At 37.8% G+C, this 105,838-nt stretch overlaps 6 protein-coding genes across 10 annotated transcripts; 3 read left to right on the plus strand and 3 right to left on the minus strand.

Moving 5' to 3' along the window:
- Positions 1 to 203: 203 nt before the first annotated feature.
- Positions 204 to 41,733, minus strand: LOC128011786 (laminin subunit beta-1-like). The gene is made up of 35 exons (XM_052594504.1): positions 41,376 to 41,733; positions 34,031 to 34,106; positions 24,546 to 24,715; positions 22,046 to 22,181; positions 19,665 to 19,738; positions 19,361 to 19,549; positions 19,168 to 19,231; positions 18,152 to 18,354; positions 17,932 to 18,052; positions 17,666 to 17,854; positions 17,397 to 17,576; positions 17,121 to 17,233; positions 16,940 to 17,019; positions 16,307 to 16,463; positions 15,002 to 15,142; positions 14,763 to 14,924; positions 13,986 to 14,107; positions 12,408 to 12,528; positions 11,530 to 11,722; positions 11,217 to 11,360; positions 10,820 to 11,051; positions 7,089 to 7,252; positions 6,792 to 7,016; positions 6,472 to 6,686; positions 5,225 to 5,321; positions 4,772 to 5,144; positions 4,334 to 4,518; positions 3,611 to 3,858; positions 3,300 to 3,515; positions 3,076 to 3,220; positions 2,558 to 2,765; positions 2,324 to 2,465; positions 2,015 to 2,191; positions 1,752 to 1,911; positions 204 to 1,572 (listed from the first exon to the last, which is right to left on the minus strand). Exons 2-35 carry the CDS (start codon positions 34,065 to 34,067, stop codon positions 1,436 to 1,438), a joined length of 5,520 nt encoding a protein of 1,839 aa, XP_052450464.1. The 5' UTR covers positions 34,068 to 34,106; positions 41,376 to 41,733; the 3' UTR covers positions 204 to 1,435.
- Positions 41,734 to 52,712: 10,979 nt separating this feature from the next.
- LOC128012022 (uncharacterized) lies at positions 52,713 to 54,237 on the minus strand. Of its 5 annotated transcripts, none has more exons than XR_008182688.1 (3): positions 53,950 to 54,237; positions 53,821 to 53,881; positions 52,713 to 53,530 (listed from the first exon to the last, which is right to left on the minus strand). XR_008182688.1 is itself a non-coding variant. In XM_052594935.1 (3 exons), exons 1-3 carry the CDS (start codon positions 54,160 to 54,162, stop codon positions 53,102 to 53,104), a joined length of 507 nt encoding a protein of 168 aa, XP_052450895.1. In that variant the 5' UTR covers positions 54,163 to 54,237; the 3' UTR covers positions 52,713 to 53,101. The 5 variants fall into 5 exon arrangements, 4 of the variants coding, with proteins under 4 accessions (XP_052450895.1, XP_052450894.1, XP_052450893.1 ...); XM_052594935.1 differs by having other exon boundaries at positions 52,713 to 53,319; positions 53,821 to 53,896; XM_052594934.1 differs by having other exon boundaries at positions 52,713 to 53,328; positions 53,821 to 53,896.
- A 7,195-nt stretch (positions 54,238 to 61,432) lies between these two features.
- On the plus strand, positions 61,433 to 78,536 carry tnnc2.1 (troponin C2, fast skeletal type, tandem duplicate 1). The gene is made up of 6 exons (XM_052593195.1): positions 61,433 to 61,569; positions 64,919 to 64,973; positions 65,149 to 65,292; positions 73,741 to 73,855; positions 76,407 to 76,543; positions 78,010 to 78,536. The coding sequence occupies exons 1-6, from the start codon at positions 61,567 to 61,569 to the stop codon at positions 78,039 to 78,041; spliced, it is 486 nt and encodes a 161-aa protein (XP_052449155.1). The 5' UTR covers positions 61,433 to 61,566; the 3' UTR covers positions 78,042 to 78,536.
- Positions 78,537 to 79,957: 1,421 nt separating this feature from the next.
- Positions 79,958 to 82,867, plus strand: tnnc2.2 (troponin C2, fast skeletal type, tandem duplicate 2). Its single transcript, XM_052594976.1, has 6 exons — positions 79,958 to 80,090; positions 81,146 to 81,197; positions 81,277 to 81,420; positions 81,993 to 82,107; positions 82,189 to 82,325; positions 82,421 to 82,867. Exons 1-6 carry the CDS (start codon positions 80,088 to 80,090, stop codon positions 82,450 to 82,452), a joined length of 483 nt encoding a protein of 160 aa, XP_052450936.1. The 5' UTR covers positions 79,958 to 80,087; the 3' UTR covers positions 82,453 to 82,867.
- Positions 82,868 to 83,692: 825 nt separating this feature from the next.
- Positions 83,693 to 84,517, minus strand: LOC128012058 (transcription initiation factor TFIID subunit 13). Its single transcript, XM_052594977.1, has 2 exons — positions 84,378 to 84,517; positions 83,693 to 84,269 (listed from the first exon to the last, which is right to left on the minus strand). Exon 2 carries the CDS (start codon positions 84,266 to 84,268, stop codon positions 83,894 to 83,896), a length of 375 nt encoding a protein of 124 aa, XP_052450937.1. The 5' UTR covers position 84,269; positions 84,378 to 84,517; the 3' UTR covers positions 83,693 to 83,893.
- A 7,003-nt stretch (positions 84,518 to 91,520) lies between these two features.
- LOC128011668 (solute carrier family 35 member C2-like) lies at positions 91,521 to 101,297 on the plus strand. The gene is made up of 10 exons (XM_052594344.1): positions 91,521 to 91,624; positions 91,989 to 92,139; positions 92,225 to 92,375; positions 92,693 to 92,756; positions 95,686 to 95,758; positions 97,961 to 98,129; positions 98,217 to 98,300; positions 99,257 to 99,432; positions 99,645 to 99,774; positions 100,547 to 101,297. The coding sequence occupies exons 2-10, from the start codon at positions 92,029 to 92,031 to the stop codon at positions 100,672 to 100,674; spliced, it is 1,086 nt and encodes a 361-aa protein (XP_052450304.1). The 5' UTR covers positions 91,521 to 91,624; positions 91,989 to 92,028; the 3' UTR covers positions 100,675 to 101,297.
- Positions 101,298 to 105,838: the final 4,541 nt, after the last annotated feature.

Here is a 105,838-nt window from a genome sequence, read left to right on the forward strand (position 1 = left end):
TTGTAGTCATAACAGTATATATGTACATTATAGTACAGAACTATTGGGAGAAGACAGTCAAACATATGATGTGAAACAAATATGTGATTCAGTGGTATGATATGAATCAAGGCTCAGGGTCAGCTAAAGCCACTGATCCAAACACAGACAGGATTACTCCACAGAAATGAACAGACACAGGAAGGATGATGCAGAGACAGAAAAGCCAATATGCACAACTTTAAAGGTGCAATATATAATGTTAAAACAAACATGAAATTCAGAAGTATGCATTAGAACCATAAACATGAAGACTGATATTATGTTTCACTGTAATATGTCCCACTGTTGCACTTTTTCTATATTCTCTATCGCCCCCTCCTGTACTACAAATGTAATACATAAAATAACCGAGGCTGTTTCTGCATATACAGACAGTAAATAAAACAAAACAGTAACGGTGGAATTTCATATCAAAGGTTTAATGTGTTCATATATGTCTTTTACACAATATAAAAAATATGATGTTAGGCACTACAGTGTTTAAATGTAACTACAGTTGAAAAGTTTGGGGTCGGTAAGATTTTTCTATTGTCTTTGAAGTCTGCACAGATCTATAAATCAGTAATATTGTGAAATAATATTAAAATTTTAAACAACTATTTTCTATTTTAATATTAAATGAACATTAAGTGTAAATTAAGTGAATTTTCAGCAGCCCTTCAGGATTCTTTGATGAAATATAATATAAATATAATATAAATCTTTTATGACATCCTAAATGTCTTTACTGTCACTTTCGTCAATTTAAAGCATCCTTGCTGAATTAAAGTGTTAATTTATTTTCCAGAAATCTTCCCACCCCAAACTTTTGAACAGTAGAACATGATTTTGGCCACTAGTCTACACAACAGTTGGTCTGCAGTTCATTTAGTACAGTGGTCAAATTGTGGTCCATTTTGATGACTGGCTTATTTTTTGTAAAAAAAAAAATAAAATAAAAAGGGCCTAACTAATATATAACAGAGAGCACCAACACTGAGTTAAGTAAAATTAATCAAATTAATAACTGACGGTTCAGTCATTGGATGTAAGCATTTTTTTCCATTTCTTAGCTAGCAAACAGTCAACAAACTGGTTGCTAGTTTCAATAAAATATGAACAAAGCAGCAGTTTTAAAAAAATGATGGGGAAAAAATTTAGTGGGGAAAAAGACGACTCAAGTCAGGAACAGTGAAAAGGACATCAAATTAGACTTAAGGTATCAGATGGTCCATATTTCAGCCTCCGACACCTGAAAAGTTTTGACAACCACTGATTTAGCAGGACGACAATAAGACCTACAGTAGCACTTTACTCTGAAGTTGGGTTGTAATGGAACTATATATGAATCACACAGGGGGTGATTGAGAAGATTGAAGTCTGATTTCAGGCTTTCGTCCGTTATTAACAGTTCCTACTGACAGTTGTTATAGCTCATGACTTTCATTCGGATATACTCTTTGACTTCTGTAACTTTTTTCTCCAGATCCGCCAGTTCATCCTGCTGCTGCTGCATTTTCTGCTCGTTCTTGTTGAATTTTCTCTCCAGTCCTTCAAAAAAGGGGGCACACAGAAAAACAAGAAGATGAGAAAAGATCTCATCTCAAAATATTCCCATTTGTTACAGTGTTTAATAACAAAAAGACAGTATAAAAAGAACATCAAATAACATTTTGCATAAAATGTCAGTGCTTTGCTTTAGTAAATGTTCAGTGCATTTAGAGACATACTTTTGAGGCTGTCTATGCCCGTAGTGGCTTTCTTCAGCAGTTCCTCTGCTTCTTTCTTCATCTCTCTGGCTCTCTGGCTAATGTTACCTTCTCCTGTCCCTCCCACAGAGTCCACCTTCTCTTTCAGCTCCTTATACCGATTCTCAGCATTTACCAATTCCTTTTAAACCCAAACATGCACAAAATAATATAATCAATAAATGTTAATGGAAGAAGCTCTAAAATATAGCTAGACACACACACACACACACACACACACACACCTCTTGAAGTCCAGTAGCCTCTTGAGTTGCATTGTCGGACAGGGCTTTGGCATCTTTTGCCATCTCCCTGTTCAGCTCCGTTTTATTCTTCAATAAATCCACTTCATGTGATAAATTGGCCAGTCGCATCATCACACTCATGAGGTTGCTGCCTAAATTTAAGAGTTTGTTGTCAAGCTGTTCAGGAAAAGAGACAGAAGCGGATCCATTCAAATCTTAAACTATGATTCAATATCATTTCAATAATGCTGCACACAATCATGAGAAAAATACAGTTTCCACAAAAGAATTGTAAGCAGCCAACTTTACCGTAGTAGTGATGTTCTGGGCATTCTTGAGGTTTTCCAAGGCTGTGGTCATTTCCTTCTCAGCTTTTTTAATGGCACTCTGAGAGGTTTCAAGTGCTTCTTTAGTTTTATTGATATTACCGCCCACCACTTCAGCTTGTGCCCTACGCAAACACAAAATCACACACACATCCAAAGTCATTTAATAAATGTGGGTTTCTGTGTAAAATAAGGAGCAATGTTTTCCCTCGCTTACTTTGCATCGTGAGCTCTCTTAAGCAGCTCCTTGACTTTGGCCAGCTGCTCTGAGGTGTGATTAAAGACCCCCTCCACGTCGGTGAGGTTGGCGATGTTAGCTTTGATCTGCTCGATGAGGTTGAGTATTACGGTCCTGTTGACTGGCAAGGAGATCGCCAAAACCTGCTGGGCCACTTTTTCAATGCTTTCTGGATCTGCTCCCTCCTCTGAATATATCAGTTGTAGTATTAAGAAAAAGGCTTTTTATTGTTTTCTTTTTTAAATGACAATTTATGATAATCATATATGATAAACATGTTAAAATGACAGTTCATGCACAAATAAAAATGTATAATTTACTCACCCTTGTATTAATATAACAATACTTAGGATCTCCTTTTTTTAAACTTTTGTTCCTCAGGCAAAGTAACAGCATTGGTCAATACATTTTCATTTTTGGCTGAACTATCCCCTAGACGCCTCTGCATTTCACACATCCCAAAAACAAAACCGAAAACGCAAATCACAACCACTTACCATTCAAAAAATCTTTAATCTTCTGAATGAAGTCTTTTAGCATCTTGTTGGAGTTCTCAAAGAGTTCTTTCTTGCCCTGGGCTTTATCAAGAGTGTCCTTCGCTTGAGTCTTCACAGTCTGGGTGAGTGTAGCAATGTCTCGGAGCTGAGAGTTAAGCAGAGACTGTTCAGGCTCTTACAAAAGCACACATGCACTGCACATGCTCAAACAGACACCCGTTTACCTTTCTAGCAATGGTTTGTAGCTCCTCGCTGGTCGTGGTCAGGTTCTTATGAACATCTTTAGCATTGTCCAGGGCCTTCAATGAGGCACCAACAGTTCCTTTACATTCTTTCCCTCCACACTTCAGCAGACCATCGCTATCACGGCACCCAGCTCCTCCACAGGGGCTATCTGGACAGCTACTATCAGCACTAGCATTGCCATGGCCCCCACATACCTTAAAAACATAAGAAAATCAAGAATGCGTCACTGATATAGATTCATGATGCTCCCTTCCAGGTCTCAAGCCAAAGATTTGACCAAAGTCTCTACCTTGTTGTTGAGGCGCTCGAGTTTTCGGTCGAGCTCATGAGTTTTTTCCTCCAGTTCAGACAAAGATTTCTTATTGGCGGTGACTGTGCGCATGAAGCTGTCCTTTCTTTCTTTCAGCAGAGCTTCGGTACGGTTACGTGTGTCTTCAGACTGTTCCACAGGACTCTGGGGTCCATATACGGAGGCATTACAGCGCTTCTCTGAATTCAATGACATCTGGTAGTACATGCGAACTTTTTCAAACTGCTCTGTAAAACAAAAACGACAAAAGACATGAACAGCTTAAATGTTTTTCACAAAAATGAATGGGTGAATGAAAAGGAGGTTTTCCTGATAATTTAAAGGATTGGGTTTAAAAACGTTAAAAGTGTCATTTGCAATCCATTGCACTTTTAGAATGTAACATATGTATGTGACATAGGAAAACAGGACAAACAACAAAAATACTTTTATTTATTGATTGGATGGTGAAAAGTAGATTTTACATATGAAAATGCAATGCATTAGTTTGTTTGCTAAATAATATTTAAATAGTTATTTGGCTAATAGTTCATATTTTATATTCCAAATACCTTTTAGAAAAGTTGTTATTTTTTTTATATATTTTGATTAAAAGATCACAAACTAATCAAGTAATAGAGCATTATTTTTATTGGGTTAATTGTGGATGTTGAATTCAATAAATGTCATATGTCTATATTTTTTAACTAAATACTACTTTACCTTTCAATCCAGCATCGTGGTATGTCTCCAGCTCTCTGCGCAGTCGGTGAAGTGTATTGTTCAAGTCCTTCAGTTCTTTCTCCATTGCAGTTAGGTTTCGTTTCAGAGCATTGTCAAGGTCTGCCGTCGCATTCAGCTCCCGACTCACACCCATGAGACGCCCATCAGTCAAAGCTATCTCCGCTCTGAAAATATGTCCATTTATATGGAAAATGTTTTTCTGTGAAAGTCCAGAATTATACTAGCAAAGTGCCAACGCAACTAACAATTTATGTTTGGTGCATAATAAAATAGTTTGCAAAATAATGCATAGTTTAAATTTAACTACAAGATTGATAATATAATGTAGCCTTTGTTAATATAGGTGACACAAATGATTTTTAGGCCCTGTCTGCCGGCTTTACTAAAGTAATAATACATTTCCACTGCAAACATTACCTCAAGTCATCAATGGCTTGGCTTATTAGGTTATAGATTCCCTCTCTGTCTCCATCTCGAATCAGGTCTTGAATCTGTGCGAGCTTCTTCTCTAGTTCACGTATACGGCTATCGTTGACTCCGGGAACCACACCCTCTTCCAGGAACATGGCAATGACATCCTTAATGTGGGTCAGATCTCTGCTGATCTGGCACACAGCATCATCCCATAGCTGGAAGCAGGGATGACAGGGAACACACTTGGGGAAGTTTCCGGTAAAGCCACGGGAGCACTCTTCACAGCGACGTCCTGAAGCTTCCTTCTTACACAGACACGCTCCTGTTACACGGTCACACTGAGCCATCTCGGACCCCAGAGGGTTGCAGTCACACTCTGATCAGAGGGAGATGAAGGAATAATGATATGACACAGAGAAGAAACAGGAGGAAGTGTACTGTATGTGCTCTACTCACCTTCACAATGCACTCTGGGATCACCCCAGTGAAACGCCTCACATTCACTGCACTGTCGCCCTCCAAACCCTGGCTGACAATGACACTGGCCACTGAACTACAAGTATAGAGGCAGAAGAAGAAAATTAATATGCCATAAAACCATTCAAATCCAGTCCCTGTTCAGAAAACAAAAAATGAGACTAATTAATTTTTTTTTTTTAAATGTATCTGAAGCATCTTTGATCGTAATATACTGTAAGTCTAAAATGTCTGATACATCTGTTTGAGGTAATACATTTTTAGGTTACTATTCTAATTTGTCTTTTTAATTTTAGATTTAAAAATGTAAATGTTTTTACTTATGCAAGAAACACTATCATTCAAAAGTTTGGTCTATCTTATGCTCATCAATGATACGTTTATTTGATTGAAAACAGCAAAAATAATAATATTATTAAATATTATTACAATAAAAAAAAATCTAGTTAAAAAGTAATTTATTCCTGTGATGTCAAAGCTGAATTTTCTGCATCCATTATTACTAAAAAAAAAATGTTTCATTGTGATAGGAAATAATTCTAATATGCTGATTTGGTGCTCAATAAACTTTTTCTATTATTATCTATAATAGGCTGCTTAATATTCCTGTGGAAACTGTGACCAGATTTTTTGATTTTCAAGAATATCTGAAGAACAGAAAGTTAAAAAGAGCAGCATTTATTTGAAATAGAAATATTTAATAACACATCCTTGCTAAATAATTTTTTAAATATATTTAAAAATCTGTTGTAGCATGTATATTGGCAATTAAAATTTTTTTTATTCCAAAGTACATAATACATTTATCATTTTTTATTTTTGTTATGTCCCCTTGTTTTGTACTTTATTGCATATTTTTTATTGTCTTGTACTATTATCGTATTGTATATTCTTTATATTTATTGTCTCTGTTATTTATTGTCTGTTCCTCTTCTACCCTGTCATTCTCGTGAGGAGATAACAAATATAATTTCAATCTTAGTTGCATTTAATGTTTTTGCATGTTTATGCATAACAATAAACAGTTGCCACGTACATTTCATCACATTTGGGGGTTTGTCTACCACTTTTGTAATGTATAGTCATGTCTGCTCGTGCCATTTTACCTCAACCTATGTGTTTATTATTATATATTGTTTTATGTTGATGTTTCAGTCTTGAGAGCCTAACCCTGATAACATACAAATGTAATGATGAAGAAAGATACTGCATGCCACAGGACATACCATGTTGCAGTGGGTACCAAGGGAATTTGGTTGGGCACATTCGCAGGGTTCACATCCAAAGTCTGAGCCAAAGTTCCAGTGGTTGGGGGCGCAATTGTCACAGTTATGGCCAATGACGTTTGGCTTGCAGGGGCATTGGCCAGTCCGTTTATCACAGTGACACACTTCATCAGTACAGTAACCATCTACAGTGCCTGCAGTTACACAAGTACAGCCTGCAGGATGAGACAGAGTGCAGAATTACACATAAATGCATTAATTGTCTTCCAATTAATTGTAAATGCAATTACATTTTGAAGAATTAGAGTCACTTTACTTACGCCTACAGTCCTGAGTGAGTGCATTTCCATAATAACCTGGTTTACACTCGGAACATGAGTGGCCGTCTGTGTTATACAGGCACCTGAGGCATTGGCCGGTTCGTGGGTCACATGACTCTGGGTCCTGGGGGTCAATGTTCCTGTTGCACTGACACGGCTGGCACGTCCCTCCAGGCTGCTCAGGAACCCCATAGTACCCAGGGGCACAGCGATCACAGCGAGGACCTGAGAGAGAACACTGTCAGTAAACCTAGTTAATGAGAATTATAAACTATTGATTTTGAGACACTATTTTACCTGCATATCCTTCACCACACTGGCAGAGGATCTGGTTGGAGGCATATTCCATGTGACAGGAAGCTCCATTGGAGTGTCCGCTGTCAGGGTGTCCCGGACATGGACAGGGGCGACAGTGCTCGCCTGAACCCAATATTGGGTTACCATAAAAACCGTTTACACACCTAAAGTAAGAAAGGATAGAATAATAGATACATGTCTTTAGAGAATAATATCTTATTCATTTTATTTCTAATTAATTACTTTAATTAATACCACATATGAATTATTATTTATTTATTATTATTTTGTTAAAAGGGTCATATAATGCGATATAAATTTTTTCCTTTCTCTTTGGAGTGTTACAAGCTCTTGGTCCATAAAGAAGATCTGTAAAGTTGCAGAGACTAAAGTCTCAAATCCAAAGAGATATTATTTATAAAAGTTAAAAGTGGCAATGTGGCAATGTTCATGTAAAGAAAGAAGGCTTAATTTTTATTCTCTCTGTTGCTGCCGGAGCCATGTCGTGGAGTCGCAGTTCACAGATGGGATCACAGTTTGGTGAGTAGGGATGGGTATCGTTAAGGTTTTAACGGTATTACTACTCTTACCGATACTGCTTAACGGTCCGGTACTTTAACGGTATTCTTATCGGTACTTTGTGTTGTGTGTGTGTGTTTTTTTTAAGAACAAGTTGAGAACAGAATTAACATTTCTTTATTTGTTTTATGTAAAATTAATAATGGGCTTGTCTTGGACCAGAGGTGTTAGGAGGAGTTGGTTGGTTCATAGTAGCTGCAGCTTAAATATATATATATATATATATATAATAAAAAGGTTGCAAAATGTGGCAATTGGCTATTTTGTAAACTAACTTGAGGTGCTGTGCATTTAAGTTAGCCAAATAAATGTTTACATATACATACCGATTTTACCTATTTGTAATTTTAAAAACAAGTAGAAAATATGTTGATTTCATTCTCATTTTTTCCAAAAGAAATCAACAGAATTTCTACGTAAGGTTAGCAAACCACTGAGATTTTACATTTATTTTAAATGACGTGAACAACGTGATTCAAAATGATTTTAGCATACATACCTGACGTAGATGGGGCAACAACCAGAGACGAGCTAGCTAGGCAGTCGATACACATAATGCACTTTTGAAAGATGCTTTGACAGATTGCTTGTGTTTCCGCCCTTAGATGCAAATATTGTTTTGCACTTATGACAACGAGGGTTGTCAGCATTAACTGTAGTGAAGTATAACTACAGTTTGGAAAGTTTTGCTCTCTCCGCCATCGTCACTCTTTGTATTAAGTGGAAGTTTTCGTACTGTTATGCTCGTTCTTGTTGCGTGTGTGTGTGACTGACAGCCTCTGCGGCGCGCATGCGAGTTCTTGCAGATCTCACAGACAAACGTCTTTATACGATCGCACATTAGAAATGTTTAGTAAGATAAAATGTGCACGATAACATTAAGCAAATCTCTTCGCCATCGTCACTCTTTATTATTAAGCAGGAGTTTACGTACAGTTAATGCATGTGCTTGCGCTCGTTGTGGTGTGTGTGTGTGTGTGTGTGTATGTGTGACTGACAGCCAGCCTCCGCGGCGCGCATGAGAGTTCACGCAGATCTCACAGACAAGTGTCTTAATACGAATCGCACATTAGAAATGTTTGCCGAGATTAAATGTGCACGACAACATTATTAAGCAAAAATACATAGTACATTATTTTTTTCTTCCAGTACCGAAAGCAGAACCGGTACCGTCAGATCTTACTGATACTACGGTCTTTCATAATTTAGCCCCGGGGGCCAGTTTAATACCGGGTTTCGGTACCCATCCCTATTGGTGAGGGGCGTAACATTTTCATCAAACACTTGAGGTATTCAACCAATCACAACGCACTGGATAGCTGGCTAATCAGAGCATACCTCGCTTTTTAAAAAAGATGAGCTTTGTAAAAATGGCTGGGTTTCATAAAGCGGGGCATAAGAGGCATAAGAGGAGAAACAATACAATGTACAGTATGTTTTTTTAACCTTAAACCCCTTAAACACATTTCATTACACCAAATGCTATTACACCAACCAAGTTTCAACTAAATTATTCAAATATTTTGGCTTTTAATTTTTTGTCTTTAAAGGGGGGGTGAAATGCTATTTCATGCATACTGAGTTTTTTACACTGTTAAAGAGTTGGATTCCCATGCTAAACATGGACAAAGTTTCAAAAATTAAGTTGTACGTTTGAAGGAGTATTTCTGTTCCAAAAATACTCCTTCCGGTTTGTCACAAGTTTCGGAAAGTTTTTTTCGAGTATGGCTCTGCGTGACGTTAGATGGAGCGGAATTTCCTTATATGGGTCCTAGGGCACTTCTCCCGGAAGAGCGCGCGCTCCCGTATAGCACACCACTGAGACCACAACAGACTTCACTGATCAGAGTGAGAGCGTCGCGAAATGTCACAAAAGGAGTGTGTTTTTGGTTGAAGAAAACCCTGCACAGATTACCTAAAGAGAAACAGCATTAAGGGACCAGTGGATGGAATTTATTTTTACAGAGCATCAACGGAGTTGTGTAAGTGTTTGTGTTTGTTCCCCTGCATTTCGAAGATGCTTGTTTTACAAACAATGCCCAGTTTGACGACGGATTTGCACATCGTTTATTTCTTAAGGATAATGCAGTCCCAACGAAAAAGGGTCACGATTGTGTGTTGGAACCACATGAGGTGAGTAAAACTGCTTCAAATATCTCTGTGTTGTTAACTTAGCTGTCGGCGTGTAAGCACGTCAAGTAAACAACATGCGATGTTGCCATCAAACTGCACTTCCCACATGTACAGCTTAAAAAAAAAAAAAAAAAAAAAGACGACAAAGTGGAACTTAGTCATTTTCCAAAACCGCTAAGAAAATATATACAGTTTCAGTACATACCACATAGAGACGCTGTTGTTGCTGCTGCTCTTGTTAAATTTCAGCCTCTGGATCTGATTCTGGATCATAAATATACGCTGAATCTGACTGCTAGCCATGGTTTGTTTTGGTTGATTTTGTCCTCACCTAATGTCACAGCTTCCAAACGCTATCAAAGCAAAAGCCTACTGGCGCTCGTGATTCTTTAGCTCCGCCCACACGTCATGCCTACAGACGCTCGTGTTTTTCCGGGAAAAATCGGTACAGACTATCTTTCTCTTATGAATATAATAAAACTAAAGACTTTTTGGAGTTATGAAGGATGCAGTACTACTCTATAGGTACTCAAGATTAACAGGATATTGAGTGAAAACGAGCATTTCACCCCCCCTTTAAAAGATTCAGAAATCTTTTTCAGTTTTAGAAAGTCTCTTACAGTACATATGCTCACCAAGGCTGCAATTATTTAATAAGAAAAATACAGTAAAACAGTAATATTATGAAATGTTGTGATTTTAATATTAAAATAACTATTATCTATATGAATATGTTTATTATGTGTATTAAAATAATTTATTTCTGTGGCAAAGCTGAATTTTCTACATTGGACCATTATTCCAGTCTTCAGTGTCACATGACCCTTTCAGAAAGCATTCTAATATGCTGATTTGCTGCTCAATAAAATTGCTTTAATAATTTGTCATATTTGATATAAAGATTGTGACAGCTTTACCCTCCTTTGCATGGCATGCATCACTTTTAAAATCAGTGACTCAAATGTAATTAGTTAACACTGATTTAGTCAGTGTATTGTCCTCATTATACAGTCTCTCACCTCTCACACAACTGTCCAGCTGTGTAGTCTGTGCACTCATAACAGGCACCCGTTTCAGGGTCACAGCTCTCCGCATGGCCGTTACACTGGCACTGTCTACAGTTTGGAAATCCCCACTGACCCGGCTGGCATTCAGAGCACTGGCGGCCAGTCGCCCCATGCTGACACGGACACTGGCCCGTCACAGGGTCACACTGATGCCCTACAGAGCCCTGAGAGTGGCAGTCACATACTGATGCGGGCAGAGAAAAGGGAGTTAGGACCAATGAGAAATATGTCAAATTTATTTAAAATCTAAACGACATTTGTGAAAAAATAGACAGTTACCATATTAAAAAAACAAATATGGCATTATTAATTTAAATATCAGTTAAAATATTTCTCCTCGGACTCTTACCAGAGCAGCCATTTGACCCAAATCCGTATGTCCCCGGCGCACACTGATCACATTTACGGCCAATAACATTGGGTTTACAGTGACACTGACCTCCGACTTTATCACACTCGGCACTCAGTGAACCCTGAGGGTTACACTGACATGCTGCAGAAATAAAAGGTTCATACTGTTATCAAGCCATTCACAGGAATCTAAACAACAGCATGAGATTGATCTGAATAAAAAATAAAATGATGTGCTGTGATGTGACTGTTGTTCTGACAGGACGTCGTGGAGGGATCTCCAGCTTTGACCTCATCACTGTGTGACTCACCCAGGGCACCGTTATGCATGATTGCAGAGATGCTGCAGATGAGAGTAGTGCACAGCTCGGCCAGCGCAGGCATCGGCAAGGTCATGAAGGAATCCAAACACATGTACAACTCCATCTCCTGACGTCGACGCTCATCTGCGGTGTCGTCACCCTTGAAGCCTGGGAGTTCATCATACCTGGGTATTAGTACAAGCTGTGGGGAGAGAGAGAGAGAGAGAGAGAGAGAGAGAGAGAGAGAAAGAGTAAGCATTTGTCATTATTAGATGTACAGAAGTCTCAACTATTATGTCAATGCACCAGCAGGGGGCAGTGATTGTTTTAACTGTGGTTAGGGAATTGCAACACATGCTTTCCTTGCATTAAAAAGGTATAGTTCACCCAAAAATGTAAATTCTGTCAATAATTACTCATTATTTAGTTATGGGCATCATTAAAATATTACAATTGAACCACTGATGTCACATGGACTGTTTTGAACCTAGGAGAATACTTTTTGTGACAAAAAAAAGCAAAAAAACAAAAAAAGAAATAGCAACATTTAATACATTTTTGAATGAAGAATTGTTTTCTTTCCACACAAAAAGGAATCCCATAGCTCAATAACATTAGAATTGAACCACTGATGTCACATGGACTATTTTAACGATGTCCTTACTACCTTTCTAGGCCTCGAACATGGTAGGACCCTTGCTGTCTAGTATGCAGAGTCAGAAAGCTCTCGGATTTCATCAAAAATATCTTTATTAATGAATGAAGGGCTTGGAACAACATGAGAGTGTGTAATTAATGACAATTTTCTTTGTTGGGTGAACTATGCCTTTAAGCTCTTAATAATATGTAAAAATGATTGATGATGGTAAATGAGAGAGGATCCTTACTGAGTCTATCAGGGTGAAGGCGGTGAGATGTCGGTGAGACACGGCATGACGCTGGAAACGGATGGACACCACATACTGGTTGTTTGGCTCAAAGCAAAAGGGCCTTGGCATTTCAACAAACCTGTCAAGTGTTACAAACCATTATAACAATATTCATTAACAGTCTAATCATGCATTTTCTTATTTTCTTTTACTCAACATATCAATTAAAAATGTCTAAACATATACAATGAGGTCCAAAAGTCTGATGAGATCCAATGAAAATCTTAAATGTAATGTCTAATTAACGTACTAAATGACATTTTAGGACTTAAAAAAATATAATACAAAGAAATGTTAAGGCATGACAAAACACTGTGACCGATTTCAGGAGATCATAATCATATACGACTTTTCCAATTAAAAATAAAAACACATTTTGAAGATGGACACACTTCCATTCAAAAGTTTTTATGCTAATCTAAGACTGCTTTTACTTGATCAAAAAAAAAAAAAAAAAAGGAAGGAAAATAAAGTCTCTTACATATGCTCATCAAGGCTGCAATTATTTAATAAGAAAAAAATACAGCAAAAACAGTAATATTGTGAAATATTATTGTGATTTAAAATAACTATTATCTATTTGAATATTTTTTTTAAATGTAATTTATTCCTGTGATGGCAAAGCTGAATTTTCAGCATCATTACTTCAGTCTTCAGTGTCACATGATCCTCCAGAAATTATTCAAATTATTATCATTCTAATAAAAAGCTTAATATTTTTTGGGGAAATAAAAAATAATAATAAAATAAATGAATAACTGACCCCAAACTTTTAAATGGTGTATATCACAGAAATATGAAAGTACCATGTGAGATATTAGTATATTTATTCAGAAACAACCAGTATATTTTACCAGCTTTAATTGGGTGGAGCACATCCAGCTGCTTCCCTTCTTTATGTTAACCACATTCATTGACTCAAATCCCATTCCAGCAGCAGACAGCCACCCTTATTTAGTTTCCCTGAGTTAGACAGCAGCTCCACCAGCCTGACAATGTCTGTGAAGTCTTATCTCCTGCCTGGGTTTTATTTTTCCATCGAAAGACTTAGACCGGTAATATATCCATACTGAACTTCCTGAACTCACATGGCTCCCTCCCTCCTTTCATTTTATCTAATTTCTCCCACTTTCTCACTCTGCCAGTATCTTAGTTTTTAATTCTCTCAGTGTTTGCTCAAAAGGTTATGCAGCTCTTGACAGAGTCTAACTGGCTCCTGCATTCCCTGAGCCCTGGGACAAGGCCAGAAATCAGATTAGAGTCAGATTGCAATGGCACCCAAAACTCACCTGTTGCAGGTAAATGATCAAAACAACTGATGAGGAACTCTGCTTCCCATGAAGTGAAGGTGGCTTAAACAAACTTTAACAAAAGTATTTTGTACATAATATGCAATAATACATAAGTCTACACTACACTAACTATGAATGGAGTGCTTACAAAGAAATATCAGTAAGTAATTGCATCCAAAAACGAAGCATTCCTGATATGTCAGGTAAACACGGACACACACAGACATAAACACAATGGTATTACCTCCTGTGGTGGGACATTGTGACTGTGTACATCTGCTCTGTGGGCAGCATGTTTCCACAGCGAAGACTTGTGGGTAAATCCACAGATGTGATGCTCACTAGAGCCTCCCAGTCCTCTGTGGACTGCATGCAAACAAAAAATAACAGACAACATGATTAACAATACAGAATCATTAACTTTAAATCAAAGATGAGATTTTGAGATATTTTATTAAGTATATATGCAACTTTTTTTTCTCTCTTTTTTTTAAGGGGGAATTTGGGAGGGGTGGGGGGCATTGTATGATTGTCCTGTACAAATGTTTCTTTAATCAAAATAAATTTACCTGAAAAAAAAAACAACAACAAAAAATAATATAAAGTAGGTTTATGCTTATAACCAGAAGAAGAAAAAATCTGTCAATGAGGTAAGAAAAAAACAGTTTAATATTTGAATTATTTTATGTCAGATATGTTTTTCTTGTTTTAAGCTTAAACTCACTTAATTTTGATTCATTTTTCAGAAATACAAAACTTTAAACAATGTAATTTTCCTTCTTTATTGTCTTTACTGTACTGATTTAAGAATGTTTATATTGGAAAATAAGACAGAAATACTAAGTAAATACTAAAATACTAAGTAAAAAATACTAAGGAAGAAAAAAAAATTCGCAGTGTTTAAACCAGTTTTCACTTATTTGTGTTTTGAAACGTAGTAGCTGTTATCTAAGATTATCTACCAGCTAGCAATCCGCTATCATGTTTTGAAACAATCTCTCAAGTGTTTCAGACCACACACCTCTGGCTCGTATCTGATCATAATGTCATATTCCATAGCGTAAGGGATGTTGCTGATGGTGAACTCGAGGCCAGCGCCGTCTTTAACCCGAGCGAAGCCCGGCCCGGTCCATGTGACCATCTGACCTGGTTGTCTCTCTCTATGCATGGTGCTTACACTGGGCTGAAAACAGATTCACAGATTAATATTAAACTAGATACAGCTGTGTGAAGGCGGATGTGGAGTTATCTGCTACTTACAGTTTGCTGCAACTGTCGGATGCGTCTCAGTGCTGCCCTCTGCTGTTGGGCGATGTGCCGGCGATGATGACGCCGGTTTCTTCTCAGCTGATTGTTGAGATGCTGCACACAGTCAGTCTCAGCCTGAGGCCTTAGGTTGCCCTAAAAACAAACACACAAACTATAGAATGTTCATATATATATATTGTATAGCATAAATTGTATGGAGTATGGCTATGTCCAGAATCTCCATGCTCTCATATTAATCTTCTAGTATGCAGTGTGTATACTGTATATAAAACTGCTCCATTATGAATTATATATATACTCTGCACACAGTAAGAACATTTTCAATGTAATGCAGTCTTGGTGAGGATAAGAGTCTTTTTTTAACACCATTAAAAACCTTCTTACCTACGCCAAACATTTGAACACAACATGACACCCATTCTGAAAAAAAGTTGTGTGAGGTGACAGGCTGAGAAAGTGTGAACTGGAATGATGATGGGGAGGAGTGTGAGAGACTGTGTGAACCAGACAGTGCTGGTGTGTGTTTATATGTGTGGTGGGCATTAATAACTCTCCCTGACAGGCTGGCATCTCTTCTGCTCTCTGATCTTATTCTGGGTCACTTCAGCTGTGGAGCATTCTGCAGTCTCTGTGTTTGTTTGTGTAAGCCACAGAGTTCCTGAGGGGGGTACAGCGAACTATCCTGGAAAAACCTCATTAGATTATAATGAAAAAAAAAAAGACAAACTGCCATTGTGGAAAGAAAAATTAATTGAAAATATGAATATATTTTTGAAAAAATTAAAAAAAGGAAAAGCTGAATCTTTAACCACTGAATAACTAAAGTTGAAGCTACTACCAAACCTGAGTGTGTGACTCAGAGGATCTGATGGTATCAGATAGCCATTCCGCTCTGATTGTTTTGAGCAGTGCTTGTGAAGTTACCCGAGGGTTCATCTCACATGAATGTAAACCCACAAAGTAGACATTTTTACATTTTACACATTACATCAACGTTTATAGACTGAAAGATCCAGCTGAACCCAAAAATTGGGGAATTCTTTCACAGGCATGCACATATTAATCTCTCAGTTCATGTGCCTGATCCTGTTTCTGTGACCCATGAGACCAGCATCACCCCCAAGAGCAGAACAGACACCTATTCATAACAACAGGAAGATTTATAGCAATACCCTGATAATATGACATGAACTCTGCATAGTTATGGCTGCCAAAAGGAAAAATAATACATAGTTAAAATGCCAGTATTAGGTGGATTTTAGAAATGTGATCTCCGTGCAATTGCGCATTACTCACTGGAAGAGTAGGATCATCAGGGGAGCGACCTATAGCTTCCTCTGCTTCATACTTGTTATAATCTAGAGAAGCACAGAAAAACGCAGGCTCCACTTCAGAACACTGCCGACCAATCAGATGAGGCCGACAGTCACACTGACCGTTGTCCATTCTGCATCTGAAGGTGAAAGAGAACAGAGTATAGAGAATACTGTCATAGATATCTTCTAAATGCTTCAAATCAAGAGTTTAATGATTTGTTTTCATAATGAAATCAGTGCACATTCTGTAGAAGCCCTAAACCTTATATATATATACCTTATATATATATAGTTATAATTTTTAATTATTATACATAATTTAAAATGGGAAAAATATTTATAGGGAAGAAATACATAAAAAAAAAAACATCTGGAAAATAGATTCAAAATGTTCATTATTTTCACCTTGCAGTTGGGCACTTCCTTTCAGTTCAATTCTCTGATTAAATAGTTAAATAGTTCCTTACTTCAGTACCCATCCCAGTGAAATCCCAAAAGAATGCAGGACTTTAATCTTGGCGAATCAAAACTACACCCAGATACCAGACACTTCCGTACTGCTAATCAAGGGTAAATACACATTTCAGTGCAATAACTAACATCAGTAACTCACCTGTTATTGGTTGCTCCACCAAAGTCACAATCGCAGGGTCTGCAACCAGCCAGATCATTACTGAGTCCCCAGTGTTCAGGCTGTACACAAACAAATTCATACAGGCATTTTCTGCATTTTTAATCTTAAAACTGCTAATATTTTTGTGCTGTTATTGCTTAAGGAGAGAGTGAAGTTGTACCAGGCACTGATTGCAATAGCGGCCGGTTACGTATCTCTTACAGGAGCAGTCACCACTGATCTGATCACACGGAGCCCCAATCATAGTGATGCCACGGGGGTCACAGTTACATGCTGCCAATGATGTACACATAAGCAAAATAAAAATACAATTTTAGAGAGCCCAAAATGTTTTAACTGTTTAAAATCTGGACAGTTTCAAATGTAAGTAAAACATGTTCATGAGGAACTTGAGAAGAACTGACTTTACATCCACTAAACACACACAATCACTTACGCTGGCATCCTAATGGGTTGTCAAGACTGAGTCCATAGTGTCCCTCTTTGCAGTAGTCGCAGCGCTGACCCTTGACGTTCTGCTTACAGCGACACTGACCTCCAATCATACCCAGATCCAGATCAGTATGACTGTCACAAACTCCTCCCTCCACAGATCCCACCGGGTCACAGTCACAGGCTGCACACACACACAAAGAAAACGACATGGACAACAGACAGGAGAAAACCACGCACAAAAAGAGAATCCAATGGAAATGAACAACTTACGGATACATGCTGCCGGGTCTCTAATGTCTTTAGTTGGATCCTGATAATAAAAATGTTTACAGGTTTCACAGTTGCGGCCCATGGTGTTGTGGAGACAGTTGTCACACACACCTCCACTGACGTTTCCCGTAGCCAGGTACACCGCCATGTCAAAATGACACTGGTTGGAGTGACCGTTACAGTTGCATTCTGGGAAAAATCAGAAGTGAAGTCTTATTTGCCATTTGTATTTGTATTGAACTTCATGTGTATCTACAGTGTCTTACCCCTGCATGTATGTGCGTTATCAGTCTCAGCGGGCCTCCAGGGTGCATCATGGTAGAAATCTCTACAGTGCTCACAGTTTAATCCCACAGTGTTGTGCTTACACACGCAACGTCCATGAATCTGTCCAATCAAAAAGATGGGATGTGTTAAATAGTGTGCTCCATTCACAATCTAACAATAATCAAGCTGGTATTTGAAATCAGTTTGACCAATACCCACCATGCCTGGATACCTGAAGGTCACTCCGGGTACTGGTGCGCACTCTGACGCGTGACCGTAGCAGAAGCAGCTGCCGCGCACAACCAGCTCATACAGCGCATAGTAATATTTCTGCAGAACTTCCGGACGCCGATCAAGCAGGTTATCACCCAGAGTGTGCAGTTTAGTGAAGTTTATCCGGAGATTAGTGATCCGTAACAAATCTGCGGGAAGATTGTTAACAAGCTGTGATTGGCTGTAGTGCTGTATACACAAAATGAACACTCACTACAGTAAATGAGAGAAAAATTGGCTTAAGTAAAATTTCAGTGAAGAAATGTAAACAAAATGTTTTCTAAAACTTTACTTACCTTACCCTCTGGCTATCCAAGATGTAGATGAGTTTGTTTCTTTATTGGAAAAGATATCGAGAAACTTACCCACCAACGGATCCTCTGCAGTGAATGGGTGCAGTCAGAATGAAAGTCCAAACGGCTAATAAAAACATCACAATAATCCACAAGTAATCCACATGACTCCATTCCATCAATTAATGTCTTGTGAAGCGAAAAGTTGTTTGTTTGTAAGAAACAAATCCATCATTTAGATGAAACTTCAAACAAGTCTTCTATCTGTAATATTGTTTTCTTCCGTAAAAAAATTTCAGGAGAGAAATATGGACAGATCAAGCACTGTTTACACCATAACGATGCATTTATCTTACAAGCACACAGCTTTTTACCTCACAAGACATTAATTGACAGAATGGATTCTTGTTGATTATTGTGATGTTATTCAGTTATTTTTTATCAGTGGTTTGGACTCCCATTCTGATGGATCACTGTATTCACTCCATTGGTGAGCAAGTGATGTAATGCTAATTTGCTCCAAATAGGTTCTGATGAAGAAATAAACTCCTCAACATCTGGGATGGCCAGAGGGTGAGTAATAATCCCATTTAGAATAGGAGAAATATATTTTTATAAAAAATATTACACAACAGTTACATGGAAAAAGATTGGTTATATTTCACTAACCCTGAATGTCAAGACTGTATGGGTCTTTGACATGGATCGCAGGATCAAGCACTTTGTAGATGACCTAAAAAAGAATATTAATACAGTCATATACTGTAGTGGGACTGTGGGTGAATGCTACACTCAAGAGTAACATAAAAAAAAACCCTGATTACAACATATCCTTATTAAAATAGCCTCAGCACACACACACCTCTCCTTTAGTGGACGGCTCAATGTCAGAGTAGCGCTCCTCACAGATGACCTCATCAATAAACCGCAGCAAGTGGGCAGGAATCCGGGGAAAAGTCTTGGTGCAGTTGTACGCAAAGTAGCGATATGGCTTCCATGTATGGCCGAAATCAGAAGAACGCTCAATTATCATAGCAGCAGGCCGAAATGTCTGAATGCAAACAGAAGGAGTAAGGAAGTTGGTTCACTTTTACTGACATATATATTTCTCTATTACTGAAATATATTGTTGTGCTTTTGTACTTCCATTTATATTGTATACATACTTTAAACTTCATGATGAGATGAGTAAAATGGAACTCAGCCTCAAGATTCAGTCTAATACTGACATTCTCCTCTCCTGCACACAATAAGACAAAAGAAAACAATAGGTTACTTTCGTAACCCCGGATCTCTGATAGCATTAAGTGAGGTGTCTCACTATGGGATACGCCCCTTCTGTGTTTTCTTCAGAAGCACAATATCATTACGCTAGCACCAGTTGGGAGAATAATTATTAATAATAATTAGGAGAAAGTGGACGTATGCATTGTGATACTCTCTAAAATGGCGGAAGATTGTAATTCCAAGGAAAATAATTGTTGAATAGTCTTTTTTTTTTTTTTTTGCACAAAAAGTATTCTTGGTAGCTTCGCAAAATTAAACTTCAGCCACTGATGTCACATGGACTTATTTACCGATGTCCTTACTAGGTTTCTGGAGCCATGAATATTACAGTAGCATTGCAGACTATGGAGGGTCAGAGAGCTCTCCGATTTTATCAAAAATATCTTCATTTCTGTTGAACGAGGGTCTTATGGATTTGGAACGACATGAGGGTGAGTAATTAATAACATACTTTTCATTTTGGGGTGAACTAACTCTTTAAGACTCAAGATTCAACACTCAATCCAGCATGTGCAAATGTTTGAGCTGTAACATCCAGTTATAGAACCTTGCAAATGTATGCGGTGAGGACCATCTTGCCACTTCACAGATATCTTGTAATGTGACCCCTTTAAAGAGAGCCCATGATGTCAGCATTCTTCTCGTTGAGTGAGCATGTAAACCAGACAGAGGTTTAAGACCCTTACTAGAATCTGCAAGAGAAATTGCCTCCACTATCCAGTGGTATAAACATTGTTAAGTAATCAACTTCCCCGTACGCGGCTTCACCTAAGACACAAACAGCTGATCACTCTCTCTGAACCTTTGTTCTCTCCATGTAAATATGTAAAGCACACACCAGATATAACGTATTCAGCCTTTGCTGTTCTGCTGAAGCAAAAGGCTGTGGGTTAAACTCGAGAGGAATAATATAATTGACCACCTTGGGCATAAAAGCAAGGTCAGGTTTCAAAAGCACCACTGCGTGCCCTGGCATAAATTGAATACACACTGAATGTACAGGTTTGTTTCAAACTGCGTTTCTGGGACAGCCTTTGGGAAAGTACAGTTTTAAGGAAAAATACTCAGCAATGGGGTTTATTAATGGATTGGCACATGGTTTGTCTAAAAGCATATTAAAAACACCACACAGACAAATAAACAACATAAAATCCGGATTTTCACTACAGGGGGACTTTAAGTACAGTACAATACAGTGTAGTTTTTATTTAACTTTTAGGTACAGTATATTTTAATTTAATCATTTAAGTTTTTTATTTACCTTTATGTAGGCACAGTGCAGTGTTAATTTTCAAACTGTATTTACAATGTTCGTATTTACAAAGTGGCTGACAATAATAAATATTATTATTAAGAATAAAATTGCCTGCTTTGTTAACTGAGCATAGCTGTAGCTGAATAATTAGGCCTACTATGCCACTGTATTTTAATGTTGGTTATTATGGTGGTACTTGGAGCCAAATATTTTTGGTGGTACTTGGTGTAAAAAGTTTGAGAACAACTGATCTACAATATTTAAAAAAAAATGATATTTTGATGGATTTCATAAATTTTAGGTAGACTAATTATTTCCTACTGTGTGTCATACATTTTCTTTGTTATAATTTGGTGTGGGCCACAAACCTAAGACCAGTGAAAATGTTTTCATTCTTTGTTAAAATTTCTGTTTTATCAAATATTAATATACATTAATTAACAGTAGTATATACCAATTAACATCATACAAATACTAATAAAAATTATTTGAAAAATTATTTTTAAAACACTTGTCATTACACTTATTATCTTTATGACACTTGTCATCACCATGTATTGAATTAGAAAAAAAAAACTGACTAAATAAATAAATATACAAATTATTAATCACAAATGATAAAACATGATCTTTTAGGTAGTAGAATTACTTATCTTATACATTTTCTTTGTTTTAATTTGGTGTTTTTAATTTAGTTTAAAACATTTCTTGATTCTATGCTTTATATTTTTTCAATTTGAATATGCAGTAGTACTAATTACCATTAGTGTGTAGTAATAATAATTAATTTGAAGAATCATTCATTTTAACGTTACTTATTATGCATTAAATTTAAAAAAATAAATAATAATAAATAAAATGTTACACTTTTTCATCACAAAGTTTACAAAATCCTAAAACCAAAGTTCAAAATAAATGTAAATGTAAAGTATAAAAAATGTTAACATAAAAAATAAAATAAAAATGTGACTTTTAATGCAATCTCAAAACACAACCCTCACGTACCATTTACAGATTGCCACCAGGTGAGTCCTCCTCTGCCGTCTGTTTGGTAGATGACATTCTCTACCCTGTGGCTGATGTCATGATGATAGGCATTATATGGCTTTTGAGAGTCACACTTAAAGCACTTATTTGAATCCTGCACAAAGACAAAAAAGAAACAGTGAAAAAAGAGCTCATTTTGCAAAAGCACTCAGAAACCAGTGTTCAGGCTGACAGGAGCTTCTCCAAATCTTTTTACAGGTACATTTTCATTTGTAACGACTTAAACCAGCATGGCTTGCAGCTCAGGTAAGCTGCCAATACATACAAAAAAAATAAAAAAATCTGGGTCATAGCTTAAGCAAAATATTCCCTCAGAATGTGAGGCATGTTCCATGCCAGCCTGGAAGCAGAAGAGGAGAAGGGAAAGGGCCTTCTGGATTCAGGTCAGAACATGAGCGTTAGCATGGACGAATGCCAGAGCACTTTGTCAAAGCCGAGTTGTTGTCATGAGCAACAAAGTCTCCAGCAGTGGCCTGGCTAAACTGAATGAGACACGTGCATTTCTTCAGCTCCCTTGAAAAGGTCATAGCTACGACCAGGGGAAGCTCAGTATCTATTTCAGATCTTCACAAGCTCTGCATGACAATGATATCAGCACTTCTACAATATTGTGCTTAGCACACACTAGACACATGCTTACTGGGGTAGTTTTGAGTGTGAGCTGCCGACAATAGGATTAGCAGTGATCAACTGGATTATCAACTACAGGAATGCTGTGCTGGGGCCCTGCAAAAAACACATTTCTAATTCCTCTAGCGGGACTTAACATCTCTGTGGATTCACACAGTTTAAGTGCATGGAGTCAAATAAGGGATAATAGATAAAGAAAGGCACTTTCTAATATTTCTGGTGTACCAGTCTAGTTTAGGAAAAGTTTAATTTATTTGTCTATTAGATGCAAGATTAAATTAAAGCATTAATTCATCAATCCATCCATCCTCATTAGTTCATTAATCCATTCATCCATCCATATTCTTTCATCCTCCATCATTCATTCAATAATCTACCCATCCTTTTCTATCCTCAGTCATTCATTCATTTATTAATTCCATCCATTCATTCATTCATTCTTCATCCATTCATTCACTGTTATTTATTCGTCCTCATTTATTGATTAAATCCATCCTCATTCGATCATTCATCCTTATTTATTCATTTATTCAAATTAATTCATCTATCCATCCCAATTCATTTATAGTCATTCATCCATCCATATTCATTAATATACATATAATGCAGGTCTTTGGCATCAAGAAGTTCAAAAAACCCTGGTCTATAGGATGTTTAGATGATAGAAAAGGTATGAATCCTGTGATGTAAAAAAGACCAGAGTAAAAATTATGGATTAAGTATGACAATTACTACTGTGCTTTTTTGATAATAATAAATAGCGACGCAGTCAGTTAAAAACTAGAATTTAAATTTGACACTCTTGACGGATATATTGCATTACAAACGGAAATATGGAGAACTCTGCAGACACTATACTGACAAACAAATTGTCAGACCGCTGACAGATAACACCTGCACTGACAACAAAATGAGCATAACTCTCTCGGTCCAGGATGTATAGTGCCTCCAGGCAGTTGAAGAGTTTGTTAACTTTATGCACCCAAAATGCTTTAACGAGAGGAACATACTTAGAACCTAAAAGAACACCAGACATTTTAAACAGACATTCATAAAATATTAAACAGTCAATGAAAATACATTTTATGAGGGCAGAAAAGAGTGCTTTACAGACACCCGGAGGAAAAGGGAGGAGTAGTGATTTAGGATAAAAGAGGAAAAGCAAACAGAAGTAGATGAATACAAGATCTTTTAAATCACACATGCATTAAACAGAAAAGCCTTAGGCTGCAGATTTTACTTCAGTGAAAGAGGTGTGCCATACTGAGCAACACATGTGCAAGACAGATACAGTACGTGTACAGTATCACGTAATATATCAAGTGTGCAGGTGTACATTTGTGTGTGTGTGTGTGGATAAAGGGGATCAAATCCATACAAGGATAGTAAAAAAAAACAAAAAAAAAAAAACAAACATTGTGGTGCTTGAACAAACGGTTTTAATTAAGTTGTGAAGGAACAGGTAATGTACTGTAGATGATAGATTTTTGGGTGAACTATAATTTTTATGAAAATCCATAATTGGCAACAACAGAAGTCAACGGAAAATCCCTGGCATGACGTTTAACTGTGTTGAAATGCAGTGATATTTTAATGAATGGTAAGTTTTCAATTACACAAATTTATATTACATAAAAAAATAAATAAATAAAAACTTCTAAAGGGGCGGTGTGCACAACCAAATCCATCATCATATGACAATAATTTCCGTGAGCACAGGGCAAGGCCGTACATGCAGGGGTAGAGAGCATGGTTTACACAGCATGAGATCATGTTTCTGTGTCTATATGAAAGAGAAAGAACAGTTCAGGAATAACGTTGGCTGTACCTGCAAATGACTGACAATGCAGTATGGCTCAGGCCCATCAAGGCCACAGGTAGAGGTGGCGGTCAGGTTAATAGCTCGGCCAATCAGAAGGTTTCCCGTCGCCGGATAACAGCTGCCGTCCATGCAGCCGTGTGGGGCAGAGGGCAGCTCCTGAGCCACAACTGGAAGAACTTTAGAAAAAAAACAGAGAGGACGTGTCTGTCATTAGCTGTGTATTTTGAGTCCCCAAGCAGAGTTTACTTTTCCTACAGACTTTATTGTTGCGCTTGACACAGGTACTGTATGTAAACTTTTGCAGGTGGTACATAATGACTTGTAGGTGAATTTCCTTTTCCACTTGCGGTGAAGTGACATCTTATACATATACTCCTTATCTGCCTTGTGGACATATTAACAAATACATTATTCACTACAAAAATTCACTTAAGATGACCAAATCTCCCACAGTTTTGTGACTAGAATGCAGCTTTTAAGGAAGTGGTGAATGCAACTGATCCACATTAAGATAATGTAAAAAAACTCATTTATCAGTTTTTCCTGACCCATGCTAGTTTTCTTTCCCCATGACAGGCAATGATTGGATGGCACGGCATACAAGCAACGCGGCTTCTGTTTGATGACCTCATGGGGCTCATGGTCCCACCCAGGCGGCAGAATCAAAGACTGTGGGTTTAGTTTCTCATTGAGTCAGGAAAATGACTGGCTTTATTCCACATGGTTACCTCTGCAAAGGGACATCTCCAAATGCACTGTGTTTGCCTTTTTAAAATCCAGAGTTTATCATAGGGTTATCAGACATTGTCAAATCCAGATGTGTGGGAGGTCTTACATGGATTTCGAACATTCATCTCTAACTTTGTGGAACTATCATTACAGAGGACTAGCATGTAACCGCACCCTCAAAATATACCAGCTCATAATGGGTTAGGATGTGGCAGGAAGAGAATGGCAATAATCATGTGACCGTACATCTCAATGTGTTTGACCCTCTTAACATTGCTTTATAATTACAACAGACAGGTCTCGACAGTCAGGGGCTAGAAGCATTTTGGAAAACCAATGTCCTGGTCAATCTTTGGGCCCCTCAGTGCAAATTTTTGAACACACTGCTGACTCAAAACAATTTTTTCATATCAAACATTTATCAGTTCTCAGCCATAACACAAATGTGATCCTCATTATAGTCACATTTAGCAGTTTAGAGCTGGACAGTAATATTTATTTATTTATTTTTTACTTTTTGACAAAACAAGCTGAATATAATATAGTTTAGATTTTGCAATTAAATAAATAACCATGCAACTGAGACTGGGTGCACTGCTCTATGTGTACTGTAGGTAAAGTTATATTTAGCTGTTTAATATATTGCTGGGCGATACTTGAATATATCACTAGGAATATAATCAGTAAATCATTCAATTACCCAACATTGTTTTTTGCACAAGAGTGCAGATAAGCCTACAAAGTTCATAACAGTATCAAAACCTGGCCCCTTCTCAGTTTAAAAAAAAACGCAAACAAGCACCATAAATTCCATTTGATTGCGTCAATGTGCTTAACAGTGTGTGAGAGCATTGAAAGGCTTTATGGTTAACTCACGTACTGTAAAATTCCACATGAAGGAATAAAGGTACTGATCTTTGGAATGTGTGTCCTTACACATCAGACTCTCCCTGGGTAAACAATTGTGCTATATGTATGCAGCTAAACATCTGAAAACCACTAGGACTCAATAAAATATTAATATATATATATATGTTCCGCAAATACCTTTTGTTCACAATCTCGCTAGTTTTCTTAGTAGATGGGGATATTTCAAAGAGGTTCAGGTTGCTAATTACAGGACAGGTGTCTGAGGAACTTTCATAAGCACAGAGTGTGCTTCTGTCTTTACAGGTCAAACACACCAGAAAATACCATTTCTCTACAAAGAGTTTTCTGGCTTATAAGAACTGACGCTCCTGCATCCCTCATAACAGCTAGATTCTCTGAGGTAAAGGATGCATTTAACACATTTTCTTCATGACTTTTCATGTTCTGACTAGCAAGGGCAAAACGTGACTTTATGAGTGTGTGTTTGTGGATTTGAGTGGTAGGCAAGAATAGGTTTTGGCTGTTTTGCCATAGTCTGTCATTGAGTCTCTACACATTCTTTTTCTCCTTTAAAGTGTCAGCACAAATGTGGAAAAGACTGATAGAGGGAAAGATAGATACATAGGCATCACATATAGAAAAATGGATGATATGTATATGCAGTGGATTACTCCCTCTAAAATCTTTCAGCAGACCAATTGACTACAATTAAAGACATAAAAAACAAGCACTGCAATCTAATAGTTTAAGGCCATATTTGAGATTAAAAAAAAAATGAAAACAGTACAATTTGTAACCACAAAGTAATTTCAAGCTCCATGATTTTCTTGCAATTTAATACAGTAAACAGATTCATATTATTTATATATATTTATATAAGTTATTTATGGTTCATGAATCTGATTGGCTGAGAGTCTTTTCCAGCAGTGTTACATTAGAGTAATAACAGAACTGTTTGTATCACTCTGCTTGCAGTATTTCTCACAGCAAGTGTCACGGTGGATGCCTAAATACACTATAATTTTATATAATAAGGGGTCATATGATACGATTTACATTTTTTCATTTCTCTTTTTGGAGTAAAGAAGATATGTAAAGTTGCAAAGACTAAAGTCTCAAATCCAAAGAGATATTCTTTATCAAATGAAAGACTCTGACATGCTATACACTCTAAAAAATGCTGGGTTAAATATAACCCAGCACTGGGTTAAAAAGGGACAAACCCAGTGGTTGGGTTATTTTGACCCAGCAGTTTGGCAGAAGTGTAAAGTCCAGGGGTCAGAAAGTAAAAGTCCTGCCATATCTTTATTCCACCCATGAACTCAGACAGCTGATTTCACCGGAGGAGGAACCAAGTCATTCCTTTCAAGTCACAAGCAAGTCTCAAGTCAAATCCTAAGTCCTCAAATAGTTAAAGTTAATGAGATAATTAAGTGACTAATTAAATGATTGCGCATTAGTGATGAACACCTGCTGTTGCTGAGAACTACAGAGGATGAGATGTTGATGTTTTTTTTGTTAAAATGGGTGCCACCATCATGGAGATCAGTGTTTGCTCTTGACCCTTGACTTGCTGCGTTGCTGTTTATATGTGGTTGCTGCAACCCCTGGCTGCTCCTTCATCGAATCCCCCAGCCTTACTCAAGCCACTGGCCATTCTTCACTCTTTGCCAAGACAGTCTGCCACTTCTTACTCAGTTTGTAATGTGTTTTATTGTTTTTGTCCTGTCATGCCAGTGTTCTGACACATATTAACAGTATATGCTGAGGGGCATAACATTTCTGTCAGACACTTGAAACATTTAGATTTTAAAAGATCGGTATTGGTGATAGGGGTGGGAATCTCTATGCACCTCGTGATTTGATTCGATTCAGAGGGCTGCAATGTGATGTTAAAGCGATTATCAATGCATCTTATGTTTGAATACAGATTAATTTTTTTCTTACTGTCTGACTATTAAAGCAGAGTATCTGGAATGACCCATAATGAATTTACTTCCAATATTTTATTAATGAAACAAATGGAAGTGATTTGGCAAGTCAACAACAATGTTACAAAGAGCCAATGAAAAATGAAACACGTTTACTTGTAGTAAATTAATACATATTTAACCATATTCTGTAATATGGTTTCTCATAATTGTTGTGTTTCCACAATATTTTAGTTTGGCTTGACACAACTTGCATATAGTGTGGCTCTTTTCCAGAGTCTTTCCCCCACCAGCCAGAAGCCAAAGTGCTTCCATACGCTAGCTGGTAATGCAGACGGTGCTTCTTTCACATGCACTATCATGCATTTGTTATACCTTAACTGCACACGTCAGTGGAGCATTACGGCTCCAACGCTACCATCAGAGCTAGGCAATGCTTGTGTTTATCCACGCTGCAGCACGGTTTCACCTCTTGCTGCGTCCCGTGTGAAAGGGACTAAACACTGTGAGTCAGCAACGGAGTGAGTTGGCAACATAGAGAATTGAACAAAACCTTGATGGAGCCATAACGCTGTTAAAGGCTGTCACAGTATGTGAGTAGTAAGCTAAGTTCTCATTCACACACAAGTTTACATTAAAAACACAAAAGTTACACAAACAGCTGGGAAATAAATTGCATGTTTATTTTAGACCTGTGTGGCAGCAGCTATACAGTAACTAAATCGAAAATTCCACAGCTCTCTTGTCTGCTATGAGGCTGGGACTCTAAATAGCGTTCTGTGCTCGTCTGTGCGGCAAATGACAGAACAATTAGCATGTTTTGCTTAAACTTTCGCCATAGCATTGGAACCGGTACACCGGTGTCAAAATCAGCAAAATCAGTTTTTTTTTTTCAGATACTTGCCGTTATTAACTGTTACTGGGTTAATCTTTTTCATGTTTCCTTAGTTGGTAGGTGGACCTGGGACCTGACTATAGCACTTAAAACCTGGCAAAGTCAGATTTTCATGATATGTCACCTTTAACATTCAGAAATAGAAAATCGATTTTTGACATTTGTAAATCGATACAGAATCATCCATGGAATGATTATTTAATATTTATGAAATTCATGAAATATTAATATTTAGTCATTTATCAGATGCTTTTAGCCAAAGCGACTTACAAATGAGGACAACAGAAGCTATCAATTGTAGTATTAAAACAACTAAAAACAGATCTAAAACTAAAAGCTAATATTGTATAAATACTAGCTATACACATTTTAAAATTAAAGGAAATAAAAATGACAAATGCATACAACAAAATTCCAAAAAGTAACATTTAAATGAAAAATGAAAAATAAAGCTAAAAACTATTACAAATATGAAAGAATCATTGAATAAATGTTTTTTCCCACCCCTAATTGGTGATCGTATTGGCAGATACTGCTTTCGCTGATCAGTAATCGGTGATCAGCTTCAAAAATCCTGATTGGAGCACCCCTAATATGCAGTCATGTGCTGTATATAATGGAATAATGTAACTAATCATCACGAGTACACACCGTTTATCAATATGGCTGTAAACAGGATAACAAACAATCATCTTTTAAGTTAATCACCCACAAACTACATTAGCTACCGCACACCTTTTTACCTACATGCCACATGTACAAAACACACAGATACAAGCTAAACATCTGGCTGAAGACACAAAAACGGTTCCAGAAGCAGATGAGCATCTGCAAAGTGACGACAGTACAGGAATGCCAAGCCAGGAAAATATCATTCATTAAGAGAAAAATTCCAGGTGTAAAAGTATCTCACACTGGTCTTACAAAATGCCCATCTGTAGCTAAGGAATGGCATTCTACAAACATTCGTCAACAAGCCACCGCATGTGCTGAACTGCTTGTCATGAGGAGGCTGAGACCACCACAAAAGAGACTAATGTGTCTCCAAACAATCTGACTATGCTTATGACTTCTATAAGCTCTAAGACTAGGGATACATGATATACTAGTGCTATATCAGTTTTCTGACCATATTAGAGATTTTTTTTAACTTTTTAAAAATTATTGGTCAGTATTAGATATGTATTTGTGCTCAATATGAATATGTATTTCCTATTCATTATATTATAATGCTATGATTCCTAAATTAATAGGTGGACTTATGGATTGTGATTCAGGAATAATAGGTGGTCTAGCAAAGGCAAACCCTGAAATGGAATGTGAAAAAAAATCTGATAGTGAACCTACAGGTACAGACAAAACAAGGCAGCTATTGTTGTTTAAATCAAACAATCACAACTGAAAACTTGACAGATCATAATTAGATTATCCCCCCATATCCAGATCGAACTGATTTAAAGCAGGATTAAGCAATGCACCCTAAACCTGGCAGACCTATAGATTAAGTCTATATGCAGTTTATTCCAAAATAGGCCAGAGTTCACAAAGTACACATGCTGTAAGACAGACATTCCATTACAATGGCACACGGTCACACACCTTGATCATATTCCTTGTACAATCATTAACACAAAGTCTCACTGACCTACATCAAGTACAGAGAGTCAAGTCGGCACAGAGCCCAATATTTGATTATGTGCCAGAAGAAAATACTGTAAAACACAAGTTCATGTAATCTGTGATGATTGGCATTTGAATTCTTGGGAAGCAGTGGATAAATTTGTTCAGGTGTTCATCGTCCGTTATAAATTTATAGCCTACCTTTGCCCTTTATGGAATGAAGGAAGCAAGCGAATAAACAAACTCCCTCTCATTCAGCTTTTTACACTGGCCTGCGACATGCCATTCACATTACAAATAAAATGTGATTCTTAAAAAAAAAAAAAATAATTGTGATTGGTTGTTACACCATACCTGTCAACACTCCCATTTTTTCAGGAAGTCTCCGATATTTCACACCCATCTACCGCTCCCTCCCATTTTGTTATTTCTCCTGGAAAACTCCTGTAAATTGTATGGCCCAAACCCCAAGGTTGTCGGATCTTTTATGAAATTCATCCTACTCAAATTACAAACCATTTGTGGCCACAACCAAGCAAACAACTCACCTGAGCTGTTGAGATCTGCGCATGTAGTAGCGTAAAACTATTTTAATGATGTCCTTACTACCTTTCAGGGTCTTGAATGTGGTAATTATACTGCTGTCTATGGAGGGTCAGAAAGCTCTCGGATTTCATCAATAATATCTTAATTTGCGTTCCAAAAATGAACAAAGGTTTTATGGGTTAGGAATTACATGAAAGTCAGTAATTAATGACAGAATTTTCATTTTTGGGTGAACTATTCATTTAAAAAGGTTCTACTGGTAAACCATAAGAATCTACTGGATGTTTTTAACACTCCTTCATTGATCCCAAATTCCCAGCCACTACTTAAAATGTCTTTTAAAGAGCCATGTATGGAAATCACACACCTGTGACTGTTATCGTTTCACACTACATAAAATACCTTTTTTTAAAAGCTGAAAAGTTTGTGCACCTTCTCATATGGATTCAATTTTGGGTGCAGCTCAAAACTACGAGCTATGGCTCCAACTAAAGCAGCATCATTTTACTGTTCAGAACAGCCTCACATTGGGAGCGGACCTACAGTATGATGTCTAAACATGCCATCTGGATAGGCAGCTCACTAGGGTTTGGAACAGTGCCAATATTACAGTGTTTTTCCATTTTCCATCCATTTAAATCATTTAAGTCATTTAATATTTTAAGTGAAGTACTTTCAACAGGGAATATATATTTAGTCATCTAGCTAAATAACTAAAGGTTGAGCATATAAGGATCCTGATAAAGCAATAAATGAACTGATAATTGTGCTGTGCTACAATGAGAATAATGGGCCAAATTGAGCGTGTTGATCCCCCTCTCCCTCACATGTCAAAACTAATGGCCATCCTCAGCACTGCTCTCATTCCATTCCCAGTCAAGCACCCTTGATAATGAAATTCTGCTCTCCACTCTTATTCTCTACTTCTCTAAGTCTTGTTCAGTTTTCATTCTCTCTTTTGATTCAGTGCATATACTAGAAGAGAGTCAAAGAGACTGGATTTAAATTTGCATCCTCTGCATGAACACCAGGTCTACCTGTCAGAAGTACTGTATGTGTTAAAACTGTTAGCCCATCAAATTAGAGCTAAAAAGCACTTAAACGCCTCACTTAACTATTAAAACATTCATCACCTGGTTCCCAGGGGTGCAATGTGCAGCAGACAAACAGCACTGAAATTATAATCAGTCTAATTATTTATGAGTCTAATTAACCCAAAAGAAAGCATGTTTGCACTAAATGAATGCCAAAACTATAGGCCTATAGATGCATTTAAAAGCCAAACTACACTGAACAAAAATTATAAATGTAACACTTTAGTTTTTGCCCCCATTTTTCATAAGCTGAACTCTAAGATCTAAGACTTTTTCTATGTACACAAAAAGCCTATTTCTCTTAAATACTTTTCACAAATCTGTCTAAATCTGTAAGACCACCATTTGCCTCAGGCAGTGCAAAACCTCTCCTCCGCATAGAGATGATCAGGTTGTTGATTGTGGCCTGTAGAATGTTGGTCCACTTCTCTTCAATGGCTCTGTGAAGTTACTGGATATTGGCAGGAACTGGAACATGCTGTCGTATACGCCGATCCAGAGCATCTCAAACATGCTCAATGGGTGACAAGTCCGGTGAGTATGCTGGCCATGCAAGAACTGGGATGTTTTCAGCTTCCAGGAATTGTGTACAGATTCTTGCAACATGGGGCCATGCATTATCATGCTGCAACATGAGGTAATGGTCATGGATGAATGGCACAACAATGGGCCTCAGGATTTCGTCACGTTATCTAAATAGGGCTGTCACGATAACAAATTTTGCTGGACGATAAATTGTCCCGGAAATTATCATGATAAACGATAATATTGTCATCGTAAGACCAGTTTTAACTAATATAATGATAATGGCATTATAACGTAGGTACACCTTTTCAAAGATCTTTAAACTTTAATTTATTTTATGGCAGATTCAGAGCAAGAAATATCAACATGTTGACTTTGTGTGGCTTAAAATTAATTAATTTTGTATGTTATATTATGTTTATATGACAGTTAGGGATGCTCATATTTACGTAACTACGTTATTAACATTATCTCTTCATTACCGGGACACCTGTGCCACAACACTGATATACCCGTATATACGGAGGAGTGGCTTGGCATGCAAATTCCACTCACCAATTCTCATTGGTCTTTTCTTCTAAAGCTCAGAGGCAATTGGGGCTCCCAAGTGAGACCCCTAACATCAGTCGACATGACGTCTCCATTACCTCCTTCAGGGAACGAGTGTGTGAATTAGTGTGAATGGCACCTAATGCTAAACTCTAAAGCATCACAACTAATTAAAAATTCACTCTTATGTGCATGTTTATGGTGGTTGTTACAGAAATTTGTGATCTCTCAGTGCAGTGCAAACATCGACAGAACTTTTCCTTTTCTTGCTTAGCAGAGTTCGCTGCAGGTGTATGGTTTCCTCTCCATAATGCATATACCTTTCATTATGAAACACAAAGGACACAAGGACAAGCATACACAATGCCTCTGATTACTTCTCTTCAGAGAGAGAAAGGCAAGGCACTGATGCTAAAGGAGAGGGGTAAAAGGTTGGTTATGTTTTTGTTTGCCTAAGTCTAGATTGTTTTGTGTTGAAAAGGGCTCTTGTGGGAGCTACTGTGAATGACCACCTGGGTGGGGTGCTGTGCGATTGAACTTTGTTTAAGAAGTTTATCCCTGCTCACCTCACTGGAGAGTCAGATTTTGATAATCACATGGGATTGTCTGTGTTGTCATCAGTCACTTTATGATCCCACCTTAAGCTTTTTATCTGACTTCTGGAAGGTAAAGATATGGCCACCAAAAACTAGTATATGCAGAAATCTCTGTTCAATTTAACATGTGACTCACCCATAAGTAGAACACTGAAATATCTGGCCATAATCATGGGCAATCAAACAATCATGGGCAGCTGATTTCCAGGAGCCTGAAATGTAAAGAAAAATAAGAAAAAGTAAAAATATTAAAGTGGTTCAACTTACAACCAAAATGTACCACTAGGTGCTAAAGTTATTCATACAGTTATTTACAACAAGGTATTTTATATGATTCGTAATTCTTTACATTTAATTTTGCATGATCTGAACTTAAAACAACAGCATGTGACTGTGAAAAATGTTTTCTTAGTATTCAAATATAGCAATATAATGTATTTATTATAGCTTTGAATATCAAAGGTTCTAATTTTCACAAAATGTAATTATTCACTGGACACAAACAATTGCAAATATGATTTAAAAGGCACTTTAAAGTTTTCATATTGTGTAGGAAATTTAACTTTGTGTTTACATTAACTATACAATCAATAAAAAAACAGATCTTAAAAACAGAATTTAAGGTCAGTGCACCAATTTAAATTAATTATTAACATTAATAATAAATATTAAAAGTATTAATATATTAAAGCAATCTAAGTTATAAAATCATACACTCAAAATGTAATGGTCACTTGTGATGCTGTACTAAAGCACACACCTGTCAAATATAGTAAAATAATCTACATGGAAATAAATAAACATTGAATAATAAAAATAATTAAATTATTCCTTTACTTTCACGCATTACTTATACATTGCTTTAAAATATATATTTTAAAGCACTATAGTATATAACACGCAGTGCAATTTAACTAGACATTTCACCAAATTAAAACTGAACACTTAAGGTGAGAGTGGAGCCAGCTTTTGTCTGGCGGGAGCATGAGTGTGATCTGAAGCGAGGAGCGCCGGGCCCCTGGCCCCTGGCTGCAGGCTCTTCAGTGTGCGGGTGAGAGGAGTGACAGGTCAGCTTCACCACACAATACAACAGCCTCTGTTTCCCACACAGCTTCCACTCCATATTTCACTGCCTCAAAACCCTGTCACACTCACTCAACTACTATAGTGATAGAAATTGTTTTCACTGACATCAGCAAATACATCCAAAGCACAGAGCCACAAAAGCACAAGACATTTATAAACTATTTTACTTAGTAAATTAAAAATTACATAATTGTGATTATGAAACAATGTGAAAACATTTAAACTCATTACTTATTCAGAAATAAAAGAATTTACTGTCATATGAGACATTAAATGAGTCCTTAAAATCAAATCTAGACCATCATAGCATACTAAGAAATTATGCCTCCCAGATAAAGAGCACAACAAGACGAGAGAGAAAGGGAATAATAGGATGAAGACTGGATTTACAGACCCAAAACTGTCTGGCAATGCAACAGATAATACCAGCATTACCTGTACATCACCTTCATCCATACATACCAACCAAAACACAGCAGAGTCTCTGATTCTTTATCTAAATCCTTATATGTAAAATACAAGAAACATATAGTACTCACGCAAGCTCATAAGCTCATAAAGATCCTCTGGACAGGGATTTCTCAGGAAAGATCCCTTGGAGGGACAAAAAAGGCTGAGGCTGGCTGTGTGTGATATTCTGGTGTGTGTGTGTAAAAAGTGTGTAAAGTTGAGCACAAAAAAAAAAGTACAGACACAACTGGCCTTTCCGGACAAAAACAGAAGGACCTGCTTAAGCCAATCAGTGGATGGAAAACGGTTCCCCCACCTTAAGCGCAGCAATGGGGTGAATGGAGAGCGATTCTTATTCAAATGCAGCTGTCACTCTGAAAGCCACTGTGTGAAAGGGGGAGCCGGTCTCCAGGCTGACGGAATGCACTGAACCATTCTTTAGGGGGGCGTTGAGCTGGTTAAGGGGTACAGAGGGGAGGGCAGTGATGCTTTGGCTTTCTCTGACCACACACACCTTCTCCCCTTCCAATACAACTCTGAATAGAAGAAAGAAACTGAACTGAACTGAAGATATTGGTGCACGGAAACATAAAAACACTTTATTTCCCTAGAGGAGTTATTTTTTTCTTAAAATGTAGGTTATATTTTGATGCAGTCATTACCAATGAAGAACATTCCTGAACTATCAGCATTTTATTTTTATGTTATCACCAATAGCATTAGTTATTTACTGAACATACCTAAGCCTGAAGTGCACATTCGGGACTCAACAAAAAAGATTTGTTCTGTTGGCCATTTTGGACCAAAAAATATAATAAAGTAAACAGCATAAAAAAAATGCAATCAACCAATCAATAAACTTTTATTTATTTAATATAATATTTGCTGGCCCATTTGAACAGCTAGTATTTTTCTTTTCACTGTTGGTTAAATAAATAAACAAACAATTATATATTATCACTTTTTCTTCTTGTGCCTGAGCATAAAATAATAATAATAATAAAAAATTCTGTAACACTTTTGTTATAAAGCAATGGCTGCCTTGCAAAATGATTAGTTTGATGCTTCCAAGACAATCAATTTTGTCAAAACTTCACCTGTCGTCAGCTAGAGAGCGTTATCTTGATAACATATTTCAATCAGTTTAAACAGAGATCAACATGTTTACATTAACACTTAAAACAGATTAAATATTACAGAGATGAATATTAATGTATAACATATTAAAACACTCCTTACATATTAAATAAAGAGACTAAACTGACGTTGGTCTTCAGTGTTCAATAGACTGCCAGTATATCTGAGACAGAAACTTTCTCATGTACAGCACACACAGCTTTATCTGCAAACATCAACCATTGCAAAGGTCAACCTGACCAAGAGAAAGACTACTAATTTATATTTATGCTCCGCGTGTGTGTTCACGGTGTGTGTGTGCTCACTGCTGAGTGTGTGCCCTTTGGATGGATTAAATGCAGAGCATTAATTCTGAGTATGGGTCACCATACTTGGCTGTATGTCACGTCACATCATTAAGGATGAGTGACTCATGATGAGCAGGCGCACATGGGTGTGAAATGTGGTAAACCATCTATTTCCTAAGATAGTTGCTTGGTAATGATGGTTATCACTGGTAACTTATTGATTGAAAAATCTGTTCATTCATTTACTCACTCACTCACTCACTCACTCACTTTGTAGTGAAGTAAATGTTTCAAAGCCAGCATTAACTGAATGAACGGAGGTATTTGACTCTTAAGTCCTTGACTAATCGGAAAATGACGTGTATAGATATATGTTGCTGAGGGGTCTCCTGTCAGATAAAAACCCTTGAAAACCCTCAGCAAATGTGAGAGACATCAGCTCTGAACAAGGCAGGTACAACAAACTACTGACATCTCAGTCTACGGGTTACAGGTAGGTTTCAGAGAGAGATAAATTTTGGAAATAGAGACGTCATATAAGCCAAAAACACAAAACGAGTGACAACAGAACATAATCAATTATTGAGAAAGAGCTGAAACTAAGTGTTTGGCTAATTTGACAGAGCTGATTATTGGGCTGGGCAATATATCGAGTTTGTACAATATATAGATTTCTTTTTTTTCTTTTTTTATAAGTGACACGGTATGAGGTTATACCGCCCATTTCAGCGGACTATAACTGTCATATGTAGAATTTTTAACACTGCATAAGTCTATTTTATGATATCAAATAGCAGTAACTGGTTAATCAAAACATTTAATGCAATCAATCTGTGCTCTTGTGTTTATTTACTTTCAGTTTTAGTTTAGTGAATTGAACTTCGAAAAGCAGTATTGTTTTTCTGTTTTTTTTTTAAGATTGTAGCCTTATGTTACATTGCTAGATTATGTGATAATCCATCTATCAAAACTTTTTGCATATAATGGATAGATAGCATAACCTGCTTGCACTATATACCAAGATAGGCCTGGCTACTCTATATCGCATTTCGACCCAAAAATACCAAGATATGATTTTTTATATCTCCCAGCCCTAGTTCACAATGTAAACATCTAAACCTCATGAGATCCAGCTCACAACAGCCAACAAGAACATACTGTTCACATGACTAAAAAGAGTCTGCAAGAGACTTTAGAATCAGCCTTATTCAAAATATTAGCAGATAAAGGTACTGTATGCTATCATTCACACACAAAGACTTATCATTGTTGGGTGTAGGCGACAAGAAAACATAGATCTATCTGATTTGACTGCTTTTTTTCATTTCGTTTTGCTTGCCTAGTCTAACTGTGGTAAAATATACCAGCATCTAATACATATATAAGCACTTGGTGTAAGAAGGATATTGAATATTTATTCAGGACAGGCTCTGTCTTCTGTACTTGGTTTAAATACCATCTATCATCTAGGTTAATCTCTAACCAACCTGAGGGCGCTCACGTGAGCTCCATTCCTACGGCTTTTCCGGAGTAAGACCAAACAGTAGCCAAGAGTAAACTAAAAACCTGTGCTTGCTTTCAGATTCAGTCACACAGCTATAGCACTTCCTAACACTTCCCTTTTCCATGAAACACAAACAAAAACACATTTACGGTAATAAAGAGTCAATCAACTAACTTGTTAATTATTTGGTTGGTCATGCCCTAATGTCATTGAATGTTATTATGCTAATAAATTGAATGATCACCAAATGTAATATTTTAATTCCTAAAATGAGTCATTTCATGAGTCATTTCGAATCAGGAAAACTGGGTTATTTTTGCTTGAAACTCATGACATTTTTTCACATAAACGCAATACAAAAGCTGCTCTTTCAGTTATAATGCAAAAAGCATGCTGATCTTTGATAGGTTCGTTACAACTTTGCCTGGTGTATGACCTGAAAGGTCGCAGATACCTGATTTACGAAGAATCACCAATCAGTCTGACAGTGTTTGATGTTTGATATTATCGCAACATTGACGTCAGTGTTGGCTGAGTGTAAGAGGGAATCACTGGACAACTGTGCAAAATATCTAAGATGTGCCAAAGAAGATGCAGCTTTTCGTGTCTTTTTCCATTTTTGGGTCAACTATTCCTTTAAGTACAGTTTGTATGCGTTTTTTATGTTCATGCTAACAGTTAATACATAATTATAGATTATTGATAGATCATAAAATGACAATGGACTACGGAAAGTGCAGAAAACTAATATCCCTAATGTATACAAAGCTCTGCCTTCATGTAACAGTATAGCAGTATGTTCCTTTTATTTGGTGTGTGCAGGATGAGGAGAATCCTGTGGCCTCAGGGTCCTGAGGAGACACAGTATGTGCATGATCACAGAACCAATTACATGTTAAAGAGTTCCTCATGTTGCACTGGATGATCACCTTTGAACTTCCACAGAATGAAAGATTGAGAAGAAGACCAGGTCTTCCTGAGAGGGTCATTCAAGAATGTTCGGTAAAGTGACGAGTGATGTTCCGGAACTGTACAACTCCCTGTATTCCTCTCAGAATGCTGGAGAGAGCTACATTACTCTCCAGTGTCCACACTGATTTAAACTAAGGTGGGTGATACTAATAGAAGTTAGTATTTTCAATATTAAAATGTATATAATTGTTCAATTAAGTAAATATTTAAACAAAGAAATTGTAATTTATTAATATTTAATTATTTTTAATTGCAGTTAACCCTATAGAGCCTACTTTATCCTACTGAATATGCTAATGTATTTTGGATTCTCAATTATTAACATGATCAGAACTTTGCTCTACACAATCTTCTACATGCTTTCTGTCAACTGACTGGTTTTTAGGCTTTCTAGCATAATTCTAAAAATGTCTTTCTGCTGCTAAATGTTTTATGACTTTAAATATAGATGTAAGAAAAACGTTTACATCATAAGTGATATTTCAAGGTGAATTATACTGGACTGTTAGCTGGACTCTTGAATTTTTTTTTTAGAAAAATCATGAATGCGAGTATCAAATATAATACATAATCAGGACTTTAAGAATCTCTCAATCATCACTGTATAGCATTAAACTATATTTTTGACCCCAAACTATTTAAAAGCATTTCTAATAATAATTTCACTAATGCATATTATTGTGAGATATAGAGTGATAAGTGATATTTATATTCATTTTATGGAACTAGACTGCTGTTATAAAGATCTCGTTGATTCACAAGCAATCAGAAATTATAGAAATTAAAAGGCTAGTCAGAAAATATTATATTTTTTAGGTTCTGTGTATAGCTTATGTTCTGTTTGCAAGCAGAACTTCATTCCATCATCATTTAATCATGTCTGACAGTGAAGAATACATCATCTGACTGATGAGACTGCTCATGTGCTGCTTCAAAAACCAGAAAATCCCAACAATCACAGGACTGACATTTTAAATAAGGCTCCAGAGAGAATGAATGGCCAGCGCAGCTATCATGAGACACAAATACGTAGAATATGTTTTGACAGCTTTTCCTACAGCTGTGAGAAATTATTGCAGAGGCTTCAGAGTTCAGACGTAATCTAGCATTTCCAAAACATGGGGTTTAAACAAATTTTAAGATTATCTGTGTTTGGGAGGGAAGATTTGGGTGGTATTGCTATCCATTAAGTCAACTAGGTCTATAAAACCTGGAGAAAGCTAACCATTAACGTTCATCTCAGTGGTGGTTACTGAACTACTCAATTCATTTCTCGAAAACACCTTCTTTTATGTCCCACAGAAGACACAAGGTTTGGAAATGACATGAGGATGAGTAAATGACAGCTATCTCATCTCCATTGAGCTGTTCTTACATTCAGAATAAAGTATGGAGGAAATGTTTGGGAACATGGAAAGTTAACCCTAACCCTAACTAGCCTATCCTGTATGCATACCCCAGATATACATGATTAATTTTTTTTATAGCTAGTATATTGTAATTTATACATGTAGCTTAACACACTGTACTTGATGTTCATATAGTAGCTCAATTCTGTCGATTTAAAAAGAGAACATGAAGGTCTCATCAACTCCGATGACAGATCTCCATCCCCAGATGACAGATGATTTCCCACTCTTTAACTACTGTATCTGAGCTTGCTTTTTTCAATCCAATAGAAAGCGTTTTCATAACAAGTTTTTTTGTACTTTTGTTTAGACATAGAAAGATGAAAAATGCCACGAACCTCAGTGTGTTTCATAAATCAGTCGGTAGCCCAAGGCAAACACTTAAACCCTACATAAAAAAGGTTCCACCTCCCACACGACATGAATGTAATGGTAAAACCAAAGGAACAGAAAATGTGCAGCATTACACTTAAAATAAGAAGTTCATGTAGGCTAATGTAAGGGCTGTCCAGTTCCCGAAACTGCTCCTTACTAAAATATTATAACCGTTAATCTTTTAAAATAAGCTCACAACCGGTAAAAGTGCATGTAAATGAATCAAATTACAAAGTTAGACAGCCGAGGATAAACTCTTACCTGTGAGCGGACTCTCATACGCAGTGGCAGCAGCGCTCCTCTCGCGAGCTGCGCGTTCACCTGTTCACATGCACAGTTCACTTGAGAAGGAGGAGTCCACGCGGCTTCTCCTCGCACTGTATTTTAACCTCTTGAGACCCTGTGGCCTCATATGAGGACATTATATTTTTGTGAATTTCTCTGAGTCTGTTCATGCCACAGTTTTAGATCTGGATGTCCTGTACAGAGCACATTCAGGGCTTTTCAGAGATACCAAATGATTGGATGTTTCACATGACCACTCCCTCTCCTTGGTCATCAAAATGTCTGAAATTAATTTAGTGACACTCTTATAGAAATATGATAATATTTCTATAATATATCGTAGTTATCATTTAAATCTGTCTAATTTTTAAATTCTGTGTCATAAATCAACATCTCAGAAATATGTTATGGGGTTTCAAATCAAAATATGACTTTCTGTTACTAAACAGGACATTGATTTCATACATGTCCTCAGATGAGGACACCGGGACTAAACGCATGCTTATGACGCATTTTTGGAGACATAACAAATGAATAGAGAAAGAAATTATATTTCAATATTCTATGAAATATTATATATTATTATGAAAATCTTGACAATTATTACTCACATTATTACACTTCTTTTTTCATTACATGTTGCCCCAAAAACACATTTATATGCAAATTAGATTTAGTTTATAGATACATTGTATATAATTAGAAAACCCATTAATGGTAATTTTACACACATTTTGCAGAAAGAAAAATGTTATACTGAATTATTCTGTTATACCATAGTTGAGAATCATCTTTATACAAAGTTTGGTAAAAAAAAAAAAAAAATCTTGAACATTAAAAATTTATTGGTGATTTAAAAAAATCTATTGTTTTTGCCTATGCATTTTCATTCATGTCTTTTCATTTTTTTTTTAGAAATTGAGTCCCGATGTCCTCTGCCGAGGACATAACATAACTTTATAAATGAAATGCATGAATGCAGAGCACAAGGCTGCACTGGGAAATCCTGTGTGCGATGCATGACATGCAATGTGCATCTGTGCTTGCAAAGTGAATGAAACTGCTTTGCAGCATTTCACATCATGATAGACCCACTGTCCTCACATGAGGACATCTTTTTTCTGGGAAAACTACTTCCTGTACAAAAACAAATTTTAGGTATTATACTTATTAGGTCCTACATATCCCAAATAGCAAGAAAAAATATAAAATGCACAACAAGCAATCTCTCGGGTTTCAGGAGGATAAACAGGTAAGTGTGTTTGTATGGCGACGTCATGGCTTGTCTTTTAAATAGACAAGATTTGAGAGCGTATACACCCGTTTGTAAATTAGAGTGGCGTGTCAGTTTTGAAATAAGCAGGCAAAGTATTGTTTTGCAGTCATTGCTTAGTTCCGTTTCATTTTGCTACCTCCCATTAAAATAGATGGTAACATAATTCGACGGATTTTGCTTCCAGCATGGTATTAATAAGGTATGAGGCTTATTAACATGTACACCTATCCCAAACCTAAACCTCCTTACAGTAAATACCGTGTTGATAGAATAATCTGATATGTTGTATTATTTGTCAGAACACAGGTGTTCTGGCCAATTTGCTCCTCCAGGCAAGATTTTACCTGGTGCCCCTTGCCTCAGTCATTTCACCAATAATCACTGTGTTCAGGATTTAAACACTTCAAATTTAGGGCTTTTTCACATAGGCTGAACACCTGAAGATATACTAGAATTACTATATAAATGAGTGAAACAGCATAGATAATTGCATGCACAAAAAAAAAAAAAAAAAAAGTTAAAATGGTGTATTCAGCCCTTATTATTATTATAATAATTTACTGGTGGGTTGTGTGATTGACAAGGAAAAAATATTGCTGAATACACAAAAGAAAATATGACAAAGATAACAAGTTATGCAGTTTCTAATATTGTTTTTATATTGTGTTTGGGTAAGTACAATCTGGATCACTGACATGAGGGAAAAAAAGAAGAAAAAAAACCTACTGGGCTAGTGATAAAGAATTATTTCTGTCGTGAGACTAAAGACCAAAATTACAATCTGCTGCCCCCCGATGGTAGTGACCGTCAAGTACAAAATGTATCACAGTGCACCAGTTTAACTGACTAATTTCTCAAGCCTGAACAAGTCTTAAATGAGGCAACAGCACAACAAAAGTGCTGGAAAAAAAGTTGTAATTTAGTTACAGTTTGTCTATGTCTTAAATGTCTGGCTGATCTGAGACACATCCCTGATTTCCACAGTCCCCTTCTGTTGCTGTTTCACCTCACCATGTGCTTATTTTGGTTGATTCTGCCATGTGGACAAGATCAGTTCAGTCCTTTATTCATCCTTTAGTCAAAAAGAGGGTTATGTTTTAGAAAGAGGGCAGAGATGGCCTGGTTACGCTGAGCAGAGTGGGACGTGTATTTCACTCCTGATAGATGCATCACATGATCCTGTTTCTTGAGTGTCTTCCAGTCTGTCAAACTTCTCACAATCTGTTGAAGAAGAGCAAAGTGTAACATTGCATATGTTGGACAACAGATGAAAAGGAGATGGATATGGGAGCATTATTTGCCCTTCATTTGAATCATCTGTGTAATTGATTGAAAGTCTCTTTTCTGCCCTCAGACCCGGTTCATTTCTGACCCTGCTTGAGTGGTTAAAACTTTTAACTTCACCCCAACCATTTCCTGTCTTTTCATCATCTACAAAGTGGTCCACATTCTGCTCGTATGAAGGGGATGCCATACCTTTCAGCACGACCGATTTCAAATGGTGCTAGAAAACCCCAGTCCACTCTGAACACCAGAGGAAATCAGTCACGCTACACAAGGTAGAAGCATAGCGGAAGACTGATTTTGGGTGACATCATTAAATAAGATTTTTTATAAATAACATGAATGCATTTAAAAGATAAAGCTAATTGAATGCCAATGTCATCCACAAACACATGTCTGCTAATAAGCATAAGAACCTTCTTCTAGTCTCATTTACTCATACTGATTAATAGACTGCTTCCTGAAGACCTTTCAATACATAGCATACACATTGTTTTTGTTGGTTGCTGTGACTCTGTGGTAATTGGAGGGCCCCTCTGGAGGACGCTGCAGTGTGTCATAGTAACTTAGCCATGGACCATCAGTGCTGAAAAGAGGGGACATCCCAGAATCAGCATGACAGCGGATCTGAGATGTGGGATATAACAGCACAAACACACACGTATTTTCGAAACATGCTTTAATTGCTTGTAAAATCATAAATTTGATTTATTTCACATCATTTTTATACATAAACTCGAAATAACATCCTTCAGTCATTCAAGTTTAAATGAATAGATAAGACACTTAAAAGGGACAAATAACCAGAAATTAAAAATTCCATTATCATTTACTCACCCTCATGTTGTTCCAAACTCGTATGCTATTTTTTTTTTAAGTAGAACACAATACAAAGTGTTTTTGAATTATTTTGCAATAAATTGCATTTTCTAATGTCTGTGACTGTCAAAATAAAACTAGAAATGAACCTTGAAATGAGTCCACATATTTAAATATAAAGGTTAAAAAAGTGCCATAGTACACAGTAAAGCATAAAAAGAGCTATTCAGTAAGCAGTTCTTAAAATAAACATTTTTCTTAGGGAAAGATACTTTTTTCACTATAATTTTTTTTTTTTTTTTTTGTGGATTTGAAAGGTTCTTCATGAAACCGTTGATGTCGATAAATAACCTTTATCTTTAAGAGTGCATACAACATGCACACTATGTAGAGTATAAAAGTTAAAACAGCTTTGAGAAGACGATCTAAATTTAAGTCACTATTCACTGTGATCTGTTCCAGTTTAAGGGCAGATCTCAAATCAAATGTGATGCTTGTTTCAATGGTGATGTTTGAAGTCATTAATGAACATAGTCTGTAATATAGCTTCAACTATTTACTTGAAAGTCTTTGCCCTTAATATTTCAAATTTGTTTTTGATTTCAGTGGGGGTTTTTTTTATAATATTTTGAGAATATGCAATGTGTGCATGTCTTTTAACAAAAAGAATGTCTTAGGGTTTCGTGAAGATTAGCCCTTGAGGCCAATAAGTTGTGTTTCTGTCAGTTTTAGTTAAATGTAATTAGCCACACCTGTCCACACCTGTACTTAACCTGAAAGACAGATTTGGTTAAAGACACACCTGTGGCATGTACACAAAAAAGTTAGGAGTCATTAAAAACACAAAATGGAATGGAATTTGAATCCAGTCTTTAACATTTGTCCCAGGAATCTGCTGATTCTGTCTTTTAATGACCTAAATTAACCTTTGAGAAATACATTTCCAAAGGTTCAGTGCTATTATGAGCAGAGATTTATCATTAAGCAGACACTTTTATCCAAAGAAACTTACAATTGAGGAAAACAAACGGATGTGATCATAAGTGACAGCACAAGGATGTGTGGAGGCACAAGTACAGTATGATGTTATAAGTTAAGTCTACTTAAATCTACTACCTTATAGTTGAGTCTAGATGTTGCAGCATTTTATTATTATTATTTGAATGCTAATACTATGCTCCAGATAACCATATGTGCATAGTCAGTAGGGTTGTTTTAGTATATAGGGCACCCATAAAATCAAACAACATATACTGTCATTTCTGCATGTCCCTTTTAAAGTCATTTTTTGAAGTCTGCATTTAAAGTCACCTTGATGATTAGCAATTTTCTTTGGGCAGAATCGTTCAGTAGTGATACAGAACACACTAATGCAACTATATACACATATTACCTGACAATGCATTACAAATTGTATTTATTTATTTTTTACAGTAATGTGTTATTGACTTCTGCATTGATTTTACAGTAATCAGAAAAATCCTCATTCTCGCTTATTTTAAATAATGTGGGGAGATTGGGGGCTTGTCTGGCGGGAACTAGGTCAGTGCTCTCTTCTGCAGTGGAAACCATTGCTGCTTGACTCTGTCCTCCACATGCACTCAGTAACTTGGACTCATGCAGATATGAGCAGACTTGCCCACTGACACACCCTTATAAGTAATTACTGGAGCTTCTCAATTATGAAAAACAGGTTGAATCAGATGTGGCTTTTTATTTTTTGAGGGTGTGACCTCAAGGAGAGCACATGGCGATGGGATATGACCACAAATCCATGTGGGTTTAAAAGCAGGGAGTCATGCAGATGGTTTCATGTAAAGCAATGCTATAGTTCTAAACATGGTTCAGTGTAACTGAACCAAAATACCTATAGGGTATCAGGTATAAAGCACAAATATTTGTGTTACAATATTTATAGCATATTACCTATAAATATTAGCCTCAGTTCACGAGAAGCATATTTTCTGTAACATTTATATTCTAATATTATTTTAATATTATTATTTTAATTACATATGATAAATAAACATAGTAAAAAATAGTTTCTTATAACATGATAGAATAAATACCTTTTTGTCTGTTAGACTCCTGTGTCTGAAGACGTTGAATCAGCAGCTGAAAGTCAATGTATTTGAAGACCAACTATGAAAAAATGTATAAATGATAACAATGTTCAGTCTATTCTAAAAAAAAAAACCTAATCTTACCTTTAGATAAAGTGCTATGAGAGTTTGTAGAGCTCTTATAGTGAAGAACGGACAGTCCCAAAAAAGACACTCACCCAGTGTGTGGGACGACCATGTGCTCATCCTTGTCAGAAACACAGTGATGCCGTCTTTGCAAAAACGTGTGTGTGTGTTTTTTTTTTTGTGTGTGTGGAAGGAATTGAGGAAGAATGAAATAAATGAATGCTGAGCTGTTTTAAAGACAAAACTTGATTAAATTAGAAATTTAAAAATACCAGAAAATAACTCGAAAAAGGAAAAGAGTGAATGAAGAACAGCATGATGTGAGAATGCAATGGATGAGAGACGAGAAGCTAAGAGAAGCATGGAGGCTTGTCTGTCTGGAAACAGTCTCTCAGACAGACTTGACAGCCCCCCGCCCATACCCCCCAAACTGCTGGCTTTGGAAACACCCCTACACCCACAAAACACCCCTCCTTTCTCTCACCAACAACCAGAACGACTCTACAACACGGCCTTTGTGCAGGGAATGTCACGTTTTATGTCCTATTTTTAGTACTGTTAACCAAAACTACTGTTTTATCTCAGAGTCTTTTGTTTACAAGCAACGTGTTTTTAGGTCTGTTGTCTCATGACCCAGTGCATGTGAGGTGAATATGGGCCAGGGTGCCCTCTAAAGGCAACCACTGTAAATAGCAGGATGGTACTCGCATGAGAACATGATACAAGATCTAATTTCCTGGTGTGTCATACTTATTACTTACAGTACCTTCTGTGGTACATTTACGGTGCTTTTACGGTGCTTTTTGTCCTTTTAGGAATTTGTCAGCTCCTTCACACTTTCATGGCATATAGCAGCATAACAAATCCTGACAAACATCTCCTTTTGTATCCAGCTTAGCAAAAGAAATCAGAAAATGTAGTTTGGAATGATATTAGTGTGAGTACAGGTGTATCTCAATAAATTATAATGTCAGAGAAAAGTTCATTTATTTCAGTAATTCAACTGAAAATATGAAACTCGTGTATTAAATAAATTCAATGTACACAGACTGAAGTAGTTTAAGTCTTTAGTTCTTTAAGTGAAGTGACATTCAGCCAAGAATGGTGACCCATACTCAGAATTTGTGCTCTGCATCCGAAATGCACACACACAGAGCAGTGAACACACACACACACTGTGAGCAGCCATTTATGCTGCAGCGCCCGGGGAGCAGTTGGGGGTTCAATGCCTTGCTCAAGGGCACCTAAGTCGTGGTATTGAAGGTGGAGAGAGTACTGTACATGCATTCCCCCCACCCACAATTCCGTCCGGCCCGAGACTAGAACCCACAACCCTTCGATTGGGAGTCCAACCCTCTAACCATTAGACCATCTAACCATTTTAATTGTGATGATTTTGGCTCACATTTAACAAAAACCCACCAATTTACCATCTCAACAAATTAGAATATGGTGACATGCCAGTCAACCCAAACACCTGCAAAGGGTTCCTGAACCTTCCAAATGGTCTCTCATTTTGGTTCACTAGGCTACACAATCATGGGGAAGACTGCTGAACTGACAGCTGTCCAGAAGACACCCTTCACAAGGAAAGTAAGCCACAAACATTCATTGCCAGAGAAGCTGGCTGTTCAGAGAGTGCTGTATCCAAGCATATTAACAGAAAGTTGAGTGCATGCTTGGAAAGGAAAAAGTGTAAAAGAAAAAGATGCACAACCAACCGAGAGAACTGCAGCCTTAAGAGGATTGTCAAGCAAAATTGATTCAAGAGTTTGAGTGAACTTCACAAGGAATGGACTGAGGCGTCTTACCTGAGCTAAGGAGAAGAAAAACTGGATTGTGGTCCAAAGTCCTCTTTTTTAGATAAAAGCAAGTTTTGTATTTCATTTGGAAACCAAGGTCCTAGAATCTGGAGGAAGGGTGAAGAAGCTCATAGCCCAAATTGCTGTAGCCAGTGTTAAGCCCAAGTGTTGAGTTTCCACAGTCTGTGATTATTTGGGGTGCAATGTTATATGCTGGTGTTGGTCCATTGTGTTTTGTGTCACTGCAACCATTTACCAAGAAATTTTGAACAGTTTCACAGGTGTGTGCTTTTATGTGGTGGTGAACTGATGAGGGAATGGTGTACAGGTGCCGGTGACCGCCATACGCTGGTGAAAAGATTGACACCCTGCCACCTCACTCTGCAAATAACAGAAAAAAATGTGTCCAATCTGTTTGCTCCAGAGAGGTCCAGTGTTGAAGAGTCAGAAACAGGAGATGTACCTCTACCAGAAGAGCTCTTGCCATGTGACAGGACATTGGGAAAGCTGTAGCGATCCAACATACAGGATCTGTGGTCAATAACCTCTTTTGAAGTTGAAAAAATTTATGACACAGCCTTTCTGCCATCTATTATGGTGGCTTCCAGTGGCCAGTACTCTTTACTTACTGTGTTTTCTGTAAGGGATGAGATGGCTCCCACTGAGAGATGAAGCTCCAGCATGTTTTCAAGGCAGTGCTTGACCCACAGGTGGTCAGAGAGCTGGAAGTCTCCAGTCCTGCCACACACATGGAGCGTATAATCAATTGACCATCCTTCGAATGACCAATCCTCCTTTGGCAAGATTCCCAGAAGATCTTGAGGAGGTCACGGTGAAAAGCTTGAACTATTATAATAAGAGTCCCTGAGAGTTTCTGTTGAAGTTAACCTTGCTGGTCGTTGATCTGAAAGGGCTCCTGGACCTGAAAACCTTCCCTGACTGGCAATTTGCAAATGAATACAAGGCTGTTATCTGAGCAAGGTTCCTGTTGTTGATGTGCATCCCATTTGTTCTCCATGGATGCTGGAATGGAAGTTAACATGAGCACATTCAACTGTAACTAATTTTATTTTTTCGTGCAGTGCATAGCGTGTTGCTATGCAGTTGTTTGGATATTAAGCAAAGTAAAAGTGGCCAAAATGTATGGAATTCAAAGAAAGAAACGAATGTAATATGCACTATTTCTACACATTTTCACACGAGAAATAAAGAAATAAAACCAATGTACAGTTAGTCTTAATGAGACTATTTTACTTTCCAGCCATGTTAATGTTGCTTCCTCATCTTTCCCCATCTTTGTGAGATTAAATATTTTCTTTAGTGTATTAAAAAAAAAATCATAGTGCTAGTGTTTTTTATTTGGTGGTAAACTGCCAATGTATATGAAATTTATATTTATTTTTTTTATGTGTGCATGTCCTTGTGTGTGTTTTTATGTGGCCACATTTTATGTAGATGACTAACATTACATTGTATTTTTTTAAATGTTGATTTTGTGTTTCTCTGACTTACAGACTAGGTGCAGCTAAATACAGTATGATAATGACTTACTAAATAATATCACAAAAAAAATTGTTTACACAGTTTAGAAGGTACACAGGGCAGCTCAACTTAACACTGCTATATCTTACTCCCACTCTCTCTTACTGCTATTTAATCAGTAAGCTATTATTTAAATAATTAAATGTGAACCTTAGTGTAAGTGTAAATTGAAATTTGGCGATGCCCGTTTTTTGTGGTAGCAAGTTGTATCATTCTTGTCTAATTTAAACCAAAAATCTTATATATACATACTGAACATGTTATATATATATATATATATGAAGAGTTCAGATGCAAAAGCCTCTAAATGCCATCTGAAATTTTCATCTAAAATTAGGATTTTTATTAAGCTCCATATGCTTAGGGTGAGTCATTTTACTTTAATGGCAATGTGCAGGTCCTTTTCCAGGCTATTAAAGTGAAAATACTGATCATAAACATAGGGGCCTGATAAAAATCCTAATTTTAGATGAAAATTTCAAATGGCATCTGAACTCTTCATACATATATATATTTTTACAGTTTTAGTTTGAGGTACAGGAGATGACTATAAAGGTTTTGCAACACACAAACTGGATCTGCCAATGTATCATTTTTGAGCCTTGCTCTTATTCTTCTGCTAAAGCCAAGAGAATCTACAGACTAAGTGCTATAATCCTCACAAAATGTTGTTTTACAACATGTTTACAATTCCAGCTGAATGACAACTTGTGTTGTATGATTATAATGGTTTAGAAAATTGCACTCATACATGTCTTTGGTTTTAGATCAGTTTCTGTGGCTTGTGTGTGAGCTACAGTTCACTTTCCCTATAATACATCAATGTGCAGTGACTGATTGCACAACAACTAATCATTTCCTCATTCTTTTGTCTTTCTGCACCTGAGAGGAAGAACTTTGGATCACTACAAGCTTATTTTCTCTTGTTGGTTTCATTTAATTCAGAATGAGTTTTCCATGGACAATTATTTTTATTTATGAATAGATTTTTAGCGTATATTACCGTTTCTCTGTATATAAACCCAAAATGTACTATTATTGTAAGTGTTCATCTTATAATTAAAAGGCCCTAAACAACTGGCCTTTAAATAACCTGAACAGTGACTAAAATGCAAAAGAAAAAGGTCACTCTGTTTAATCACTAGAGGGAGCTCACCAATAATTATTTACAGCGTTTAAGCAAGACTGGTCGGATTAGAGAGTACTGTACCTCCATACAAAAATGAAAAGGGTTAAGGCTAGATGGTGTACAGATGTGGCTTCTGGGCAAGTGCACATCAATATATCATATTTTTTGTCACACTGTACAACAATTACTGTTTTTGCATTTTTATAAGAGTAAGTTATGGTTGGGGTATTTTGGAAGCATGTAGGAGAAAAAAAAAAAAAGTGGTTTTGCCACTAGTTTTTACACATGATAATGAACTTTCAGTTTATATAAACATTTCACCCTCATTTGAATTTTTTGACATTTTCTCACACTTATTTAGCCATTTAAAATATTCTTTTATTTAAATCAACTTTGAATTCTATTAATTGGTAAAAGCACTTTTCCAAGACCAAAATGTGAGTTGCATGATTGATAACAATATTAGGACAGACTGATCACATTTTGAGATTGCAGGTTTTAAAAAGTGTCAAGTATTGCATTAATGCTCCATGTTCCATTAGGTTAAATTAAAAACAGATTTTCTGAAGAAAATGTGAGTGGTGCTTAAAATGCAAAGTTGTGGTATTTTTAAGGTGATCTGAGTGTTTGATCTGAGGATTTGATACCATTTCCAAAAAGTGCAGGTATCAGACATTTCTATGGAGACACCATGAAGTATAATCAATTATTTTTATTATTTTGGACCAAATAATTATGTCATGATATCTCACAGATACATTAATTTTGCACATTAAGTTTAAATTCTCAAATTACAACAAAACCAATGAGAGTGTAAACAATCAAGTGTCTTTATAATGCATAATTGAGCATCAACAAAATAAATGAAAGTTACATTTTGGTCACAATAAATAATCAAACAAATATGAATTAATCAAATGTAGCTATTAAAACACAATCCCCTTTTTTTGTCTTTTCTACATATATGTTATTTTCCATTGTAAGTATTAAGCTACAGTATTAGTCTGCAATTAAATGCTGATATATGTTATACTGACACACAGTTGTTTCACATTTACTCATTTCTGCTATGCCTCTTTACAGTGCATCTGCATTATTTGCAAGTATCATTAAGAATGTTAACATAATTATATTTCACAGCTTTAGGGATATGTGCATAAGGTTACAAGGTTATATATAAACTAAGTAAAAAGTTTTTATGCATCAGTTTAATAATTTCAGTTTTTATGGATGAACAATATATTTATAAATTAACACATACCTACATAAATAAATGCGGTTAGTTCATAATGCACTAAACAATTTGAACCTATATGTAAGGTGTTACTGAATTATATTAATATAGAAACAACATTGTATAGAAACACAGGTAAAGGCATGTTTTATGAACAAAAGGCACATTACATTTGAGTCAAGATTTACTGTTTTACATTCAAAATATCTTGCATTAAAGTTTTATATTGTGCATTATTATAATCCCACAATAAACCATGAAAACCACACTCTTCTATTCTTTTGTCCTCTGTTTCTTCAAAATGTTGCCAGGTAACTGAAAATTCATCTTGAATATCGGTCTGATCTAGCGGTTGTCCCTCCTCCACCACAGCAGCCTGGGCAGAGTTTCCCTCACTTCTCTGTTGCGCAGACCGTAGATGAGTGGATTAATGCAAGGAGGCACCTGAAGCATCACCAGCAGCATGATGTGTAGAGCCCCTGCTGACATCCAGTCTCCAGGGTAATCCTGCGAACGGACCATTGCCATGTTGCCCTCGAATTCCCACAGGGCATCTGAGACTATCTTCAGAAAGATGGGGAGCAGCTGAAGCAGCAGCATGGAGCAGTAGAACATCACTGTTTTGTGTGCCCTCTGATTGACCTGCTGGAATGGCTGAACAGCGTTACGCGCCTCCTGATACATGCGCAGGTACGAGAATGAGTAGGAACAGATGCAAAGCAGTGTCACCACAAGCCCAGACACTTTTCGAAACACAGCAGAGCCCCGTGGAAAGCCAAGGTGGGCCTCCAAGGTGTCCGGCTCACAAAGGAGTCCCGTTATGGGTTTCCCCAACAATGAGCTCTCGTGCCCTAAACTGAGCAAAAGAGTGATCACCGACGATAAGGATAGTGAAATAAGCCACGTGAGCCCGACTATTAAGTGAAGACGCTTGGTGGTTAGTACAACAAGGTAGTAGATGGCCTTGCAAACATACAGGTAACGCTCCAAAGCCATGCAGGTGATGGTAAACAGAGTGCAGAAAACACAAACAGTGTTAATAAAGAACTGAGTGATGCACCAAGCACCATACAGAAGAGTGGTCTTTTGTAGCAGACAGTATGCCACCGTTGGACCTTGGGTTACAATGAGTAGGACATCACTTACTATGAGGTTCTTCAGCAGAGCAAAGCGTGGCTCCCAGGATAAGTCTTCTGAACTGCCAAGACTGAACAGAGTGTAGCTGTTGATGAGAAGTGAGATGATGGTCATCAGCACAAAGACACACACCAGTACCTGCACAGCTGTATCTGACGGCAGGATGGATCTGAAGAGGCAGCGTCCCTGGTCCAGCAGCTGGAGGGCGTCTGAAGTGATGTTGGCGTCCTGGCTGGGAGTCGGACACGCGTTGACTGCACTCCACAGCATGAAACATGATAAAGCACGTGGGAAACGCATTTGGGCGACGACGAGCGCTTTTATGACAACTTCGGGAGTTTGACGACGCATGTGGATGATGTTTGCATTTGTTTCGCCTGCACGCGATGTGTCTCCAGAAAAGATGCAGACAGGTGAGTGACTTGAATGAAGGTGGAGCTTAAAGTCATTCAAAGAAGCATATCCGCGTAAAAATAACCAGCTGAAAGAGTTCGAGTCGATTGTTCATTAAGACTGTTTAACTGTTAAAACCGCCGATGAGTATTGGTTTGGTTTAATCAAGGATTGTTGCTTTCCCAATTTAAAATAAAGTAAAATGAAAAAAAATAAATAAAAAATGTTTCTTAATGGTAGGCTATTCATTGTAATGGACAATATGCGTTTGTATAAAACTGAAGACATTTTTTTAAAAGTAATTTCCTTCTAAATTCATTTAAAATGTTTAATATTAAATCAACATATAAGCGATTAGAATAATCAATGATTTCATTTGTTTATCAAATAATCATGTAGGCTAATCAAATAATCATTTGATTAAAATAGATAGCTTACATTCTCTTGAATACCCTACATAATGAAAACTAAATGACCTGAAAGGGTGATTAGTGCAATTAAAGTAGCTATATATAGCATGTTTTTCCCAAAATTCAGGTTTACAATAAATACAAAGTAAGTGAAGTAGGCTACACTCATTACATTCTCCAGTTCAATTTCACTCCAATCACAACAAAAGTGTAGCCTAAATTAAAAGCAACTGTTTTTGATGATTTTCGTATCATGGCGTTTCAGTCAGAATTGCCATAAAATGAGATTCGCAACGGTTTTGTAATATATTTATGTGCAAGTTAACAACTTTATAAAGTCATATCAATTCAGATATCCCGCAAATGTAATAAAATGTATATCTGTTATTCGATTTCATTTGCATGACGTTTGAGGTGAACTAGGCTATAAAAAAAATTATAATTAACAACTTCTGTGAGTAACCATTTCATGTTGTCTTTGTTTCGTTCTTGCGACTAACAGAAGCACATTAATGAAGGAAGAAAAAATGCTAATGAATGTGATTAAAAATAGAGTGAATTTATGGCGGTGAAAGGATGCAGGGAGAGTTGATGTAAGCGATTGTTTTATATCCTTGGGTTGTGATTGACAGCACACGCTACTCACTAAGCTGATTGGATTTTTTTTCTGCATGTACAGAAAACTATGGAAAAAGCATAAAAGCAACACTGATTTATCACATCTTGTGTAGACAATTGATAAACCAAATCATGTGGTTCAAAGTATAGGCTATTGATACATAATTAGGCCTATCGACTATTGAAACATATCGACTGGCTCATTTTTCACTCATGATTGAAGGGCAGGACAAGAGCAGGGCGTTCACTGCTTTCTCCTTATTTAGCTTGCTACACATCTAGTTGTTCTCCCGAGATTCAGCTGCTGTGCTTAAGAATGTCCAAGAATAGAGTGAAGAAAAAAGGAGGAGTGCTGGGCAGAGCGGCTGGAACGAGAGGTTGACAGTTGCTGCTGTCACTTACCTCTGCTTAAGCGTCTTGGAGAGCTTGGGGTGACATAAGGCACTCATGAAGAATAAATGCTTGTTAACTGAGCCTATGTGCAGCAGCCCCACCAGTTCACGCTCATGTGTGGTACTGGATGGGGGCTGGATTAGAAACTGTGATGACAGGACACTCACTCTGCCCTGAGTGATTTGTTCATTTATGTAAAGCTATACATAATGAGTAAGCAGCCATTCTGATGCTTTAAGTCATCCTCATACGTTTTTGGAAATTTTTAATTAATATAATTTTTTTTTTTTTTTTTTTTTTTTTTTTTTTGGTGAAATGTAGGACTATATATGAACTGATGATTATTGGAAGCATACTTGTTTGTTCTGTTAGATCCTGTCAAAAAATACCAGATTTGTCTGGTAACTGATATAATAGATATAAACAGATATAAATATAATATAATATAAATAGTGAATCAACGTATGAATCAATTAAATTGGAATATAAATGGCTTAGATTTTATTGTAAATAATCATATGAATAAAGGGAATAACACAATTAAATTATTATACTGAATGTATTTTTTGTTGTTGTTTAATTTTGATTATTAGAAGATTACAGCTAATGAAGGTAAAAAATCCAGTATTTCAATATTTTCATTTGAGTTTCATTAAATGACCATCCCTACAGTATAAATTCCAGGTATCTCTTGTTCTTTGAAACTACAATAATGGGGAAGACTGCTGACTCCACAAAGAGGCTTAGTCACTGAAGGTCATTAATGAAAGGACTGGCTGTTCACAGAGTGCTGTATCAAAGCATATTAAAAGAAAGAATTTACTGAAAGGATGAAATTGTTTAGGAAAAGGGGCACAAGCAACAGGGATGAACACAAGTTTGAGAATAATGTCAAGCAAAGCCAGTTCAAATACTTGTGAGAGCTTAACAAGCAGTGGACTGAAGCTGGAGTCAGTGCATCGAGAGTCACCTCACTCAGACGTCTTCAGGAAAAGGGCTACCAAGCCACTTCTGAAACAGAAACAGAGGCATCTTACCTTGGCTATGGAGAAAAAGAACTGGACTGTTGCTCAGTGGTCCAAAGTCCTCTTTTCAGATAAAAGTAAATTTTACCGAAAGGTCACTTTAGCGTCACTTTAGCACTTTTAAATGGAACCACCTGTGCAAGCCACTGTTCATAAGCTATATGGATAATAATAATAATATTTTAGTTCCGGCCTTGATCAAGATAAAAAAAAAAAATTATAAAACGTAAAAAAAAATTGTTTTACTTTACATTAATTAATCTATAATATATAAAAGGTTCACTTTTTGAAATAAGGTTAAAAAATATTCACAATATTCTACTTTATTTAGATGCACCTATATATATATGTTTTTACAGTTCAGAAATGTAAGTGAGGATTGCTAACTAAAGTGTATTGTAACATATACCCCAGAATTTCTTCATACAGTAGACTATCAGTTAAATTTGAGATCAAAAATGTATTAGACACTTTGATATGACCATGTTTTGAATAAGGGGTTTATTTTATTTATTTTTTATTGCTAGGGGCCTTTTTATACCTTAGGCTGAACAAAATTAAGCAAGGCTTTATAATTGGTTGACCTAAATTGGTATTATCTAATTAAGTACTTACATTTAACATCAGAATAATTTTGATTGTAATCCATTACATATCTTTCTACATATTACATATCTATATCTTTCTTGAACTCTGAGTTCTTGTCATATTTTACTACCATTTTCTGAATTATATTGAAAATACTGTGAAATAATGTGAGAAATAGTGAATATATATATATATATATATATATATATATATATATATATATATATATATATATATATATATATAGTGAAAAAACTATTTATTCTTATAATTTTCAATCTGAAATTTCTAGTCTAAGTACTGCATTGAATTAAATGTGAAATTTGAAAGTATGAAGACTAAGATTGTATTTTCTGGTAAAATCTACTCCAATAATGTCTTTTTTATTTCTAACTTTGAATTTTTGTTTTATATAGTGAACATTGACTGCTTTGACCCCATCTGGCTCTACGTTTTTTGTCTTTCAAATTTCACAGAAAAACGTTTTTCTGATGCCTGGCCTTCAGTTAGTCAAATTGAGTTAATAATATATAAATAATAAAAAGATAACTGCATGATGATAACATAATGTACGGCCTTCCTTATGAACCAGGCAACTGCAATGAGGATAAGTGGGCTTTCACTGGAAAGAAATGTGGCTTTCATTTATTTCTTGCCAAAGGCATCGCTCCTGAATTAGCTCAATGATACTTACCTTTATTCAGATAATTAATGTCATTCTGAAGAATCGGGGATTAGAAAAAATGTAGGCCTATTTGTGAACATATGAATATGGGAATCATATTTCAGTTGTTATTTTTTCCCCATAATGACTTTGCCAACTACGCTGACTACTTCATTGGCCACATCTGACTCTAAATCACTTCATTCTTTCTGATTTCATATAGAAAAACGTGTGTCTGATACCTTCAGACAGGTTTTTGGCTTTAACTGTGACCATGACATAAGTCTACATTTGGCTATTACATCTTTACACATCATGACTTTAATTTTACTGTATTGCAAGTTTAGTTACATCTTAGTGTTTATAAGTGCTGGGTGTGTTAAGCATGTGGATCAAGACTATCTGCTAAGACTTGTCCATGGAGTAGATATTTTTGTAAAGCCTACGAAACTCTAGCAGTCAGAGGATTATTAGGAGAAACCGGATAAGGCTTGGAAGGGTAATGACAACGAGCCTTAAGAGTCTGACAAGGTCACTCCTTCTGCTGTCATATCGAAGAAAATATAAACACATGTAGGAAGGAAAAAAGCAGCAGACTTCCATTCATATGGACTGACTATAAAGCTTCAATAGTATTTAATGAAGCTGTTTTTAGAAGCTTTGAAGGCCTAGTCCATGCAAAATTGCAATGATTTGTTTAACGGTTGTCCAACGCTGACAGCAGTTCAGTGACATCGTGTGATTAGTTTTCAAGACACATGATAGTGGTTTGCAGTTATTCCATAGAAGAATCATAGTGTCCAGTTCTTAAAGAAACGTATTTTTATTAGTGTGAAGAACTTTGTAATATAAATAACTTTTTGTGTAATGGAAAGGTTCCATGGATGTTATAGTTTCTTCATGGAACCATGGATTCCAAAAAAGAATTTTTACATTTAAGAATGAGGTTAGCAATTAAAGGGTTAGTTCGTCAAAAAATCATAATTATGTTATTAATAACTCACCCTCATGTCTTTCCAAACCCGTAAGACCTCCGTTTATCTTTGGAACACAGTTTAAGATATTTTAGATTTAGTCCGAGAGCTATACTATTGTCCAGAAAGGTAAGAAAAACATCATCAAAGTAGTCCATGTGACATCAGAGGGTCAGTTAGAATTTTTTGAAGCATTGAAAATACATTTTGGTCCAAAAAAACAAAAACTATGACTTTATTCAGCATTGTCTTCTCTTCCGTGTCTGTGTGAGAGAGTTTAAAACAAAGCAGTTTGTGAAATCCGGTTCGCGAACGAATCATTTGATGTAACCGGATCTTTTTGAACCAGTTCACCAAATCAAACTGAATCATTTGAATCTGGTCGGTGTCTCCAATACGCATTAATCCACAAATGACTTAAGCTGTTAACTTTTTTAATGTGGCTGAGACTCCCTCTGAGTTAAAACAAACCAATATCCCGGAGTAATTCATTTACTCAAACAGTACACTGACTGAACTGCTGTGAAGAGAGAACTGAAGATGAACACCGAGCCGAGCCAGCTTTCATGGTAGAGCCACAGTGGGTGATATCTTTCCATTTTAAAGAATCTGAAATTGTATACTGTCTGAGAATGAAGGACTACTACATTCATGAGGAACAAACTTTATGACCCTTGTATTCTACATAGTATGAATGTGTCATATGAATGAAATCCAGTAAAGTAGGTCATCCAGGGACTTTTCACCTTCTATTTTATAAATAATATGTTGTTTTTCACCACCTTCTATATAGTAGGGAAATAGGCATACTCAGATACAGTGATTCATACTTCACAGAACATATTTTCTTTTACAGACACAATGTTCGTTGCTCTTCAAATATGCTCTTGTTTCATACAAACACAACTTGCACCATCTTGTGTCTGTTATCGTTTGTAGTGGAAATTAGCTCAAAGGATTAATTTTAAAGGACTTTAAGCTTTAAGTTAATGTAGTTATGGGCAGTGTTTCTATATATAATATAGAAAGTTAATATTTTACAAATGTAAAAGCCCTTTCACAAATTCTTCAATACCATGACTTAGGTGCCCTTGAGCAAGGCATCGAACCCCCAACTGCTCCCCGGGCGCCGCAGCATAAATGGCTGCCCACTGCTCCGGGTGTGTGCTCACAGTCTGTGTGTGTGTGTGTGTGTGTGTGTGTGTTCACTGCTCTGTGTGTGTGCATTTCGGATGGGTTAAATGCAGAGCACAAATTCTGAGTATGGGTCACCATACTTGGCTGAATGTAACTTCACTTTCACTAAAAAAGGTGTAATGAATATGCCTCAGGCTGAAGGAAAATTAAATTCATCTCTGTACAGCAGAAGGCACATCTCAAACAAACTGCATGAAGAATATGACACAGGAGGTGAAAGTTCAACACTATTTAGCAATAAACAAAAATGAAATGTGGATCATTGAAGGTCAGTAGCAAAGACATTGGTTAATAAAATGAGATTACATACATAAATTGTATTTGTCTTATTTAACATATTTAATTATTGCAGGTTTGTATAATATTCTGAGTTTGCATTTGAATGTTTCTATTCATTTCGAGGAATACTGAATCTGTTTTTGTGCAGGTGACATGAGTAAATACAAGTTCATATTTAGTCACAGCATGCAAAATACAGCATGCACAAAGCCTCTGCACTTGCTTTTCTACTAACATGGCAACACGAGAGCTGTCGGTCAAGACATGGGAACAAAGTAACTGGCATTGCTTATTTGGAAAAAGTAACTCAGACATTCAGACATTATTTAAAAAAATAATGCATTATTTTACTGGTTACTTAAAAAGTAATCTGACTCCATAACTTGTGTTACTTGTAATGGCTATGGGTAACATTTATGAACATTATGAATCTCAACATTTCATGTCCACATATTTGTATATTTTGAGAATACACACTCAGAAAAATGGTACAAAAGATGTCACCTGGCCAATACCTTTTCAAAAAGGTCAAATTGTTATATTATAGTACTAAACTGTACATATTGCTGCCTAAGAGTACCCTATCCATCTTTTTTGAGAGTGTGGCTGCACTCCTTCAGGGTGATACAATGACCAGCTGACTGTGAAGCCTTACATGAATCTCGTTGTCTTGTTGTGACTCACTGTTTCCTAATATGCATCAATCTGAAGCAGATCCAAGTGAGACGGTCAGTATAGACGGGGATAATCATCCAAACTTACTGTTAGATGACAGATAACATGAAGATACAGTCATGTGGGTGAGGGAACTTGTCCCACCTTGTAGCCTACATCTGTCTCTGGAATCTGTTTATCCACTGCATAAATAACCTTGTGTTGCTTTTTTAAATTATTATTATATTTTTTCCTTGGCAGGGAAATGCCATTGAGACCACTTGTCCATCCTTCAGCTAAATATGGGGCAATGAAGGACACATAGAGGTGGCAGTGGATTAGAAAGGGATGAAGAAGTAGGGTGGGACTTTTTTTTAAGTCTGAACAGACATTGGTTGACAAGTTCAGTCTGTAGAGTTTCTTGTCCAATCCTGGCCATTTTCTGGAAGAGTGAGAGTCTTATTAGAGAGTCTGGAGACGTACGTTTGGGAGGAAGGCTGCTGGACAGAAGACTGTTATTGTTTTCATATACGCTTTGATCTCAATAACAAGCTGTCAATATGGTAAGATTTCTGGAAATTATTAGATATGATTCATACTTATGACTGGACAGTTTTCTTGGAGATCTAGAAGAGAATGAAAAAGTGGATATGTGTAGGTTTAACATGGCCATTTTAATTAAATGACATCAAGCTGATTCGGTCACATGAAATTATATTTTCCTTGAATAAAACCAGTTTGCATAGATGCTACACATAAAGCACATTTTAAATGTAGAACTTTATGTGTCAACACTGAGCCTGTTCAAATATAAGGCTTACATTTCATGAGTCTTTTTGGCTTGCAGTGTTTCGCAAATATATTTACAGTACAATTAATATTCGAACCATCACTACTGTTAAGTATTTTCTAGTGATTGACAAGTGACTTCTCTTCTTTGCCTTTGCTAGTGTTGGTTTATTGTGGTTTCTGGATACCTGTGGTAATCCACATCATCAGAGAGGGAACTAACAGGGTTTTATTACAGTGCTAAGACTATGGTCCTTTGACATTTGCAGTGTCATTCTGTGATTCCTCCTGAGAATGTGAATGTGAACAACGTGATTCTGGCTCTATGAGAGGAATGTATTTTCATGTTGGTTCTAAATAGCCTTTTTAAACAAAACCACGGCAAGAACAGGCAAAAGGGTCACTGGGTCCTTTTTGTGCCCTTCCCTATCAAATTGTAGTGAATCGTATGGAGATGGAGAATATTTGTGGTTTAGTACAGTAGGAGCTGCAGCTATATTTAAACACTGTGTTCAGTTCTGGACTATGCGAGAACATATTGTTTGACAGATCTCTTGTACTTGTACATTTATCTTACATGTTCCAGAATACATTTCATGGAGAAACTCATTAATGCAATGTACAGTATAGAGACTGTACGCTTCTCCCATCTCATGCCTTCTTTAGGGAACATATTCAATTCAATTTCATGAAAAGTTTATGCATTCAATATTATGATTTTGTAATTCAATTTAAGGACTTGTTCTGACTTATTTCCTTTTACTCTTTTATAATATTATTATATCACCTTTTTTACTGAAGTGGGATATGAGAGATCTTTTCATCATTAGGTAAATAAATCAGTTTCCTTTTTCTGTCGCATTGTCTTTTTTATGGCTGTAGAATTAAGCTATTCAAATAATAGTCTGTTCTTTCCTTTTAACTCTTCAATAATAGCTTTAGTAGAAACCCATTAAATCTGCTTCACTTGAGGACATATGGAAGTGGAGTAAATTCTGCATGTTCTCTAGAGTGATTTGTGATGTGGAGCTGGTCATGACATTACTCCTTCAGTTCTAAATAGATGTTACTTAATTTATTTTAATAATTTAATTATTAAACCCTTCTGCTCTCCTCATTTAGTAGTCACACTCATGGTCTTTGCGGTCAAAAGTGACCAGACAGCTGAAATTTATGCAATAAGTATTATACATTTTTAAAATCTTTTCTTTACGATTATTTTTCTATCAATGCCGTATGGGAGACTAGGCCTTTAAAACACTTTTTTTAAAAGCAGATTAGCACCTCCTGGTGAGATCAGGGAAAGAAAAACATGCAATTTCATGGTGTAACCACTAGATGACTGTATAGGAATCAATAGAGAGGCTTTTGAATTCCATAGTTGTTTTTATACATAACTGTTTGCTTTTATTGGGTTGTGGATTTAAATGCATATTAAGGCATTCTCAAAGACTACTATCTGACAAGGTTTATATATATATATATATATATATATATATATATATATATATATATATATATATATATATATATATATATATATATATATATATATATATATATATATATAAGGGCTGCATGCTGCATGCTGACAAGCTACGCAATATCGCATTCATAACCAAATATAATACAGCGATCACAGAACCAGCTTTACTAAAGAGACACGCATAACAATAGCAAGCGATAATTCGTCCAGCCCATATATATATATATATATATATATATATATATATATATATATATATATATATATATATATATATATATATATATATATATATATATAGTTTTAAATGTTGATTTGAAGCGTCAGTTTTTCAATTATTATTACTGTAGTCAAACCTGAATAAAAAAATTATTTTGTTATACGAAACATTAACACTCTATAAAATGTAACAGGAATAATCAGGAACGCTTTATCGGAGCTTAATCCTTCTGGGCCTGATCTCATTTTAACCAGTTTTCTGACTCATTTTGGCTATATGGTTATGGCCATACCAATTCATTTGAGTGTGTACAGTATATTTGTGTGTTGTGAGTGGATGTGGCTGTTTTGGACTCCTGATGTTTTAGAGTGCAACCCCTTCCTTGCTGTCCACTTTTTTTTACTAAATTGTTGTTGAATTATTTATTTTATTTTACATAGTTGCTGTGTTACAGGCACACCAGTTTATGGGGTATGTGTATACAAGTGTGTGTGTGTGTGTGTGTCAGCGCGAATGTAAGTGGGTGTGCTGATTTTACACTCTAGATGTTTTAGAGTTTCACCCCTTCATTGCTGTGCAATTTGTTTTTGCATCATGGGGATTTGTAGATACTACACACACAAATTGTCTGTATTTTCATTTATTTTTTCCCATTTCCCATTAATTTCCTATAGTCAGTCATATTTAACCAAAGAACATGAGTGTGACCATTTTTTTCTACGAGCACTTAGCTTTTTGAATCATGCCCTCATTTTTTGTGTGTGGTCACACACCAAGTGCCATAAAAGTCAACAGTTTCTCTCCATTCCAATGAAGCTTCAATTTTTTAATATTCAAAATGTAAAATTCTTGTGTGTAAAAGACCACACAAGTGTTAAGTGTCTAAAGTGTCCACCTTTAGTTTACCTGTAAAGTATTATTTGAGATTCAGTCTATAAATAAAATACGAATTTCATTGCATTAAATAAAATAGAAAGCTAATTACTTACTGTAATTTTGTTATGTATGATAAAGGCTATTGCATAATTTGTTTGCAAATTTCTCATTTGATGTTTGTTTATTTAATGCAGTGATAATATTTCACTTTTACAGTAATTCTGTTTGATAATTAATATTTATTCTAACTCTTTTTTTTATTGAAAAGCATTTAAAGGCCACTTGAGTTTCTACATATTTTTACTTTATAAAGTTGAACTCAGACAGAACTGTTTAAAAGGAAATGCTTTTCAGAAAGTTGTCCTTGTCTGCTCTTTATTTGCCATGAATATACGTGGAAATATATTTTCCTTAATCCAATACTAGGAGCCACATGTGAAGGTTGTCCAGTTCCAAATAATGCGCAAAGTCATTTTAAATTTTCAGTCTGATTTGTGCACCATGCGGATCTTAGTATATCGCATTCTTTTTTTTTCATTAGCCCACTGATGCCCAGAATGATGCCCGCTCTTTCCTGAGTGAGGAAATGATTGCTGGTGAGTGTGTGAACTTTGACAAACTCTACGTGATTTTGCTCATTCAGAAAATTTTATTCATTCTTCTTGCCTTTAAGTGGTGAATATTCAGTTTATAAAAATCTTATTATGCAGCTTTTCACATCTTGTTTTCAATTATTATTTTTTTTTCCTTTCTTTCCATCTCAAATCAAAGAGTTCAAGGCTGCCTTCGACATGTTTGACACCGACGGTGGCGGTGATATCAGCACCAAGGAGCTGGGTACCGTCATGAGGATGCTGGGTCAGAATCCATCCAGAGAGGAACTGGATGCCATCATTGAAGAAGTAGATGAAGATGGTAAGTTGGGTCGTCTCCCAAAAATGGACTACATTGAATAAGAGTTTACATGCAAAAATGTGAATTCTGTCATTATTTACTCACTATCATGTAATTTCAAACCTGTATGAATTTTTTATTTTATTTTAGTGAATATAATAGATATGTTGAAGAATGTGGGTACCCAGCCGTTGACAATAGCCATTGAGGTTGTTTTTCAATACTATGAAAGACAATGGCTACCGACAACTGTTTGGTTTGGACAACATTCTTTTTATTCTATTTATTTATTGATTGATTCCTTATTTATGACACATTTTAGGTTTGTAACTATTAACAGCAGAGCCTGAAATTTTGCCATATACATAAAAAAACATGGGGGGGGGGGGGCTTACAATATAATATTAAAAAACAATATTAGCAGGATTACAAGTAAATTAATAAAGTGTCAATAAGGTCCAACCAAAATTGTGTTGTCTTTCTGGTGACACCATGTAGTTTGTCTGTGTTACACTCCAAAAGGACAATGTCAAGCAAATACATATGACATCCAAGTAAACCTAACTGGGGTGAATGGATCAAACCACAATTTCAGAATAACCTTTTTGGCAGCAGTAAGAGCAGCAGATAGAATCCCTTTTTTGATTTACAGACAATGACAGCAATGAATCATCCAGCAAAAGACAAAGCAGTGAGTCCTTATGGATTTGAGTCTTTAGAAGATCCAACAACAAGTCCTGTATGAAGGACCAGAGCAACACAACTTGGGAACAATCCAAGAACATATTCATACATGTACCTTGACTTGAGCTGCTAGTGAAAGAAGGGAGTATTAAATACAGTTATTTTATAGTAAACTTAAAAATAAAATACTATTATTATTATTTTAATTTGAACATTAATTATGAATTTTAATTTGATTTTATTTATTTTTTTAATTTGCAAACTTAAAATCTGCAAGCTTTTATTTTGGTGGGTTGCCAGCAAGTAAGTCTATGCACTTCCGGGTTTAACACTGCCGATTGTAGAGTATCAGTGAATGAAATGTCACCGTTTTGCATTGTGCTTTAAAAATGTTAGCTGGTAGCCTAGATTTTATGTTTTCATTTTGAATAGAAATCTTATAAAGTACAGTTTGTCAATCTAAAATGGTAATTGTGCATTAAAAGCAGTCAACCATGTCGGTACTCAAATGTGCACTCTGAACTAATTGTTGTGCTTGCGGACCTGTGGACCCCTTGCAGTATATGTACCCCTGATTATACTCACAAAACCTCTGGAAGCCATATAAGAATCCATCCAGTTTATCATAGGATGAGGTGATATTTTAACCAACCAGGGTATCCATAGGCTTTCACTACAGATCTTAATCTTAAAGGGGTGGTTGACTGTTTTTTCTAGGTTTGATTTATTGTTTATGAACAATAAAAAAACACTTATTATTTTTTCAAATAATTGATCTTTATTTTTCACCGCTCTGTTCCTTCTCTGAGAAATGCACTGATCATTTCCTGTTTTTATGAAGCCACTCCCTCAGACATACACGATAGACTGGTTAGCTAGTCCAGTGTGTTTTGTGATTGGCTAAACCGCGCCTAGTTCAAGTCTAAATGTCCCGCCCCTCTCCTCAGTGGCATGTGCTTCGGTTGTCTATATTGCAACCACCCTTTTAAGTACAAGTAAAAGGAGAATCCTGGGAAAAAGAATTCATTCTTTAGAATCTGATAGGACTTGAGCCCATAATCATTGTACAGGTCTTTTAAAGCGTAAATACCACATTCAACCCAGCATTTGGAAATTAATGATTTTCTACCAGTACAAATATTATTATTATTATGCCAAATTAGTTGCTAAATCGGCTATGGAACAGGGGTGTCATCTGGAATGCTAAATAATAGGGTAGGGTTAAGCCACCATGAGGTTTTAGCTGGTGCATATTTTTAGGACAAATTCTAGGCCTCTTATTATTCCACAATAATTTTGATACTGCAGTATTGATCTCTTTAAAATAACCAGCAGGTGGTGTCAGAGATAACAAAGAGAATAAAAAACTTAGCCTCTGAAGTATATTTATCTTAATAGTAACTAATAATAATAACTATTTTAAAGCTACATCCGGAGAAGTGCCAGCTGATGCTGAAAGCAGTAACCTTTCTGGGCTACTACGTGAGTGCGGCAGGAGTGGCCACTGATGATCAGAAAACTGCAGCTGTCTGCAATTGGCCAGTCCCATGCAGCCTTAGGCAGTTGAGGGCTTTCCTGGTGTCATAATATCGGAAGTTTTTCCAGGGTTTGCCACTGTTGCCACCCCTCTCCATCAGCTAACAAAGAAAACGCAGCGGTTTCAGTGGGGACAAGAACAGCAGTAGGCTTTGTGTCATGCCCTAGTCTTAGTTGCACCAGACCCTAGATTACTGTTCATCCTGGACACGGATGCAAGTAATGTAGGCCTAGGCGCCATTCTCTCCCAGGATGTTATAAAAGGGGAGAGAGTCATAGCCTATTACAGTCTGGCCTTCAGCAGAGTAGGGCATAATTGCTATGTAACCCAATGAGAACTTTAAGCTGTGGTAGAGGCAGTTCAGCCATTTCAGGCATCACCTCTGTGTGGTCTCCCTTTTGTAATCTGAACAGATCACGCATCACTGCGCTAGGCTGTTGTCTTTCTGGGAGCCATAGAAACAGGTGGCTCAGTGGATAGAACTCCTAAAGGAGTTTCAATTGACCAACCAATATCGGAAGGGAAAAGTCATCAGAATGAGCGGTTAGCTGGATATATGCGGCAGAATAATGTCTGACAAGACCCCAGAAATGCAGATGGAGGGTTTTTGTTTTTCTTTGCCTGATTAAAATGTAGCATGGGCCATTGAATAGCATAAGGACCCAAACTCCAGGTACTAATTAACTCGGTGAAAACAAGGCAAAGGCTAGTTTGGGAAGAGGTTGCGGCTTTTGAACCAGTGATGAGGGGGCTGTGGTCCATGCAAGATGGCCTGACTTTGAATATGAGTGTTGCTGAGGGGATTCATGGAACCTGCAACTGTCATAACCAAGTGGCACACAGTAGTGCTGTCACCACTTGATTTTGGAGGCAATGGATGGACAGCTGAAAGTAGGAAATTTTTTGGGTGAACAAAACATTAAAGTACTACTGGAACACTTGTCTTAGGGATGTAGAGTCCTACTGTCATCTATGTGAAGCCTGCACTGCCAAAAAGGGGCAAACGGGGCAGTCACATGACCCACTGCAACAACGTCTGGTCGGTTGTCCCATGGATCATGTGGCTGTGGATGTGTTTGGACCATTTCCCCAGAGCCCTAGAGGAAATCGGTTTGTGGTGGTCACCATGGACTATTTTACAAAATGGCCGGAGGCCAATGCTGTGGTTTTGCACAGAGAAGCACTTAGAGGACAAAAGTGCTTTATGGATTTCACTCTTCCCCGGGGACAAGGAAACCTGAGGGGGGCAGTGTGGCATTGAGGCAGTGTGCTCCATGTTATAAATATGTTCAATATTATTACCTGCTATGAGGGAAGCATCTAGGGAGGGGGAGGGGTGAGGTGCCGGCGGTAGAGGAGAGCTCATGGTTCAGTTCAGACAGGGAGAAAAAGAAAAAGGAGTTGAAAAAGTTGTGAGTGAATAAAGCTGTGTTCGTCTGTCCTCACTTTTTGAGATTAAAACGTCTCTTTATTTATGGATGCTTCTTTGTGATCATTCAACACGACACCACATATTTTTAGTGACGAGGATCAATGGATATTTTTGAATGGACAGTTATAGATGACAGAAGATGAATTTCAAGTGGAAATGGATGTACGTGTCAAAACTAGAGGTGAATAAAGCAGGGCTGGTGGCAACCATAGGAACTTTGTCTGCTCGGATTAACCCATGTATCTGTCTATCTTGATGATCCTGATCACTGGGGTGATGGATGAAGAGCACTTGCAAACCCTGGATGTTGTGATTACTCAGCTACAAGATACTGATCTGTGCCTAAAAAGGAGCAAATGTGAATTCCTTTAAAAAGAAAGTGTGTTACTTGAGTCATCTGGTTGATGCCCAGGGTTTACAAGCATTTGCAAGCATTGACAAAGGCTCTGTGTCCAAAGTCCTTTCAGGCAAGTCGTGCCAGTCAGCCACCATCTTGGCAACGCCTCCAAGCAGCTATTTCAGAATAACAAGACCAGCTCCTATCTAAATGAATGGGCAGAGAGTCAGAACTGCACTTTCACTGGTCACTGGGACATAAAAACAGCATGTATAGAAACAGCAGTAAAATATTATAAATATCGCTGAAAATTTTTGATGACTTTGCCCCAAAATAAGGTTTAAAACGCCTTTTCCCCCACAGGTTATACCTTTACTACGCATGTGCAAGGGTTCCTCAACTGTGCGCATACGTCAGTGGAACCAGAACCAGTAGGCTTAAATGTTTCCAAGCTTGACTGTTAAAAGCAGATGATTGGCTTTCCAGCGGGAGGGACGGGACATGTGCACACAAACGACATCTTTGCCGTTACAGGTTTTCCTTATGTAGTTGTATTGAGGATTGAGGAAGTGGCATGTCTCTTATAAACTGTCTCTGTGTGTCCCACTAATGTCACTTAATTAAAAGCTTACTTGGGGGTGCTGAACTGCTATAACAAGCTTCTACCTAATTTGTCCAGTGTCCTAGCTCCCCTCCACTGACTGTTTAGAAAGGGCACACAATGGTGCTGAGGCGATTCCCAAACTAAGACTTTCCAGAAATCAAAGGAACTCCTACAGTCGGCAGATGTGTTAGTACACTATTCTTCTGAGAAAGAGTTGATCCTCTCATGTGATGCCTCTTTATACGGCCTGGCAGCTTTCACATCGAATGGAAGATAACACTAAGAAACCTCTAGGTTTACATCCTGTACACTGATACCAGCAGAATAATAATATTCCCAATTGGGAATACAGTTTGGAAGTGGAACAAGTTCAAGGTAATCCAGATAAAGTTTTAATACTGGACATGCTGGAATTCAAACCAGTAAGATTATGTGGCCCCTTTCTTGGGAAAGATTTTTTTGGTCATTATAGATGCACTGTCTAAATGGATAGACATTTACCCCATGACCTCAACATCACAAGCTACCATTGAGAAACTTACCTCAGATCTTATTTTCTGGAAATGGCTTTTTCTTCATACCTTGGAAACCAGGTTATCAAAATTCTTGTTCAACTATCGGATCACCCCACATTTGACTATAGGGGTGTCACCTGCCAAGGTGCTCATGGCAAGGAAGCTGAGATCTACATTCAATCTCCTCTTACCAGACCTTAAAGCCAAAGTGTTGCAAAAACAACAACAAAGGAGTCATGACAAAAGTGCCAAATTGAGAGTGTTCACAGCTGGAGACGACGTATTAGTGCCTGAAATTCCCTGTTCTATTGAAATGGAGACTGCACCCGAAGTTGTTTAAAGCCCAAGCTCAAAAGAAAAGGAGGTTGTGAAGATCTTCATTTGCCTGGCAAACTGGATACACCAGCTGCTCTGCAGTTGCCATGAACCTCAGAGGAGAGACGTTCCCCCATTCAACTCCAGGACTATGTTAGATAGCTGAAACATAGCTACAACCAAGTTATCAGAATAATTCTGAAAAAATGAAAGGCGATATAAGAACCAGTGATTACTCTGGTTGAGCATTCAGAATAAATAGTTTTGACTGCTTGTAGAAATAAACAGCCAAACCACAAAAAACTCCACTCAATTCTGTCGAATGCTTTCTCTGAGTCTGCTTGTTGAATAAAATGAAGAAGCCTATGTACATTGACTGCTGCAAATCTCCCCCATAAAACCTGATAAGTCTTAGTTAATTAAGTCTCCTGTAGATTGATCTAATCTTAAAGCCAGGGCTTTTGTCATTAGCTTTGAATCTGTGGATATAATTTTTAAAAAAGTTACACATAAGTTTCAGGACCATATCACATTATCTCCTATCACATTATCATCTCCTCTCTTTACTCTGGAACATTTCCCTCAGCATTTAAGCAGGCACAGGTAAGCCCACTGCTGAAGAAACCATCTCTAAATCCAGCACATCTAGAAAACTACAGATCCCTTCTTTCATTCATTGCCAAGACACTTGAGCGAGCTGTGCTCAACTAGTTCCCTATGTTCCTTGTACAGAACAACCTCCTGAACAGCAAACACTTTGGCTTCAAAAGCGGCCATTCAACTGAGACGGCCCTGTTCTCGGTCACTGAAGCCCTGCGACTGGCAAGAGCAGCTTCAAAATCCTCAGTACTCATCTTGCTGGACCTGTCTGCTGCTTTTGACACGGTTAATCACCATATTCTCCTGTCTACCCTCAGAAAGATGGGCATCTCTGGAACTGCACTCCTGTGGTTTAAGTCCTACCTTTCTGATAGATCCTTCAGGGTGTCTTGGAGGGGTGAAGTTTCTAAGTCACAACAACTTGCTACTGGGGATCCTCAAGGCTTAGTACTAGATCATCAGTTAAGCTTCACAGACCATATTGCTACAACGACCTGGTCCTGCAGATTTGCCTTATACAACATTAGGAAGATTAGACCCTTCCTCTCAGAGCAAGCCACCCAACTTCTTGTCCAAGCTCTTGTTCTCTCCAGACTGGACTATTGTAATGCTCTCCTGGCAGGTCTTCCTGCATGTACAGTACTATCAAGCCTCTGCAACTGATCCAGAATGTAGCAGCAAGGGTTGTCTTCAATGAGCCAAAAACAGCTAAATTTAATCCTCTCTTTATCAGGTTACACTGGCTACCAGTAGCCGCTCACATCATATTCAAGGTACTGATGCTTGCCTACAAGACGACCACTGGCACGGCACCAACATACCTAAGCTAACTAGTTCAATCTTATGTGCCCTCCAGAAGTTTGCACTCTGCAAATGTACGACGCCTTGTGGTGCCATCCCAAAAAGGTTCAAATTCACTTTCAAGGACCTTTTCCTGGACTGTGCCCAGCTGGTGGAATGACCTCCCGATCTCGGGTCTTTACTCATTTTCAAAAAACATCTAAAGACTCATCTTTTTCGCCAGCACTTAACCAACTAATACTAGCACTTACCTTTTCTTTTCTTGTCTATCATATTCTAAAAAAAAAAACCTGGCTATGTGTTCTGTACTAGACTTGTCATGGCATTTGTATAGTGTTGTTTTTCTCTTGTTGGTCTGATTGCTTCTATTGTTCTCATTTGTAAGTTGCTTTGGATAAAGGCGTCTGCTAAATGATTAAATGTAAATGTAAATGTAGAGCAGCAGGTTAATTGGCCGTAACTAGAGCATTTGAGTGGATCCTTCCCTTTCTTCAGCAGCAAAGTTTGGTTGGTCCCTGGGTAAAGCAAAATTAAGAGAATTAAGAATCAAGGGGGCTATAATGTCCCATAGTGTCTTCAGTAACTCTTGGGGAATTCCATCTAGCCCAGGGGCTTTATTTCTGCTCATGGAATGCAGGGTGGATTTTAATTCCTTGATCGTCAAAGGGCTATCCAATATATTGTGCTGAGAGTAATTTCATTTGGGAATATTTTAATGTTAAAGGGATAAACCAATATTTGTTGGGTCAGAGTTGGAAGTATACAAATGTTGGTAGTAGTTTTCAAATACTTTGTTTATATCCTTAGGTTGAGTATATAATGAGCCCTCATGTCTAATTGCCGATATACTGGCCTTAGACTCACCATCGTTCAACCTCAAAGCCAACAGCTTGGAATAGCATTCTCGATAGAAATAATATGATTGTCTAGTACAATGTATGATGAATTCAGCTCTATTTAAACATATAGATTTCAATTCTGATTCAAGAACAATTACTGTTTTGGCTTTGGTCACACAAAATGTAGATCAATTTGATTTTCTAATTCAAATGTATGGCTCTCCCTACAATTTTTATTAAAGAATGAAAAGCTAATACATTTACCCATAATTAAGCATTGTGGGTAAATGTAGGGTACAGGGAACACAGGTACAGGAAAAAGTATATAGCCTGAATGCAATATAAGTCACTTTGGATAAAAGTATCTGCTAAATTCATAAATATAAATTAAGTGGTTTCCCATAATACTTGGGGCTCAGAGGCTGAATCTCTGTTAATCGGGTAAAAACCAAAGAGCTGTATAAATCAGCCACAGATATAAAGTCCTGTAACAAGGAGGTATTAGATCTCCATCGGTTTTGTCTGGCACCCATCGGTGCAGGGTTAAAGATGTAATTATTGAAGAATGATCATATAAAAGAAGTGGTTACCAACATTCTTCATAATACCTCTAGCAGAATCATACAGGTTTGAAACAACATGAGGGGTGAGTTAATGATGACAGAATTTGTATTTTTTGGTGAATAATCCCTTTAAACTTGGTTTGTTCCTGCCACATTTTAGAAACCAAATACACAAACTATTTTCTGTTCATTCCTGTCTACATTTCGGTCTGTCCCATCACATCTCAGTTTTGCATTCTTAGGCAGTGGCACTATTGACTTTGAGGAGTTCTTGGTCATGATGGTGCAGCAGCTAAAAGAAGATCAAGCTGGCAAGTCTGAGGAGGAACTATCTGAATGCTTCCGTGTCTTTGACAAGTATGTAATGTTACCATCGAAACAGTGTGAGGAAAGGATATTAGGGCCCAAGAAAAAAAACTTACACTATGGTTTCCATGCTCATTGTATCACAGACACAAATATTTGTTGCCCTTTCTACGTAAAAATCAGTAAAATCATGTAACATGAATGTTGTACAGTCTTGCTCCAGACAATGATTTGAAAAAATTATTTGAAAGAATACCGAGCCACAAAATGTTTCTCAAGTGCGTTCTGTGAGCATGATTTGAGGCTGAGTGAAACATGGACAAATGTGTTTCATTCATTCGTTCATAATCACTTACGTCCCTCGTCCCCGGCCAACACACTTTTGCGTATCGCCTCCAAAAGTCTAGGATCAGCACTGGTTGCAGTAGAGTCATTCAGATTACTGGGCACCATCATCTCTCAGGATTTGAAGTGGGACAATCGCATTGACGCTATTGTGAAAAAGGCCCAGCAGAGGATGTACTTCCTTTGCCAACTGAAGAGCTGCTCACACAGTTTTACTTGGCTGTCATTGAGTCTGTCCTGCGTTCATCTATAACTGTTTGGTTTGGCTCAGCTTCCAAATCAGACATCAGGAATCTAAAACGGACAGTCAGGATGGCTTAGAAGATTACTGGTGTCCCCCTGCCTAACCTCCAAGACATTTACACCTCCAGAATGAGGAAAAGGGCTGGTCAAATCACTCTGGACCCCTCACACCCATTACACTTCCTCTTTGGACTGTTGTGCTACAGAACTCTGAACACAGAACACAGAACTTTTGAGGACCAAAACAGCCAGACACAAGAATAACTTTTCCCCCAGGCCATATCCCACATGAACAACACATCTCAGGACAGTACATCTAAAAATAACTTACATTTTTCAAATGTAAATAGCACATATGCACAATCACAATTATGTCTAATGACAGATGAAGGTTGTGATACGAAAGTAAGAAAACTGTCAGTTTGATTGACAAATAAAAGCAGTCAATCATTTCTATGCATTGGCAATATAGTTTTACGTAAATATTTTACAAATACTTATAGGTAATTAAAATAATTAAAAACATGCTTATTAGACCCTGTTTACAAGTTTATGTGTGTGTGTGTGTGTGTCTGTTTCACATTCTTGATGTGATTGTTTCATTGCTGTAAACCTAACAACCAGACTGCCAGAGGGATAAATGCATGTGCATGGTGTGCACTTAAGGTCCATTTTACACTTTTAAGGGAAAAAAATCAAACTTTGAAGTGAAAACTCTACATCCAAATCATTGCTGGCTTTAACCTCGCTCTACTCAATAATTATAGCAAATTGCAGCCAAAATTCAAGACCACCTGTGTGACATGAAAGACAGAAAAATTTTTTGCTTTTTGTTTCTGTTCGTTTTAAACTCCTTTATTTTATTACTTTTTATATCAACTTGTAACCGTAATTAATAATTACTAAATTAGATTAAGCTATATTTTGCTATTTTTCTTTAATTGTCATATTCAAATGGTTTTAAAATGTTCAGTAATTTCCGCTTCCAGCGTGACTTTAACACTTATTAATGGGGTCATGAACATTATGAGGTCCCCTTATAATGTGGACAAGATTATTACTTCAAAAACATAATTGATAAGTAATAGGCTATTTTCTGTCCTGTTTTAACCCCCCTCTTCAGCTCTGTTTGGATAGAAGTTGGGAATTGTAGACTTGGAAGTAAACGCCCTCTGCTATGATTGGTAAACAGTTGTGTATATGTTTGACAGCCACAATCAAAACAGTTACTCACACTTGTCTGTTGCCACATTACTGTCGGATCCAATATATACCTAAGCACTTTAAAAATAGAATATTACATTTTCTGTAAAGCTGCTTTGCAATGAAATAAACTTCCATTGAATTTAACTGAATATAGTTAACACTACATTTTATACTTTTAGTTCCAATCTTTGTGCCTTGTTTGTGAACAAATCCGCTGTAAAATGAAGTGAACAGAGGACCAAGCTCTTACTGACGCAGTCTGGATCTTCATTAAAAATTAAGTTCTCCCACTCTTTCCTAATATTGGGATCAGAAGGAAGGTGATGCAAAGACTGTGTTCTTCCACAACTTGGCACTGTTCAGCATCATGTTGTATTCGGAGCATCTTTATCTTTTATTTTCTGCATAGAGCTGTGTTCACCTCTCTTGTTATTTACACTATGTACATGAATTGGTGGGCGGGGCTGAACAGGGAGTGATGTAGAAGCTGGCATTGATCTTCTTCCGTGGAGGCGGTGTTTAGCCACACTATTACATCATAAAGTGGTACGTTCTAAACCCTGTCGTTTCGGCAGATTTGATTCAATATAAGTGTATTTTACACTAACAAGAAAGTTCTTAAAAACTTGCAGGATGTTTTTATAGTACAGTGACATCTTATATGTCAAAAGATCAAGGGAATTATGGTTTCTCAGTTCATTACACTCATGTAATCATCCTGACATCACAAAACAATAAGTCACTTAGCTTGACAACAAAATCAAGAAAGATTTTGTAATTAAAACAGTATTATATATTTTCCCAACAGGAACCAAGATGGTTTCATCGATCGTGACGAGTTTGGTGATATTTTGCATGCAACTGGCGAGCCGGTGACAGAAGAAGACATAAATGAACTCATGGCAGATGCAGATACAAACAAAGATGGGAAGCTTGATTTTGATGGTAAAGCAATTTTATTGTTTCTATTTTCTGTCCTGCCTTCATGTGGAACAGGAACGTTCCAAAGTTTTTTGTTGTTGTTTTATAGATTTTCTGTTACTACATAATGGAAGAATAATTTTGGTTTCCCAAAGAACCTTTCAGTGAATATTTGTTAAAATTAATATTTTTTTATTAGTCTGAAGAACATTTAAATAACCTAAAAAAACCTTACTTTACTATAAAGAACATTTTATGGAATGGAAAGGTTGCGTAAATGTTAAAATTTCTTTATGGAAAAATCAATGCCAATAAAGAAATTTTGCTTTTTAGAGCGTAATAAGGCATATATAGATATGAATACACATATGCTTATCGATACAATATACTCTTATGCCTTCTTTAGGCATAGTAAAAAAAATATAACACTAGCATATTAAATATAATTTCATGAAATATTTGTATATTCAGATTCAATGGAATGCAATATGAGGACTTGACTTAACTCTTATTATCAATTAAAAACATCTGTATTACTGAAGTGTAATATGAGAGATCTTGACATAATTAGGTAAATTAAAGGTGCAATGTTTAGATAATGTTATTGTCTAAACAAGTATTATAATTCCTTTTAACTCTTCAATAACAATAAAAACTCATTAAATTTCCCCAATCTGAAAACACATGGATGGTAAAAATAAGTTGATCTGATTGTTCTCCACAGTGCTTTGTGATATAGAGTCATTTTTTTTCTTCTTCATGGAATTCTTTATTTTATTTTAATTTATTTTAATTTATTTAATTGCCTATCCATGGCCATGTTTTTTTTTTTTTTATTGTGTTACTTTTTCAAATGGTACAAAAATCATAAGAAGGTTATTAATAAAGGAAATCAACAGATGGTTGACAGGTGGTAAACAGATCTTTACCACCATCCGTTCATTAGAATTTATGTTCAGACTATGACTAACAGTCTAATAATGTATTATTGCACTGAATGTCATTGCATTAAATAACAAAATATCAAACCAATAGCTTAATTTTGTTAAGGATGAAAAAAGCACTAGCATAATCTGTCTGCAAATTCAGTCTGATTTGGTATTTTTTTTATTTAATGAAGTGATAATTGTGTGTGTGTGTGTGTGTGTGTGTGTGTGTGTGTCTACAACATAAAAGATTGTTCATGAAACCCTCTTTTAATTAAGAACTTTTATTTTTAAGAGTTTATGACAGCAGATTTAATTACACAAAGATATAAATAGATGTAATTACACTCGTACTGGGGATTCTTCTTCCTGATCTCCAGTTGTTAGTGGGTTCTTCTGAATCCCACGATGTGAGAGAAGACAAGCATTTTCTTTTAGAAATATAATCGCCATCATATAATCACAGCATTTGAATACAAAGTATCAGAGTATAGAGAGTATTAACAATGCCAGGAAAGTGGCTTTTATGTTAATTCATATTAATTATTTTTATTTTCATTCCAGAGTTTCTTAAAATGATGGAGAATGTCCAGTAAGAAAAAAAATACATCCCGTCTCCTCCAACCCCTAATGACAGCAGTCAGGATTCCCAAGAACAACCCCCTGAGATGTTTAAAGGAAAAGAGGACGGAGGAAACACAACATCACCCGGCTTCAAATAACACACTAACAATAAAGATGGGCTGGAATTTGCTTTGAGGGACAGAGAATATTATAGATCAGTGCCGTCTTGTTGGAAGTGTTTCTTGTGGGACCGCACTGTAATGGTATCTATAAATAACCCTTCAGAGGAAACCACTTACGCCTCTCCCCTCAGCTGTCTCCTACTACACCTGTTTATTCCCAAGACGTTCAGAAACCTTCCTTCAACCCCCTTCCCTTCTCCCTCACCCTCTATGGTGATTCAGAATAACCCTGCTACAGCATTCGCCTCGGAAAAAGACTTAATGTTGTTATGGAAATAAGGAATCTCTTAGCTCACATTTTAGCAGTGTCTGCAAAAATCTATTAAAAATACACATCTTGGCCAATCTGCTTGTTTGTTTGGTGATTTTTTTCACTGTGATTGTATCTAAAATTATACAGACTCTCTGTGTATGTAAAAACGTACAGCTCTAATCTTTTTTAAAAGCTAAATCCATTAAAAGGTTGTTATGAGGCCAAATCACATTTCCAGAAGCTGCAACTCATGACGCTCATGTGATCTTCTCACCCACCTTGCCCATAATTTCACTACAACCAATCCGCAAAACAAGATCATCCCACCATGTTGGTTTCCAGAACCCCAAGTCCATAACACTCTGGCCGTCCAGTAGATCCATAGTGTTGCAGATTGTATTTATCTTTTCATATGTTGGTCTCTTCTGATATTTTTCATACTTAACCTGCCCACAGGGCAGAGTTTTCACAGGGCCAAAAAAGGTCATGAAAAAGATCCATTTCGAATCCTAATGTCAACGTTTTGTGCCAGGAACATGCAAGTTATACATATATGAGTTCTGAAAGATGTAAAAGGTCAGAATTCCATGTTTTCTTCTCATGGCAGAAAGCCATGTGATCCTTCTGACACCTCGTTATCTTCAGGTCATATTGTTGGAGATCATCTCATGCCAGTGCCTTAATGCAATTCTCCAGAGCTGCAATGATATGCAAACTGCAATACCGGACCTTTCTGCTCTCCTAAAAATCTCCTTTTAAATCTCTCCATTTCTGCCTGGAAGTATATAGTCCACGACCCCCTCCTCCAAGTTCCCCCACATGCTTCTCCAATCCACGTCTGTACAATTACTCACCCAGGAATCACATGCCAAACATGGAAACTCCAGTTTAGGCTCTTCGGGGTTTGGGGTACCTGTGTTGCCATTTGTGTTGTTGGGTTTCAGTTGGGGTGGAGTAGAGATCTAAACCGTTTGCTATTCAGGGCACGCTGAAGATTTGCAACACAGCACCTTCTCAAGAGGTTTAGGGTTTCTCTTCTTGACTAAAGGGGTGTGGGGTGGGGGGGGGGGCAGAACATTATCGTCTCTCTCCATTTTAAAAATGAATTTCCATCTGTATGCTACTTATTTTAAGCTATTATAAGCCATTTTAGTCCATCATTATGTTTCTTCTCAAATTAAGTAGAATTTTTTAAGGGGAATTAGTGAAAAGCAAAGTCTCCGGGTGAAAGTCTGCCAGGATTTCATGCCTAAAAATTACTGTGGTCAACATTAACATGCAATTGCCACAATTAAGTGGAATTAATAATTAATAATCATTTTACTGTGTCTTTGATTTGATCAGATCTTCCAATAAATGCAGGCTTTTTGACAATAAACACACCGAAATAAGGCAGTTACCATTTTCCTGTATTCTGGCAGACTGTTCTTAAAGTGTATTCATTTCACATTTCTATTGGCTTATGGGAGCCATCGAACCCTAAAAGTTCAGGATTCTAAATCTGGAGGCCTGGGGGCGGGTCTTGGGTGGCCTGTTTAAAGTGTGTCAGAACTGTCACTTGATGTCTAGTCTTTCTGTTGGGGTGCGAGTGCACTGACCACTGCTTGTCCCTTGGATATAAGTGAGGAGGCTAATCCACAATCATGGTAAGAGTTTAATTTAAGCAGTCAGTTTTGCTAATGAACGCATGAAAACATAAAACAAAACCTAGTCAAAAAGTCAGAATTACATTTCTTTCATTATTAATAATGGATTACATAAGGTTAAAATATTGTTAATAGTTCCCTTGCAGTTTTGCATGCATTTAATAAAGCTTTAAATAAAATGTATAAATATAAATTTACTTTAGAATGACTGTAAAAAAAATCCTTTTAGTTTTAAAAAATAGATTAAAATATATTTAAATTTGTTTATTAGGACTTCTTAATTTTTCTTTTTTATCAGACAATTTATCTATTTTGGACTTATTTTTGCCTGGGCAAGTATATATGAGTATAATCTGAGTAACTTTATTAGGTGTTATTTTTAGATGACTTTATTATAGATTCAAAGTTAACTGACTGCTAATTAATCTGTTACAAAGCCAAGATTTCTCTCTGACAAAAAAAAAATACTATTACACTTAATATGATAAATGAATCCAATTGCAGCAAAATCCACTGTAAAATTGATATCTGATTTATTTCTGATATCATGTTTTAACATGGATAAAAAATAGCTTGAAGGAGTTTAATTATTCCAAGATCAAATAGTCAAAGATCACCAAGAAATATGATCCATATAGGCCTATCTGTTAAAGTATAATGGTACGAATGGTTGTTTAATAGAAGGGGTGGTCAGAAATCAGTAAGATGGACATCCTGCTATTTGATATGAATCTAGTCAGCAGGTTAGGTTAAGTAGGTTAACTAAAAGCTGAGGCGACACATTTCAAGGATCCTATTTCGGAATTACCATGTACAGTCACTGACTGTGAGGATAACGTGTTGAGCCCTAAAATAGTCGCAAATGGTCTTGGAGGAGTGCTCTGAGTACCATCTGTTGTTTGCAAAGCCTACAATCCCATTTTAATGGAAACAGATTATTAGGAAAACAAAAAACAAATGACTTGCCAGAAGAACCAGGGTTTCTCATTTATCAGATTACTGCATTGTATAATTTATATCTGAGATTAACCATTCATAATGCAACTGTTTCACAGACTGACGCGCAACAGGAGGCCCGCTCATACCTGAGCGAGGAGATGCTTGCCGGTGAGTGTAAACAGATATAGGCCTATCGCCAGTATCCACGTAGTCCTGTTCCATTAAACTTTATGTGTCTATTTCAAAGAGTTCAAGGCTGCCTTCGACATGTTCGACACTGATGGTGGCGGTGATATCAGCACCAAGGAGTTGGGTACCGTCATGAGGATGCTGGGTCAGAATCCAACCAGAGAGGAGTTGGAAGAAATCATCGAGGAGGTAGATGAAGACGGTAAGCAAAATGCTAGAGCTGTGGGGGGAGGGGATACATAGAACTATACACTAGTCAACAAAACCTGTCCTAAAACCAAAATTCATTCTTGTCTTAGGACAACTTTGATTAACTTTTTTGTTCCACTTCAAATGTTGACTTCTATAAAATGCTGTAGACCAAAAAATCTTCCACATTCTTGTGCTGCCGCTAGGGGCGCTACAGGGGAAAATCCTTTGTTTCCTTTGGGACACATACTGCCATTGCGGAGCAAGAGTTTAAAAAGTATCTTGCTAAGACAAAAAATTTAAGAGAAACTTACCTGAATATTACAGCACCCCATTTTAAAGTCAAAAGCATATGAATGAACAACTGTATCGCCCCTTCAGGCCTATGGAAGAGAGCACATGTCAAATATGTATGTCTGTGTTTTCACACTTGCATTGAAGTATGTTTCTAGCCTACATGATGATGTCCGTATATTTTTATTATTCATATAAATTATAATATCTGTTCAACTTAACTGCAACTTTAAGCGTAAAATACAGAAAAAAATGTAGATTGTAATAGCTACTTCATACTGGAAACTGTAGGCAGCGGATCCATCGACTTTGAGGAGTTCTTGGTCATGATGGTGAGACTCCTAAAGGAGGACCAGGCTGGCAAGAGCGAGGAAGAGTTGGCCGAATGCTTCCGCGTGCTGGACAAGTATGTCATCTGATATCTTCTTGTGTGCACCTGTTTTTGAATGTGGCCCAGGCTCACTTTAGCAACACTATGAATCTGCAGGAACGGTGATGGCTACATCGACAGAGATGAGTTTGCTGAGATCATCCGCAGCACTGGCGAATCCATCTCAGAGGAAGAGATTGATGAGCTGCTTAAAGATGGAGACAAAAACAACGATGGCATGCTGGACTTTGATGGTATGATGGTTTATAGATTACATATCCTTTGATGTATGAGCGTGCATGAATTCAGTCCAGGTATTAAAACAACACCCATGTCCATTTTCCCCCAGAATTCCTCAAGATGATGGAGAATGTGCAGTAAAACAGAGACTCAAGGACATTCCTCTCCCCTCTCACCCCTGCAAACAGGAACCTTTACCTCTCAGTGCCACTCAAATTAACTTCCCCCTTTTGTCCTCTTTCTGCCTCCATTTCACCTCTTCAACAGACAGACAGATAAACACCTCTGTGGGGTTTGCCAAGGTTGGGCTCCCACTGAACCCTCATGCAAGACCCAATCAGCCAAGCTGTGGTTTGGTTCACAGGCTCATCATGTTACGATGGCGCTCAAGTTCACTAGAAGCACATGCCATGGTAGATCCCACATTTGTGGGTGTTTAGTCTAGATTTAGTCTAGATCAGCAGCTTGTTACCGCTGCATAGACCAATGCCAAAGCCAAACCACTTCACTGTACTTAAGAACGAACGCTTGAAAACAGAATAAAAAATAAAACACACGTTGTTTAGTTGGTCGGACATTTTGATTTTTATGGTTTTGTTTTGAGGAGTTTATCAATTAAACATTGCTTCTTCTTTTTTTTCTCTTACCCCAATTAGTTAACAATTTCTGTATATACTAAAGACTATAGTTAGTACTGTTTATGTAACAACAAAACCCAAGTCACAATGCCAACACAGCATTCAGTTTTATTAGACATGCTGTAGGAATAGCTCTATTGCACATTTAGATTTTTAACATGATATTCTTTGTGTGCTGCAAGTGTGTAAATCAGTAAATTGTGTCTTGTTTATCTGGTCAATGGCTGATGAGTATTATTTGCAAATTAAGGGGATGCAGACTTATAATACAAATGTAACTGATGACAAAGTAAGTACATTACATATTCCTCTTTTTCGTGAGAATGACATACACTGGGGGCGAAATCACCATATGTTAAAAAGAATACTGAATGAGTATTATAATAATAATCTGGCTTATTAACATGTCTTAATGTGACTTGCATGTCTAAGATATAAACAGAATGCCTAATGTCACAAAAGATTAAATAGTTTAAACACATACATAAATTAGAAATAAAAAAACAAGATTTCCCCAAATTCCATGCATTAGTTATATTTACATTGGCCAGATATAAATGTCAACTATTTTAAATGATTTCCCCTTCTCAGCTTTATCAGGCACAATTTAGCAAAGCAATTAATTTTATACTTGCATTAACCCTTCAACTTGCGACAAAACATTTCCTCATAATATAACAATATTAATAAAAAACTGAAAAAAGATAAGGTGCACATAAATGCTTTTCAAAATAAAACTTGCATTGAACGTTTAACAAATGTATTTTTATTGTACATCTTAAACACAAACACAATGAAAACTCATGAAGTATAAACTGGCAAGCAACTGAATAAACACAAAGCTGTAAGAAAAGTGGACAAGGGTTCTCAACAGGTAAAATCCCATAATGAAATTACATTTTTTTCATGGATTGCATGGACAACATGGCAACCGATGGCCTATTTCAAGACCCATAATTTGCCTCGTCAAATGCTTTGCGAGCCTTCTTCAGCTCCTCGTTCATAGTGAGCAGGTCCTTCACTCTCGCAAACTTTCTAGGGTCCTTGCGGATGAGAAACACGATGTCCTCCACCTGCACGCGACCCTGGCGCCCTATAGACATCGCCTTGTGTGTCATCTCCGTGATGAACTCGATCACTAGATCCTCCAGTATATCCACCGATTCGGTGTAGGGATTTTGGTCGTCTCCAAACCCATACATCATGCAGCGAAGCTCCTTGGAAAAAAGCCGCTTTCTTTTACCTTGGCCCGAGTCTGCTCCGTTACCTCCGTCGTCTAACTCCTCATCAAACCCGGGATCATCCTCTTCTTCAGCCATTCTTTAAACGAAATGCAGCGCGCTGGTTAGAAACAGCCATTCAAAACACAAGAGTCAAGTGTTCTATATTATAAGAGAATAACAGACACAGCGTGTACGTATAACTTACTTGGGAAAACCAGACGGGAACAAAACAAAACACCCCAGCCAGCAAATGCAAAGACAGGAAGTACTGCTAATTCATTTCCACATGACGCGCCAGTGGAAGAAAACGTCAGCGCCCCCTGGAGATCTGGATGACGAGCTTAAAGGGGGGGGGGGGGGGGAGGGATGGTGGAACGTTCGAATCATTTCTGTGAATTGATTCTTTTGAACAAATTAATTCAGCGATTCTTCTGCGTCAAACTGAAGTAAAGTCATACTACAGTTAAGTCAACAGGAACCGTTGATTGTTTATCTTTGTATGCATGGCTTTATTTAGATTATAATAGATTTATTTTCCTTGGCTGCTGTTTTTGTTCTTTGTTTTATTTCTTGATGCTCTGTTATATCTTGTTTGTTGTTTCGCCCATCAATGCTGCCAGTTTAGATTAAGAAGTGTATTTTTATGTTTTGATTTGTTCTAAATAGTTAGTTATTGTTAAATAAAATTACATGCAATCAATTTAGCCACATTATGTGTTTTTTATATGTGCTGTGCTGGATATAATTTATTTTAGTTTTACATTGTGCACGTGACATAATAAGAGTGTATGTAAGATATTCTAAATAAAACTGTAGAGGTATATAAATATATATATAGAGGTAAACTGTAGATAATTTTTTTTGACAGATTTCACATACACAGCGGCAAACGTAGTGATTATATAGTTTTAAGGTATTTGTTGAGTTTTTATGCTTATTGGTTATTTTAAGTACATGTAACTAAACAAATACACATTTTCTAGAATTTTAAAGATCATTTACAACTTTTAAAATGATGTCTCTTTTATTTAGTTTACTTCTGTATTCATATTTATTTTTATCTGTCTTTCGTAAACACTAATAAACACATTATTTATTTTTATAGTATTTGGGAGGGAGTTTTCGTCTAATTTCGTGTGTCCATCAGTTAAATGTTCACTTCACAAACTATCAGCTCACTCATCGGTTCTCGGACCATGTCTGTGGTAATTACATTATTACAAGACAACTTTATTCTGGATTCAGACGATGAGAACAGCTCAAGATCGCATCAGTCGGATTAATGAACGATTTGTTTCATGAACCGGTTCAACTGATTCATCAAAACGATTTGTATCCAAAGAACGAACCGATCAGCGCTAAACATAGCAACCAGTCAACTATTTTAACGCATTTACTTCGTCTTTGGTACTTCTTGTGTGCTTCAGAAAATTCAGAAAAAGCTTTAATTTCAAAACATTATGTGTAGGATTCAAATTTTCCCGGGCTGCAGAGCAACTGTCAGCAGAGCAACGTCCACGTCACAGCAGCAGAAGTACACAGGGCTGTCTGTCTGTAGGTTCACAAACAAGAGCAGTGACAGTTATTTGAATGGTGACGTTACAATTGAATAGCAGAGTTTCGTGTTAATGTTAACGTCCCCGGTTACTCACGTAACCTTAGTTCCCTGAGAGGAGGGAACGAGACATTACGTATGGGGAAATCCATTTCCTCGAAATTATGAAGTCTGATTGAATAACTCTTTTGCTTGCAAATAGCCAATGGCGCCCTCGCCCTCACCTGATTGGCTGACAGCCTTCAATATAGGTGACGGTGGGCGCCAAAACCCTCAGAATCTTCCACTGAACGAGAGTAATGAGGCTGGAAGGTTTTTCCACACGGCAGGTTACGTAATGTCTCGTTCCCTCCTCTCAGGGAACTAAGGTTACGTGAGTAACCGGGGACGTTCCCTTATCGAGTCGGTCTCTCGACATTACGTATGGGGAACAATAAAACACCCGCCGTGTGGGAAATACTGTCCGGCCCAGCTCGCATCGAGCCACAGAAGAGCATAAGCACTAGCTCTTACAGCGCGTTAGCTCTAGGTCGGGTACCGGACCTGGTTGAAACACCTCTTGGCACAGAGCCAAATCAGCTCTTACACCATCGTAATCCAGTGCACCCAGATAAGCAACACTGGTGTGATATGGGGAAAATGCAGCAATATGTTGGTGCTTGGGAATACACTGCCGGCTTATAATGCGGGCATAATAAAGGGACCACATTAGATAGTGAATGAATACCTCAACCGCAGCTATTACAACAATAACTGACGCTGACCTGGTAGAAAGAACCACGGCTAGTGCACGCGCTAGGTAGGGCGTGCCCATAGTTTAGTCCAAAGACTGCTCAACTCCCTCCTCCTGCACTGACAGCACATGTGATGCGAACGAGGGAATGTCCAGATTATAGAATCTCGCAAACGTGTTGCGAGACGACCAGCCCGCTGCGAAACAAATGTCCTGAATAGACATACCTTTCGCCCAACCCCATGACGACGCCAAACTCCTTGTGGAGTGGGCGTGCACCCCGATTGGGCAGGCGGTTCCCCGGGAAGCATAAGCTAGTCGCACAGCCTCCACTATCCAGTGTGATAGCCTCTGCTTCGACAGCGCGCTGCCCTTCTTGGCACCCGCGTAGCAGACGAAAAGCTGCTCTGAAGTTCGAAACTGGCTAGTTCTGTTCACATATGCACGCAGGGCACGCACGGGGCACAAAGCGCACTTCTGAGACACTGAATTACTGTCCTCCTCGGGGCAAAATGCTTGAATTGTAATTATCTGAGCTCTGAACGGCGTTGAGAGCACTTTAGGCGAATAACCGCGTTTGGGTAAAAGTCTGACCATACAATCGTCCGGTCCAAACTGCATACACGCGCTGTTCACTGACAGGGCATGCAAGTCTCCCACTCGTTTCCCGCAAGCTAGCGCGAGCAGTAGCGCCGTCTTAAATGAGAGCACTTTAAGGTCGCTTAACTCGGCTGGTTCAAAAGGTGGGTTGGACAGCGCACTAAGCACTAATGACAGGTCCCAGACCGGCATCTGACGAAGGCGGGGTGGATTAAGCCGCCTAGCTCCCCGAAGAAAGCTCGTTATCAGGGGGTGCCTCCCCACTGAATGGCCGTCTAGCAAGTCACGAAAAACGGCGATAGCGGCCACGTAGACTTTCACTGTAGATGGGGTACTGCCAGCATCCAGACGTTCCTGTAGGAAGGTCAGAATAATGGAGATATCGCAACTCCTGGGGTCCTCATTTTTGTCAACACACCAGTTAGCAAATACTTTCCACTTCAGAGTGTATAAACGCCTCGTCGAAGGGGCTCTAGCCTCTGCTATTGTCTGCAGCACTCGCTGATATACTCCACGCTGATCTGCCACACATGCAGATCCCAAAGCTCTGGGTTGGGGTGCCATATGGTGCCCCTCGCCTGGGATAAGAGGTCCCTTCTCGGCGGGATCCGCCACGGGGGAAGCCGCGACATGTTCACCAGTTCCGGGAACCACGGCTGGTTGGGCCATTTGGGTGCTACCAGGATCAACGCACATCTCTCCTCCCTGATCTTCTGCAGCACCAGCGGCATTAACTTGACTGGGGGAAAACCGTACTTCCGTCCCTTTGGCCAGCGGCTCGACAGCGCGTCTCCCCCCAGGGGGGATGCTGTCAGCGAGAAGTACAGAGGGCAGTGGGCGTTCTCTTGCGACGCAAAGAGGTCGATCTCCGCTTTGCCAAACAGATTCCAGATCATATTTATCGTTTGCGGATGGAGCCTCCATTCTCCGTGTACAATGCCGTCCCTGGACAGCATGTCCGCGCCGCAATTCAAGCTGCCCGGTACGTGCACTGCTCGAATCGACAGAAGTACCCTGTCCGTCCATAACAGCAGCTGTCTCGCTAATCCCTGCAGGGATCGCGAACGCAAACCTCCCTGGCGATTGATGTACGCCACCACCGCCGTGTTGTCCGTTCTGATGAGAACATGACGGTGTTTCACAAACGGAAGGAAACTCTGCAGCGCTAGATGAACCGCTTCCATCTCCAAGCAGTTTATATGCCAGCGCGTCTGGTCCCCTGTCCACGTACCGAATGCTGGTCTGCCATCGCATAGGGCTCCCCAGCCTGATAGTGAAGCATCCGTAGTGACCACTACACGTCTGACCACTCTGCCCATAGCAGCACCCTGCTCGAATATGGTCGTGCCGAACCAAGGCGCCAGAGTCTCGAGACATGAACGCGTTATGATAAGGCGTTCCGTTCCCGCTCTCCACGCCCGCGGCTTCACTCGGCTCTGTAACCAGTGTTGAAGCGGTCTCATGTGTAACAAGCCCAGTCTGCAGACGGAGGCTGCGGCCGCCATCAGACCGAGCAACCTCTGAAACGTTCTTAAGGGGATAGCTCTGCCTTGAACGAAGAGGGCTAGTGTATTTTGAATCGACTGGATTCTCGGCTCTGACAGCTTCGCGGTCATAGAGCGCGAGTCCAGTATCATACCCAGGAATGTGATATATTGGCGCGGCTGCAGTGTGCTCTTCTGAATGTTCACAGACAGCCCCAAACCTGTCAGATGGGCGAGGAGTCTGTGTTTGTGTTCCTCGAGAGCGCTTCTCGACCGTGCGATGACTAACCAGTCGTCGAGATAATTCAGTATGCGCATTCCACTGAGCTTCAGGGGAGCGAGCGCTGTATTCATGCATATTGTGAATACACGGGGAGCCAAAGCGAGCCCAAACGGCAACACTTTGAACTGGTACGCCACACCCTCGAATGCAAAACGCAGGAAGCGCCTGTGATGTGGGGCTATCTGGATGTGGAAGTAAGCATCCTTTAGATCCACTGCAATGAAGTAATCGTCGGGCTGAATGTGCGCGAGGATCTGCTTCACAGTTATCATCTTGAACGTGCGTTTCGCGAGCGCTTTGTTCAGTAATCTCAGGTCTAAGATGGGGCGCATACCTCCGTCCTTTTTCGGAACTAGAAAATAACGGCTGTAGAAACCGGAATTTCTCCGTTCCACGGGCACTATCTCTACTGCTTGTTTGGCCAGGAGAGAGGATATTTCTGCTCGTAGCAGCGGGGCGCTCTGTTCTGACACTTCTGTCATAATCACACCGCCGAAGCGGGGTGGTCTGCGAGCGAACTGGAGCGTATAGCCGCGTTTTATCGTGTTGATCACCCAATAAGATGCCGCGGGGAGCGTCGCCCACGCGCTGAGATGACTCAATACGGAGGGTATTAATGCATGCTGCGGCGGGGCGTGCGCGCCAGCCACTGGGGAAGCGTTGACCGCTATATGAGTGGCAGGTGACTCGTTCGCGGCTTCTTGCACGGGAACATACATAGTCACCTCCTCGGGTTTCCCCGAGCTTCCGCTTTGCGAAGCGTCTCTCGGAGGAGAGGCTTCGCTTATGTAGCGGGTAATAGTAGAGGGAGGAAGAAAGCTCTTTTGCTGAGGCATGTAATGCATGTTTATTGAAACAGAACATAGCGGTTTCATTCTCACAACATTCACATCTTTGACGAACTCTGGGCGGGAACGCGCCCTTTTCGCCGCGGGTCCGACGAACACGTCCCGCGCTCTCTTCCCCCTGGCACGAGCATCAGGAACGCTGCTCCTTCTTGCCAGCCGGGCGCCCTTGGCTGCTAGAGGCCGGTTTCGGACCAAAACGGGGCTTCCTGGGCTGCCTCTGGCGGAATGGTGGCTCTGGCTCACGACGCTCTGCTGCGCTCGGGAACGCGCGCCTGGTATTTCCCGCTTGTCGCTGTGCCGAAGAAGATCTGGACCTCGCTGCAGGGGGGGCTTGAGACCGTTTCGGCAAAAGATGAGGCATCATCTTAGACTGCTTGACGGTCTCGGCGTATTTCTCCGACAGAGATTCCACCGCGACACCGAAAAGACCGGTGGGGCTCACCGGTGCATCCAGGAACTGCCTCTTTTCGGCATCGCGCATGCCGGACAGCGTCAGCCACAGATGGCGATGCAGGACCACAAGGCTGCTCATATTGCGGCCGATTCCCTGCGCTATCTTTTTTGACGCCGCGAGAGCGAGATCCGCCGCCGTGCGCAGCTTCCTGAGCGACTCTGGGTCCGGGCTTCCCTCATCCAGGGACCCAAGGAGCCGAGTTTGGAAGACCTGCAGGATTGCCATCGTGTGGAGGGCAGATGCTGCATGTCCAGCAGATATGTACGCCTTCTCAGCGATGTGAGCAGTAGCTCGACATGGCTTAGAAGGCAAAGAGGCGGTTTTCCAGCCGGGAGAAGACGCGAGATGGGCCGCGATAGCGTCCTCGACGGGAGGCGGTCGCGCGTATCCCAATTTCTCCGCCCCTTCCACCGTCGTCAGCAGCTGGGTCCCCTGTGCATGGGCTCGGGCTGAGTAAGGGGAGCGCCATGACCGGGTGAGTTCCTCGTGGACCTCAGAGAAAAAAGGCGCGGGTCTCTGCGGGGCTTCAGCCTGGCGGCCCGCGCCGAGGAAAGAACCGTCCATCCATCTCTTAGACGGCAGCTCCTTGGGGGCTGTCCACTCCAATTCCATATCTGCCACTGCCTCCGTGAGGATCGCCATAAGCTCGGCATCCAGCGAGGCGGGGGCGGCTTCAGACGGGGCCTCGGACCACGCTCCCGGGTCTGAGGCATTAGTAGACATGGCGTCGTCCTCGTCATATCCAAACGAGACCATTTCCCGCGCTTCTAGTGGAGGGCGGTAACTGGCCTCAGAGTATGAGAGGGGATCTTCCACGTGAGGGTGGCGTGGGCGTTGGGCCGACGCCAGTACCTCGACAGAATCCGTCGACGGAGCTCTCTGCAGTCTCCCGGTTCGCGGCTCGACGGCGGCGGACGGGGGAGAGGCAGGAGATACAGGGCCACCGTTACGGGTAACGGCCAGCCTTGCACGAAGGATCTTGATGGGAAGCTCCTCACAGGCACGACATCCGGATCCTTCGAATGCCGCCTCTGCGTGAGCCCGACCCAGGCACAGCACACACTGCTCGTGTGCGTCCGGGAAATCAATGGGCCCACCACACATGCGGCAAAGAGACATTTTAAAAGTAAAATCACCGGAACGCGAGAGGGGATAATTTTCCACAATTTTCCGCTCTGTATGCGTGAATCCACGGCGAAACCAGACTCAAGTGAAGAAAAAAGATTCTGAGGGTTTTGGCGCCCACCGTCACCTATATTGAAGGCTGTCAGCCAATCAGGTGAGGGCGAGGGCGCCATTGGCTATTTGCAAGCAAAAGAGTTATTCAATCAGACTTCATAATTTCGAGGAAATGGATTTCCCCATACGTAATGTCGAGAGACCGACTCGATAAGGGAACTTGGTGCTCTGACACGACTCGCGTGTCCAGATGATGGTTACATAGAGTTTAATGCTACCAGCTTTTTGTTTTATCCAGGACTATGTCAACAGTAAGGTAAGAAAATGTGGTCGCTGACCATAGCTAGTTCTGGTTAGCCGTAACTTAACGTTAAATGACACATCCAGCGTGTGAAAACTGTCAACAGCATCATGTGAAGTAACGTAACTAACGTTAGGTTTAGTGCTCGCGAGTGCGTGAGACAATGTTTAGTTTATTTATTGCTTAAACGCCTGTCTCGCACTCCATTAGACATTTTAAAAGCACAGCTGTTCTGATACAATACGTTGCACTGTTCAACAAGTGCAACTTTTATAAATACTTGCGCACACCAAACCTTGGCCCTGCATGTTTTTATGAACCTACCCAGAGTTACTATACTAGCTCTGGTTAATTCTTCTTGCCTTCCTCTTGTTGATAGTGTTTAGCTGTGCCGTGTCGGATCCGGGTTGTCCCGGAGGATGGCGTGCCCGACGCAGGTGTTCTGCAGGGCGCTGCGCACCGTGGGCCTGGTGCTTTTCTACTATGTGTTTTCCATTGGCATAACATTCTACAACAAGTGGCTCATGAGGGTAAGATATAGTTCAGCTGGGTAAAAACCTGCACTTATTTTTGTCTATTTGGTTTGTATAATGTCTGTTTTTTTATCTGCCTCAGGACTTCCACTTTCCTCTGTTCATGACGCTGGTCCATCTCGTAATCATTTTCAGTTTCTCCACACTGACACGCTATTTCATGCAATGCTGGACGGGAAAGCCTCGAGTGACACTTCCCTGGAAGCTTTACCTTTCTAAAGTGGCCCCGACAGGTAAGGATTTTTTGTTTGTTTTGGGAAAAAATTCATCAGTAAGTCCAAAGTACAAAAAATGTGTTTGAATGAGTGTCATAGTGGAAGCTGAGGAGATAAAACCTGTTATCTTTTCTGTCCAACACACACTCTGGGTGGGTGAAGTCCAAACTAATTGAATGTAGAGAATCTATTTGATCTCTGCTCGGGTATTTGGGTATCATGTTCACAAGCCCATTATTCAAGTTTTAGCATGTGCAGCATATACTTTGTATAATACTGAGATGGTGATTCATCATTCAATAATATGTGCACAACTGTTTGTCTGTGTCCATCAGCCCTGGCAACAGCGCTGGATATCGGATTGTCCAACTGGAGCTTCCTTTTCATCACCATTAGTTTGTAAGCATGCTATTAAATGAGAAATTTGATTTTATAGTGCTTGCAAGGCAGCACTTTATTCTTATTTCTCAAACATAAAACAGACATACTTGCTGTGTACGAAAGGCCGTAGTGTCATGCTACTCTTACTATTTCTATAGTATCCAGAATGTATAGTGTAAATAGTAAGCAAATTTTCTGTACTCAAGGAACAACCGGATGACCTATTACATTAGCCAGAATCTGCTAAATATAACTCAAGTACACTGAAATCAGTACATGTACAAGCAGTGTTCAGAATGGCATACTACCATAAAACTTTACTGCAGTATGTATAATGTGAATAGTATGTGAATTTTCTGTATGCATGGAATTGCCGTATTACCTGCTACATTTGTTTAAATTTGATATATGCATCTGAAGACACTGCATGGGATACTGTTTCCCAGAATGCAACACGCTCCATGTAACGTTTTATGAGTGAACTGGAAACAGGGAATAGTATTATAATATGGCGTTATTTCCCTGTCAAATGTCGAGAGCGCATAATTGTAGCGCGAAAGTACATTAATATGATGCGCGAGCGTGAATCTCTCTGCTCGCGCGCGGAATATAATGTGCGGAGCGCGAATCTCTCGGCTCGCGCGCTGGAACTCGGCTGGAACCGCACATGGAACACATGGAATAAGTTCACTGAAGTTCAATCAAGGTTTGAACTTGAACGATACATTTTTGACATATTTAACATCAAAACAAATAAGACTGGTTACCAGAGATCGTCAATTCGGTGGATCCATCTCGGCTCGTCTTGATTGAACGTCCGTCAGTGAATTCATTCCATGTTATGATCGATGATCAGCTGACTTTCTCAGACCACATAAAACTGATCCTGCAAATTTGCTTTATTCAACATCAAGAAGACCAAGCCCTTTCTTTCAGAACATGCTCCACAACTCCTTGTTCAAGCTTTTGTTCTGTCCAGGCTGGACTATTGCAATGCCCTCTTGGCAGGTCTTCCAACCAGTTCTATCAAACCTTTACAATTAATCCAGAATGCGACAGCAAGATTAATTTGTAATGAGCCAAAAAGAATGCACGTAACACCTCTGTTTATCAATTTGCACTGGCTTCCAATAGCTGCTCGCATAAAATTCAAGGCATTGAATGTCAAGTCCTTGTGGCATTGTGTACGGATAAGACAGGCAAATAGCTTAGTCATGTTGTCAATTTAACAGTGTACACTGGAGGGATGTTTTGATGTAAACTACTGTATTGAACAGTATTCCATATGCTTATGTATGCCATATATCCATTTCAAAGCTACACATTTACACATTACTGTTTGTGGGATATTGATTGAAAGAGACTGGATAGAATTCCCAATTACACTTTTACTAGTGGTCTGACCCAAAAAATAAAAAATACTTTTACAATGCCATTGTGATATAGAAAAGGATATATGGGCACAAAGATGAAAATAAGTCAATTTTCAGAACTTTTAACTCTTGTGTTGTCCTCTGTCTTTACAGTATAAGCTTTCCAACTGAAGATTCATGAGATGAACCTTTGAGCTATTTCAGAGAAATGGTTTATCATTGGTTTATCATCTACATTCTCTTCATGAGTAAAGATTCACTTGCACAATTCATGCCAAATTGACAAAAAGTCTAATAATAGTGTGTAAAAATACAAATAAAAAGTGTGCTTGGCAGTTTATGACAACTAGATTAACCATTTTGCATTTAATGACTTATGCAATGAACTAAAGACTAGATGTTTTGAGGGGTAAGACTGATGCACAGAAAACTGTATAATACATTTTGAGCAACATGACATTAGCAACTGATAATGTAGGAAACTGCCGATAAATGTGCGTAATCAATTGCATGAATGTACAATAGCAATCGCAACTTGTTCAAAAGAATGAGAAACTGGTTTTATGATGTGTATAAATGACTAGATGATGTGGAGGTTGTACAAGTAGTTTTGAGAATTTCATCTCTGTTTTGAAAAATGCACCAAAGTGACTGAGAAAAACTGTAATGTACTTTCGCGCTACAATTATGCGCTCTCGACATTTGACAAGGAAATAACGCCATATTATAAATGTAACACTTTTATATGTATATACACACATTACTGTAAACTACAAACTATCTCTATAGCACTTTATACAGTAGATATTATACACAAATTTATTAATAATAATATTGAAGCAATATAATATATAAATGAAATGTATCATTATTTGCACTTAGTGTAACTAGAATATATCGCTTTTCCACTAAGTGTAGACAGCTTAAAGCAGTTAAAGACAGCTTAGTGCTGATCCAGTTCTGCTCAACATGTTAAGTTAATTAATTATGAGATAAGTTTAATTGGGCAATATAGCATTGTTTGGTAGTATGCATCCTTATTAACAAGACTTTGTAAAAGAATGGTTCACTTTTGTTTGTAATGTAACAAGTATGCCATATTGAACACAGTCACAGACTTCATTCAAACATTTCATAGAAATTGTTAGTCTTACATGTAAAAGTGCTGTCTATTTTTAAATGCATATTTAATTAAATAGATACTTAATTGATTGAATAAGTCATGGGAGTGTGCAGTGACTGTTAAAATTATAAAAATCATTTTTTATTTTCTGGATGAAACCAAACTCTGGATGAAATCATAGCCTGAAGCTTAAAAATCTTTCTTCTCTTCATACTCTACATTATTTTCTGTTAAATCTATCAATGCCAATTATCCAAAATCTGCAGTCTGGCTCTGACTTTTAGCAATTCATTTCAACTCCTCCAGACTACAAATTGGGGCAAAATCAATGCAATAGTCGTGTAGTGTATTCCGGTCTTAATATCTGAGCTCTTGAGCTACAGACACTGGTGTTTGTTTCAGGAAATGCAAATTAAATTGAAACTACTTGGGAATTTGGGGTTTCTTCTAGGTACACCATGACCAAGTCTTCAGCTGTTCTCTTCATTCTCTTTTTCTCTCTGGTCTTCAAACTGGAGGAACCGGTAAGTGTGAAATACACTCAGTTCTTGAATAAAAGACTAAAGGAATATATTGTTCAAAGGAAGCCATTTATAGTTCATACCCATTAAGTATATATTTTACTTACAAAAGGCCACATCAAGATGGATTGTTAAGCTAGCCATAGGCAGCAATTTAATAAGCCATCTTTTCATGACTTTGTTGAACTGGCTGCTCTCTATGTGTGTGCTCATATAATCATTATCACCCCCAGACTAGAGAACAGCATGTTGCAGAGTGTGACTGTTAAAGTACATTTAGACATTTTAAAGAGAGTGCATTCCAACTGTGGTGATGATGACTTATGTTTTAACAGCAGACATTTGAGATCATGTTAATGGAATCTTAAAATGCTCTTTAATAAATACGCTGTTAAGTTTTTCTGAAAGTTCAAACTATGCGACAAAAAATGTGAAAACTGCATGTGAGTTGTTAACCCAACTTATTTTGTGTGTTTATCTTGATATATGTTTCTTTATTTAGCTGAGCATTAGTTGGCTTGCCAAATGTAATAGTCAAAAATACATTATTTTGCTTCTAACTTTTTCCCTTGTGAACAGTTAACACACACACACACACACACACACATATGTCATTTTTCTTCTTTTCTTTTTACTCAGAAGCCAGTTTGGCTACAAATCACCAGCCATTTAGAATTTCTACTAGCCAAAACAAAATATCACAAACCATAAAATAGATAAGATTTGAGAATAATGTTTGAAAAAACTGTGCAGACTGGAAAGAGAAATTGTGATCAAATTGAATCAAAATGAATTGTTTCAAACGAAGCATAGACTATTAAAAAAAAACACATCTGATGTAAATACAGTTCTAATCAAAGATTAAACTCAAACCTTAAATTTGGGCAGCTTGCAATTTTTTTACATAACATGAATATTTATAGTCATGATTAAACAAAATAAAGACAGGGAAAGAAAATAAAGCAGTGTTTCATTAAAGCTAGATGATTTATCTCCAGTTTTGGCACCTTAAAGGGGTTATTTGATGCGATTTAAATTGTTCCTTTCTCTTTGGAGTGTAACAAGCTCTTGGTGCATAAAGATCTGTAAAGTTGCAAAGACTAAAGTCTCAAATTCAAAAATATATTCTTTATCAAAGTTAAGACTCTGCCACGCCCCCCTAAAACGACTCATTCTAACACGCCCCCACATGTCTACATCACTATGAGGGAATATTTGCCGCCCAAATGTTCACGCAAAGAAAGAAGGCTTGGTTTCAGTAACCACAGTTAGTGTTGAAGCAGCCATGTCAGGGATATGCTTTGTGTATTTAGGTGAAAGCAAAAGCACTTTATTTGGCCTTCTGAAAGTAGATGCATTTAGGAATCTTTAAGATTACTTGCAACAGAACAGCAACATGGACGACTGTTTTGTAAACCTAGGAGAGGAGGTCATTCTGACTTTGCTATGAAAGTCTGGCGCTTCTGAATCAGAATTGTTATTAGTTAAAGTATTTGTTATTGAATGTTCAAATGTGCGCACGCCTGTGTGTGTGTGTGTGTGTGTGTGAGAGAGAGAGAGAGAGAGAGAGAGAGAGAGAGAGAGAGAGAGGGAGAGACAGGGTCACAGAGTGGAGACAGCAGTCTTAACAGTTCATGGCTTGTGTACTGCAAAGACATAAGAGCTTCTTCACTGTGTCTGTCACACCACTCTGTTCCCCTTTCGGACTTGAACTGATGGTAAAACGAAGGAAATTTACTGTCTTTACATTTATCCTGAAATATGAAGCTCGCGATTATGAAAAGGCGTTACATTTCCGACGAGTGCTTGCGATGTTAGGCATTTGAATGTTATTTGAAAAAAAGATCTGTTTTTTGAACATTAAAACATGTCAACATATACTGTTACAGCAAATACACAAAATAATGATCTTTAAAAAAGCATCATATGACCCCTTTTCACATATTCTGAGAGTTGTGCTGGAACATTTATATTATCAACCAATCATTAATACATGCAGTTGCCAAGCCATTAGGAGGTTTAAGAGGGTAAAATCAATTGTAATAGGAAGCATTATATACCAGTAAATGGTTACTTGTGATTGTAGCTGCATTAAAGATTCCATTAAAATGTATGAATGCAATTTTATTTTCTGTTGATATATTTTTTTGACTTGGTGTTTTTTGTAGTAATGTGTGCTGCCTGACTTTTTTTTGCACCTAACAGAACCCATTCCTTATCCTCGTGGTATTGCTGATAGCCAGTGGTCTGTTCATGTTCACTCTGAAGTCCACTCAGTTTAATCTGGAGGGTTTCATCATGGTCCTGTTGGCCTCTTTCATCGGAGGGATCCGCTGGACTCTTACTCAAGTGCTCATGCAGAAAGCAGAGCTTGGTAAGTCACATGTAATGAATTGTGTTTGGTCTGTATGGTGAAGTGGTGAATTCTCGTGACTCTTATGTCCTTGTCTTTACCGCACAGGCCTTCAGAACCCCATAGACACTATGTACCATCTGCAGCCTCTCATGTTCCTTGGCCTCTTTCCTCTGTTTCTTCTTAATGAGGGTCAGTCCGACACCAGTTTTATTAAATATATTCAAATGTATTGAAATATATTAAAATGTATATTTAAATAAAAACATTATACCATTTTACAACATTACTGTTCTTAATGTATATTTGATCAAATACATGCAGACTTGTAAAGAATTTTTTAAAACTCTACCCCAAATTTTTGAACAGCAGTGTAGGTTCCATAATGTGGAAAATGTGGAAGTATTAGTGTATTTCAAAACTGTGATTTTGGAACTACTAGAATTTGAAAGTGGTGTTTTTGTAGCTATGCTCAGTTGTTACATATTATGCTGCTGGAAGTGGAATAATATATTCCAATACAATATTACAAGCTGATTATCTAATGTTATACCTATTAAAATGTTTTCAAAAGCAGATGACAAGAAGCTGCCAGCGTTAGCTATATTAAAAACAGATTGGCTTTATTTGAATGGGATCCTAAAGAGACCGGAACAGACAATCATCCAATTGGAAGTTAGAATTTGTAATAGCGGTGCTCATAGTTTACTCAGGAAAAAGGTATATAATTTTTAAAGAAATCTTCATGTAATCATCACAAACAAATGCTAAAGCCATTAATCGGTTATAAAGTGTGGGATTTGTGTCTTTAATTTGAGCTGTATTTTAGTATTTTGTCTTCCATAAGTGCAAATCTCACAAAGAAATGTCAGGGTCGTATTTTACCTAAAAATAAGCATATAACCATATACATTAAATATATATATTTTTGAATCAGCTTAGGTTTAATACAACAAATATTACCATAACGGGTACTTACAGTTTTACTTCACAATTTAAGAATCATTTTTTACCACAATGGACTAAATTTTAATAGTCCTAAAATTAATTTCATTTACTTCATGCAGAATATGTCTCTTGGTTATCAGTGGCATTGCAATCCTTCCAGATCTGTTTGCTTGTCTCTTCATCCTGTGATTGCTGAGCAGGGCTGAGTGTGAGTACCACAGAGAAGCTCTTCAGGGTCAGTGAGCTCTCCCACCTGCTCTACTCTCTGGTAACTCTGTCTGTGGGTGGAATGCTGGCATTTGGGCTGGGCTTCTCTGAGTTCCTGCTGGTGTCCCGCACCTCCAGTCTGACGCTATCTATTGCAGGCATTTTTAAGGTGAGAATATATCTTTGTTGCTTTCACATAATTATGAGTAAAAAAAATAAAATAATCCCTCATCGTCAAGATGAAGGATACAATCCCTTTGTATCCCTCATCTTTTTTGTTTTTCTCCATTTGTCAACAGTATGGTTTCAAAGCCTTTATTAGCCTTACACCTTGAATACTGTTCTCAAAGACATTCTGTTTGTCTCTGTCTCTCTCTGTAGGAGGTGTGCACTCTGCTGCTGGCAGTGGAGTTCATGGGGGATAAAATGAGCACAGTCAACTGGTTGGGCTTTGCTGTGTGTCTGTCTGGCATATCACTGCATGTTGGCCTCAAAGCATACTACAACAAAGGTGAGACTTTTGTTGACATAATGCTTAAAATAATAAAATGGAAAAAAACAGACTTTTTAAGAACAATCAGGGCATATATGCGGTTTCAGAGTTAATGGTTGTGATGAAACTTAAGTAGCGACAAGTTCTATATTTTGGCATACATCCTTTTATGAAAAATAAGCATAAAAGAAAAAATGTAGGGTGGAGACTTTATTCTATGCTTCTTTGGGATGTTGGTGTTGCACTGAAATTAATTTTTTCTTGAAAAAATGAAACATGTACAGATTAATTGTTCACAATAAGACCTGCATTTAGGAAATAGATAGGGTGAAATTTCATTTCATGCTGACCATGCAGTGCTTATTTGTTAACAGTAAAAAAATTTTTTTTACTTTGTAATGTGAAAAACTATTTTTATTTTTGTAATGTGTGAAATATAATTCTACACCATCATGCTTTTTAAAAATTAAATTAGTAAAAAATTATTTAGCTTTCTTTATTTTTTTTATTTAATTAAATGTTTTAAGTAAATTAGCTTAATTGTTTTAATTGTTATTATTATTTCTTAGTACATTTTATTAGAGACATTAACATATAGCAAATATTGGACCTTGGCTGGTATTATCGATTGTGTTTAAACACAGCTTCAATATTAGATTGGATAAAAATGGATACTTGTAAATAAACAGTGGGCCTTTAAGATAAAGAAAATGTGCAAAGCTGGTTTTTAAATCAATAATCGTTTTGATCAGGGATTGTTCTTAGGGTGTGTGTTTCTGCCTTTTTATAGGAAATGGCCCCATGGTAAGACAACTACCAGTCAGAGACAACCCGGACCTTGAGCTTCCTCTTCTACAGACAATAGAAGACTATTGTGAAGACACAAATGATGAAGAGGAGCAAGAGATCCTTTATTAGTTCCAGGATGACATGAATGTCTTAAATAGACTTGTGGAATGTTTTCCCTTAAAGGCTTATATGAATGGTCACATTGATCACAGGTACTCAGCTGACCCCACATGATATAAATCATCTTTGCTCTTGGGAAGACGGAACTCTTAAAGAGACTGGTTGGGTTAGTTCATCTGAACATTTCATTTCGGTCATCATTTCATCACCCTCATGCTGCTGCTCCAAACCAGTATGACTCTTTTTCTTTGGAACAGAAAAGGAATGTCTTCCATAAAATGAAAGTGGATGGAGACCAAGGGCTGACAAAAAAGATAAAATATTAATTTATTTACTCTTTGAAGAAAAAGTCATATGGGTTTTGCAAGACAAATGGGTGAGCAGTTTTGACAGATTAAACCTTAGATTTTAATTTAAAGGTGAAATATAACTTCAGAAGTGCTGGTGGCATTGATCTCAGCACAGGGCCAATCTCCAAGTGACCTTACACATTTGTTTACATGGCAATAAAGGATTTATTTGATTAAATATCAATTCTGTTTTCACTTACCCAAAATAATTGCTTCGCTAATTATAATGTAGAATGTAAGTGAACTACTTGTTTATTTATTAATTAAAATGAATGAAATTGATTTTCTTCTACCATGGATTCCTTCCGTTTTACCTTTATACAGTGCAACTTTCTGAATGATGTGTACCCTATATACTTGCTGTCTAGGTTTATTATACTTAACTTTTGTAATTCAACCATCAGCTCTTAAAGAGGGAGGCATCTTCTTTATAGCATTATTAGATTTGTGTGGAGTTTTCGTGCAGATGAGGGAAGTCTGTACATTTAGGAACCTGATTGATTTTATTGAGTAATTTCTAAGAAGGCCAGTTCAGTTTCCAGCAGTCTGAGGATCAAGAGAGAGCACAGCTGTTTTAGAAGATGGTAATGAATTCACTTGGGCTGACAGTATGCTTCTGTTTGCCGATGCGTTTGTTTAAAACAAACATTTTAAAAATGCATTTTGGAACGCTTGAATCAATATATTGGATGCGGTGTTTAATTTGCGCATTGAGCTGCAAGAGTTCATGGCAGATGCCACGGTTTTTCTCGCCGTTTCTGCTGTTTTCTCGTTAAAAACTACACTGTTCACGGTTAAACATTACATAAAAAAGGCTAAAAACAATTATAGTTTGTATTTTTACACTATGTAAAATTCTGTTTATCAAAAAAATCTAATTAAGTTTGTTTTTATGTATTTTTACATTTATTCCAAAATAATAACAAAGGCAGTAACGATACAAACAATATATTTAATTTGTCAACTGATGTTCAGCTGTTCTTTTAACTTCACCAGTGGGAGTCACTGTGGGACTGTTACTTTATAAAAACGAGTGACTTTTACCATTTTTAATGTCACATTTAGTTTATTTTGTAATATCGATAACTTTCTCATCTATTTTTTTTTCTAAAGAGACTCTGCTTCCCTTGCCTTGAGTGATGGCATGCACTGACTGCTGGCAGAAGCCATACAACAAACAAACAGCATAAATTTATTCATCTTAAATTATGATCCTTGCCGCTTTGAGGTTATGTCGATTTTGGCAGATTATTTTACATTCATTTCATGCATTCCAAGCATAATTTTTGCCATTAATTGTTATAATCCAGTGATATTTTTGTTTGCACAAGGAGTCTGACAGCAGCCAGAGCGCCACACAGAAATCTGATCCGATCATCATCAGTTTGTCTGGAATAACATGAAGAAACAGAACAAACTGAGACAGACTCAATCCAGAAGAACTCTGGCAATGTCTCCAAAACACTTCAAGAAACCTGCAAAGCTACAGTACTGTGCAAAGTTTTATGCTGTAAAGTGTGGATGCCATCAAAAATAATGCCATAAATAGATTTTATTAACTTCTATTAACTAAATTAAACATTTGGTGTGAACACACTATGCGTTAAAAAAGCCATTGTCTTCGGTGCACTTGCACATTGTTTTTCAGGTAGCAGGTATGTTTCTTGAAGAATCTTAGAGACATTGCCAGAGTCCGTTTCATTTTGTTCTGTTTCTTCATGTTATTCCAGACAAACTGATGATGATCAGATCAGATTTCTGTGTGGAGCAGACTCAGACTCCCTGTGCAAACAAAAATCTCACTGGATTATTACAATTAATGGGATAAATTATATTAGGAAATGTAAACTGATATTTACTACTGACACACTACAGCAAAAGATAGAAATAACTGACTTAAAACCATTGTGTGTTGGGGAAAAAACTAGTGGCTGAAGACTTTTGCCCAGTATGCGGTGTATATATATATATATATATATATATATATATATATATATATATATATATATATATATATATATATATATATATATATGAATATACACACACATATATATAAAAAATATATATATATATATTTAGCAGACGCTTTTATCCAAAGTGACTTATGTGTCCCCGGTAATCAAACCCCCAACCTTGTGCTTGATAGCGCAGTGCTCTACCAATTGAGCTACAGGAACACTACATATACGTGTATATATGTAAAGTGCCTATGAAAAGTATTAATACCCTTTCATTTTTATCACCTTTTGTTATGTTGCAGCCTTATGTTGAACTGCTTTGAATTACTTTTTTACCCACATCAATCTACATTCCATACACCATAATGACAAAGCAAAAACAGAACTGTCATAACTTCATAAATGTATTGAAAATAACAAAACTGAAATACCGATAGGTACTTATTCATAACTTTAACCCAGTTCTTAGCTGAAGCACCTTTACAGCCTCAAGTCTTTTTGGATATGATACGAAAAGCTTTGCTCATCAGAATTTGGCAATTATCTGTAATTCTTCTCCTTACTTACCTCCTCACCTCTCAAGCTCTGTCAGGTTGGATGGGGCAGACACACATTTTTTTAGGTTTCTCCAGAAATATTTAATTGAGTTCAATCCCAGGCTCTTGCTGGGCCACTCATGGACATTCACAGAGTTTTTGCTTTTGCTGTGTGCTTAGGGTCACTGTCCTGTTGGAAGGAAAACCTTTGGCCCAGTCTGAGCTTCTGAATGCTCTGGACTGGGTTTTCATTAAGGCTATCTCTATATTTTGGTGCACTGAGTTTTTCTTCTGACGAGTGCCTCAGTCTCTACTACTGAAAAACTATCCCTCAGTCAGCATGCGGCTGCTACCAGCACACCTCACTTTTGGGATGCTACTCTGCAAATTATAAGCAGAGCTGGGTTCCTTCAAACATGATGCTTAGAATTTAGGTTCATCAGACCAAATAATCTTGTTTCTCAGAGTCTGATGGACCTTTAGGTGTTTTTTTTTTTTTGCTAATTCCAAGTGTGTTTTCACATGTCTTCACTGAGGAGAGGATTTAGTCTTCCCACACGGCCATAAAGCCCAGATCGGTGGAGTGTTGCAGTGATGTTTGTCCTTCTGTAGGCTTCTCCTATCTCCACAAATGATCATGGAGCTCAACTAGAGGGACCATCAGGTTCTTGGTCACCACTCAAACCAAAGCCCTTCTCCATCAGTTACTCAGTTTGGCCAGAAGGCCAGCTCTAGGAAGAGTCCTTGTTGTTTCAAACTTCTTTCATTAAGGGTAACTGAGACAACATGTTTTTGTGACCCTCCAGTTAAGCAGATTATTTTTCTGAACTCTTCTCCAAATGTGTGAGGGTGGGTTGATATAGAGGGATGGCGCAGTCGATAAGACACGTCCCTTTGGTGTGAGAGACCCGGGTTTTAATCCATTGTAAGACACCAATGTGTCCCTGAGCAATACACTTAACCCCTAGTTGGTCCAGAGGTGTGTGACCTCTGACATACATAGCAATTGTAAGTCACTTTTAAGCATCAACTTAATGAATAAATGTAAAATGTAAATGTGTGGTTTGACACAAACCTGTTTCTGAGCTCTACAGGCAGTTCTTTGACCTCAGCGCATTATCAGCTGTTAAACCTCTTAATAATATGTGTATGCCTTTCCAAATCTTACCCATTCAATTGAATTTTCCACAGGTTAACTCCACTCGGATAGTATCACAAGCAATATGAATGTGTTCCTGTAGCGATCAAGCACAAGGTTGGGGGTTCGATTCCACGGGTACACATGATTGCCTGAATGCACTGTAAGTCGCTTTGGGGAAAAAAAGCAACTGCTAAATGCATAAATTCAATTCAATTTGCAGAGGAAATCCGGAAATCTGGAGATGCCACAGGAAGTGGCGATTTTTGTGGAGGTTATGGATAGGTCCTCAACATATTTTTTGACCGTGACTGTCAGCTTTTTTAAGTTCAAAACACACACTGCCTCCGAAACTTTCGTCCGTCATTACATACATACATACATACATACACATATATATACATACATACATACATACATACATACATACATAAATAATACAGTTTGGGGAAGTCGTGGCCTAATGGTTAGAGGGTTGGACTCCCAATCGAAGGGTTGTGAGTTCGAGTCTCGGACCGGCAGGAATTGTAGGTGGGGGGAGTGCATGTACAGTTCTCTCTCCACCTTCAATACCACGACTTATGTGCCCTTGAGCAAAACACCGAACCCCCAACTGCTCCCCGGGAGCCGCAGCATAAAAGGCTGCCCACTGCTCCTGGTGTGTGTGTGTGTGCGTGCTGGCGAGCGCGCACTTCGGATGGGTTATATGCAGAGCACGAATTCTGAGTATGGGTCACCATACTTGGCTGAATGTCACTTCACTAATCACTAATAAATCGAACCAGGCAGCATGCATTTTGATAGGAAAAGTTGGTAAAACGGAAAAACGCATTCGAAAATTTCGGACTTAAGACTTTGACATGAATTGCGAACACAAACTTTTATTTTTGCACACTCAAAATAACAAAAACAGGTTGCCAGGATGATTTTAGGAAAATGTCAAATAAAGCAAGGATGCGCATTTAATTAAAACGGTTAGGCTACTTACTTAAGTCAGATATTAATCGCATATCCTACTATGATTTAATTATATTTTCATGAAAACAGATTTTGATGTTTTTAATCTATAGCCTATACATTTTCCTAAAATCATCCTGGCAACCCGTTTTTTTACCCAGGGTTTAAAAAGGTGTCCCAGTCAGGTGAGTGCAAAAACTTGTGAACGATGATCTTTTATAATTGTGGCAT

The sequence above is a fragment of the Carassius gibelio genome, chromosome B23 (assembly GCF_023724105.1).
Source record: "Carassius gibelio isolate Cgi1373 ecotype wild population from Czech Republic chromosome B23, carGib1.2-hapl.c, whole genome shotgun sequence".
Taxonomy (NCBI): domain Eukaryota; kingdom Metazoa; phylum Chordata; class Actinopteri; order Cypriniformes; family Cyprinidae; genus Carassius; species Carassius gibelio.

Bases quoted from the DNA above. Each gene is read 5' to 3' on its own strand.
- LOC128011786 (XM_052594504.1), bottom strand. From the start codon at position 34,067: ATGATTATGGCCAGATATTTCAGTGTTCTACTTATGG. The intron at 19,232-19,360 runs GTGTGTGTGTGC...ATTCTTTTTTAG, and splicing joins AGCCGTCCACTAAAGGAGAG to GTCATCTACAAAGTGCTTGA. The intron at 3,221-3,299 runs GTAAACGGGTGT...CTTAACTCTCAG, and splicing joins TACAAACCATTGCTAGAAAG to CTCCGAGACATTGCTACACT.
- LOC128012022 (XM_052594932.1), bottom strand. From the start codon at position 54,162: ATGCGTCGTCAAACTCCCGAAGTTGTCATAAAAGCGCTCGTCGTCGCC. The intron at 53,329-53,820 runs GTAAGTGATGTC...AACGCTGTTCAG, and splicing joins CTCTGCTGAAGAACCTCATA to CCATTCCAGCAGGTCAATCA.
- tnnc2.1 (XM_052593195.1), top strand. The intron at 64,974-65,148 runs GTGAGTGTGTGA...CTCAAATCAAAG, and splicing joins GAGTGAGGAAATGATTGCTG to AGTTCAAGGCTGCCTTCGAC. The intron at 73,856-76,406 runs GTATGTAATGTT...TTTTCCCAACAG, and splicing joins TGCTTCCGTGTCTTTGACAA to GAACCAAGATGGTTTCATCG.
- tnnc2.2 (XM_052594976.1), top strand. The intron at 81,198-81,276 runs GTGAGTGTAAAC...TCTATTTCAAAG, and splicing joins GAGCGAGGAGATGCTTGCCG to AGTTCAAGGCTGCCTTCGAC. The intron at 81,421-81,992 runs GTAAGCAAAATG...TGGAAACTGTAG, and splicing joins CGAGGAGGTAGATGAAGACG to GCAGCGGATCCATCGACTTT.
- LOC128012058 (XM_052594977.1), bottom strand. From the start codon at position 84,268: ATGGCTGAAGAAGAGGATGATCCCGGGTTTGATGAGGAGTTAGACGAC.
- LOC128011668 (XM_052594344.1), top strand. From the start codon at position 92,029: ATGGCGTGCCCGACGCAGGTGTTCTGCAGGGCGCTGCGCACCGTGGGC. The intron at 92,376-92,692 runs GTAAGGATTTTT...TGTGTCCATCAG, and splicing joins TTCTAAAGTGGCCCCGACAG to CCCTGGCAACAGCGCTGGAT. The intron at 99,433-99,644 runs GTGAGAATATAT...CTCTCTCTGTAG, and splicing joins CTATTGCAGGCATTTTTAAG to GAGGTGTGCACTCTGCTGCT.